Genomic DNA, 137,649 nt, shown 5'->3' with positions numbered 1-137,649 from the left:
TGCTCTGAACTTTTCTAGCTATGTGCCCCTGGACAACTCAATTTCTCTGACACTCAGGCTCTCTGCAGGTAAAATGTGGATAACAGTACTTGCCTTAAATCTATCTGAACGTGATATCTGCAAAATGAGTCCACAAACATGTAGAAAACACCACAACTTAACATACTGCTCCTGGTGCTGGGATACAGCAGTGACCTAAACAGACACGTCCACTGGTTCTCCAAGTGTGCTCTCCAGACCACTGACGTCAGCACTGCTTGGGGACTTGTTAGAAATACATGTCCTCAGGCCTCCATCCCAGATCTACTGAATGTGATGCACACTCAAGGCTGAGAACCACAGGACTCAAGAGACACAGACTCCACACTACAGTTAAGTGCTATGAATGTGGCAGGTAAACAGCTTCAGAATGATGGCTAGAGGTGGGGTAGGGGAAGAAATATTAATTGATCTGTGATGATCAAGGAAGGACTGTTTGATAAGGTGACAAGTTCCAGCAAAGATCTGAAAGCAAGTATCTAGACATTATTTAAGACATTTTCTTATAAGACCTGGGGCTGTAATACACAGCCTGGTGACTATAGTTAGGAAAAGTGATTTCTATTCTGATCAACCATGCATCCAGCTAAACACTGAGGCTGCTACTGTTCATAACAGAAGATGAAGGAGCACTAGGACACAACTGTCTCTGCCACATTGATTCTCATTCGCTAGCCTTTGGGGGCCTGGCTTATGCTTGTATGCCTCCAGTGATTAGGAAGCAGTTTTATTTCCTCTTAGCGGCTCTCTTTTAGAAAACGCTCCTTTAACTGATGCTTAAATCTCTCTACAACTCCTACCTACCCACTGGCCAAGTTCCACCACCTTAGGACTACATGCAACAAGACAGAACTTAACTTTTTTGAAGTCCCTTATACATCTTCTCTTTGGACCACTTAAGGTCAGCAATGCTCCCCCTGAGGCCATGTTTTGCAAAAGGTTTCCCAGGTCTTTCATTAAGAGACTGAGAATTGCCTTGGTAGTATTCTCCTGGGCAAAAGGGAGCCATGACACCATCACCCAGGTCAATGGAGTTAACTGGAAGGAAAAACACTGTCAAGACCTCAATTGTAGTAGGCTTCCCTGGTGGCTCAGACAGTAAAGAATATGCCTGCCATGTTGGAGACCTGGGTTCGATCCCTGGGTCAGGAAGATCCCCTGGAGAAGGGAATGGCAACCCGCTCCAGAATCTTGCCTGGAGAATCCCATGGACAGAGGAGGCCGGCGGGTGGTGCCACAAGAGTCGGACACGACAGTAACCAACACTTTCACTTTCTCCAAAGAGGACTTGCTCTTCTACAAAGAGCCCAGAGACACTCCTACCTGTGACCACATTAGCTCTGAAATCTGAGGGTTACTGGGTTAATATGAAAGTCAGGTTCAGTTCCCTCACCTCGGGGCTGTGGTTGGGGCTGAGAGCAGAGCCCTTGGGGGATTAAGCTTACTTAACCTCCTGGCACTAACTCCAGTATTTGCCCCAAGTGTTATCCCAGCTTTCTTTCCTATAGCTCTCAGCTCCCTAAAGCATTTTATCTTGATGTCCTTTTCTTTCTCACTTCTTCAATGCTCCTGGGAATTTCCTTCACTTTCTTAGAACCCAAGAATGCATGTTTGTTTCAACGTATCTAGAATCTATTAGAAAAGTCCTTCAACTGACTAAACTACAGAAGGTGAAGGCAATTCTTTCAATGATTCATTGAACAAGTCTTTATAGGGCCCCTATTTTTGCAGACTGGGAGCTGGGCTGGCAGACACTGTATAAGACACTCTCTGCCCTCTCAGAGCTAGCAGATTAGCAGGGTAATATGCTATTAGAATAGAGGGAGACTAGTGTTTTTCCCTGGAGAATCCCAAGGACGGGGGAGCCTGGTGGCTACCGTCTATGGGGTCGCACAGAGTCAGACACGACTGAAGCGACTTAGCAGCAGCAGCAGCAGTACCACGAGGGGAGTTAAGAGTGATGGGAGAACTGAGTGGAGAAGCACCTTGAGGGACATTTCAGAAGATAACTTTGAGAGAGTGATGAAAAACTGATTCCAACAAGTGAGTGGTAGGCAGTGAGGCCAAGTTGGGGAGAGAAGATACTGAAGGAGTCAGACTGAAGGCATGGAGAATTGGCAAAGAGAAAGGAACAAGGTTTGGTTTGGGCAGAGAGGGTGAAGGGCATGGCAGAGTTAGATAAAATACTGGAGATTCATGGAGACTGGATTCTAGACTGAAGATAAGAGTGAGGCATGGATAAAATAGCAGGGGTATGTGTGACAGGATCCAATTAATTTGAGATCATACAGCTGTACTGTGGTCTGGGCATAGGCATGGTCCAGAGGGAAGACAGGCCTTCCTTGGTGGCTCAGTGGTAAGGAATCTATCTGCCCATGCAGGAGATGTCGGTTTGATCCCTGGGTCGAGAAGAGCCCCTAGAGAAGGAAATGGCAGCCCACTCCAGCATTCCTGCCTGGGAAATTCCATGGACAGAGGAGCCTGGCAGGCCCCAATCTATGGGGTCACAAAGAATTGGACATGACTTCAGTTCAGTTCAGTCGCTCAGTCATGTCCAACTCTTTGTGACCCCATGACCCACAGCACGCCAGCCCTCCCTGTCCATCACCAACTCCTGGAGTTTACCCAAACTCATGTCCATTAAGTCAGTAATGCCATCCAACCATCTCATCCTCTGTCATTCCCTTCTCCTCCTGCCCTCAATCTTTCCCAGCATCTGGGTCTTTTCAAATGAGTCAGCTCTTCGCATCAGGTGGCCAAAGTACTGGAGTTTCAGCTTCAACATCAGTCCTTCCAATGAACACTCAGGACTGACTTCCTTTAGGATGGACTGGTTGGATCTCCTTGCAGTCCAAGGGACTCTCAAGAGTCTTCTCCAACACCACAGTTCAAAAGCATCAATTCTTTGGCGCTCAGCTTTCTTTATAGTCCAACTCTCACATCCATACATGACTACTGGAAAAACCATAGCCTTGACTATATGGACTTTTGTTGACAAAGTAATGTCTATGCTTCACTTATGACTAAACAAAGTACAGAGGGAAGACAAGATCTGTTAGGACAAAGACTGTTGCAGGAGCTTAGGTAAGGGAAAGGAGTGAGAAGTAGGAACCATCTCTATGGCCCTGACTGGGGCTGCACTTACAGTCAGTGGCTGGGCTTCCACGGTCTGCAGCCTCAGGTGGGCAACAGGCCAAGTCCTGCCCTGTCCACCTCAGTGGCCAATAGGCCACTTACATTCCAACCTGGACTGCACCAACTAGCTCTTTGCAACTTGCAAACAAAACCTAGAAATGAAATGCTTTCAAAAGCTCCTGATTACATCCCTGGTTACCAGGAAACAGCAGGACAAGTTGCAAAGTCCCATCACAGGAAATAAAAAGAACGCTTCAGTGAGCGCCAGCATCTTCCCACCAGGATTCCAGCCAGCTGTCATTCATGATGCCTGGCAGAACTGAACAGGCATTAAGAATAGGAGCAGTTTCTTCAGTGCCAGATTAAATGCTTTAATCTTTCTTGTGATGCACTATGAGGCTGCCATTATCACAGGAATTTTCACTAAAGGGCTAGAGGTTAAGTAATTTGCCCAAGGTTGAGTCCAAATCTGGGGACCTGGGATTTCCATCCTGGAATACCTGCCTCTTGCAGGTCTGTGTACAATGCCCTGCCTTCGAAACCAGAATGACAGTAGAAAAGCACCCTCATTCCCCCCGACCCCTGCAATGTTTATTTAGGGATACTTTTAGATTTACCAAGAAGTTGCAAGATATGACATTTCTGTATATCACTCATTTGGTTTCCTCTAATGCTAGTATCTTACATTTTTAACAATTCACTTGTCAAAACTAAGGAGCACCGGTACATTACTACTAAGTGGACTCCAGATTGATTTTTTTTTTTTTTTTGTGGCTGCACTGGCCTTCACTGTGGTGTGCAGGCTCTTCATTGCAGGGTGTTTGGCCTTCCTGTTGCAGAGCATGGGCTCTGGAGCACATGGGGTTTGTTGCCCTGCAGCATGCAGGATCTTAGTTCCCTGAACCAGGATCAAACCTGCCTCCCCTGTTAAGGCAGATTCTTAACCACTGGACCACAAGGGAAGTCCCTAGGTTAATATTTTATTAGTTTTTACACTAATGCCCTTTCAGGTCTAGGATCCAATGCCTTGTTATTCCATCTCCTTCAGCTCCTCTGGTCTTGAGTCCTTGTTTAACATATGACAATTTAAACGTTGGTATGTTGAATACCCTCTAACTAGATTATGGGTTTCCAGAAATTGAAAATTCAGTTGAAGTATTCATCATCTTGTCAAGTCAGAGTACTAGTCAGATAAACATGATTTATCAGAAGTGTCCAGCAACCTTAATAGTTCAGCCAGTTCAACCTTACTAGTTCATCTCCCCAAAGTTAACATCTTCCATGTTCTATTCTTTGGAAATTGAGTCACTAAGCCTAGCCCACAGGTAAGTTCACTTACTGGAAGAGGGATCAACTATTTTTAGTTTTTGTAAGATTTATGCCTTCATCTTAAAATCACCTGTATCGGCATGGACTCAGTTTATACTTTGTGTTGTAATTACTCATTTTAAAGATGATGAACATCGACTCATTTATGGCTAATCCATCATACACAGTAAGCTGGTAGGAGCCATGGCAAGACTCACCTCTTCAAGGCTCTTCCAAGTGGGATGGGAGTTGTAAACAGATGCATACCTGGGAAATGGATGCTAAACAGCAATACAAAGGAATGAAGCACTGACACGTCTGCTGGGATGAACCCTGAAAGCATTATGTCGTTGTCTTGCCTTGGAGAAGTCACCATCACAGGGCCCTGGGCTAATCCTCTGCACAACACTCAGGACCATCTGGTGCCAATGGGTACTTGGAGTTGGATGCAGGCTCCCGGAAAGCACAAACTTTTTTATCACTGATGAAAATAGGGCTTGGTGTGTATTTGTGGGTGACTGAATCTTTATGTACTTTATGTACTGATGTAGAACAACCTCCTAGATCTGCCAAGTGAGAAAAGAAAGATACAAGAGTGTACTCCCTTTTTTGCACAGAAGGTGTGGGGGGCGAGTACCCACCCACACGTGTTTATATATGGCTGTCTGGAAGGCTCTTCTGCTCAGGCTACACTGGGCTCAACAGTTTCCACTTCACTCCCACTCTTTAAGAATTGGTCCATTTTTGGAATCAACATCTCCACTTTCAAAACAAGGTCTCCAAGGCCTTGGTCTCTTTAGATGACTGAGGCAACTAATGCCACAATCAGTAGTGTTGAGAAGACCCAACCATAGCACCAGAACTTCACCTTTCCTTCAGCTCCTCAGGAAACCAGTTCACGGAACACAGGCTCATCCTGTCCCAGGGCAGGGGCTGGATCAACATCTCGTGTTCCTCTTTGACAGGTTATACACATTCTCTGAAGCAATCTATCTATCAATGGCTGCTGGTTTATCAATGTATCCGTGACCTCAAGACAGCCCCATACCCTGGTTAAATACAGACAGGAAGAAGGAATCAATTACCCCCAACCAGTGGCCCCTACATAAAGGAGAGACGACTGGAGTCAAAAACAGCTTACATCAAAGCAATTTATTAACAGAAAGCAATAATTTGAGGAGTCCTGTTCACAGACGGCGACCACGGCGACCCCCCTTCCTGCGGGTGCTGTCGGAGGGGATAGGGGTGACATCCTCTGTGGGGAGAAAGAGAAAACATCATTGTCTGGAGCTGGGTGGGAAGGGATGCAGGCCGCCCGAGGCCCGTGGTCAAACAGATCAGCAGTGGATCCTACTGCTTCACAAGGAAGTCCTCAGTATGTAGCAGATGGGTGTGGAGCTGCCTCCTCAAAACTTCTCACGTAGCTTGAACTCAACTTCCGTGAAGGGGAAACTGAGGCTCAGACAGAGCAGGCAACTTGAATAGGATGTCAGAGGCAGGTGGCAAATCCAGGTCTCTGATACCTAGCCCACTGACTCTAGTGGAAAAGTCCTCTTAAACTGAAGAATAGCTCCACTTTAATTAGGTAAAAGAAGATTGAAAATGTTTTGAAAAAAATCTCAAGAGAGATGGACCATCAGGTCGAGGCATCAGTACACGCTGCCACAGAAATAGCAGGGAAGGGCTAATATCTTCTTCCTAAGAGCTATAAATGGTCAGATCACAGACACAAGGGTATAAACGCTATGCAAGTATAGAGAACTGCTGTGATTCTCAACCATGGGAGCCACTGCCCCCTCCACATATTTTTGTCACAATGACTGGCCAGCTCTACCAATACGCAGTAGTCAGCCCCCCCAAATATTGAACACAACTCCCTTGAAAACACTAGAAAGGACAATTAATCTCCCATTAGTTCCACCAGCCACCATCAGGCACAGAAGTACAGAAGTACAGAACTGAGACGGTGCTGTTCCAACGCAGGACATTCAGGTCAAGGTGGCATGAGTGTTCAGGTAGAGAGTTTATGTCACTTGGTACCTCTTGCACACCCCATTAACAAATCTAACTGCCAAGAGTTAGCAGACCAGGGCCTATATCCACTGCACAGACTGCATGCTTTTTGGGGTCACACTTGAGAGAAAACTAAGCAACAGCCAAGGAGGGGTACTCACCAATCCGCCCAATCTTCATCCCTGAGCGGGCGAGGGCTCTGAGCGCTGACTGGGCCCCTGGTCCAGGAGTCTTGGTCCTAGAAAACAAATATCGAAATTAAGAAAAGCCTTTGGCCAAGTCATTATTTGTTGCATACCTCCCCCGCACCATGGGCCATAGTTTGTGCTCCCTTTTGTCACAAGTTGTGATTTTATGTCTTTTTGGTGATCTGTCCTTTCCCACCCTCCCAAGATCAATGGATCAACTTCCTATTTGGTCTCTTCCCAACATAGCGGCCATCTTTAACAAACCAACCAACCTCAAACCATTACTATTAAAAAGTTTTCATGCCCAGAGATTTGCCAAGCTCATTTCCATTCCAAGACCTTTTCCTTCCAGTTGTCCCTGGCTGTAATACTCTCCTCTGTCCTTCCTTCACTGGACCAATTCCTAATATCACATTAGGTCTTCATTTAAACTTTCTTATCAACCCAGCCCTGACACATTTCTGCTTCCCAACATTTACTGCAAAAAGGAACCATACGCTCCCCTGCTCTATTTTGTTTAAAGCCTGACTCTGCCAGCCTGAGAGCCATAGAGGATGGAAACAATACCTGTTTTCCTCCATCACTCTTTTCTAGTACTTAGAATATAGCACTTCACATGCTGTGTATGCTCAATTAACACAGTAAGTTGGGGCAGGGGTGCATGCAGAAACCAAATACAGGCACACCTCACTTAATTGTGCTTCACAAATCGTGCCTTTTTAAAAAAAGTCCCTGTTACATTTTCTTTAAAGCAATAAAGTATTTTAAAATTAAGGTATGCTGCAGTTTTTTAAAAAAGACAGGATGCTACTGCACACACAATAGGCTACAGTACACTGTAAACATAACTTTTATACACACTGAGAAAACATTTTTACTGCTCATTTTTACTGAGATATCGTTTTTATTGCAGTGGTGTCTGGAACCAAACCCACACAGTATCTCTGAGGTATGCCCATATTAATTACATAGGTACCTATGACGCCTTGCCCAAGCTCAGTGACCTCATTATCCCCCGAGCCTTACCTATTTCCTCCTGTGGCCCGGAGTTTGATGTGGAGGGCAGTGATCCCCAGCTCCTTGCATCTCTGGGCTACATCCTGGGCAGCCAACATGGCAGCATATGGAGAGGACTCATCTCGGTCAGCCTTCACCTTCATCCCACCAGTTACACGGCAGATGGTTTCCCTGGGAACAAAAGCACAGGATCCTCTCTTTCTTACCCATCAAGGATTCAGAGTGCATATCACATCCTAAAGATAAAGAGCAGTACTGCCCAGGAAGGGCAGAAGATGAAGGTCAATCTGAACAAGCATCCTGATCCCACAAGACTGCCCTAGGCTCACCTGTTCACAGATCCCAGATTAACACTGCATCAACATTTTACTCTTAGCTTTAATCTTATTACTCGAGTAATAGGAGTAATTCCCCCTCCTTTTACGTAAGAAGTCCCCAGGCTGTAAAGGCAAAAAGTGTACCTCCTTTTCTCTTAGAGCTCCAGCACCTAGATTACAGTACCTGTGCACTAATCAACCAAGCACATATCCTTATCTGAACATCTTTAATGAAAATATTTCCAGAGATCCCCTTAAAGTGCTACTCAGTTCCCCAGTCATTTCTAATCCCAGCCCTTGCTAACTGGGTCCTGTGCCTCCCCACGGGGGTAACTCACTTGCCAGAAAGATCGGTGACGTGCACAAAAGTGTCGTTGAAGGATGCAAAGATGTGGCACACACCAAATACATTTTCTCCTTCAGCCACCTGAGGGCCGAGGCTGATGACCTGTTCTTCCTTCTTTTCCTTCCCCTTGCGAGGTGCCATCTCTTAAGGAGAAAAAAACAAATTCCAACGTTAAGGACAAAACCCCAAATGTTTACAACTCTGGGAGTACTTCCTCCCTGAGAAAGGTGAGCAGGACACTGAAGAGCTCTGGCTCTCCCGCTCCAGGCCGCCAGCAGAAATCAGGGTTCCCAGGTGACTCCCAACCCACCCTGTCAAGACCAGAGTGCCCCTCATCTCTGGCTTCAGGGGCAGCAGGCGCGTGATAGGTGTTCAGCAAACAACGATGTGCAATCCCTACCCTCAATTTCTGGCTCTGAGACCTGCACAGAAATTGCAATGTGCCCGACTTAGCAGTCACTCGGACTTAGGAAGCACCTAAGGAAAGGCCGTTTCCTCTGCATTCCCTTCTTGAATCCTCACTACATCCCCACGGGATTCACGAGACGATTATTCCTACTTTCTATATTCGACAACTCCAGAGATCAGAGGCCCGGGATGAGACTGCCCAGGAAAAAACCGGTTAAAGGGGGGAACTCCATTAGACCAACTTATTACCCAATCGTTCCCAACCACGGTGTGCTGCCGGTTAAGGTAGTTGTGGTCGTGGCGCCGGGCCTACGCCTTCAAGGCTAGATCCGAACTCACCCACACTTAACAGGCTTTTCCTAAACCAAGACCGCCGCCTCCCAAGACAGGGCGCGAAACAGAGTCTGGGTCAGCCCGCCGTGCTCCTCTCGCCCGGCACTAGGTTTGTTTCCCGCAGAAAGACCTCAGCCCCAAGCCCTCGGCCCCGATGAGCCCCCGTGCCGCAGGATGCCAGCCGATTTTCCTTGTCCAGGAATCCTACCTGCGCGTCTTCCCCAGACTCCGCCACCGGAAAAAGAAGTTGGAAGAGGGCGGGGCGACGGGTCACGCTCTTGTCCCGGAAGTGCACGTCTGAGGTCACGGGGCGAGGACAGCTCCCGGAAGACGCCGGTTTTAGCGTTTCCAAGGAGATTAAAACGCCTGGAGAACACGGCTTACTGAAGGGAGCGCCTAAGGAGGTAAGGGCCTGGGTATCTTGACGAGCGGTCTGCTTCTAAGACTGAAAGAAGCAGCCAAACCCCGTGGGTGTGGAAGGCCTGAGTTCTAAGATGGCGGTGACCGCGGCTAGACGAACTTCCACCACCCGGACCCCGGAGCCTGCTTAGCCTGAGGGAGGCAGCACCCCTCGCGGTGCGGAGGTAAATGACAACAGTATTTGTCTGTCGTCTCTGACTCTGCAATCCCTTTGACTGTAGCCCTCCAGGTTTCTCTGTCCATTCAGTCCTCCAGGCACGGATACTGGAGTGAGTTGCCTGCCATTCTCTTCTCCAGGGGATCTTCCTGATGCAGGGTTCGAACCCCTGTCTCCTGCATTGCAGGCAGATTCTTTACAGTCTGAGCGACCAGGGAAGCCCTTTTAACTACTGAGTACTTGGCAAAATAAGAATAAATTATTCAATATTTGTTATTTTATACCAGCGTATATTCATATGTATTGCTTCATTTGATCCTCACCACATTAACAGATAGATACTATTAAATAGATAGTTTGATTTTTCTTTTAAAGAAAGAGATTTTTAAAAACATTTTATTGGAGTAGAGATTTGGGGGTTTGGGGGAGTATAGTTTATTTACAGTGTTGTGTTAGTTTCGGGTGTCCAGCAAAGTCATTCAGTTATACATATATTCATTCTTTTCCAAATTCTTTTCCTCATATTGGTTATCAGTATACTTAGTAGAGTTCCCTTTTCTATTCAGTAGGTCATTGTTTGTTTTTTACTTATATATAGTAGGGCCTGCGAGCTCTGTCAGTTCAGTGGTGTCCAACTCTTTTGCAGCCCCACTGCCTGTAGCTCACCAGGCTTCTCTGTCCATGCGATTTTCCCCTCAAGATTACTTGAGTGGGTTGCCATGCCCTCCTCCTATGTATTATTGTGTGTACCTTAATCGCAAACCTCACTATCCACCCCCCACCCCCAACCACGTTTTCCCTTTGGTGACCATAAGTTTGTTTTTTTTAAAAATAATCTTACTTATTTCTTACTTAATTTTTGGCCGCGCTGGGTCTTCCTTGTTTTATGAGGGCTTTCTCTAGTTTCCGAAAGTGGGTGCCACAGTTCCTTGCAGAGTGTGGGCTTCCCATTGCAGTGGTTGCTCTCCTTGAGGAGCACAGGCCCTAGAACTGGGGCTCAGTAGCTGTGGTGCACTGGCTTAGTTGCCTCTAGGAATGTGGAATCTCCCCGGATCAGGGATGGAACCTGCATCCCCTGCTTTAGCAGGTGGATTCCTATCCACTGCGCCACCAGGAAGTCCCCATAAGTTTGTTTTTGATATCTGTAAGTCTGTTGCTGTTTTGTAAATAAGTTCATTTGTATCATTTCTTTAAAAAAATTAGGAACTTTCCCCAGTGGTTCAGTGGTTAAGAATCTGCCTTTCAATGCAGGGGATTCAAGTTCCGTCCCTTGTGGGGGAACTAAGATTCCACATGCTGCAGGGAAATAAAGTCCGAATGCCGCAACTCCAGAGCTTCCCACGACTAGAGAGCCCGTGTGGCCCATGACCCAGTGAAGAGCCTGCATACTGCTCCTACGACCTGACACAGCCAAATAAATGTTTTTAAATAAAAGGACTCATAGCACCTTAAAAAAATTAGATTCCACATATGAATAATATCATATGATATTTGTCTTTGATTTACTTCAGTTCAGTTCAGTTCAGTCACTCAGTCATGTCCAACTCTTTGTGACCCCATGAACCGCAACACGCCAGGCCTCCCTGTCCATCACCAACTCCCGGAGTCCACCCAAACCCATGTCTATTGAGTTGGTGATGCCATCCAACCATCTCATCCTCTGTCGTCCTCTTCTCCTCCTGCCCTCAATCTTTCCCAGCATCAGGGCCTTTTCCAATGAGTCAGCTCTTTGCATCAGGTGGCCAAAGTATTGAAATTTCAGCTTCAGCATCACTCCTTCCAATGAACACCCAGGACTGATCTCCTTTAGGATGGACTGGTTGGATCTCCTTGCAGTCCAAGGGACTCTCAAGAGTCTTCTCCAACACCGCAGTTCAAAAGCATCAATTTTTTGGTGCTCAGCCTTCTTGATGATCCAACTCTCATATCCATACATGACCACTGGAAAAACCATAGCCTTGACTAGATGGACGTTTGTTGGCAAAGTAATGTCTCTGCCTTTGAATATACTAAGTTGGTCATAACTTTCCTTCCAGGGAGTAAGCGTCTTTTCATCTCATGGCTGTAGTCACCATCTGCAGTGATTTTGGAGCCCAGAAAATTAAAGTCAGCTACTGTTTCCACTGTTTCCCCATCTATTTCCCATGAAGTGATGGGACCAGATGCCATGATCTTAGTTTTCTGAATGTTGAGCTTTAAGCCAGCTCTTTCACTCTCCTCTTTCACTTTCATCAAGAGGCCCTTTAGTTCTTCTTCACTTTGTTCCATAAGGGTAATGTCATCTGCATATCTGAAATTATTGATATTTCTCCCAGAAATCTTGATTCCAGCCTGTGCTTCCTCCAGCCCAGCTTTTCTTGTGATATACTTTGCATATAAGTTAAATAAGCAGGGTGACAATATACAGCCTTGATGTACTCCTTTTCCTATTTGGAACCAGTCTGTTGTTCCATGTCCAGTTCTAACTGTTGCCTCCTGACCTGCATACAGGTTTCTCAAGAGACAGGTGAGGTGGTCTGTTATTCCCATCTCTTTCAAAATTTTCCACAGTTTATTGTGATCCACACAGTCAGAGGTTTTGGCATAGTCAATAAAGCAGAAATAGATGTTTTTCTGGAACTGTCTTGCTTTTTCCATGATCCAGTGGATGTTGGCAATTTGATCTCTGGTTCCTCTGCTTTTTCTAAAACCAGCTTGAACATCTGGAATTTCACGGTTCACTTAGTATGATGATTTTCAGGTCATCCACACAATGCATGCAGGTGGCATTATTTCATTCTTTTTCATGGTTGAGTAATACTCTATTGTGTGTATTTACCACTTTTTCTTAAGATTATCATTTTAAAATAATTTTTACGTATGTATTTGTGGCTGTGCTGGGTCTTTGTGGCGGTGCAGGCTTTTCTGTAGTTGTGTTGAGCGGGGGCTACTCTAGCTTCGGTGCTCGGGTTTCTCACCTTGGTGGCTTCTCTTGCTGTGGCGCGTAGGCTCTAGGGCGCATGAGCCTCAGTAGATGTGGCTCCTGGGCTCTGGAGCACAGGTGAAATAGTCGTGGAACATAGGCTTAGTTGCTTCGCGGCACATGGGCTCTTCCCAAGTCAGGGATCCAATCAGTGTCTCCTGCATTGGCAGGTGGATTCTTTACCACTGAGCCTCCAGGGAAGCCCTACCACTTCTTTATTCATTCCCCTGTCGATGGATATTTAAGAGGCTTCCGCATCTTGGCTGTTGTAAACAGTGCTGCAGTGAACATTGAACTGCATGCATCCTTTTGAATTCTAGCTTTCTCCAGATATATGCATAGGAGTGGAACTGCTGGGTCATATGATAGCTCTGGTTTTAGTTTTTTAATGAACCTCCATACTGTTCTCCATAGTGGCTATACCAATTTACATTACCACCAACAGTGTAGGACGGTTCCCTTTTCTCCACACCCTCTCCAGCATTTATTGTTTGCAGACTTTTTGATGATGGCCATTCTGACCAGTATGAAGTGATACATCATTATGGTTTTGATTTGCATTTCTCTGATAATTAGTGATGTTCAGCATCTTTTTATGTGCTTTTTGGCCTTCTGTATGCTTCTTTGGGGAAATGTCTATTTAGATCTTCTGCCCATTTTTTGATAGGGCTGTGTGTTTTTTGACATAATTCCTTGTTGGTTACTTCATTTGCAAGTGTTTTCTCCCATTGTGTCAGCTGTCTTTTCATTTTGTGAACGGTTTCTTTTGCTATGCAGAAGACTGAATTTAAGGAGGTGCCATTTTTTAATTTTTGTTTTTATTTTCATTATTGTAGGAGACAGATCCAAAAAGTATTGCTGTGATTTATGTCAGTGTTCTGCCTATGTTTTCCTCTAAGACCTTATAGTGTCCAGCCTTACATTTAAAGAAAGCAGTTTTAACTGAAATTACACAGTTGTGGGCAATCTGGAATTCTGACTTCAAAGTCTGTGTTTAGTAACTACTTCCATATATCCCTCTAATAACAGCATTGAAGGACCTTGAAGGATTGGAATGTATAGATGGAGACATGAAGAAAGGACAAAAAGTAGGTCATGTGTTGTGCTCTGTGTGTGTGTGTATGCAGAGGTGTGTGTATAGTAATATATCAATACATACATGTACATATAAAGCCTACATAGTGAAATATATATATATAATTTTTTAACAAAATGAGCAAGTATGTAACATAGCATGTAGCTCTTTGTGTACTCTAATTGATGCCATTGAACAACTTGGGCTTGATTTCAGGAAGAGCTTTTTAAAATTTTATTTATTTGTTTTTGGCTGCACTGGGTTTCCGTTGCTGCACATGGGCTTTCTCTAGTTGCAGTGAGCAGGGGCTGCTCTGTAGTTTTGGTGTGTGGGCTTTTCATTGTGGTGGCTTCTCTTCCTGAGGAGCACAGGCTCTAGGGTGCTCGGCCTTCAGTAGTTGTGGTATACCAGCTGAGTTACTCTGCTGCATGTGGAATCTTCCTGCACCAGGGATCAAATCCGTATCCCCTGTATTGGCAGTTGTACTCTCAGCCACTGAAGGAAAACCCAGGGAAGAACGTCTTTTTAAAAATGTAATGCCCTCTTTCCCCTTTATGAAAAGTAATTAATTAAAGAAAACCCATAGAATAGAAATATTCAGAGTGGAGAAAAAGAAGAAAAAAGAAACGAGTCTTACCCACCACTATTAATACCTTGGTGTGTGTTCTTTCCAAACACCCATCTCTGCACACAGGTTGGCCAAAACATTAGTTCAGGTTTTTCAGTAAGATGTTGTGGAAAAATCCAAACAAATGTTTTGGCCAATCCAAAGCATACAGAAGAGGCACATTTTTTTATTTTTTAATTGGGGTATAATTGATTTACAATGTTGTGTTAGCTTCAGGTGTACAGCAAACTGAATCTGTTATACAAATACAGGTATCCATTCTTTTTTAGATTCTTTTCCCATATAACCCGTTGCAGAGTATTGAGTAGACTCCACTGTGCCAGACAGTAGGTCCTTATTAGTTATCTATTTTATATATAGTAGTGTGTATGGAGGCACTTCTTTTTTAAAAGAAAATACATTTTCTCCCGATGGTATTAAAAAAGCATGCTCATTATAAACAGTCCTCATACTACAGAAAATAAATAGCAAAAAGTAAAAATCATCTCTAAGTTCTTTCTTCTCTAGATACCACTATTATCAGATTGGAGCATCATTCCAGAAATAATTTTGTTTACTTGTATCTATGCCTATAATATACAGTCTTATGTAAATGAAATTGTGTTCTGTATGCCACATGATGACTTTTTTTTCTCACTCAACATTGTGGACATCCTCCCAAAACAACTAATAGAGATCTGCAACATTTTTTTCACAGGTATTTAATATTTCATTTATTATTATGAATATTAAGTGCATTCACACAAATTTAAAAATTAAACATACCAGAGCTCTTCCCCTGGCATTGCCCTCTCCACTTTCTCCTAGGGCCTGGGGTCCTGAGCTGTCCTGAAAACCTCAGACTATGTCCCTGCCCTCTGGTTCTGGTTAGAACTCAGAAGAGACCGGAAGGGAGATGCAGAGGGCAGACTTATGTCCCTGGTCTCTGTCTGCAAGCCGTCTGGGTCCCGTGACTTGGGCTTCTGTGGGATGCCCCTTCTCTGTCTTCAGGTCTAGAAATACTCCCTCCATTCTCGGGAGGTGACATTAGCTGCTGTTAACATCCCAGGGGCCTGTAGTTTCCCTGCGTTCACACTGCTACAACTTTATACCTAATTTGAATATTAAACTCTTCTCCCTTTGCTTAAAAAAAACCCTACTCCTCTCCTGTCCTCAGAAAGCCAGTTCTCTTCTTTGCAAGAAACCAGGAATCGCTGTAGGTCTTCTCTGTAGCTCAGTTGGTAAAGAATCGGCCTGCAATGCAGGAGACCCTGGTTTGATTCCTGGGTCAGGAAGATCCCCTGGAGAAGGGATAGGTTTCCCACTCCAGTATTCTTGGGCTTCCCTCGTGGCTCAGCTGGTATAGAATCCACCTGCAATGAGAGAGACCTTGGGAAGATCTCCTGGAGAAGGAAAAGGCTATCCACTCCAGTATTCTGGCCTGGAGAATTCCATGGACTGTATAGTTAATGAGGCCGCAAAGAGTCGGATACGACTGAGCGACTTTCACTTTCAGGAATCCCTGTATCGCATTATTTTTGTTTTACTACTATGTGGTATTCCTCTCTGTAGCTGTCTCACTATTTATCTAACCAGTTCTGCATTGTAGGACATTTATTTCCAGAATTTTTAAATATAAACAGAAGTGTCACAAACACAGTTGTGATATTCTTTCGTTGGGGTAAATTGCCAGCAGTCAAAGGCAATATGTACTTTAAGTTTTAATATTTGTAGTTAAATTGCCCTCCAGAAAGTTATCAAATTTCACTTCTCTTAAACTGAGACTCTAAATCTACCTCCTTACTGTATTGTATTTCTTCTGTAATTAATAAAGTCAGACACGTCTTTATGGATTGTTTTGCACATTTGCATCTCTTTTGTGATTTGTCTGTTTATATTCCTGGAAAGAATATAAAGAATATATTTTGTTCTGTGGTATTGAGTTCCCCACTGGAGAAGTTATGTTAGCAGAGACTGGAGCATTATGGAGTAAGTTTCTGGTTTGGATAGAGTTGTCTTAAGGATGTCCCTGGTGGTCCAGTGGCTAAGAATTTGCCTTACAGTGCAGGGGACATGGGTTCGATCACTGGTCAGGCAACTAAGATCCCATATGCCGGGGATCAACTAAACCTGTACAGCACAGCTACTGAGCTTTTGTGCCACAACTAGAAAGCTTGTGCCCTGCGACGCAAGATCCTGCATGCTGCAACTAAGACACGATGCCACCAAATAGACGAATAAAAGAGTTGTACTGAACACACAGATCTCTAAACCTCAGTGAGGGAAGGCTTGATGGAGGGAGCACAGCTTCATCTTGTGGCTGGAGGCAGCCCACAGTCACCTTGGGACAAATCTTTCCATAGGAAAGTGCTAGAAGTCTTCAAAGTCACTGCTTTCAGAGTCCACTGTCATTTTTTCTTTCTTTTTTTTTTTTGAAGTCGCTCAGTCGTGTCCAACTCTTTGCAACCCTGTGGACTGTATAGCCCACGAGGCTCCTCAGTCCATGGGATTCTCCAGGAAAGAATACTGGAGTGGGTTGCCATTTCCTTCTCCAGGGGATCTTCCCAACCCAGGGATCGAACCCAGGTCTCCCGCATTGCAGGCAGACGCTTTAACCTCTGAGCCACGAGGGAAGCCCTCCACTGTCATTTTCTAAACAATATGTTTATTATTTCAACAGAGAGTTATTGGTTGTGGGTCCTTGGGCAAAAACTGGAACCTCTCTGGGCTTCAGCTTTGTCATTTGTGGAGTGGGATAGTAACAGTATTTTTTTAAAAAGAAATGTATACTGAGACTTATATTTTTATAGGGGGCTTAGTGCCAGGCTCTGAGACAAAGCAACAATGGCTCCAGGGTAAGACTTGAGAGCAGTGCAGGAATTACCTCAATGAAGGCAGGAAGAATGGCCTGAGCATGGACCCCAGTGTATGAAAAGGTCCCGGGGTGGGAAGGCATTTGGAGAGTTGAAGGAATTAAAAACATCTGGGCTGTTGTGTGTGAGGGCAGAGGGACGGGAGGTCAGGCTGGAGGAATGGCCGGAGCCACCGTCTGCGGGCTCTCACCTCCCTTCTGCTGTGTCTGTTTTCCCCATCCCAGGCCACCCCACGTGCCATCAATACTGTGAGCACAGGGGCTATGTCTGCCAGCACCTCCCCTGATGATTCATGCATTCAATGAATGCTTATTGATCACCTAGTATGTATCTGGTCCTGCTCTAGATAATGATCCATTCTATCTTGGAGTTCACCTTCTGACAGGAAAGGCAGACATACTATTTAAGGTAATTTTCTGTTGTGTTAGAAGATAACCAGCACTATGAAAAAAGAAGTCGTAGTGAGGTGTCTGAGGAAAGGGGGCAGGACAGGTAGGAAAGGGGATGGGGCATTTGCAGAATTAAATAGAGAGGCACTGACTTCCCAGGTGGTCCAGTGGCTAAATACTCCACGCTCCCAACGCAGGGGGCCTGGGTTCAATCCCTGGTCAGGGAACTAGATCCCACATGCTGTGACTAAGACCTGGCACAGCTGAATAAATAAATTAATTTTAAAAATATTTTTTTAAAAATGAGAGGGCAGAGTAGCCTCATTGAGAGATTTGAGCAGAGGCATGAAGGAGGACAGGGGGCAAGCCTTCCCTTTATCATCAGTAAACTAAGGGAAGACCATTACTGGTAGAGGGAACAGTGTGTACAAAGGCCCAGAAGTAGAAGCATCAGTGACATACTGAAGGACGGGCAAGGCCAGCGTGGCTGGACTTGGAGTGAGTGAGTTGGGGACGTGGAGATGTAACAATGCAATGATGAGAAAAGAAATAGTGGAGGGACATCCCAGGTGGTCCAGCAGGTAAGAATCCGCCTGCCGATGCAGGGGACATTGGTCCCCTGGTCCGGGAGGATTCCACATGCCATGGGGTGACAGAGCCCATGCGCCACAACTAGTAAGTCCACACGCTGCAACCACGGAAGCTGTCGCGCCTGGAACCCATGCTCTTGCAACAAGAGAAGTCACTCAGTGAGCAGCCCCCACACCTCAAAGAAGAGTGACCCCCCACTCACCACAACTGGAGAAAGCCCATGCACAGCTACGAAGACCCAGCACAGCCAAAAAAAAATTTTTTTAGAAAAAAGAGAATGTGTGGCCAGGGCAGATTGTATAGGCCTTTAGGTCATTGTAAGGATTTTGGCTTTTGCTCTGAGTAAAAGCATTGGAGCGTTTTGGGCAGAGAAGTGACGGAGTGTGACTCAGGTTTAATAGGATCAGCACGGATATTCTGTGGAGGCTAGTCTCCCAGTGGGGGTGGTGTGAGGGGCTACTGTGGGAGCAGGGGTCGCGGTGAAGAGGTGAAAGATGATTGGTCGGTGAGACCAAGGTAGCATTAGTTGAGGTAGAAGGAAGTGCTCAAAATTTGGTTATATTTTGAAAGGAGATCCAACAGGATTCCCTGGTAGATGAAACCCGGGCTGTGAGAGAAAGGGCTGGCAAAGCTGCCTCCAGCATTTAAGGCTGGAGGAACTGGAAGGACAATCGCCATCGGCTGGGGTAGGGAGGCTGCATGCACACAAGCTCCATGGCTCAGTTGTGTCCGACTCTCTGTGACCCCGTAGAGTGTAACCTGCCAGACTCCTCCGTCCATGGGATTTTCCAGGCAAGAATACTGGAGCAGGTTGCTGTTTCCTTCTCTAGCGGATCCTCCTGACCCAGGGATGAAATCCACATCTCTTGCGTCTCCTGCATTGGCAGGTGGATTCTTTACCACTGTGCCACCTGGGAAGTCCTGGGGAGGCTGAGGGGGGAGTAAGTTCTGGGAGGAAGATTAGGTGTTCAGTCTTAGGCGTGAGTTTGAGATGTTTGTTACATATCTTAAGTGGAGATGTCAAGAAAGTTTTGGGGGTAGATGAGTCTGGAATTGAGGCAGGGCTTTCGGCTGGAGGTGTACATTTGGGAGTCTTCTGCATCCTGATGAAATTTGAAATTATGAGACTGCTTGTGACCACTCAGGAGCTGAGTGTAGATAGAGAAGAGATCCAGGAACTGAGCTTCAAAGCGTGGGGATGAAGGAAGAAGCAGCAGGGAGCAGTGAGATGGGAGGAAAACCCAGCCAGGGGATGCCCAGGAAGCCGGGAGCGGGAAGGGAGGACAGGAGGAGGGAGTGGGGGCTGTGTCCACGTGAAGAGAGGTCGAGGGAGACGTGGACCGAGAGTGGCCACTGGTGTAGCAGCTCAGAGGCCACTGGGGACCTTGGCGAGAGGTCAGGGTGTGTGTGGCAGGGGCACGGGAGGGGAGTGCCAAAGCTTGAATGGGGTCGACTGAAGGAAGAAAGAGACAGAGGTGCAGACGGTGCTTAAGCTTTACTGCGAAGGTGGCCGAAGGGCAGGATGAACAAGCAGGATCAAGAGGTTCTTTTTCTTCTTCCTACTTTAATAAAACAGGAAAATATCAGTAACAGATATTTGGATGCCAGTGGGAATGGTCTAGTAGAGAGTGGAAAAAGCTGATGGAGCTGTGTCCCTGAGTAGGAAGAGGTGACCAACTCTAGTGCACAGATGGAGGTAGCAGCTTTAGAGAGGAGCGTGGATAGCCGATCTGTGCAAATGGGGAGAAGGGCGGGGCTGGAGGGTGAGCGCGTGGGAGTGGAGCTTGAGAACGTTCTAGTCAGGGAAGTGGGGTGAGAACAGCTGTGAGGCTGGGGGTGGGCGAATATTGAAGTTTGGAGGTGAGAGAAGGTTTGAAACTTCACCAAGAGCTAGAGGGAAGAGAGGGTGATTCCGGGCCATGCTAAGGGTCCACTCGACGTTTTCTCAGCCATGTTCAGCTGCATGGATGTAGGCATAGGGTCAGCAGAGGGTTGGATTTCACTGGGGTTGCAGTTTTGTCAAGAGAAGACAACTTGAGAGAGGAACAGGGGATTGGAAGGTGAATGTATCAGAACGTGTATCAGAATGTATCAGAACGTGATTGCCACTGAGCAGGTGCTAAAACTGGGGTGACTGGAGAGGAGAGCGCCTCGGGGTGAGGGACAGCAGAACGATGGAGGGGACGATAGGTCTGAGGGCCCACCAGGGCGAGGGAGGGCTGAAGGCCAGGCACCAGCTGGTGCTTTGCGATGAAGGTCAAGGATGGGGGTGTGGGGGGCATGAGATTGAGATAACGGTTTGGGGCGGAGTTTCAGACGTTGGCAGTGAGTGGTTGGCATTGGGGTGGAGGGGACAAGATCCTCAGGGACAGGTCGAGGGACTGGAGGCCGGGGTGATGGGAGCAGTTTCTCTGAATATCGTAATAACCAGGAACTACAACAGGAACAAACTGGTTGAGAGTGATACCGTGGCCAGGCGCAAGCCCTCAGAGACGGGAGGCTGTGGCCCAGAGGGTGGAAGACATCTGCGCCAAAGTGGAGGCCGGGGTGCTGCAGTGCGGAGACAGGATTCAAAACGGGCATCCTTTAGGGAGGAGGGACAGAGAAGGCTTGAAAGGGACAATGAAGAGCAGGGAGAACAGCCTGTGGTTTCTCCCTCCCCTCTTCCCTTTTCTCTCCTGTCCCCGGGCTGTGGAAGAGAAAGCCACTGGGAGGCCTGCAGGGGAATGCGGCGTCCTCAGAGGAGACCAGGCATCCTAGGGCAAGACCAGCGCTTTCAGAGAAAGGTTCCTCTCTGGGGGCGGGGATGGGGGTGCGGAGGGGCTGCCTAGGGCCCATAGGGACTAAAGTGCTGGGCCAAGGGAGGCCCTGGGTGCCAGGTGCAGGAGAGAGGCAGTGTGAGATCAGCGACCCAGCACTGCAGTTGTTCCATGAATAATGGTGGCACCAAGCCCTTCCATCAAAAACGCTCTACAGTCAGACCCCGGTGACTTGCATGTATATTCTCATTGAATCCCCTCAATAACTCTGTGAAGCAGCAATGTTTATCCCCTCATTTTACAGCTAAGGAAATGAGTTAGCAGCCAACAGCCATCAACAGTGGTGCAGGGATTGGAGCCCAGACAGTCTGACTCCAGAGCCCCAATACTTTTAATCTCAGATCCAGGCTTTTTTTTTTTTTTTTTTTTAACGTATTTGTTGAGTGGATGAAAGAGGAACTGGGAATTAACCTTGAGAAATCCAAACCCATTCCTGCACCCTGAAGCACAACCTGGAAGGCCCCCATGCTTCCCTTCCTTAGCAACAGAGCATATTTTAATTTGCCCGTGGGCTTCATTCTTTGCAAGGAAGTTCTGCTGGAGGGAGTAAGGGGGATAGTGGAGAGAGGAAGCTGTGGCCCAGAGAGGGAGTGTTAGCTCACCAGAGAAACACTGCCAGACATCAGAGAGTAACTGCAGCTCAGTGGGAGCTGGGGCTCCAAGATGGGGCCCAGCCTGAAGCAGCATCCTGAATCCTTCCTGGAAACCCTCAGTTTCCATCTTCCATCAGTTGTGACCCACCTGCTTTGGATTTTTACAGAACTCACCCACAGTCTGAGCTTATGGGCCTGAACTCTCTCAGTACTTAGCATACAGAGGGGAGAGTTACAGGGTCTGCTATCATTGTCTTTTGTCTAGGACTTCCCAGGTGGTTCATTGGTTACGACTTCGTGATTCCACTGCAGGGGGCACAGGTTCGATCCCTAGTCAGAGAATTAAGATTCCCGCAGCACAGAAAAGAAATTGTACAAAACAAAATGCTAAAAAAAAAAAAAGTCTGTCTAAAGAGGAATATGGATGTGAGAGCTGGACCATAAAGAAGGTTGAGCACCGAAGAACTGATGCTTTTGAACTGTGGTGTTGGAGAAGACTCTTGAGAGTCCTTTAGACAGCAAGGAGATCAAACCAGTTCATCCTAAAGGAAATCAATCCTGAATATTCATTGGCAGAACTGATGCTGAAGCTGAAACTCCAATACTGTGGCCACCTGATATGAAGAACTAACTCACTTGAAAAGACCATGATGCTGGGAAAAATTGAGGGCAGGAGGAGAAGGGGGCAACAGAGGATGAGATGGCTGGATGGCATCACTGACTTGATGGATATGAGTTTGAGTGAACTCCGGGAGTTGGTGATGGACAGGGGGGCCTGGCGTGCTGCAGTCCACGGGGTCGCAGAGTCGGACACGACTGAGCAACTAAACAGTAACGACAAAGGGTGAATACGGGCAAGAAACAACAGTGTGTGGGTCAGGCTTAGCAACAGGTGGTGAGGGGGCCTGTGAGGTCCCCGGGGGCAGCTCCGGCTGGGTCACGGGCCTCCAGGCAGGTGCCTAGAGTAGGGGTGCAGAGTAGGAGCAAGGGTTAGCTAAGACAGAAGAGGGTGGGGAGAGCTCCCAGGCTGAGGTAACAGCCTGTGGGAAGCTTGAAGTGTGGGGAGGCAGGCCCTCAGGGTTTCAGGGTTAGGGCTCTGTGCTGCTGGGGAGAGGCTGAGGGCCTTGATGGGCAATGGGCAGATCCTCCACTCCTAGGCCTAGCCATTTCTGCTGGGTGAGGATGGTCCCAAAGAAAGGCAATGCCAAAGAATGCTCAGGCTACTGCACAATTGAACTCATCGCACACGCTAGTAAAGTAATGTTCAAAATTCTCCAAGCCAGGCTTCAGCAATACGTGAACTGTGAACTTCCTGATGTTCAAGCTGGTTTTAGAAAAGGCAGAGGAACCAGAGATCAAATTGCCAACATCCGCTGGATCATGGAAAAAGCAAGAGAGTTCCAGAAAAACATCTACTTCTGTTTTATTGACTATGCCAAAGCCTTTGACTGTGTGGATCACAATAAACTGTGGAAAATTCTGAAAGAGATGGGAATACCAGACCATCTGATCTGCCTCTTGAGAAATCTGTATGCAGGTCAGAAAGCAACAGTTAGAACTGGACATGGAACAACAGACTGGTTTCAAATAGGAAAAGGAGTACGTCAAGGCTGTATATTGTCACCCTGCTTATTTAACTTATATGCAGAGTATATCATGAGAAACGCTGGGCTGGAAGAAGCACAGGCTGGAATCAAGATTGCCGGGAGAAATATCAATAACCTCAGATGTGCAGATGACACCACCCTTATGGCAGAAAGTGAAGAGGAACTAAAAAGCCTCTTGATGAAAATGAAAGAGGAGAATGAAAAAGTTGACTTAAAGCTCAACATTCAGAAAACGAAGATCATGGCATCCGGTCCCATCACTTCATGGGAAATAGATGGGGAAACAGTGGAAACAGTGTCAGACTTTATTTTGGAGGGGCTCCAAAATCACTGCAGATGTTGACTGCAGCCATGAAATTAAAAGACGCTTACTCCTTGAAGGAAAGTTATGACCAACCTAGATAGCATATTTGAAAGCAGAGACATTACTTTGCCGACTAACGTCCATATAGTCAAGGCTATGGTTTTTCCAGTGGTCATGTATGGATGTGAGGGTTGGACTGTGAAGAAAGCTGAGCGCCGAAGAATTGATGCTTTTGAACTGTGGTGTTGGAGGAGACTCTTGAGAGTCCCTTGGACTGCAAGGAGATCCAACCAGTCCATTCTAAAGGAGATCAGTCCTGGGTGTTCTTTGGAAGGAATGATGCTAAGGCTGAAACTCCAGTACTTTGGCCACCTCATGCGAAGAGCTGACTCATTGGAAAAGACTCTGATGCTGGGAGGGATTGGGGGCAGGAGGAGAAGGGGATGACAGAGGATGAGATGGCTGGATGGCATCACCGAGTCGATGGACATGAGTTTGAGTGAACTCCGGGAGTTGGTGATGGACCGGGAGGCCTGGCGTGCTGCAATTCATGGGGTTACAAACAGTCGGACACGACTGAGCAACTGAACTGAACTGAACTGAGGATGGTCAGGGTGGGGTCCCAGGGAGCTGCCCCGCCCACCCTGAGGACTGCAGAAGGCTGGAATGCTGTCTTTCTCCTAGTTGTCCACTAGATGGCGCCCGATCACCAGGCCTCTGTGGGGACAGACAGGCTTTGGCTGGGGCTGGTACACTGGAGTGAGGAGGGGGCGGCGGTAAGCTTTGTAATTTCGGAGCCCGAGGTTACTTGGGGAGTGTAAACGTAAGTCAGCGTGTGTGTGAATCTTCACTTTTGTCAGGACATCTGCTTGGGACATGGCTGTGATTCGGCTTTGGTGTACATTCTCCCTTAGGTCCTCGTCACACCCTAGGAGCTCAGACTATTAGTTTTCCAAAGTGGAACGCTGAGACAGGAGAAGGTTGGCGCCGTGCCCAAAGTCACTTAGCTGGTTCAAAGTGGAGTAAATAGTGATTGCCACCAGGCGTCCTAGGACAGATCCCAGCCACGTGGCAGGACCCACTCGTGAAGGACTTGCTCTGAGTCACTCTGAATGGAAGAACAGAGCCCAGTGGGTTGGTGGTACTGGGATATGAATCCTGGGCATTTATCCATTTAGCATGTTTGTTGAGCACCTACTACTATGTGCCAGGCACCGTGCTAGGCATTGGTGAACAATAAAACAACTGGTAACAGACATGCTCATAGACTGTACCCTACCAGGCTCCTCTGTCCATGGGATTTTCCAGGCAGTAGTACTGGAATGGATTGCCATTTCCTTCTCCAGGGGATCTTCCCAAACCTGGGATTGAACCCTGGTCTCCTTCATTGTAGACAGACATTTTACCATCTGATCTGAGCCACCAGGGAAGTCCCTGAAGGCTGTCAGGGAGACAGCCAGAGTTAGCCAGCTGACAAGCAGACCCAAGAAGGTTAGGGGGTTGGTGAGGGAGCCTCAGTCTTAGAATGGCAGCGACAGGACTCGGTGAGAAGGTGCAACCATGAGGCGGGCAGGAGAAACAGCGTTGAAGCAGAGGCTATAGCTCGTGCAAAAGCTGCCAAGGCGGGAAAGTGTTGAGGGACTGCGGGGGGTTGAGGGGCGGGGAGGAGAGGGGAGGGAGGGGAGGTCATCCCTGGGGCGGAGTTGGGGGGTCGGGGGAGAGGGTGTCTGACGACCCTGGTGAGGGGTGTGTATTACCATCTACACACCGTAAGAAGGGGGAGGGGCTTTAAGCAGGGCTCGCACAGTGTGATTTGCATTTCAGAGTCCACTCTGGCTTTGTGAAGATGACCACACAGGTGAGAGACGATGATGGCTCAGAGCATGTTGGCAGCTGCGAAGGTAGAGGACAGTGTCTAGGTTTGTGAGGTACTTTGGAAGTAGAATCAGCAGGATTTTCAGATGGATTGCATGTAAGGGTGAGGATGATTCCGGGTTTGAAGCATGAGCAACGGGTGGACAGTGGGGCCATTTCCCAAGGTGGGAGAGCCTGGGGAGGGCGTGAGCTGGGTGGAAGATGGGAAACACGGTCAGGTTCTGTTATTTTTGAAGTCACCCCTGTGAAATCCTAGTAGAAAGATGGGACAGGAGTTGGGGCTCCTTGGAAAGGTTGAGTCCGTGGAAATAATCTCCAAAGCCTCTGTTGTTCATTGTTCAGTCGCTAAATAGCGTCCAACTCTTTGTGATCGCATGGACTGCAGCACACCAGACTTCCACATCCTTCAGTATCTCCAGGAGTTTGCTCAAAGTCATGTCCCTTGAATTAGTGATGCCATTCAACCATCTCATCCTGTCACCCCCTTCTCCTCCTCCTGCCTTCAATCTTTCCCGGCATCAGGGTCTTTTCCAGTGAATCAGTCAGGAGTCTGTAGGTTGTACTTATCACTTATTACTTTTTGAAATTTATTATTTATTTGGCTGCACCAAGACTTCGTTGTAGTGCTTGGGATCTTCTCTCTTTGTTGCAGCACGCACATTCTTCGTTGCAGCATGTGGGATCTAGTTCCCTGACCAGGAATTGAACCTGGATCCCCTGCTTTGGGAGCGTGGAGTCTTACACACTGGAGCACCAGGGAAGTCCCTAGATTGAACTTAATGTCAAGGGACTGGATGAGCTCACTCAGCCCAAAGGCCAGGCAGCTCAATAATGGGAGACTGTGAGGAGGGCCCCATGGCTGCAGGTGTGACGGGGAGCCTGCTGGAGGTGTTGATGACTGGTGGAGAGGGGCGGCCTCTGTGAGGACGGTGCAAGGAAATGGCCCCTGAGGATGTGAAAGACCAGGACTCAGGTGGCCCTGGGGTCACGTGGAGGAGCCGGACTTACTGACTCTGCCTCTTTGTATGCTGAGACCTTCCTTCACAGGAGTGCTTCCCCCACCACCATCTGGCAGATGGCCCTGGGGACACAGACCCTGGTCCGGAGCTAGTGGGGAGGGCGGCCTCTGGCATGGGGCTGTAATTTCAGTTGGGGGCCGGGCTCCTGGGTTTCGGTGCCACCTGGTGTGAGGTTCCTCTTTCTGGCACCTCCCCAACGGCTGTCTCTGCTGACCGCCCCACCCCTCTGCTGCAGTTAGCCTCCCGCAAAGGAGGGGAGGCGGGCCAGGCCCAGGGAGTGCTCCCACCTGGAAGGGGCTGCCAAGTTTAATTAGTGCTTGTGAAGCCCTGGGACCTGCCTCTGAGAGCACCACCCCCCTCTCCCCGGACTTTCATCTTTGAAATTTCCCCACCAGCCTGGATGAAAGGGCCAGGGAGGGGCCAGGTATTAATAGTAATTATTAGTTTCACAAATAAAGAGGAGAAACGGGGTTATCCCCAAGCCCAACCAACTCGTTCGCCCCTCTTTGTGTGCCTCATCTCTCCTTCCCCTGGCTCCATTTCCTTTCTCTTTCCACTTTTCCTCCTCTTGCCCTCTCCTTCCTCCCTCCGGGGCTTGCCTCTTCTGTCTATCCCCATCTCAAGGCCTCAGGATCCGTCTGCCCCTCCTCGGTCTCTCCGCTCTCTGTGTTGGGATATCCAGAGCACCAGGACGTTCAGGGAGCACCCCTGTGCTTCTCTGGGGCGCAGAGGCAGAGTGAGAGGCAACGTAGCAGGCAGAGGGGGTGGAAGGGTGTCTGTGTCCATTCATTTATTCACTCACTGTTTTCCAAATAGCTATTGAACATCTGCCATGGCCCAAGCACTGGACTGGGCCCTTAGGACTCAGTGTTGGACAGGACAGACACGGCCCTGGCCCGGGGATCTCCCGGGGAGGCTAGGTAGTAACAGTAAGCTGACAGGTTACACTTGAGGGCACAGATAGATGCCTGCTCAGCTCAGTTCGGTTCAGTCGCTCAGTCGTGTCCGGCTTTTCACGACCCCATGAATCGCAGCACGCCAGGCCTCCCTGTCCATCACCAACTCCCGGAGTTCACTCAGACTCACGGCCATCAAGTCCGTGATGCCATCCAGCCATCTCATGCTCTGTCATCCCCTTCTCCTCCTGCCCCCAGTCCCTCCCAGCATCAGAGTCTTTTCCAATGAGTCAGCTCTTCGCATGAGGTGGCCAAAGTACTGGAGTTTCAGCCTCAGCATCATTCCTTCCAAAGAAATCTCAGGGCCGATCTCCTTCAGAATGGACTGATTGGATCTCCTTGCAGTCCAAGGGACTCTCAAGAGTCTTCTCCAACACCACAGTTCAAAGCATCAATTCTTCAGCGCTCAGCCTTCTTCACAGTCCAACTCTCACATCCATACTTGACTACTGGAAAAACCATAGCCTTGACTAGACGGACGTTAGTCGGCAAAGTAATGTCTCTGCTTTTGAATATGCTGTCTAGGTTGATCATAACTTTTCTTCCAAGGGGTAAACAGCAGCTATGATGCAGAGCTAAGGGTGGGGGCCCCGTGAGGCTGGGGGATGAGGGAGGCATCCCCCCGAGGAGGTGGCGTTCCAGCTGAGAGCTGAACAATAAGAAGGACCTCATGAGAGAACTGTTGAGAAGTGTTCAGGGCAGGGAGAACAGCCTTTGCAAAAGCCTGAGGTGAAGACTGTGGACCTTGTGAGTATGTGAAAGGAGGATGAGGTGGCAAGAGGTGGGGTCCAGAGAGTGAGGCCGAGGTGTGCTGGGGCCGGTGGGCCCACAGCCGGGCCCCAGTGCACTCACTGGGGCCCTGTACCTCACTGAATGTCCTGCTGCCCCTGTGTTGGAATTCTTAATTTATTTATTTATTTGGCTTCATCAGGTCTTAACTGTAGCATGTGGAATCTTTCATGGTGGCTCATGGGCTCCAGAGTGCTCAGAGGCTCAGTAGTTGTGGCACAGGGACCTAGTTGCCCTGCAGCATGTGGGACCTTAGGTCCCCGACAAGGGATCGAACCTGTGTCCCTTGCATTGGAAGGCAGATTCTTAACCACTGGACCACCAGGGAAGTCCCATTGGAGTTCTTCATTTTTAAGCAAGGGGTTCTTCTGCGTTTGCATTTTGTACTGGGCCTCATCAATTATGTAGCTGTTCCCTGCTTGGGGACAGAGAAGGCAATGGCACCCCACTCCAGTAATCTTGCTGGGAAAATCCCATGGACGGAGGAGCCTGGTAGGCTGCAGTCCATGGAGTCACTAAGAGTCAGACATGACTGAGCGACTTCACTTTCACTTTCACTTTCATGCATTGGAGAAGGAAATGGCAACCCACTCCAGTGTTTTTGCCTGGAGAATCCCAGGGACGGGGGAGCCTGGTGGGCTGCCATCCATGGGGTCGCACAGAGTCGGACACGACTGAAGCGACTTAGCAGCAGCAGCAGCAGCAGCAGCTGCTTGGGGAGGTCAGCAAAAGAAGTGACTTTTTTTTTTAAAAAAGTAAATGTGTATAGAAATATGAAGGCTGGTGGGCTGGTGTTTGGTGAATGAATGAAGGAGTGGAGGAATTTGGGTGCACACATGTGTGAGCTCACCTATGAGGCTGTCACTGGGCCACGTAGGCCTGGCCAGGAACGCTGCTCACACACAGACGTGGCCCTGGCGTGCTCCCGAGTCCTGCAGCGCCTGCTACATTTCTCAGGGCCGCCTCCAGAGAGGCTCCAGGGGATATGTGCGCGAAGCTCAAGCGGCACCGTAAGCAGGGGTGGTGTGGCCAGGCTTCTTTCAGGCCCCGTTTGGGGAAATCAGGTGACTTCTCTACCCCAGCTGGAGGCAGCCCTGTCTTCCCTGTGAGACCCGAGACTTTGGAGCCAGAAAGATTTGAGGTCAAACTGCCTTCACATCCTCACAAGTGGATGTGTTGATGCAGATAACTGGACTTTGGGCAGGTGATTTGCTTCTTCAGTCCTCAGTTTCCTCATCTGTAAAATGGGGATCACTACTTAGAATTTCTGAGATGATTCAGTGTGGCAATGAAAGGGAAGATTTTGGCAGAGTCAGAGCTTGGTAAATATTTGTAATAATAATAATAGTTTTTATATCCATACAGTCTCTGGAGACTTGGGTAAAGGTTTGCTTCTGCCCCCAAATGTCTGCATAATCATGAACAAGTCTCTGAATCCTCCTGGTCCTCAGCTTCCTCTTGTGTTAAAATTGGGGTGATAACAAGCTAACTCGTCTCTAAGCAGGGTGGTCAGTACGATCCCACACATTGACTGTGGAGCTTGTTTGAGAACTGATGTGCCCATATGACTTATTGGCACGTTCCCGACCCCCGCCTCCCCCATCTCGGGGCAGATTTTCTCCAAATACGCCCCTTCCTTGGAGAGAAAAGTGTCCCCCCTCCCCACACCTCACCCAGTTCTTGGCAGTGCATGGAACCCAGTCCCTGGATTCCCACCCCCGAGGGTGGTTGTCCTCACGCTAGAAAGTCTGCCCGGGAGTGACCCTCAAGGTCAGGGTCTGAAGTTGGGCAAGAAGAGGAAGGTCCACAGCTGGGGCAGGGTTGGCGTGGGGGAGGAGGGTGGGGGGGAGGTGAACTAAAGGCAAACAAAGGAGCTGGAGCCCCAGTCCCCGGCGGTCTGGCTTCCTGCCTCCCTCTGGGCAGGAAGCAGTCAGAAAGCTGTGAGAATCAGTCTCTGACTAAGGGCCCAGGCGACAGTCTTGGAGTGAGTAGAGCCCCGACTTCATCTCCCACGTTCACCACCAAAGGCTGATTTTGGGAGCCTCCAGAACCCATGGGAAGCCCTGAGCAGCACCCAACACCAGCCTGGGAAGGGGAGCCCCTCCTGATAGGTGCCCTGGCCAGAGGAGACAGGAAGGGAGAGCTACAGGGTCCTCGGCCACCCGCGAGTGGAGACCCAGTGGGCGGGGAGGCTGGGTCCATGTCCAGCGGCTGCAGGGAGCCAGCAGTGTGACCACAGGGACGCTGAGCCTCTCTGTGCCTCAGGCCCCTCATTGGGAACGAGCGGATAATAGTCACGCCTTCTCAGAGTGTTACTGGATGGGCTTTAAAAAAATGAGGCCATGCCGTGAGCCACGACAAAATCTGTCAGATCTCTGGATGCACTAGTTTGGTGCCTTTCCCATTTTGTTCTCTGGATGGACTAGTTGAACACCATCCCCATTTTGATGTTTATTTTTTGGATGTGCGAGGTCTTCCTTGTTGTGCACGGCTTTCTCTAGTTCTCTAGCTGTGAGTGGGGCTACTCTTTGTTCTGTAGGTGGGCGGGCTGCTTGTCGCAGTGGCTTCTCCTGGAGCACAGGCTGTAGGTGCCCAGACTCCAGAGCGCGTGGTCTTCACAGCCACTAGAGTTGTGGCGCGTGGACTTAGTTTCCTCGAGGCATGTGGAATCTCCCCCGACCAGGGATCAAAACCATGTCCCCGGCATTGGCAGGTGGATTCTTAACCACTGAACCAAGAGGGAAGTCCAGCCTTCCCCTGTATTTTGCTCTATTCTTGGCTGGCAACAGTCATTCATTCGTTTATTCAGGAAATATTTATGGAGCATTTTTGTGGCAGCAAAGTGATGGGGGACCCCAAAATGGATCAGTTCTTGGACGGGGCATTTGAGCTAGAACGAACTGTGGGCTTAGTTTCTGTATACTCAGATACCCACTGCCCTGGAGCTGTGTGTCAGTCAGTTCACAGAGGAGGGAGCCCAGGGGAAGTCACAGACACATGATCACACAGCTACTGACTAGCAGTAATGGAACTGAACCCTGGCCCGCATCAGTCCAAAGCCAGTGCCTTTCCAAATCAAGGTCCCAGGGCTGCCTCCCTGCAGCACCCTTTGACTGCCGCATCTGCACCCCTACTTTGGCAGAGCCAGAGGCCACCCCCACTCCCTGGAGGCCAAAGGTTGGGCTGTTTTCTGCAGCCCTCTCCAGCAGGATTTTTGTCATTTCCTCCCTGGTTCTCCTGACCATGCAGAACAACCTTGGGGCTTTCCCCAGAGGGGAAACCCAGCCTGGAAGCAGCCCAGCCTGGAAAATGTGGCTGTGGGTAACTCCTGATCTCCTTAGTTACAGACCATCTGAGTGCCCGGGAGTGGAGCAGGACCAGGGGTGGGGTCGCGGTGGGGCGGGGGGTGCTCCCTGAATGGGTGCTGAGCCAGTGATTCCCCTCTGGCTCTGTAGCCTGAGACAGGTCACAGCCCCTCTCTGGGCTTCAGTTTCCCCACCTGTGAAAAGTGGAACAGTAACAAAGCTACAGCACCAGGCCCTCTGCATGGCCTTTGTGCTGGGAGTTGACAGGCTGATGGCAGGTGCTCCTGCCGATCTTTCCTCTTGGGCTTTTGTGAGGCTAAAGGAGACTATGGCTACAAAAGGACTTTGAGACAGAGGACAGAACTGGATACCAGCTGATGCAGAGGCTGATGGCTGTTGATGGAGACCCTCCCCACCAGGTCCAGCTTCTGCCTCACCCAGACTCTGCCTATGCCCAAGCTCCCATTCCCCAGATCCCCCTTAGAATCTGGGGCAGGAGGAGCCTGGAAAGAGCCTGGTTGGAACCAGGAAATCCTGGGCCTGGCACAAGCATCCCCAAGCTACGGGGTCACCCACTTGGCTGCAACCCCCCCGTGGACCTTCCAGCAGCCTCACTGACACCCTGCCATGCCGGCTTTGCACCTTGACTTTCCCACAGGTAGAGGTGGGGCAGGGAAAGCAGGAAGAGGAGGCCTGTGGCTAAGCAGGAGGCCACTTTCTGGCAGATCTCCACACTCACCTCATGCCTGGGTGGGCCTCAGTTTCCCCATCTGCATTGTTCAAACATACATCACAGGACCTCACAGAGCCTTCTGAGGTACAGTGGGTGGGTCTCCGACTTCTGCTGTCCTCAGACCTCCAGGCCGTAGCCTCGAACAGATGGAGACCAGTTCCACCCTCGGCCTTCCATCTGGGATCTGAACCACAATCCCCAGCTCCATCTGCTTGCAGCAGCCTCCCAAATGCTCTCCAGAGTGGACGGAAACCAAGGGTAGGGAGGCAGGGGCATGCCCCCTCCCCAGGAGGACTCAGAGGCAGGAGTCTCACTGCCAGGCTTGTGCGCACGGATGGAGAGGTGATGAGCCGGAGGGATGGTGGGAGAGGCAGCGCCATGTGGAGAGGCCAGTGCCCTGGGCACACAGGCCCGCCCACCCCCGTTTCCTCTGGCTGGGCCAGATGGTAGGGGTGGCCGAGGAGAGGGATCCTCGCTCCTCTCTTCCCCCACCCAGGGGCTCTGCAGGGGCCTGGATTTCTTTCCACACGAAAGACATGTGGGGAGGAGCCTTACCCACACGCAGACTTGGGGCAACACGTTAATCCGGTGGAATCACATTTGAAGCGTTACAGAACCTGAGTATGCTGGAGAATTCTAGAATCTCAGAAGCATAGCATCTCAGAATTTTAGCAAAGTGAGTCATAGATTGTAGGTTTCTAAACTGTGCTGTGTCAACACTGTAGCCACTGGCCATGTGTGGTTATTGAGTCCTTGAAATGTAACTAGTCTGAATTGAGATGAGCTGTACATTTAAAATACATAGCAGATTTTGAAGACTTGGTACAAAAGAAAGACTTTTAAACATCTCATTAATAACATATTAATTACATGTCAAAATGATAATATTTTGGATATATTGGGTAAAATACAGTGTATTACTAAAATGAATCTCACTTTTTTTTTTTTTTTGCTTTTAAAACATGACTGCTAGAACATTTTAAATTTCATGTGTTTCATTTCAGAATTTTAAAGAGATGGAATTTCAGAACCAGGTTTTCAGATTTTTATATCACTAGCTGACTTTGAGCCTTAGATATTAACTCCCAGAGCTTGGGAGAATCTGAGCAGAATCCTGGTCCTCTCCCAGCGCAGGGATCCTCTAGCCCACCCTGACCAACACTGACCAGCCTTTGCCTACCCATTCCCTCCTCCAGTGGAGAACTCATGGCTGCCGGGCTTTCAGAATGGCTAGAGTTTCCGGGTGTCGGGTGGCATCTACTTCCCACAGCTTTTTCCACCCTCATGGTTGGCTTCCAGAGCCTCTTCCAGGGTCTCCCAGGACAGGTCTGCATCCTTCTTCTCCGTGAAAGGTGTGGAATTTGAGTTCTGACCACACCCCTCCACCCCAGGCCGCTGTCCTGCAGGCTGCAGGATCTACCTCGACCCCTGTTCCCCTATAGGTGAGCTTCAGGGAGTCTCAGCTCCTGATGCCTCTGTCTCTTAGCAGAACCTGGGACCCCAGTGATCAGGTGAGGGTCTTCCAGCCTCTCCCAGTCTATAGACTATCCTGTCTGTCTGTCTGGGGAACTGCCTGCCCTGTGCAGTCTCCAGACCCTGCCCTGTTCCTAGCTCCAGAGGATGTATGACGGTGACTGCCGGTGCTGGGATGTGGGGGTGATACAGGAATCGGGGAATGGATTCAGGGTGCCTCAAATCTGCCTGGAAAATGCTTTTTCCGATTTTAAGAGATGGTGGGGAGGAGGAAGGAAGAGGCTTTCTTACTGACAGACTCAGGAATTCCAAGGCAGTACTAATAGGTGACTCACTCAGCACCTGAGCAGTTCCGAGAAGGAAGATCAGAGGTCAGTCAGGGAAGGCGTCCTGGAGGAAGTGGGATTGGAGCTAGGACTTGAAGGAAAGAAGGGGGTGTTAGAATTGAGAAGAGGTGGAGGTGAGGGCATTCTCCTCGGCAGGAAGAATGCTGGGCACACATGGCCGGGACCCAGGCCTTGAGGTTTCCAGGTTGCCTGGAGTAGAAGGGTCAGAGGGCAGTAGGGCTATGAGGATGGGTCAGCTGGCTGAGGGCCTCTGGGGAGGTGTGTGTGTACAATAGAGAAAGGGGGAATCTCAGTTAGCTGTAGGAGTATGTTGGGTAAAATAACAGTAACAACTATAGCAGCTATGCCAGGCATAGTGCTAAGTGGTTTCCTAATATTTCATTTATTCTTATCAATAACCCTATGATGTAAGTAATGTTATTCCCATTCTACAAATAAACAATTGAAGCCGTGGTAAGTGACAATAAGTGTTGACTGACCTTGGATTTCCACACATGATAGTCTGGCTTCAAAGCTCTTAAGCATTGGATGAGGGGAGGTTGTGGGGAATGGAGATTGGTGGGGTGAGTGGTGTGTGCAGCGGGTAAGTGAATGGGTGTGACCCTGTTGTAAGTAAATAAGGGGGGGTGATCCCCACTGCTTCCCTCCTGCTTCCCTCACCCAACCCCAGCTCTGTCTCAGGATAGACTCAGCCCAGACAGGTCTGTATGAAGATGGGGCCTTGGAATGATAAGAATTTCCATGCCTGTTGGAACAGATAGCCCCAGACAAGAGTCTGGTCACCATGGCAGTTTTAGAGCCAATTTCCCACTGGGGTCAACACTGCCCTTCCCTCCCTTCCTTATATGCTGGCACAAGTCCGGGACCCAGGAATGGTGTCTAGACTTGACCCTGGGTGCCACCTCCCTCTCAGCTTCTGATGCACACACAGCTGGGCAAGTGGGAGAGTTACAGGCAGGCGCCTCCTCCAGGTGTCCTGGCTTGGCTGCATCGCCGGTGATAGAGGCAGGCCCCTGTTCCTCTCTGGGCCTCATTTTCTCCCTTTCTGTAAGCGAGCAGAGTGAATTAGTTCAGGAATCATAAACTAAGGTGACAAGGTGGCCCAGGAGGAGAATGCAAACGAATGAGGTGAGGTGGGTAGGGGTGTGTATGTGTGTGGCAGGGGTTGAGGACCCAGGAGGACTGGAGGCAGCCTCCTGACCAGGTCACTTGGCCTGTCCTCCCTGCTTCGTTTGGTGGAGCCCCCGGGACCCTGAGACACAGTTTCTTTATCTGGGAGTTGTGGTGCCTTCCCCATGGGAGTGGTGAGAATGAACTGATGAGAATAATTGATAGGAATCTTGAGGAGAAATGCTGCCTCCCCTTTGATGAATATAATCTTTTTATTTGAGTTATATTAAAAGTATTTATGTCTAAGCTCATATAGCTCAATATCAAAAAACAATTCGACTAAAAGGTGGGCGAAAGACCTAAATAGACATTTCTTTCTCCAAAGATGATATACACATGACTGATAGGCACACGAAAAGATGCTCAGTGTCACTAATTTTTAGAGAAATGGAAATCAAAACCACAATGAGGTATCACCTAACAATGGTCAGAATGGCCATCATCAAAAAGTCTATCAGTAATAAACTCTGGAGAGGGTGTGGAGAAAAGGGAACCTTCCTACCCTCTTGTTGGGAATGTAAATCAGGGGCTAAGATGGTAAAGAATCTTTTCTCAGTGTGGGAGATCCAGGTTCGACCCCGGGTCAGGAAGATCTCCTGGAGAAGGAAATGGCTACCCACTCCAGTATTTTCGCGTGGACAGAGGAGCCTGGTGGACTACAGTCCGTAGGGTCAAAAAGAATCAGATACGACAGAGCAACTAATACACACACAACATGGAAAACAGTATAGATGTTCCTTAAAAAACTAAAAATAAAGTTTCCATATGATCCAGTGATCTCACTCCTAGGTGTACATCTGGAAAAAAATGAAAACTCTAAACTAAAAAAGATACATGCACACCAATGTTCATAGCAGCACTATTTACAATAGCTAAGACACGGAAGCAGCATGTGTCCATCAAAAGATGCCTGGATAAAGAAAATGTGGTATATATGAACTGTTGAATATTACTCAGCCACAAAAAAATAATGCAATAATGCTATTTGCAGCAACATGGATGGACCTAGAGAGTGTCAGAAAAAGAAAGACAAATGCCATGTTATCATTTTTATGTGAAATCTAAAAAAAAATACAAATCTAAATAAAAAAAACAGAAACAGACTCGCAGATATAGAAAACAAATTTATGGTTACCAAAGAGTAAGGTGGGGGAAGAATAAATTATGAGTATAGGATTAACAGATATACGCTGCTATACATAAAATATATGTTGTTCAGTTACTCAGTCACGTCCGACTCTATGACCCCATGAACTGCAGCACACCAGGCTTCCCTGTCCTTCACCATCTCCTGGAGCTTGCTCAAACTCATGTCCATTGAGTCAGTGATGCCATCCAATTATCTCATCCTCTGTCATCCCCTTCTCCTCCGGCCTTCAGTCTTTCCCAGTATCCTGGTCTTTTTTAAGGAGTCAGTTCTTCTCATAGGTGACCAAAGTATTTAAGCTTCAGCTTCAGCATCTGTCCTTCCAGTGAATATTCAGGCCTGACTTCCTTTAGGGTTGACTGGTTTGATCTTGCAGTCCAAGGGGCTCTCAAGAGTCTTCTCCAACACCACAGTTCAAAAGCATCAATTCTCTGGTGCTCAGCCTTCTTTATGCCATCCATACAGCTCTCACATCCATACACGACTAGTGGAAAAACCATAACTTTGACTAGACAGACCTTTGTCGGCAAAGTAACGTCTCTGCTTTTTAATATGCTGTCTAGGTTTGGCATAACTTTTCTTCCACGGAGCAAATGTCTTTTAATTTCGTGGCTCCAGTCACCATCTGCAGTGATTTTAGAGCCCCCCAAAATAAAATCTGTCACCGTTTCCATTCTTTACCCATCTATTGATGGGACCAGATGCCATAATCTTCATTTTTTGAATGTTGAGTTTTTCAGCCAGCTTTTTCACTCTCCTCTTTTACTTTCATCAAGAGACTCTTTAGTTCTTTGCTTTCTGCCATTAGGGTGGTGTCATCTACATATCTGAGGTTATTGATATTTCTCCTGACAGTCTTGATTCCAGCTGTGCTTCATCCAGCTTGGTGTTTTGCATGATGTACTCTGAATATGAGTTAAATAAGCAGGGTGACAATATACAGCCTTGACGTACTCCTTTCCCACTTTGGAACCAGTCTGTTCCATGTCCAGTTGTAACTGTTGCTTCTTGACCTGTATACAGGTTTCTTAGGAGGCAGGTAAGGTGGTCTGGTATTCCCATCTCTTGAAGAGTTTTCCACAGTTTGTTGTGATCCACACAGTCAAAGGCTTTAGCATAGTCAATGAAGCAGAAGTAGAAGTTTTCCTGGAATTCTCTTGCTTTTTCTATGATCCAACAGATGTTGACAATTTGATCTCTGGTTCCTCTGCCTTTTCTAAATCCAGTTTGAACATCTGGAAGTTCTCAGTTCACGTATTGTTGAAGTCTGGCTTGGAGAATTTTGAAAAAATTTGAAAAATATATGTAGCAATAACAGTTTACAGCTCAGGGAATCATATTCAATATCTTACAATAACCTACAATGGAATATAATCTGAGGAACTATATATAACAATCACTTTCTGTACATCTGAAACTAACACAATATTGTAAATCAACTTTACTTCAATTAAAAAAAATATATTTAGCACCTGGGGATCAAATGAAGAGAACTGAAGAATGTGGAAGCCAGATAGAGGAGGAATGGATGAGAAATGGCCTGGGGGTGAAGGAAAGACCAGTGCAGAGCCCCTCTGGAGAGGTTGGCCAAAGAACAGATTGCTTGCGACCCTTGGCTTCTGTCCCCAGATCTGCAGGCTGTAACTGGGCCCTGCCTCACCCTCAGAGGACTTTGAGCCTATTGCAGTTACCAATTTATTTACCAATTTATTGCAGTTTAGAGACCACAATTGCTTGTGAATGTTTTTCTTTTGCCAGGTTGTAATTGGTGCATCACAATGAACACAGTAAAAAAGGGAAATTAACCGATTTACATTTGTTTGCAGAAGCCATTATCTTCTCTGTGTGAAGATTCTGAAGATCTTTCACCCTCCATCCCTGTTCTCTTGGTCAAGTAGAACCCTCTAAGGATTTGGAAAACCGCGGTTCAGTGGCCTGAAATCCCGTTCAGCTGCAGCTCAGCTCTTTGAACAGCCGAGGGGATCTCCCACAGGTTGGCCAAACCTCTGTTTTCTCCTCTTTAAAATAGGGTGAAAAATCCTCCACTGTGAAAAACTCTCAGGACTACTGTGGAGTCACCAGAAACTGCTTTGCAGAGTGGGGAAATGCTTTAGAAAACACGGGGAAAGTGCTGCACCTGTAGAGGATTGTGCTAGCCGAGTCCTCGGCCCAGGCTGCTCCTGGGAGTGAAGGATGCGCTGAGGAAAGCGGGACACACACATCCGTGGGTGGGCTCTGCCTGAAACAGGAAACCTGGCCCCAGGGTCAGGACTGCTTTGGAAACCAGCCACAGATGCTCTTCAGCAGCAGCAGCAGCGTAGATGAAAGTGGAGGTGCAACAGGGAAGGGTTGGGAAAACCCTGTGGAAGTGAGGAAGTAGGGCACGGAATCCAGGTGGTCCTGTACAGTTTGGGGACTCATTGTCCCTGGGCACTGAAGGGTGGGGTAAATGGTAAGAATGTAGCCTTTGAGTTGGGTGGACCTGGATTTGAAAACTCCTCTGCCACTCCTGTCGGGAGACCATGGGGCAGTTTTTTTACCTCTTTGAGCTACAGCTCTCTGGGCTGCTCAATAACAAATGGAAAGCAGGTAGCATGCAGCAGAGTAAATGATTAAGTGCTGTTAATTGCTTCCGTCTCCCACCTCTGACCATCTTTTGTTGCATTCCAGGACAGTTTATATCCATTTTCCATCTGATAACCCGCCCATTTCACAGATTTTTTCCTTTATTTGTTTAACAGAAAGCAAATGGTCCCTGTATTTGAAGAAGTGTGTGACTGTGTGTAGGAGAGAGAGAGAGAGAGAGAGACAGGAAACTCTTACAGCATGTGGTCAATGCTGTAATTACGGTGACCATGTTCTCCAAACCACAAATCAGGTCACATGGTCAGACAGAGGCTATTTTCTGCCTTCACTGAAGTCCAAACATGAAATCACACATAGTTCCACATTCATTGAATTACCTTTTACTCTTTTAGAGAGGCAAATGACATGAAATTTGGATTCTCTGTGACAAATCCCATCATTGTCCCAGAAAATCACTAGAGCTATGACTAAGTCCCATACAGAGAGCCCTGGCAGGAGCAGGAAGACTTCTTGTAGGAGGTGCTGCTTAAGTGGGGTCTTGATGTCTGAATAGGAGGTCTCCAGGCAGAGAAAGATGGGGTGACCTTAGTGCCCTTGGGACAGGACCTACCCTTTCTTTCTACAGAAAACCTTGTTAGAAACTGGGGGTGGAGGTAAGTAGGCAACAGTGTCTGTTTTTAGTTACTTTTCGCTTTCATGTTCCAAAGATCTCCTGGGAAATAGAGTTGTTACAGGCCAGTACAGCCCAGTTAGAGCACAGAGCGCGGCTTGTCTCTGCAGTGGACTGTGCATTCCTTGAGGACACGGGCCACATCTGTCTTGTTCATCTCTGTGTCCCTCTACTTCCCCTTCCCCACAGGACGGTGTGAGGAAAACTCTAGGAGAGGTGCTGCTGCTGCTGCTAAGTCGACTCTGTGCGACCCCATAGACGGCAGCCCACCAGGCTCCTCCGTCCATGGGATTATCCAGGCAAGAGTACTGGAGGGGGGTGCCATTGCCTTCTCCGAGGAGAGGTACTAATCAATGTCAAATGAAAAAAAAAATGTACAAAGTGCTGTAAACGGGCATTTTGTAGGCAGACATTGTTCTTTGTTTTGTGATGAATCTGTTGACTTTTATTTTGTTTAGTTAGCAAATATCTGATGGTTGCCGGCCTGCCCTGTGCCTAGCACTGTGTGTGGGGGTTCAGAGCTCAGCTGGGTCTGAGACAAATGTGGTCCTGCCCCTGCACAGCTTGCACTCTAGAGAGAGGCAGCCCGCAAGTAACTGCAAGGGTGATGAAGAGGGACTATGACAGGCAGACCTGGAAGTGGTCTTGGTCAGGGGCACAGGGAAAGCCTCAGGAGGAAGTGAGATTTAACCTGATGTCCCCCAAATAAAAATTAACCATTTAGCTAACATTTTTAGTTCAGTTCAGTTCAGTCGGTCGGTCATGTCCGACTCTTTGCGACCCCATGAACTGCAACACTCCAGGCCTCCCTGTCCATCACCAACTCCCGGAGTCCACCCAAACTCATGTCCATTGAGTTGGTGATGCCATCTAACCATCTCATCCTCTGTTGTCCCCTTCTCCTTCTGCCTTCATTCTTTCCCAACATCAGGGTCTTTTCAAATGAGTCAGCTCTTCACATCAGGTGGCCAAAATATTGGAGTTTCAGTTTCAACATCAGTCCTTCCAATGAACACCCAGGACTGATTTCCTTTAGGATGGACTGGTTTAATAGAGCTTATTATGTGACAGGGGCTTCCCTGGTGGTTCAGTAATAAAGAATCCACCTGCCAATGTAGGAGACATAGGTTTGATCCCTGGGTCAGGAAGACCCCCTGGAGAAAGGAATGGCAACCCACCCCAGTACTCTTCTTGCCTGAGAAATCCCCTGAACAGAGCATCCTGGCGGGTTACAGTCCATGGGGTTGCAAAAGATGTCGGACACGACTTAGGGACTAAGCAACAACTTCATGTGACAGGCACCATTCTGAGGGCTTCTTTACATGTTTAACTCATTTAATTCTCACAATGGCCCTATGAAGTGCAGACTACCATTATCTCCTTTTAGAGATGAACACAGAAAGTTTGAAAAACTGGCCCATGGGCACACAGCTTGTAGAGCCAGAATTCAAACCCAGTTAGTCCACACACTTAACGAGGAATTAGGTAAAGGGGAAGGCCAGGCATATCATGTAGGACAAGAGATAAGGCTGGACAACAAGTTGGGGAATTTATCGTGAGAGCAATGGGAAGCCATTGATGGCTTTAAGTAAGAAATGAGCATGGTGAGGTTACCTTAGAGGAGGCAAAGTGGGGGGAAGGGAGCTGTTAACATGGGCCAAGGCAGACAAGATGGTGACTTGGACTAGAGTGGTAGTGATAAAGAGAACAGGATCGGATTGGGTTAGAGAAACAACGGGAGGCAGAACCAATGGAACTGGCTCATGGATGGGATGCGGGGAGAAGAGGCTTGTGTCAGATTTCTGGGCTGGACATGTGAACTGGACATGTCCATGGAGGAGGGGGAGAAGCAGGTTTGAGCAGATGCAGGTTTGGAAGTTCAGCCTTGATTTATGGCGTTGGATAAAGGGGACCTTGGGACAACCAAGGAGCATGTCGAGTGGTCAGTGAGGGGAACAGTTGGACTGAGGAGAGGGTGTGGGCAGTGGGAGTTATCAGAACAAAGAAGGTCCCCAAAGCTCCGGGAGATGTGGGTGGGTCCTGAGGGGATGGAGGAGTGAGCAGGGCATCTCAACAGTCCTCCTCAGAACCCCCCAGGGTATGGTCAGAAATGGGAGTCCTCAGCTCCACCCTGACCCTAGGCCCAGGGAGGCCAGTTCCCTGGGTGGGGCCTGGGTGTGGCCTTTTTGCAGGCTTTCCGGGTGACACTAAGCAGGAGGGCCTTGGGCCCAACTTGGTGAACAGTAACTCTGAGGACTTGAGAAGAGCCGGAAGAACTGTCAGGGATGGGGAGTTACCCCAGCTCACAGCCTCCCTCCCCCCAACCCCTCAGCTCCATTGATGAGATGCTGGCCTTGCCCAGCTTGGGCAGGAGAATAGCTGGTGGCCTGACCGGCCTTGCGTAGCCTGTCTCCTATCACCTCCTTCACCTGCGTACAGCCTGCTCACTCCAGCTGGCCCTCAGGATAACATCCCTTCCATTGGACCCCTCATAGCAGGTCACCCATAAGCCGCTCCCAATCCACCTTTCCAGCTTTCTTGCTCATTCCTTCCTTCCTGTTTCCTCCCCCTTCCCCCTACCCCTGTCCATGCAACACTCAGCTTTTCCTAAATGCTTTCCATGTGGCCTGTAACAGGTTGTTCCTTATACTGGGAATGTCATCTCACCCAGATCCCTTCCGGTTTCTCTGGATCCTGCTCAGAGGCTGCTTCCCCCTTAGAGTCCCTTTTTCTGCTCCCCTCTTACTGTGGGCCACAGCACTTGCCCTAGGTCTGAGGGGATGGAGGAGCAGGGCATCTTGACAGTGTCCCTCAGAACCTCCCAGGGTATGGATTAGAAATGCGAGTTCTCAGTTCCACCCAGACCCAGGGAGGCCGATTTCCTGGGTGGGGCCTTTTTGCAGGCTTTCTGGGTGACAGTGAGCTGGAGGGCCTTGGGCTCTCAGCTCAGGAAGCCTCTGGACACAGAGAGGGTCATGCAGATCATCTCCAAACACACCGGGACACTTCTTAAGAGTGCAGATCTGTGTCCTTTCAGCCCTGCATCTGTTACCAAGAACACAGGCCCTGACACAGGGAAGACGCCTGCAGGACCTCATGTGGATGAAAACGGTCTTCTAAAGCAGATTTGAGTGTAAGATTTGGGGGCTTGTTTAACCTGCCCAAGACCCAGACAGTATTCAGGGTTTTTAGATTGTTGACTGCAGGAACATGGATCATAAAAGAGAATTTGCTGGTGGATGCTGATTTCCCTGGCTAAACTGATGGCATGGCTGGAGTATGTCCTAGGAAGTCACAAGCCTGTCTTTGAATAAGGCCTGCAGTTTGGGCCTGTGGTCACCAACCCTAGGCTAAGTCCAACTGACTGTACTGACTGTGCTCCATCTAAAGCTGTCACATGGGCATGACTGGTCTTGAGCCTGGTCCCACCCCTCAGCAGCATACCTTGCTCAGGCCTTTGAGTCTTTCCCTCTCTGAGACATGAGTGGGCTGGCTGAAATCTCTCCTCCCTCTCATCCCCTCCCCGCCCCCCGCCCCCCCCCCCCCACCGCCAGCACAGGGAGGTTACTCTTTAGGGAAATTGGGGTGAGTCTGTCTTACTCTTTAAGTGACCAGCTTAACTTTTCTACCTCTCCTGGCTTTGCTATATTTTTTTTCACTTATACTTTTTGTTTTATTGCAAGATATTCACTTTACAGTATTGTGCTGGTTTCTGCCACACATCAACATGAATCAGCCACAGGTATATATTTGCCCCCTCCCTCCTGAACCTCCTTCCCATCTTCCACCCCATCCCACCTCTCTAGGTTGTCGCAGAGCGCTGGGTTGAGCTGCTTGTGTCACAAAGCAAATTCTCACTGGCTGTCTGTTTCACGTATGGTAATGGATATGCTTCCATGCTTCTCTGGATCCTTGCCACCCTGCCCCTCCCACACCATGTCCACAAGTCTGCTCTCCGTCTGTCTCTCCACTGCCGCCCTGCAGACAGGTTCATCAGTACCGTCTTTCTAGACTCCATACATGTGTGTTAATATACAATGTTTGTCTTTCTCTTTCTGACTTACTTCACTCTGTAAAATAGACTCTAGGTTCATCCACCTCACTAGTACTGACTCAAATGCATTCTTTTTTAAAGCTGAGTAACATTCCATTGTATGTATGTACCACAGCTTCTATATCCATTCATCTGTCAGTGGACATCTAGGCTGCTTCTATGTCCTAGCTACTGTAAAAAGTGTTGCAACGAATAATGGGGTGCATGTGTCTTTTCCAGGTATGGTTTTCTCAGGGTATATGCCCAGTAGTGGGATTGCTGGGTCATATGATAGTTTCATATATATATATATATATATATATATATATATATATATATATATAAAGCTTTGCTCCTACAGTGAGGTAATCTTGAGCCTCTGAAGGCCCTTAGGAAACCACCAATCTCTTGCTTTCCAAATTTGCTCTAGTCTCACTCCAGGCCTATGAGTCAGACCTGTAGGTAGGGTAGGGGCCTGGTGATCTATCATTAAACAAACTCCTTATGGCTCCTAATCAACCAATCAACTAATGACCCAGCCCCTCATTTTACAGACAGGCTCATGAATGGCAAAAAGCCCCACCTGGAACAAATACATCTGTGTGCAGGCTCCGGCTCTCAGCCACTTAAGAAACTCCCAGAAATCATTTTGTCTTTCTGGGCCTCAAGGTTCTCATCTGTTTAATGAGGATGACCACTATAATCCTGCCTAATTTGCAGGGTCCTTGAGATCCTTGAAATAACACTGGAGGTAGGAAACTGAGGCTCAGTGGGAGAAGAGATTTGCACAATGTCATCCATCTCTTCATCTGCCTGTTACGTGCCAGGCGCTGGGAATTCAGCTGGGAACAACTTGTTGGGGAAGATGACATTCTAGTAAACAATGAAACCAGTAAATGAACAAGATAATCACGATAAAGGGAATAAAGGGGTTTTCGAGGGTAAGGGCAAAGGGGTAGAGGGTGCGGGGAAGAACTGCACACGCAGGAGGGGTCACTCCAGCAGAGACCTAGTTGTTGGGGAGCCGTCAGAGGAGGCCCTGGAGGGCTGTCACAAGCCTAGTGGCGGCAGAGCCACGAGGCCCCTTCGGGCCCGGCAGGCCGCTCCCAGGGCCCTTGGAAGCACGGTGGGCGCGGGTCTTTGTCTCCCTCGGTCTCTCTGCAGCGTTTCCGACCCCCCAGTGCTGTTCCCTCCTTGACCCCGAATAACTTGTTGGCTTCACTCGGGCTTTGTTTCCTCGAGGTCACCGCCTCCGGGACTCCCGGCAGCCGCCTCGGGCCCTCGTGGGTCCAGCATCTGACACCCCCTCCCGCCCCCGCCCCCTACCCGCTCCGAGACTGGGGTCAAAGGCAGCCCGCGTCACGTGGTCGCCGAGCAGCACCGAATCGGCCGGGAGAGCCGAGGGAGAATCCGGGTGGAAGCCGAGAAATCCAGCCCCGATAGCAGCGCCCAGTCCCGCCCCGGCCCCCGCCCCGGGGTGCTCGCCGCACGCCCGCCGGCCGCTCGGGCCTCCGGCGCTGATCTCCGGCCGGCACCCACGCTCCATCGCGGGATCGAAACCCGTCTCCACCGCCGAGATTCGGGGAGGTAGGCGCCGGGCCGGAGGGTGTTAGGGGAGGCAGGTGGGGGGGTCCCTTGGCGCGCGGGTTCACCCCTCTGTGCTCCGCGGGCCCGCACGGGGGCGAGGTGGCGCGCCCCAACTTCCAGCCTCCGGGGAGACCCCCCCACCTCCCACCGCGGGATGAGGGGGGAGGCTGAGCAGTGCCCCAGCGCAGTGCGGGGGGCCGGGACTGGGGGCTGGGCACCGGGAGGGAGGGCCTAGGGGTGGAGAGCCTGCGGAAGGCGGGGCGGCGGCGGCGGCGGCGGTGTGGAGCGGGGGTGGGAACGGCGGGAGGCGGCCGCGAAGGGGTTAACCCCGGCCCGGGCCAGTGCCCCACGGCGCGCGCTCGGCCCGGGGGACCCAGGCGTCCGGCGGCTCGCCGGGAGCGCCCCCTCCCCCGGGTGGCGCCCTAGCCGAGGCAGGTAAGAGGCTGGGAGGGCCGGGGCCGGCCAGTCCCCTGTCGCCGAGCCGGCGGGGCCCGAGTCGAGCCGGGCGTGCAGGCCGCGCGGGGCCCGAGTGGCTGCCGGCTCAAGTTTGGTGCGGGCGGGCGCCGGCCGGGCTTGCAGCGTCCGCGGGGCCCCGCGCTCGGGGGTGGGAAGACAAAGGGGTGGGGGACCGCGCGGGGGCCAGGGGCAGGCCAGGGTGCGGGCGAGGGCAGCGCGGCAGCTGTAGGTCACGGATAATGTCACTCACGAGGAATGCCCCCTCCCCCTCCCCACTCCCGAACAGGGGAAACTTTTGTCTGGCGAGGGAGGGGGTTATAGGCCGGGTCCCCGCTTTGGGAAGGGTAAGGCAGCCGGACCGGTTTTCCCTGGGTAGTGATCCGTCTGGTCTCTTAACTCCTCTCCTCCCTCAGGTTCTCGGGAGCAAGGACACCCCCGCTTTGAACGCTGCCCTTTAACAACCTGGTAAGAAGGGGGCGTATGTGGACGCGAGGGCTCTGGGACAAACTGGGAAATTGGGCACTAGCCTCCTGGCTCTTTCCCAGGCTCAGGCTCCGGTGGGTCAGCGAGGAGCCATGCCAAGCCCAGGGGATAGAGAGCCCCACCATCACACCCAGCTGCTGTACCCACCCGCCCAGAGCATTTGGAATGACCTGGGCATTATTTTCCCTGGTGTGAGGTTCAGATTGACCTGGGTGCCTGTCACTTCCCAGCTCTGTAAGCTTGGGCTGATTCCTTACCTTCCCCTAGCCTCAATTTTCTCACCTGTAAAATGGGCAAAGTGTAAGAATGGGCCAGGATAAGAATGAAATGAGAACCTGGGGTACCTTAGTAAATAGGAGCATGCTTATATTCAACAAGTATTTGTCCTGTGTGTATTATACACCAGGCCTTGGGCTAATTGCCTTATATACTTCATCATGTTTAATTCTACCATGTGACTATCAGCAACATTTTACAGAGGGGCAAACTGAGGCACAGAAATCGGGAAGGTTACACAGGTGAGAAGCGGTGGAGCTTGGATTTGACTCTCCTCCCCCAGCCTGAGTCTCGACTACAGGGCTCTATACGATCCTGCTGTGACTGATCTCATTTTCCTTTGAAATTATCAGGACACCCTCGGCCATTCCCTTACCCCCAGGTGTTGCTCCTTCTGCCCAGTCTCGTGCGGGCTGACGTCTTGTGCCTTGGTTCTTATTATTGTGGGAGGCTGGAGCCTGGGCCTGGCACTGGATAATGGTCCAAGTTCTGTTGCTGGCTGGGTCCATGGCAGCAACTCTCTTGTCGTGCGGGTGGTGCAGGGAGGTGCTCTGCCCAGGGACAGCTGGTGGCTGTCTCTTCCCAGTACCCAGGGGACTGAAGAGCTTTCCAACTCCATTTGGACCAGGTCACTTTCAGATCAGCAAGGGGCAGAGGTAGGGCCAGGAGCGGAGCCCTTGGGGTGATGAGAGACCTATGGCCAAGGGACTTACATTCCAGGTGTCCTCTGGTGTGACTCATTAGCAGGGTCCTCACTGCAAAAGTAGTGGTCTGCTTTGGTGCCCCAACCCCCAAGCGTCCTTGAGGATAGTCACAAAGGGTGGATTTTGAGCCCATGTCTCGATTGCAGAATCCTCATGGAAAATGCATGGGTTTCTGAGTCTAGAGGACACTGTAGGCCCTCAGTAAATAGCCCAGGAATGAATGTGGGGTGGCCTAGACTTTCACTTGCATAAGTGCTCTGTGCTAGCCCAGTCTTCTGGTGGCGGTACCTTTCCATGACTATGGATCAGGCTCTGAGTAGGGACCTTGAGAAATTTATTTAAAAATAGAAAACAAATTGCTGGTTAGTAAATGACATATTAAGACAATAGAGTGGGAGTAGACAAGGAATAAAGTTTTGGGGAGAGGAAAGTTTGTGCATTACTGTTCTAACTGCTCCAAGGGGGCTGTTCCAGCACCGAGTCTGGGATTTGCAGTGTCCATAGGCTTTTTCTGGACCCTGAGAGTAGGGGGTCCTCTTGGACTGACAGTTCATTGCCAGTTTGTAGGAACAAGAGGGAAAATTCGACTACTTAGCTAGACTTTAAGGGCACTCAGAAATGTGGGGGATTGAAAAGAGTCCTGAAGGATGGGAATGACCCTTGGCGTGTGGTCAGACTCTCTTTGTCATGATCAGAGCAAGAGAATCAGCAGGTGAAGGGAGGAGAAGCCAGCAAGAATGAAAAGATGGATGGTGAATCTCTGGCCATAGGAGTATGCAAAGACAGTTTTACAATCACAAATTGAGGATGTGGTTAAAGGTATGAAATCATAGACTGGGGGTTGACCTAGGGGCCAACTGAGAAACCCTGCATGTGAGACACTTAGGAACTGACTCTGGTTTTCGCAGCTTAGAGCTTTCTCGGCCCTGGGCTCTGGACCTGCCTGACCCGTCTTCCAAACTTTGAGGTCAAAAACAGGCCTGTAAATCCCTGGAGATTGGGCAGACTTCTGCTGGCTTGGGATTTGGTTTAGGATATGGCTTGAAATATCTGGACTGTTTGGAGAACTTGGACATTCTTGAAATGGAACGTTCGGGTAATTTGTGAAATATGTATGGAAAATGTCTGTGGACGGGGGTGACTGGGAAATGAAATGTGGTGAGGTGCTGCTGCTTTCTGACTGGAGAGTCTGCTAATCTGATGGAGGAGGGAAGGCAAGGATCAAGTGATGGCGAAGAGGCAGGATGTGATCAGTGATAGATGGGCTTTGGAAGGTCAGTGGAGGGGAAAAGCTCTTCTGGTTATTAATGTTGACAGGGCTTCCTGGGGGAGGAAGTGCTTGTGAGGGTGCAGGCAGCGGGAAGGGGGGCAGTGGGAGGCAAGATCAGGTCATGGGGAGCTTGCAGTATCTTGCTCAGGAGTTTGGATTTTATTCTGTGGCTGGTGGAGAGGACAGAGGGTTGTAAGCAGCTCATTGAGTCGGTGCCTGTTACTGTGTCTTGTGCCAGGCTCCTTACAGACGCTCCATTGAAATCTCACAATACCCCTGGAAAGTAGCTTCTTACTGCTCACCCCCAACCCCACCCCATCTTCAGATGAGGAAATGGAGGCTCAGAGGGGTTGAGTCACTTGCAGACCTGTGTTTGAGCCCAGGCTTGAACTGTTTCTGCCCTCTTGTGCTGCTTCTCTTGGGGGTCATTTGACAGGAAATGGTGGCAAGACTGGCAGGGTTGAGACCAGCTCAGAGATGATGCTAATTGTGGTCCAGCAGAAAGTTGACCGGCATCTGACTCAGGCCACAGGATGGACTGAGAGGGAAGGAGGGGGAGGCTACAGGACTTCATCGGTGCCTTGGGGATGGCGTCATCACAGGTGGCCTAAGGTTTGGGGAAGGACCCATAAGTGGCCGTATCACTGCTTTCAATTCCCTACAGGGCTAACAGTGACACTAACGGGCATAAACTGCCTGGGAAAACAGCAAGGTCCCATTGCTGACAGCACACAGAGCCTCTGGAAAGGGTGCAGAAAGCATGTGCCAGGACGGTCAAGCCTGGGTGACTTCTCTCAGTTCCCTTTTCACCCGAGAATCTTGGCGTTTAGGGTGTGCTTGACCCACTTCCACTTCATTTTTCTCATAGTTTTTCAGAACTGCCCCTTCTGTGCGTTTCTAGAAGTTCCTCTGCGGTGCTCTCCCTGGGAGAGCCCTTGCCCCATGGAAACCCTCAGCCCAGCTGCCCTTTCAGAGGCCCCTCAGGATTTCTAGATCAGCCACCAAAGCCTGAATTGCCAGGGCCTGTGGTTTCACATAGGCCTGAAACCTTCTGCCTTTCTTTCTCAGTCTGTGAAATGGGTTCAGTCTGTCTTTCCTCAAATATGAGGAAATAAGGCTGAATCATGAATCAGGCTGACTCAGGGGTTGGTTTGAAAGTGAGGAATGGATGGGGTGGGATGTGTGTTGCCGGGGCGGGGGGGAGGGAGGGGGGCGAGGGCAGGGGTATCGGCCTCTGTCCCTTCATTAGAGGTTAAAGTAGAGTCTCCCAGTCTCAGGGCTCACCAGCCAAGGTACTTTCTTCTGCTTGTGGGCCTGTCACAAAGCTCTGTCAGCTTGAGCTTGGAGGTTGGGAGCTTGGAAGAAGGGGTGGAGAGGGGTGTCTTAGACTGTGTGGTGTTGGGGCTAAAGCCAGTCTGTCACCAAAGGGATTACAGAGGTCCCCAATGGCTCAGTGAGCGGTAAAGAATCTGCTTGCAATGCAGGAGATGCAGAGATTTGGGTTCGGTCCCTGGGTCGGGAAGATCCCCTGGAAGAGGGCATGGCAACTCACTCCAGTATTCTTGCCTGGAAAATCCCATGGACAGAGGAACCTGGCGGGCTACAGTCCATGGGGTAACAAAAGAGTCAGACATGACTGAGCGTATACACACACACAGACTAACGCTCTTATCTCAATGAAGAAAAGTTTGTGTCCAGTTCCCTCCTGGACCTTTTTATTCTTGCTTGTTTTATTTGTTGATATGGATTGGATTATTCTAATTTTAAATGTGCACTGCAAATGAACACTTATTTGAGGGCCAGGCATGGGAGGTGGGTGGCTTGCTATGTGACTACAGTGTTCTATCTCCCAGTCCCCCTTGACCCTTGCAAAGAAACTGTCCCCTTTCCCTCCCTGTGTGCCCAGTCCCTTCCTGTCTCCACATCTCTGCTCACAGAGAGGATGCTGCACCCTAGTCACTTCCGCTCACCCACCCCAGAGTCCCTCCCCAGCCAGTACCCAGCTCCAGCAGGACCTCTTTCTAAATCCACAGAGCTGGCACTGCCTGCTCCCTGCTTTGCATGCACAGTCTGTTATCTGGGCCTCTACAAGGACCTTCATACACCTGGTTTTGAATTCTGGCTCCTTAAGGACATGTCTCATCTCCTCCAGGCTCCATGCTCTGGAGGCAGTGGCTGTAGGCAGCCCATTTCTGCACCACTGGATTTGGGCAGCTTTGCACAGTGGAGTCAGAAGTCCCAGGTTCACGTCCCAACTCTGTCATCGTTAGCTGTGGGATCTAGATCACATTACCTAAATCTCTCCGGGCATGGTTTTCCTCAACTGCCGAATGAGGATAGTGATAGTCCTGTTTTGGAGGGAGATGGAGTAGATCTGTGCCTGGCCCAGTGTCAGAGCCCAGTAAGTGGGAGCTGTTCAGAGATAACAATGGTTATCCTAATTATCATTTGTACCTAGGAGGTGATCTCTCTTTCGAGAGATGAAGGGAGGACTCTTGGGGGTTTCTAAGCTTTCTGAGTTACTTGAGGCTTGTATGGGTGAGAACCGAGACTGGGGAGAGGGCACTGTGCATGAGGCATGGCAGCTGCCCGTCTCATCCTGGAAGCCTGGCAGGAACCCAGTCTCTCGGTTACATCTGATTTTCCTGTTTTTAAACTAATTGTATTTATTTTTACTGTCCTGGGTCTTCATTGCTGCACAGGCTTTTCTCTAGTTATGGAGAGAGGGGCTACTCTTTGGTTGTGGTGTGTCGGCTTCTCATTGTGCTGGCTTCTCTTGCTGTGAAGCCCAGGCACGAGGGTCTCAGTGGTTGCATCCAGGGGACTCAGTAACTGTAGTTCCCTGGCTGTAGGACACAGGCTCAGTCGTTGTGGTGCATGGGCTTTATAGTTGTTCTGTGACATATGGGATCTTCTCAGGGGATTGACCCTGTGTCTCCTGCATTGGCGGGTGGATTCTTTATCACTGAGCCACCAGGGAAACCCGTTCTTCTCTTCTCTCCTGGTTAAGATGCTCAAGTTCTATAGTCCCAGCCTCCTCCTTGGTGGCCCTGTTGAGTGGTATCTAGAACTTGTGCCAGATAGATTGGCCCAGCTGGCAGGCCTCATGACTGCCCTCAAGACTGGAGGCCCATACCCTAGACTGTGGGCAGCTGTGGAGGTTGCAGCCTCTATAGGCCTCCTGCCCAGCCTCCCTGTGCCCCAGGAAGGGGGAGAGTATGGTGGCAGGGAGAGGTGACCTGGGCTGGATCTCAGGGTGGGCTGACGGGGACACGCATTGAGAAGAGGCTAGGAACCAGGCTCTGGAGCAGGGTAGGCTGGGTTCACATCTCTGCAGGGCCACTTCTTACTTGGTGGGACCCTGGGTGAGCAGTTGTAGGTTCTCATCTGTACAAAGGGGATGACTGTCCTCATCTCACGGCAATTGGAAGAAAACACAAGGAGGATGCTTAACTGCAAGCCCAGGCCACAATAGATGTGGTTATTGTTGTAGCTGATGATGTAGTTAATGACCAAGGACCCCATTTTCATTCTCCCAACAACAGAAGGAGGTGGGCACTGTTATCACCCCCCTTTAGCAGATGTGGCGCCTGAGGCCCAGCGAGGTGGATGACTTGGCCTGGAGAGGTTCAGACGTGGCAGGTCTGTCCTTGGTGTCTGGTGGTTTCTGAGGGAACTGCTCCGGTCAGACGAAGCTGACTTGCATGAGGCGCTGGAAATGTGGAAGCAGTCTGAGCTGGCCAACATGGAAGGGGATGTGTCTGGATGGGTGTCTGGAGGTGTGGAGCAGAATCCTGCTGTTCCTTCCTGGGAAGTGGTGGAGACCTGAGAGAGAGGCGGAGCATGGATTCTCCTCACCTGCGGGCCGGCCAAGGCTGGGCCTGTCAGGGCAGGTCTGGGGTGGCGGTCGGTGGAGGTTTGCTGTGGTTATTGCGCAGCCACCTCTGGTTTATGCTGCCTGCCCAGGCAGAGGCCAGGTGAGGAGAAATGAAGGTCGTCTTCGCAGGGCCTTCTCTGGCTGCATCGTCTGCCCAGGTCCCCTTCCTCCTGCCCTTACACCGGGCAGTTCCTGCGTGTGTGTTTACAGGACTGTTAGCATCACCTGTTCACAGACGCTCCCCCTTACTCACCTGCATGTTAAGTCAGTGGTTCTCAAAGTTGGTTTCTGGACCATTGGCCTCAGCATTACCTGGGAACTTGTTAGAAATGCAGATTATCCAGCCCCACCCCAGACTTACTGACTCTTAAACTGATGAGTTAGGGAGGGGAATCCAGCAATGTCAGTTTCTCAGGTGACTCCGATGCATGCTCAACTTCCAAAAGCACTTGGTTGGGTAATTAAAAAAAAAAAATTGATGCTTCTCTGGACTCTGAACATATTCAGATACCAGCAAATGCAGGGGACCCAGAGGAAAGCCCGGTTTCTCTCTAGCCTGACTTCAGAGAGTCTCCATCTTGTAACAGCTTCCTCTGCCTGGGAAATGGTCTCGTGCCACAGAGATGGGGTTCAAGAGAACCCCAACATGCTTACAGGAGACAGTGCTGGGGCCACTTGGGAGGTTGGGAGACTTGCAGGTGGCAGACTCTGTGGGTGGCAAGGATGGGTGCCAGGAATAGGCTGGCTGTATTCTAGCACTGGGGGCAGAGAGTGGTTCCTGCTGCAGAGAAGGGTGTGTGCTGGGGGCGGGGGCACGTGCATGCATGTGTGCTCACAGTGACCAGATGTGGTCTAGGAGGGCCGCGGGGCCTTAGCTGTTACCAGTCCAGTGGTTTTAAAGCATCTCAGTCATTTTAATGATGGTGATTGTATAATTGCCACTCACATTTGTGGGGAGCTTGTCAATGCTTGCTAGGCACATCCATGTAATCTTCTCTGGAGTAATCCCTAGAGTAATCTTATAAGGTTGGCATCATTATTGGCCCCATTTTACAGATGAAAATACTGAGGGCACACAGCCATAGGTGGTAGAAATCTAGGAATTTTATTGTGGGGGCCTTAGAAGCATGATCTCCTTGGAAGAGAGGCTGTGGAGGATTGTTCTGGTGTGTTTGTGTAGCAGGCTTTATAGAGCTGCATTCTATCAAAGGAGTAAGTCGGGCTTTACTGAGGAGGGGTGATGGGATTGTGTGGGGGTGGTTAGGGCTCAAGCCTCCAAATCATGGCCTCCACTACAGACACTGTCACTCTCTCTGTCTCATGGATGGGCCATTTGAGGCTCAGAGAGGCGCTGAGCTGAGTTCCAGGCCCCACAGCTAGAGCAAGAAATAAAGTCAGAAAAACCCGGGTCTCCTCCCGTTTTAGCAGGAGGGTTTGGGGAGTCGTGATCAGGGAGCCCAGTGTGCTCCCTGCTGTGCTCGTCTGCCCCATGTCTTTGGGTGCAGTGCAGGAGTATCCCTGACGCAGTGTAAGAAGGCCTTCATCTCTCAGTGGGGAGCAGGGACCCACACAGGGCCACCCACCATGTCGCGATTGGGACCAGACCTGCAGCACGCTCTGTTCTGTCCAGGGGAGGCTTTGTTTCCTGAAAACTGTCCCTACCCCCGACCCCTCCTTTGGCAGGCTGGGTAGCCATAGCCCTCAGGGTGGCCCAGACCAGTGCTGGGGGTAGAGAAGGGTGTGTCCGGAGGAGAAAGCTGCCAAGGAGGGTGGGGCGGCATCCAAGGGGAAGAACACCAAGAAGCCCAGACCCCAGACGGAAACCAAATGTATTTTCTAGGTCCTGAGAGGATATTTGAAACAATGGAAGTAGAATGGGGGAAGTCAGACTATAAAAAGGGCTTCTTGATATCCTTACAGGAAAAAAAAAAAAGTCTTTAGGTTTGACTTTTGTTTCTCCGAAGGATGTTTATGTAACTTCCTGAAAGCAGGATCCCAAGGCTTTGTCAAGTTTCGGTGCTGCTGTTTATAGACTCAGGGCTGTGGCGCTGGGTGGGACTTGATGCGTTGTCTTCCCACTTTATAGTTGGTGAAACTGAGGCTCTGACAGGTGGGGGTGCTGCCTGCGGTTGCACAGTGAGGCAGCAGGAGGCTTGGGATGGGAGCCTGGGTCTTGCGGTGCCTTGTAAGGGGCAGTTGTCGTCACCTCTTGCTCCCATGGCGCCAGCTGGCCTGGAGCCCAGTGGAGACTGTGGAGGGTCTCCTCTTGGAAACAGAGCTGCTATAGTCTGGGTAAGGCCAGGTCTAACCTGTAGACAGGTGACCCATTGAATGGTGACTCGCAGGGTGGGGAAGCATGGTGGTAAGTTTGGCGATGCCAACCCCGTCCAGATGCTGGGGCCCAGCTGTGCACCGTCTGCCTAGCAGCTGGGAGCTGTGAGTCACTCCCAGTGGGTGCAGAGGCGGGGGCTATTGTATATCGTGATTCATTCTGTTCTCCCAGCCCTGAAGGGATGACTAGGCCCTGGGCCCTGATGCGTGCCCACGCCTGTGGACTAACGTGGCTGTCCATTTGGGCTCAAGTTCAGAGATGAGGGGGCCAGAGAGCCTTGGGGAGTCCCCTTCCTCCACCTCCCCCCAACTTTGGAGTATTCCATGCTTTGGATCCACTTTGGTCCCCAGCGCAGGGCTGTGTGAGCCCCTCAGATCTCCTGCAATGTTTTGTAGGCATTTCTGTGGATTATTTTTCTGCAGAGAGAATCTGTAGGTTTCATCAGGTTGTCAGAGGACTCAGTGGCCCCCAAAGTGCTGACAGGAGGGCAGGGGGCTGCATGCGTGCCCTATGGGCTTGAGAGAAGGAAGCTGAAAGGCAGTGTGGTTCTAGCAGAAAGTAGCCTGATGGCAGTGTAGTTTCGAGGTTCATTGTGTGGTCTTGGAGGCCACTGTTGGGTTCTGAAAACTGGCTCCTCCTCTGAGCCAGGTCCGGCATCACCTTGGGTAAGTTAGTATGTCTGTGCTTCAATTCCCCCATCTGTAAAGTGGGAAAAATGAGAGTAGTTATCTACAGGTGTTGTAGACTTTTTAAATAAGATAAAGATAACGTGTGTAAAGGATTTGCGCTCTGCCTGGCACAAAGTAACCACTTGGTTAAAGTTTGCTGTTATTATCAGTTTCAGCTTTGTTGCTAATTTGCTGTGTGATCCTGTTAAGTGCCTTATCTTGGGGTCTTAGTCTCCACCCACAGCTCTGTTGGGCTTTTCAGGAGCTGCAGGGCAGGGTTGAAAAGCAGCAGTGGGCAGGGGAAGGCGGGGGGGGGGAAACCTTCTGCATCCTGGGTCTTCCCAGCCCAGGCCCTCACTGGTGCCTTGAGGCAGGATTATGTAACCAGTGGGGCCTGGCCAGGCAGGACGGGATTCTCAACCTCATTTTGTCCTCCATTGTCTCTTCCTTTCCCTTCCCCCGTGGGGCTGTTACATTAGCTGACCTGTTCCTCAGGCTCCAGGGATGAAATCGAACCCGTGCTATTCTGCCACCAACTGGTTTAGTTAGGAGGTTGCTGGGCAAGTGGCCCCTTCCCTGGCCACCTGGGGACAGACAGAGATGACGCCTTTGTACCTGCTTTGGGGATGGAGACCAGGATTCCTTTTTAGGGAGATGGGCAGGCTATAGGCTGAGGGGTGGTGACCTTCACCCATGGCTTGAATTGGTATGCCACCTCCCCCCGACCCCGCCATGACTCGCTTCCCAGGAGTGACCTACCCATCCCTGCAGCCCAGCGCCAGGCCTCCTCTCCCCGGAAGCCTTCCCTGGTATCTCGGCTACAGAGATATATCTCTTCTCTTCTGAGCTTTGCTTTCTATTCTCTTTAAGAAAACAGAGGCCGCAGACTGGCAGGCCACATCCACCCCAGGGGCAGATTTTACTTGGCCCACACCAAATATTGAGCTAGTTGCCAACAGGAGATTTTACGTAAGATCTCAACTTCTGGCTTTACTTCAAAAATGAGAAGATTGTAAAACTTTGAGTCTAGTTCTCCAGTGGCCACTACTGGAGAGGAAGCACGTAAGCTCCACTTTGCCCCATCCCTCCCGAGCCACTTGGCACACTTGCAGTCTCTCTAGCCTCCTAGGCATCTGAGTTTTCAACCCTGTCCTGTAGGCACGGCTGGTTCTCTCACCTGTGCTGTGGTATGGTGCCCTGCTGTCAGCTTTGTGGGCTCTTTGAGGGTGGTAGAGGGTAGCTGACTCCTCTCTCTGTCCCTTGAAGCACTGTGCTCAAGCTCAGGACTGCATACACAGCAGGAGCATAATAAGTGTTTCCTTTATGAACGAAGGCGGGGCATTGCTGAACCTCACCAGCTGTGAAGATTCCATTTAATGGAAGCCTCTGGATCAGCCTGCCCCGTGGCCTGAGAATCCTCCTCCCAGATAAGCTGTGACTGCTTAGCCACTGACCCCGGCAGCTCCTTAAGCTGGGGATAAACAGTTACTCAGAGAGTCGTCCCCATGCTGCAGTATAAGCAAGGAGAGGGACATTTCCCCTGCAGCTGTCTCCACCTTCCACTCTCCCCTGGGGCTTAGAGGAGCTTCAGGGCAGAGAGAGGCTGGGATCAGCAGCCTTTGGATGGCATCAAGTGCAAACCTCTGAATCCTGGGGAGATGGGAGATGGTGGGGGAGAGTCAGTTCAAGTGTTTACTGGACTGGGTTTCCCCTCCTTCAGGCCTTTCTTTGCTTTATTCTTCTCCTAGAGAATGTGCTTTAACCTCCAGCTTCTTTGTTCAGCTATCTATCTATGCAAGGCTTATTTTACTCTCTTAATGGAAATCCTAACCTTCCCTGGAGACCAGCTAAGATGTCCCCTCTTGGAAGAGATCTTAGCTGAGAGGTCACAATTGTTCTGGGTACAAGAAAAATCTGGGAAGCTTTTTTTTTTAAAGAAAAAAAACATGCAGGTTTCTGGCCCTCATCTTTGATTCCTTCAGTCCAGAGTATAGTGTCCCCCTCCTAGAGGATTTAGACGTGAGGGTCTATAGACATGCCTTGAAGACCCTATCTTGGCTCAGGGAGCCCAGGGCTGGAAGGGTGGACCTCTGGGTACGTTTGAGCTATGTGACATCTCGTGCCCCTTTCCCTCTCTGGGCTGCTTTTTCACCTTCTGTGCACTAACACGCTGGGTTCCTCTGGTGGTTGTGACTGAAAGTGTCTGGAGCACCATCCTGGGAGAGGCTGATGGGGGCATCTGGGCAGGTGTCAGAGTCTAGGCCAAGCCCAGAGGGATTTAACACTGCTCTGGTGACAGACAGCTCAGGAGAGGAGGGCCCTGATGGCAGGGGAGGAGGCAGGCTGGAGGCTGGGTCCCAGTGGGCAGGGCCTGTGCCCAAGAAGTTTGGAGGACTGTCCTGGGCTGCCAGTGGACCTGGCCACAGGCTCAGAGGCATCTCGCTGGGTGGTCTGGTGGCAGACAGGCTGAGGCTTCAAGCACAGGCCGGCACAAATAATTTACAGATGGGTACGTCGAGGTACGCGGAGGGAGGGACATCCCCCTTGTCTCACGTGATTATGTGGAAAGCCAGGCTTGGACCCAGGTCTTCTGACTCTCAGGCGAGGATCCACTCCTCTGTCCTCACCTCCCTCCTCAGGGTCAGTGCCAGGTCCCCCGAGCTGGGACAGTCGTCTGGTTGTCTGTGACAACCTCGAGGCTTGGCCTGGAAAAGCGAAGCCACCATCGTCATAGCCACCCTGGAGGCATGAAACTGGTTGGTTGTGCAAATTACCCCTCAAACATCCTCCATCCTATTTTTTTTTTCATTTTTCCTTAAACTGTCTCCAATGGGCCAGCTGCCTCTGTGCCCGTTTCCGCCTGGCACTGGGCTTCTTGCTCTTTATTCTGAGAACAAAGCTTCCTTCTGATGGCCCTCCTGCTGACAACAGGAAAAGGGCAGGCGTGGCACTGGGCCTCCCTCCTCCGCCTCCCCTGGCTGGGGGCGTGGGGCAGCCTTTGTCAGATGCCGGACCCCGGCAGCACTGGCAGACTGGCGGGGGGAGCCCAGCTGCAGCCCAGTCCGTGTTCCCGCTGGGATGGGAGCTGCCCCGTGGGCCCAGCTGTCAGACCCAGAAGTAGCCAGAAGAGTGGGCACAGGCATCAGATAGGGACCAGTGTAAGTCCTGGTCAGGTCCAAGCAGTTACTTCTTCCAGGACTGTTCATGTGACAACTGTCAAGATTCCAGCTGGTACAGGCAGAGTCTCACTTCACCTCCAGGCTCTCCTGGTCTCCTTGGGGCTGAAGAAACCAACAGATGCTCAGATGAGGGCAGCCATAGTCCTTCTGCCAGCACATTTTAATTGAGCATCTACTTTGTTCCAGGCACTTTTCTGGGCACTGGGACACAGCAGTGAACAAAACAGCCCGGGTCCCTATTCTGGACTTGGGGGTGGCATTCTAGTGGTGAGAGAGAGTGAACAGACTGATGAATAGTGGCGGTTTGTCAGGTGGCCAGAGGGCCTGCCACAAAAATAAAGCTGTGTTGAGTGGTGGCTCTGCTGTGTTAGCGGTGGCGGTCATGGAAAATCTCTGGTGAGGGGATGGGAGACTCCAGGAGGGAGCTAGGGAGCCACAAGGTGTGTGGGGAAGAGCATTCCAGGCAGAAGGTGCGGCAGCACAAGGCTTTGCAGCAAGAGGGTTTGGGATGTGCTCCAGGATCAGAAGACTGGTGTGGGCAGGGGCAGAGTGAGAGCGGCCCTAGGAGGAGAGGCAGCCAGCCAGGCCGGGGAGGACCGCCCAGGGCCTCTCGGGCCTTCTAGAGGACTTTGCTGTTGAGTCTGAGTTAAGGGGAAGCTGCCGAGGGGCTGGGGCCGAGGGCTGACTTACATTTGCGGGCAGGGAGAAGTCAGGAGGGTGGACGCAGGACATGGCCAGGCCGGGAGGGAGAGAGGTGTGGCGGTCACACAGGTGGCAGTACAGCTCAGCGTGGCAAGGGGTCGGGCTCCAAATGGGTTTCTCAGGATGCTGTGCTGATGGATTAGATGGGCGGTGTGGGAGGAAGAAAGTGTCAGTGGCAGGGTTTCTGGTCTGAGGGACTGGAAGGACATTTATGGAGACAGGGAAGGCTGCAGGATGGCAGGTTTAGGGAGAGAAATGGAGATTTCAGATCAGATGTGCTAGTTAGGGGCATACCTGGGGGAGGGGAGACGCACGGGTAGAGGTTGGTCCTGGGCGTTCCTGTTGTTGGAGGGGTGTGGGGGTGCCCTTGAGGACCTTCCAGACTCTTGAGAACCTGTCTGTAAGAGCAGCATTTCCTGGGCCTTTCATGTTCTTTTTCTTTCTTTGTAAACCTGCTCCTTTCTCCCCCTTCCTTCTGGACAGAGGAAGAAGGCAGATTCTGAAGACTCATTGTCTTGGCGGTGGTCCTGGCCTTTCTGCCTGGTGTGCTTCCTTGGGTGGGGGCTTCTCCTGGGGTGGGTGGTGTGGGGGGAGTCCTCGAAGAGGAAGCCAGAGGCCCCAGGCCTTTCCCTGGCTTGGTTACCAACAGAGAGACAGATTTTTCTCTGTGCCTTGGTTTCCCCTCCGGCATATGGAAGTGTTAAGCTGGCCCCAAGGTTCTGAGGGTGGCAGGGAGCACTTGAAGAGGCCAAACGCAGAGGTTAAGAACCTGGCTTAAAGACCAGTGTGGATGCGAGTCCTTGTTCTGCCACCTGGCTGTGAGACTCTGGGCCACTGGCATAACCTCTCTGCGCCTCAGTTTTCTCATCTGTGAAAACAGGCCAACCATAGTACTTGCATCCTGCATCAGAGAGTTCCTGTGAGGGGTAAATGAGAAAATGCACATTGCCATGGCCTCGGCGCACACCACACGCAGTGGATAAAGGCTGTTAGTGACGGTGGCTGTGCAGTGGGTCAGGTTGAGGGGCTCTGCCCCGTGGGTGGTGGGAGCCACGGCAGGCTGTAGAATAGGAGACTGGTCCACACGTGCTCCGAGGAGGCAGTTGTGAGTTTGCCTGAACCCCATCCACCTGCAGGAGTGACAACTGAGGGCCACCCTGATGGACTCTCTGCCCTTCCTTTAACTGGTGGTCTTCACTGACTTGGCGTGGGCAGCTTCTGCCTTGCGCACATCCTGTGGGAATGGAGGTTGTCATTTTCCCTCAGATCTCCTACAGAACCCCTTGTCTCTACATCCCAGTGGCTGACCTTAGGGAATGTGAGTGTGGGGCTTTGAGTGGTGGGTGATGTTGAGTGTCCTCGGGTTGTCTGAACCAGGATCAGGGCAGGGCAGGCCTGGAGTGACATTCCACTGGGCACTTGGATGCGACCTCGGTTTCTGGTCTGGGTCTAGCCTGGGTGCTTACTCCACTGGAGCCATGGAGGGGTTGACAATGGGTGGAATGTGGCCCCCTTAGGACCCACACTTCAGTGGTGCCCAGGCATGCTGACCGAGCCTGTGCTTTTGCAAGCCTGTTACCCAGCAGTTGAATCATGCCAGGACAGCCAAGGACATTTCAGATTCCCCTGTGGCTGGCAGCCAGGCTGTCACCAGGCATTGCTTGTTTTCCCAGGGTTCAAGAGTTTTTTGAGGTGGAGAGGGCTCTGGAGATATTCCAGGGACTTTTCTTAACAGCTGGGTAAATTGAGATCCAGAGAAAGCAAGGCACTTGACCAAGGTCTCACAAGGCCCCCTCCCTCCCATCTGTCACCTCCCTCTGTTCCCATGTCCCTTGCTCAGACTCTTGGCCTCCTGCCTGGACATTTGTAACAGCCTGCATCTTCTGGGCTCCCCAAGAGCTTTGTTTGTCTTCCTGTTACCCTAATCTTGCCATAACCTGCAGGCACACATGCTGTTTGAGTGTGTCTGCTCTCCTTTCCCCTCTGGTCCCAGAGTGAGCACAGAGATTCCAAGTGCAGGCCTCAGAGCCAGACTGACCTCCGGTTGAATCTCCTTTCTGTGCCTTTCTAAAATGGTGAACTGGGAGAAGATATGCCATGTTTCTGAACTGCAGTGTCTCTGTGAAATGAGAACAGTGGCAGTAGTTTGTGAAGCTGTCTTGATAGTTAAATGAGATAATAACATGAAATGTGAGTGTAACACCAACTCAATGGACATGAGTTTGAGTAAACTCCGGGAATTGGTGATGGACAGGGAGGCCTGGCGTCCTGTAGTCCATGGGGTCGCAAAGAGTCAGACACGACTGAGCGACTGAACTGAATACCTGCACAGAATGAGCTCTCAGAAACGTTTGTTAGTGGGAGCTCCTTGGTGGTCTAGTGGTTAGGAATTAGTGCTTTCACTGCTGGGGCCCAAGTTCAATCCCTCATCAGGAAACTGAGATCTCACAAGCCATGCAGCATGGTCCAAAAAAAAAAGTGTTTGTTATATAGGCCCATCAGTGCTGGTTGAACTGAAAAGTCAAGGGCATGGAGCAGTAGACAGCTCCAGACCTAAGGCAGAGGGTGTGGACTCCAAGTTCACTGCCAAACATTGCCTCACTGTGTTCTTGGGAAGTCACTCTTCCTCCAGGAACCCTACTTTCCTCATAGCAGAAAGAGGGAAGAAATCCCTGCCATGATCTTAGAAGCTTGTCATGTGATGCCAGAGCAGCATCTGTGAAAAAGCTTTGCATCTGTGTGATGGTTTAAAAATGGCACAGTGGTGGCGGTGGTGTGCTTGTGGTGATGAGGACTTTGTGGCCACAGTAGTGGACAGCTGGCCGGGCTGGAGGCTGGTCAGTCTGCAGATGCTCAGCACCCACACAGGCTTCCCATGCCTGCCTCTGCTCCCGCCGCCTCCGGCAGCCCGCCTTTTGCATTAGCCTCAGCATTGCACCCTCAGAGATGTGGGAGGTGCAAAGACCCAGTAGCATCTTCTGAGCTGTAGTGAGTTCTGGGTTATCTGGCGGATCCTGTGGAATGTAGGATTACAGCCAGGCCCTGGTTCGAATCTCAACTCAGCACTTCCCGACTGTAAGCTTGAGCCAGTTGCTTCACTCCCGTGAGCTTCATTTTCCACATTTGTGAAATGAGGGCTTGATGAAGCAGAGGCCAAGCATTTAGGAAAGGGCAGAGCACACGGTTACACAGAGGTGTTATACCATGTGTTCTGCCTGGAGCGTGGTGCCTGATGGGCTTCTGGATGGCAGGAGTGGGGGCCACTGTGCCTGTTTCTAGGGCTGAGCGTGGAGGTCGGTTATGCTCCCTGCAGAATCGCCCAGCTTGGAGTTAGGTTGGCCCTTGGAGTCATCTGGCACCATTCCATTTTACTGGTGAACACAGCAAGGAGGGAGTGCTTGGCTGGGCTCACTGGCAGGTTAGTGGGAGGCTGGGCCTAGGGTGAGGCAAGGGAGGCACTTAGAGGCAGACTGAGAGGAGCACTCAGGTGCCTCAGTGAGACTCCTGGTGCCGGGCAGGTGCCCGCCAGCACCTGAGAGCGGGCGCCTGCTGCCTGGATGCCTCATCCTGGCTCAGTGGAGGACTGGAACACCAGTCTCCCAACTCCAGAAATCAGCCCCCAAGCCTTGGGGGTGTGCGGACACCTGCAGGGTACCTTGTAGAGCCTCATCCAGGCCCCTGGGCCTCTTTAAAAGGGGCCTTGGATAAGTAGTCACCAGCCTGGTGCTGTTTACTCTGTCTCTGCTCTCGAGCTGTCTGTGATCTAGAGAGAGCAAGGCCCTCCCCCTCCCCCTGCCTGTTGCCCCTTCCCCTGCCAGCTGCGCCTCCATGTGAGCATCCGAGCCCTCACCCGGGCGGGGAGGCATGTTGGCAGCAGGCTTCTGTCGTGGTGACAAGCCCCAGTGAGTCTGGAGGGACGAGGGCGCTTTCATGCAGGCCCTGATGAAGCCTCTGTAGTATCAGCAGGCCTGGCTGGTACCCACCAGGCCTCCGGGAGATTAGGGGGCTTCTGGGGCTCCAAGTGCCTCAGGCTTTCCTTTCCTCCTTGTTGACCCCAGAGCTCCTGGCTTCTCTCCACTTTGGCCACGGGACCCGGAGGATTCTCAGCATCCCCCAGGCTTTCGTGCCTCTAGGCCTGGCTCCTCATCACTACCGCTGGGCCACAGGTGACTTGTTACAAGGTAGCCAAGGCTGCTAATCCCTGCAGGAGCTCCTGGGATCACTGCGGGCTGGCAGGAGCCTAGGCCACCCTCGTGGTATGATGTGAGTAGCCTTGGACAGTCAGCAGTGTCCATCCCCAGACCCTATACATTCAAACATGCCATTAACACTCCCCTGCCCAGCTGCTACTCTTGGGGCCTGAAACTTTGCCACTGAGCAAGTTGTCTTGTGTTCTCCTTGGCATCCTCTAAAAAGGCAGACACGTTCGCAGGTGGACGTTCTTACATGTTTGCTGCTGAAGAGCAAACCCAGGCTAGCCTTTGTCCAGCTGCCTGTGTGACCACGGCCCAGTTGCCTCTCCTCTCTGGGCTTTGTTAGGGCCCTTTTCCGCTCTAGAACCTCCACGCTCTGGCAGTTACCCTTCTTTCTCCTCCTTTGGGGTTGGTGGGGGCAGTGACAAGGGCCTGGCAGCTGGGGTGGGGACCAGAACGAGGCCCTTTGACTACCTGTTGGCCCTGTAGGGGCTGTCAGTCCTGCTTCCTCTTTGTCTCAGGACAGGTGGGGAAACAGGCCCTGCTTTGGTCACATAGGAAGTCAGGCAGAGCTGCAGTCAGAGCCCAGTTACCCTTGCTGACGGCAAGGGCTCATCCGCTACAGGCTGCCACCCTTGAGAGGAATGCGAGGGCCATCGACATAGGGTCAGGGACATACTCTCTCCTCTTCCGTGGAAGCCGCCCCTCTCAGGGCGGGGGTGAGGACGCAGGATCCCTGCCTGCTGTAGGGTCCCCAGGCGTGGGACGGAGTCAGACGAGACATCCTCTTCCTGAGGTTCAGGAGGGTAGGAATTGGTGGCCTCTGGCAAGGGACACAGTATGGGGGAGCCCTGGAGGCTTCCCGGAACGTGGTTGGTGGCGCGGGGTGCCCCCGGGCCACCCCCTCCCTCCCTCCCTCCCAGGGAGGGGACTGGGCTGACAGTAATGCCATTTGTCCTGGCTCTAGGATTAGGCGCGGCTGTGTTAAGTGAGGAGCAGGGAGCCATTACGAGGACACGGCGACCTAAAGCGGAGCGGAGCTGAGCGGCTGCTGCCTGGAGCTCTGGTGGGTCCTGTCATTTTTCTTCCTGGCCTCCCTGCCCCATCTGACCACGGCCTCGTGTTCCCTCCCTCCTGTGCAGTCCTCCGAGGTCTGTCTGATGTGTGTGTGCCCACAGTGTGTTCATGTTCATACCCATGCAGGACGGGGCCTGGGGTGCAGGAGTGGCCCCCAAGCCTGGCCCTGGGGGTCCTGTCTGCATACAGGACCAGACCGCGAGTGCCTCAAGGATCTCCACCACCAGGACTGCCCCAGGGAGACAGCCCAGGGCCGACCTGGCAGACTCCTGACTGAGGAGAAGGAGACTGTGGCTGAGGGGTGGAAAGGACGGGCTCAGCTTCTCTCTGAGCTTCTCCTGACAGCTCAGCAAGTCCACAAATCCACCTGAGGCCAGCAGGTCTGGGAGTTAAAGATTTACCACAGGCCCTGGGGGAGCTGGCATGGTGAGGTCCCAGGGTGCTCCGACGTTACCTTCGTGGCTTCAGTCCTGTCTAGATGGTGAGGATATGGCTTGTCAAAGTCAAAAGGCTGCTGCAGACTTTCTATGTTTGTTCTTTGTTTTGGCTGTGCCAGGTCTTCATTGGGGCATGTGGGATCTAGTTCCGTGACCAGGGATCAAACCTGGGCCCCCTGCATTGGGAGCATGGAGTCTTAGCCTCTGGACCACTAGGGAAGTCCCTCTATGTTCTTAACTTGACTTTTGGGGAGGGAGTTGTTCACAATCTCTGTGAGTTTGTATGGAATGTGGCATCTGTCTGCGAAGAGTCTGCTGACAGCCTTCATGAGATTCTCAAAGGGTGCTGTAACCCCCAGAGGTCACAAACTTCTGATCTAATCTGTACCCCTTGTTTTCCAGTTGAGGAACAGGCTCAGAGAAGGGAAGGTATTGCCCGGAGGGAGCCGGTGGACACACTGGGATGCTGATGGTACTCCAGGCCCATGTGGAGTTTCCTTCCGCCTCCAGGAGTTGGAGGCCCCCATCCCATCCCGAGTACACATGTTTCTCAGGATCTGTCCAGGGGTCATATGGCAACCTGAGATGGGCAAGAGGTGGAGGGCAGGGGCTGGGGTTGGCCAGTGTTTCCCAGCTCCCCTGCAGGGCTGGCAGACGGGGAGGAGTGAATAATGGTAAACTTTGTGTACTTCTTGAAAGAAAACGACGAATAACTGAGATCACGGTTGGGCACTGCTTGCCGTGGTATCTGTTGTGTAGCAGACCTGTGAGGCATGCTGGTCCCCATGATCCTTCGAGTTGGCCTCGTTAACTCGGATCTCCTGTTTCTGACCCTCACCACCCAGCTCTCCCCTTCCTCAACATGAGGCCTCTGCCTGGGGCATGGAGGCAGCCTCCCTGTCTCATGTTGTGGGGTCTCTGCCTGTCTGGGATGGGGCAGGGGATGGTCAGCACCCTCAGGCTGAGGTCCTGCCTCTCTGGGGACCTGTGGTGCCTCATCTGTCCATGAAGGAATGCTTTCCCGTTACTAGGGATGCCGATCAGCCTGCATTGAGGCAACTGGGGCCAGTCACCTGCAGGGACAGGAACCTACCCGTCCCTGGGTAGGTTCTGGGCTGCAGACCTAGTTTAGGAATGGTGTGGAGTGCTGGGCAGCTGCACAGAGGCTGGGGCTCCAAATGGGCCGGCTTGGGGTAGTCCTAGCTCTGTCCTTGCCCAGCTGTGTGACCTTGAGTCAGTTGCTTCATCCCCTCTCTGAGCATAGATTTCCCCTCTGTGAAGTGCACGTATCAGTGACACCACCTCTCAGGGTGTGAGGATTGGGTGTGATGAATCAGGAGAAGCCAGCGTCTGGCTGGCAAGGTACCAGGAGTTCAGTCAGTGCCGGCTGCCATCAGCGAGGGAGGTTAGGATATTTGCAAAGAAATATCTTACTGTTTGTTCCCCCCACCCCCACCCCCAAGTGCCAGTGATCCAAGCCTGAGAGAAATAACTGGGAATGAATTTGACTGCATAGATGGATTTGGGCGTTGGGTGGAGAGAGCCCTATTTTGAGGAGCTCTGGGGGCTAATGAAGGGCTTGCTCCGTGAGGGTCCTGCCCGCCTTGGTTTGCCTGAGAGCTCCAGTGGGGCCAGAGGGCAGAGGTCCTGCGCCCTCTCACTCCCCACTTTGCCGCCCTGCCGTCTTGTTTGTTTGCTCAGTAAACCCCGTTTTCAGAGCTGGTGCAAAGGTACACTCTCAACTTAGGCCTTGCTGGAAGAAAGACAAATTCTGAACAAGTAGGGGTTGTCGGTTCTTGAGAGTTTTGTTGGGCATTCTCCTCCCGGGAACCCAGCACAGACCCCAGGTTGGGAGCCAGGGAGTGAACTAGTGCTTTATGGTCTGTTTGCTTGTTGATTGATGCATGATTTGTGGGTCTGCTCGCAGGCAGGATTGTGAGAGGCTGCTTTTGATGTTAAAACACACGTAAGATGCCTGAAAACAAAAACAGAAAGTGCAGCATTTGAAGGGAACAGAGGACGGGGTGTGCAGGCGCTGGCCTGTGTCAGCTGTCCTCGGTGGGCTTGGAGGGCACATGCTGCTGAAGGATGGATGGGCTGGGGAGATTCCCAGTTACCACTTGTTAGCAAGCTCCAGACTGCTCTGGGCCTCGGTTTCCTCATCTGTCAAATGAAGGGAATGTTGTTCATAGTGGTATGGTGAGGGGTAAATAATAGCATGTAGTACAGGCATATCATGTCTAATACATGGGAGTTCATGCTTTAATACGTTTAGCTTGGCAGTTCCTTGTAGCAGATTGAAAAAGGGAAAGGTCATTGGCAGGGGCACTTCACTCTTACGTCCCTACCATGGGTGGGTGATCACTTCGCCTTGGAACGCTCTTGGTGAAGTTGGGGCCCAGTGTGCTAGTCTTGATTGCAGCTGACAGCTCTGGCACATCAGTCTGGCCCTGTGTGGTGGGGTACAGGGCGGTAGAGCTCATCCAGGACTTCTGAAATTCAGAGCTGGCGGAATCAACTCTCAGCTGAGGCTGGCCTTGGAGGAGGATGTGTAGGCTTTTTTTGTGGATAAGAAAATGGGCCAAGGCAGGTGGGGGTGGGGCAGGCCTGGTAGTGCAACCCGAGGTGGTCCTTTCATCTCTCTGGGCCTCCTTGTCCCCTTGTGCTCACTGCAGGGTGGGCCATATACTCTGCAATCCTGAAACCCTTCAGCCAGACTGCCGACCGTCTCTTGGTGGCAGCTGTGGACTCCAGGGTGATGGATAGGCAGCCCTTTGGCCCCCAGCCAGGCGGCGCTGCGGGGCTGTGGGGGATGGGGCGGGCCGCAGATTCCAGCAGAGGAAGGGATTTGCTTCTGGTCTCGGCCTCCCAAGGGTGTGATTGTGCCAGAGAAACTCCTGCACAGCTGGGAAGCAAATGTGAAGGATTTTCTTTGCTATACACATGGTGGGTGGGGCAGGCTGGGGCTGGGTAGCTGGTGGAGCAGGGTGATTGTGGGGTGCGGCTGGGTAATGGGTGGTGGTGTGACTGTGCTGGGGGTGTGACAGGCTGGGAGGGGCCAAGTCAGCTGTGGGGAATGGCCCTGGGATTGCATGTGGGGCTCCCAGTGCCCAGCCAGCAGCCACTCCTCCTCCCTGAGGCTGAATGCCCATTCACACACTTTTGAGCATGTTTGCAGGGCTCTCCCCACACTTATTCTCAACTCTCCACCCCATCCTTGTGCCTGTGGCCCGGAGGCCTGGGTTGATCCATTTGAACATCTCAGCACCATGTAAGTTTGCTTGTCCATTCATGTGCCTGTGAGTGTGGAGGAAGTAGGGGGCATGGTCAGGAGTGACCCAGGCAGGAAATAAAATCTGGGCTGGGTGAGCATGCGGGGCTCTGGGTACCGGCCTCCATTCAGCCCACAACAGCAGCACGCCAGAGACCTAGGACCTTGGAGCCCAAAGGCCTGCACCTTCAGTGCCCAGTGCCCTGCTTGGTACCTGGCGGGGCTCAGTAGGAACAGAGTGAGGAAACAGGGAGTGGGTCATCTGCTTGTTCCCGACTCCCAGTGTGCGCCCAAACCTGACCTCTCTTCTGTTTCTGGGTCCACTATCAATTTGATGTGTGGTCTTTGGCCAGTTCCTTCTTGAGTCTCAGTTTCCAAATCCATTAAGTGAATAATCATCTTGTTAGCCTGTAATCACCATGTGCCAGGCACTGAGCAGTTTTACACAGATCATCTCTCTCAGTCTTGGCAATAGCCCTGCAAGATAAATAAGTAGTATAAACCCCATTTTACGCTGGGGAAACTGAGACTCAGAGAGGTGGAGAGATTTGCACAGAGACCTTTAACAAGGATGCTGGCAGCTCCCGCATCACTGCCCCTCGGATGTTTGGGACGACACAGCATGAAGCATAGCGCTCTTCACAGGAGGCCTGCTGCACGTGGAGGCGGCGAGTGCCGGGGAGCTGGGTGGTTAGGTGCACTTCACCATGAAAGGCTCAGGGAGCTCTTGGTCTCACTCCAGAGCCCACCTGTCCATCCAGGGCAGAGCTCGACCTCCTCCCCAGTCCTCCTCTCTAGACAGCTTGGTTTCTAAGAAGTTCCTGGTAGCCTCTGCCTCTTTTCTCTTTGGGTCCTAGAGAAGATTCTGGGGGCACCTGAGCATTTTGGAATCGAGGGTGGGGTCATGAGTGACTTTCAACAGAGCAGTGGCCACAGTTACCGTGATATTTCCAGAAAGTGCAGTGTTGCCATGGCATCTCCATGACAACCAGAGCATCTCATTCATTATCCCCAGCACCTTGGCAGGGAAAGCTGGGCCTAGGGCTGAAAGAGCACAGTGGAGGCTTGGTTGAGGGCTTGGTAGCTGAGGCCCCCTCATGCGCTCCCCTATCCCTGCCAAGATTCCCCTGTAGGCTCTGGAGCCATCACCATTTCATGGGGTTTGGGTTCAGATTTCATTTCTGCCACTGACTAGCTGTGTGGTTTAAGTGGCTTAACATCTCTGAGCCTTATTTTCTGCAACTGTAAAGGTGAATGACAGTATTAGTTGTAAGGATTAATTGAGATAAAGTATGTAAAAGTGCTTAGCACAGTGCCAGGCACAGGTCATAAGTTCCAGTCCTGCCCCCATCTGCAGGCTCCAGGGTACAGAGCCATGTGTAGAAACACTCAAGTCTGCTCCGCCTGGACTACATGCACGGGTGTGCTCGGGTTGGTGTGTGTGTGTGCACTTAGTGCTTAATTGCTCAGTTGTGTTCCATTCTTTGCATCCCTTTGTTGCTTTTTACTTTTTATTTATTATTTTATTTTTGGCTGTGCCGGATCTTTGTTGCTGTGTGTGTTTTTCTCTGGTTGTGGTATGAGGGCTTCTCATTGTAGTGACTTATCTTGTTGTGGAGCATGGGCTTTAGGGCTTGCAGGCTTCAGTAGCTGAGGCATGTCGGCTCAATTGTTGTGGCTCCCTGGCTCTAGAGCACAGGCTCAATAGTTGTGGCACACAGGCTTAGTTGCCCTGACTGTGGGATATTCCCAGATCAGGGATCGAACCTGTGTCTCCTCCATTGGCAGGTGGATTCTTTACCACTGAGCCACCAGAGAAGCTCTCTTTGTGACCCAGTGGACTGTAACCCACCAGGCTTCTCTGTCCATGGGATTTTCAGGCAAGAATACTGAGTGGATTACCATTTGCTTCTCTGGGATCTCCTGTGACTCCTGCATTGTAGGTAGATTCTTTACCTGTTGAGCCATCAGGGAGCTAAATGAGGGAGGGAGGTCAGCTATGGGACTGTGTTCACCCACCTGAGGCTGGAGCCTGAAGTATAAGATACAAAGGTAGCCAGTGGGTGTGCATGCCCCGTGCTGAGTTCAGCCATTCAGTCATATCCAACTCTTTGTGACTCCATGGACTGTAGCCGTTCAGGCTCCTCTGTCTATGGGATTTCCCAGGCAAGAGTACTGGAGTGGGTTGCCATTTCCACAGGCCTAGTGTCACTAAAAACGTGTGTGTGTGTGTTTTTAATGGACTTTTTGTTTTTTATTTTGCCGCACCACGCAGCATGTGGGATCTTAGTTCATCAACCAGGGATTGAAACTGCAGAGTCTTAATCACTGAACTGCCAGGGAAGTCCCTCAAATGTGCTCTTTTTCAGGAAGTTGGAAGTTTTTTTTTTTTGCCAGTAAACAACTTAGTCTTCTATTTGCCTAAGGCCAGCTGTTGTAGGCACTGAGGCCCCAAGACTTCCAGAAGGGATGGGGGGGGCGGTGGCGAGCCATCCTGCCTCCCAGCTGCTGCCTGCCCCATCCTATTCCTGCAGGAGATGGGAGAGTAGATGAAGTGTACCCTTTCGCCATCAAGTATCTCCTCAATTTTGTGTGTGTGTCAGTAGCTCAGTCGTGTCCGACTCTGCCACCCCATGGACTATAGCCCATCAGGCTCCTCTGTCCAAGGGATCTCCAGGCAAGAGTAGTGGGGTGGGTTGCCATTTCCTTCTCCAAGAAGTTGTAAGTTCTGACTTTTATATGAAATCTCCTGATTTTAAGATGCTGATAGCTAGTCTCAAAAAAAAATGCTGTCAAAGAATTTTGCATCCTGTTTTGGCTGGAGGGTCCTGGTTCTCAGCTTCTATGCTATAGAGTAGGAATGGGGCGGGAGCCTGAGGAATGGGATGTGGGGGCAGGAAAGGGGTTGGTGGGTGGAGATGACTTCAGAGACATGATGATATTGGAACTGGGGTCTTGAAGGATGAGTAAGTGTCCCAAGGGGTAGGGGAAGACATTCCAAGCAATGGGAACTTCATTAACAAAGGCTTAGATGCATGACCAAGACTGGTGACTGGTTGGGCGAGGCTGGAGTTTAGGAAAATGGCTGGTGATGTCGGCAAGGCCCAGGCAGGCCCAGGGCGGGAGGGAAGTGTTGAGGCCTCAGCCCCTAGATGTCCTTGAGGCCTGCTCAGCTCCACGGAAGTTTGAAACCTCTGTTTGGCATCCCTTGAGCCACAGGGGTGCAGGAATTCAGGCAGGTATGGGGGGCCTTGAATGGCTGGTGCTGGGCCCTTGCAGTAGGGGCCGCACCGGAGGGCCCTGTAGCCAGCTCGATGGTGGTCCGCGATTTGCCAGCTGTCAGCCTTCTCTGGGGCCAGGGGCTAGCTGGTCACTCTCTTTCCCCCTTGACCCTCTCCTGGGCTTGAGCTTTGCATGGCCTTCTCTCTAGCCTTCTGACTTCTATATGGCCTCTGCTCATCCATCCAGTTCCCCGGCAAGGCATGGCTCCTGAAAGTGGGGATTTGGGATTCCAAGGGCTGTTAGAGACTTAGAGAGTGCCCAGAGCTTGACGGTGCTTTGTGGGCTCAGGTGTTACCCCCGTTATGAGTACGTTAAATAGGAATACATGAAAACAGCAGCTGGGCCTTCCTCAGGGTTGTGTGCCAGGCATGACACTTCCTATGTATCCACTCATTTAATTTTCACAACTTCGGAAAGTATGTCAAGTTTTCCAGTTTTACAGATTAGGAAGCTGGGGGCACTTAAAGAATTTGCCCAAGATTACACAATTACTGGGTGGTAGGGCTTGGGTTTGAACGAAGCTGCCTAGCTCTAGTCTGCCCATGTAACCTTTAGGCTCTATTGACCTAGGGCTTTAGGGAGTCGGAGGCAGTGGGTTTGGACTATGAAATTGTTACAACATTTCCCAGCGTACGTGCATTTTTTTTTTTAAATAGGGAAATGTCTGATTCCCACAGGGGTCGGTGACCCCAAGACGCCTGAGACTGCTGGTTGTGTCATTAGCACACATGTTGAAAGGCTGTTAATGCAACAGGCTGAAGGCCGGTGGCCAGAGCACCCAGGCCAGCAGGGGCCATGGGTTTAGATGACCTGAGTAGGCAGGTGCCTCCCCACCCACTGTGCTCCTGTCCTGGCCCTGGGCCAAGGGGTGGGGCTCGCTGTGGCTGCAGGGCAGAGGGCTGCCCTTATCAGAGGGGAACGGGACTTGGGTACACCCTGGGAATAAGCTGGGCCAGTCGCCTCAGCTCTCTTGGCCGCACCCAGGAAGCCTGTCCCGCCTTGCCCTGCCCTCAGCTGGAATTGCAGGGACTCCCTGGAAAGCTCTGTCTGTTCCCTTACGCCTAAGCTGTGCTATGCATCCCTCCCTCTCCCTACTCTGGGCCAACCCTTGCCTCGCTTTCTGGCCAGTTCAGGTACCACTTCCTTCAAGGAGCCTGCCTTGATCCTCCCCCTCCTCCTCCAGGGGGATTAAGTGCCCTCAGATGCCCACCCTCCTCCCACTGCCACACTCCCTGCATCGTTGGCGCCTGCTTTCTTGGCTTCGTTGGGTTCCCTGAGATGCTGGTACATCGTAAGAGACTGAGCTGTAGAACATCAGAGGTGGGAAAGTCCCCAGACATCATCTGGTCCCGGCCCCTCGCTGACCGACAGGAAGCCCAGAAAGGGGCAGAGTGTGCCTGAGGCCACACAGCACGTTATGGCAGAACTGGGAGCAGACCCAGCAGCTAAGACACGTCCTCATTTCATACCCCTGCCTCTTTGCTGAGCACATCTTTTAAAAATATTTGTTTTCACCTATTCACAAGATAACAAATGATTATTATACAAAATCTAGGAAACAAAGGAAAAGAAAAGTCAGAGATAATTGTTACTGTTTTTTGTTTTGATTTTTGGATTTAGTACCAGTTTCTGGCTTAGGCGTAAAATTTTTCACAAAAAATAAGACAGTATGGTCTTATAAAAATGTTTTCTACTTTAACAATATATATGGTAATTATATTTCTGTGTCAGTAAATGTCCTCCTTCAGCATACTGTAAATGGCTGCCTGGGATTCCATCACATGCTTGCATTATAATTGCTAAAGACAGCCCCCTATTGTTGGGCATTTGCTATTATAAACAACACTCTATGCTATTATACAGAACGGGATTCGTTTTCTTGTGGGGAAATCTTTGCACACTTCTGCAATTACTACCTCTAGGATGAGTTCCTAGAAGTACAGCTGTAGGGTCTCTGGTAGACTGTACCCATGCTGAGCAGACCATGTAGTCTGGGGGCTGGGAGCGGTTTTGAGGATCTTCATCCCTGCCTCTGGGTCTGAGACTCACATTCCCCTCCTGGCTGTGCCAGCCCAGTCCCTCACACCTCCTGCCCTCCCGTCCTGCAGGGGAGCTCTCCTGCCAGCTTTCAGCAGATGCCTCCACTCAGGTTTAAGGGAGACTAGAGGGCCGTGGTCGGGGTGCTGTTTGGGTGAGGATGTTGAGTGAGCTTGGGATCCTCAAGGCAGGGGGGTTTGGTCACCTGCTATGCTGGGCTGGTGTGTGCCACTGTGGGCTTGTGCCCTGAGGATGAGAGATGCCTGTTGTATTTGGGGCAGATAGCGACAGCTGCTGTTTCTTACGTGTGGCTTACGCTGTCCTCCTCCAGTAGGTTTCCTCAGTCACCCTCGGCCCCAGCCCGGTGCAGCAGGCCTGGTGATTTCACACGTGAGATCGCTGATGCTTGAGAGGGCCTTCTAGCACAGCCAAGCCGCTGATGCCTCACAGCCTAAGTCTGAATCCTGGTCTGAGCCTTAGGCTTTAATCTGTCAGATGGCGCTGCTGGGTGCATTCCGAGAGAGAAATGGATGGGAAGCACGCGGGTAAGGGAGTGGGGGGAACGCGGCGTTGGGTCGTGATTTAGAATTCCACCTCTAGCTGCCAGGCCTTGTGAACGCTTATCGTCCCACTTCATTCTTCCTGCTTCTGGAGTCTTCTTGGTGCACTCTTGGACTCTGTAATCATGATAAACAGCATCTATCACTGTAGACACCATATGCAGGTCACTGGTCAGCGTGATGTATATATCATGGGACGAAACTTCCCAGCCTCTGGTGAGGCAGGTACTGTTGTTAACACATGGAGAGACTGAGGCTCAGAGAGATGAAGAAGCTTGCCCCGAAGCATGCACCCAGGTCGAGCAGCAGTAGTTAAACTCGGGCCGGCCTAGATCAGGTCCTGTGGGTCCACAGTCGGTGGAGCCCCGCAGGGCCCACACTCTGGCTTTCCACCTTCTGATTCTCCTTCTCTCTCCACAGCCTTGGCCCCGGGGGCCCCACTGAGCGAGCGGCATGCGGCGCCCCCAGGCCTGCCCAGCATCCTTCTGCCCGCTGCCCAGCACCCCCAGGAGGCCCTGACGCCCTGGGGCACTTCTGCTGTGCACAGGACCACGTGGGGGTTTGCCATGGTGACATAAAGGGGTGCGGAGGAAGGAAGGAGCGCAACCAGCCGTGGACTGCGCCCCTGGCTGGGAGGAAGGGCCAGGGCCCGGATCCTCCTCTCCCCTGCCCACTGCGGGCCTCACTCACTGAGTCTCTGTGAATCTCTTGGCGGTGGACAACTCGGGCGTTTCCTCCTGCGTGGGGCCTAGGGGCAGGCCGGGGCCCTGGTGGCCACGGTCTCGGGGGCCAGGATGCCCGCCCTGGCGCGCCTCCGCAGGTTGTGTCGTCACGTGTCCCCGCAGGCCGTCCTTTTCCTGCTGTTCGCCTTCTGCCTGTTCAGCGTTTTTGTCTCGGCCTACTACCTTTATGGCTGGAAGCGGGGCCTGGAGCCCTCCGCGGACGCCCCCGAGCCTGACTGTGGGGACCCTCCTCCTGTGGCCCCCAGCCGCCTGCTGCCGCTCAAGCCCATCCAGGCAGCCACCCCTTCCCGCACGGACCCGTTGGTGCTGGTGTTCGTGGAGAGCCTCTACTCACAGCTGGGCCAGGAGGTGGTGGCCATCCTGGAGTCCAGCCGCTTCAAGTACCGCACGGAGATTGCACCGGGCAAGGGCGACATGCCCACACTCACCGACAAGGGTCGCGGCCGCTTCGCCCTCATCATCTATGAGAACATCCTTAAGTACGTCAACCTGGATGCCTGGAACCGGGAGCTGCTGGACAAGTACTGCGTGGCCTACGGCGTGGGCATCATTGGCTTCTTCAAGGTATGCGGGGAGCGGGTCCGAGCAGTGAGGGGCTCCAGCCGAGCTCGATTCTCATCCCACACTCGCTGGCTGAGTTCCTGACCTTCCCACCTGTACAGTGGGTGTAATGACAGCACTTCCTCCCAGCTTGTTGGTCGTGAAGGGTGAGCGGGTGAGTGTAGGTAAGGTGCTTGGGGTACATGGTGCCTCGTGTCTGATAGGTGCCTTTTAAGTATTAGCTTTATTAGGAGCATTGCCTGCCTTACACAGGCCTTGCATGCTGCTGGCCCATTCTTAAGAGTGACCCTAGGGATGGGTGCAAAGGAGAAGAGCATGTGCTCTGCTGGGTTATTCAAAACCTGTCACGGCAGTTCTCCCAAGGGCGGGGCTATGTCCCTGTTTTGTAGATGGGCAAACCAAAGCTCAGGAGGGTAAAGTTAGGTTACAGGAGGCCGTGCTGCCTGTAAGTGAGAGGCAAGCCTTTCCTCTTGGCTGTGGAGGGGTATATGGAGTTCATGCAGCCCTTGAACCAGAGCCATTTTGCATTGGAAGAAGGAAGGAAAAGAAATCCCAGAGGACAGGTGAGCTGCTCTGGACTTGGTGGGGTACCTGGAGCAACTGCTGGGACCACGGTCCTTTCTGAAATTGTCATGGAGAAGCTGTCCTTGGGGAGGAGGTTGGGGACAACAGGGTGGGAGACCCAGAGGCTCTGGTCAGAGAACCCTGAACTGCAAGGTGGGTGCCTGGGACTAGCTGGGTGCTTGGGGGTGTCTCTTCCTCCATTCAACAAATATTTACGGAGTGCCTACCATGTTTGAGTTCTTCGGTGGGCACTGGGGACACAGTGGTGATCGAAGTGTGCAAAGTCCCTGCGGTTGTGCTGCTGACATTTCTGTGCAATGGGTGGGGTAGGTGACTAGACAGTGAGCAAATAAACATACCATGTGGCAGGTGGTGATAAGTACACAAAAAAAATAAGCAGGAAAGGGCACGTGGATGATGGATATGGGCAGTGATGCTGGTTTTGATAGACTGGCCAGAGACGTTTTCTTTGATTAAGTGACTGGAAGGGCGTGAGAGGAGCCCATGACTCTGTGCAAAGGGCCTTCCAGGCAGAGGAGACAGTAAACACACAAGTCCCAAGGTCAGCCCTTGTGTGGCGTGAGTGGAGAGAGGAGCAGGAGATGGGTCAGAAGTAGCCCGTGTGCACCGGTGGCTGCTCGTTCGTGCCCAGGCGTTGGTGGCACAGCCACGTCCTGTGCTCTGTGCTGGGAGGACTGTGGTCTAGATGAGGGTGTCTCACGGTATATTCTTTCACACACTAATGGAGTAGGATGCTCTGCCACTAGAAAAGGTTTTGTGGGCCAAGAAATTGAAGGCCCTTAGAAGTCCTGCAGTGGACCAACCTGGTGAGCTTTGTTCCCCAGCTGGCTTGATGACAAAACCCTTTATTTCATGGCTCAGCATCTGGGGAATGCTGGCCTGGTTTATGGCTGGGCAGTGGCGTAGCGTCAGACGGCTGCATTGTCTGCTTTCCCTTTGCTCCTGGACTCTGTTCCCTTTCCTGCCACGAGCTTCATTATGCTCAATGCAGAGCCCTAGGCCTGAGAAACGTCGGCGTGGCTGACAGCTACTGAGTGCTCAAGCACAGCCACACACATCCTATGCACTTTATGTGAACTGACACATTTGGCACTCATAGACTGTCCTCCAAACCAGGTGGAAGTCATCTTGATTTGAGAGAGAAGGAAACTGAGGCACGGAGGGGCAAAGCAGTGTCCCCACACTCAACACCTCTAATGAGCATAGGCATAGGATTTGAACCTAGGTGATCTGGTTCCACAGACTGTATTCCCAACACTGGGATGGGTCCAGGAGCATTGAAAACCACGTATTTAGTAGCATTTGCACCAGAGGTCACGCCCAGTGCCCAGAGCTCCCCTGGTTTCTGGGGACCAGTCAGTGGACTCTGGTCATTGGGCGCAGTGGGTACAACAGAGCTGGGATCCTCTCAGGCCCTGGTCCCTTGCTATACAGAAGGTGAACATTTGGCCCAGGGAGGGGCAAGGGTATGCTGAGTCTCCTGTGGGGTCTGTGGTCATTCCAGTTCTCCATGCTCTTTCCACCCTTCTGTGTAGGGTGGTTTTCATCAGAGGCCGGTGACTTTCCATTCTGACTGGAGCCATCTGGTGGTCAAGCTGCGTGCTTTTGCTCTTCTGCAAGAAACACGTGCTGCAGGTCAGGAGTTTGGACTCCAGGGGTCTGGAAGCGCTCACTTTCCAATGCCCACAGCACTGGACTCCCTGGTCAGTGGGAGAGCAGGGGCTGGAGAGTCCAGACTGTGGGTCAGCTCTTTCTGTTACTTATAGACAGAGTGACCTTGGGCAGGATATTCAGCTGGTCTATGAAATGGAGCCAGTCACAGCACCCGCCTTTGTTGCGCCACGTTGAAGACAGGACAGTGGACAGAAAGCTCTAGCACAGTGCTTGGTACCCAGAGCCACCCAGGAAATGGCAGCTGGCTTGCCGTGTCATCTTACTCAGCACACACAGCTGGGGGTGGCTCTCTGTCTTGTGGCTCAGCCAACATGTGCCCCTGAAGTCCCTGAGGGCAGAGTCGGTCTTCATCAGTAGCCCTGTTTTCCTGGCTGAGCCTGGAAGCTCCAGGTTCTCCCGGGTTGAGCACATCCTGACAGAGGCCTGACAAGGGCCACTAATGCTTTCTGTGCACGCTTGTGTGTGTGTGTGTTAAGTTACCTCAGTCGTGTCTGACTCTTTACGACCCCATGGACTGTAGCCTGCCAGGCTCCTCTGTCCATGGGGATTCTCCAGGTAAGAAGACTATAGTGGGTTGCCACGTGCTCCTCCAGGGGACCTTCCAGACCCAGGGATCAAACCCCTACATTGGCAACTGGAGTCTGTCACTAGTGCCACCTAGGAAGCCCTGTTTGTACACTTACTCTGTGCCACACCCTCAGCTCATTGCCCTGCAGGCCTTGTTGTTCAGTTGCTCAGTCATGTCCAACTCTTTGTGACCCTATGGACTGCAGCACGCAGCATGCCAGGCTTCCCTGTCATTCACCATCTCCCAGAGATTGCTCAAACTCATGTCCATTGAATCGGTGACGCCATTCAATCATTTCATCCTCTGTCACCTCCTTCTCCTCCTGCCCTCAGTCTTTCCCAGCATCAGGGTCTTTTCCAAAGAGTCAGCTCTTCCCATCAGGTGGCCAAAGTGTTGGAGCATCAACCTAAGCGTCAGTCCTTCCAATGAATAATCAGGGTTGATTACCTTTAACATTGACTGGTTTGATTTTCTTGCAGTCCAGGGGACTCTCAAGAGTCTTCCCCAGCACCACAGTTCAAAAGCATGAATTCTTCAGCGTTCAGCTCTCTTTATGATCCAACATTCACATCCATACACGACTACTGGAAAAACCATAGCTTTGACTAGATGGACCTTTGTTGGCTAAGTAATGTCTGTGCTTTTGAATACCATGTCTAGGTTTATCATAGCCTTATTTCCACGGAGCAAGTGTCTTTTAATTTCATGGTTGCTGTCCCCATTCCCAGTGATTTGGGAGCCCAAGAAAATAAAGTCTATCACTCTTTCTACTTTTTCCCTATCTATTTCCCATGAAGTGATGGGATGGATGTCGTGATCTTAGTTTTTCGAATGTTGAGTTTTAAGCCAGCTTTTTCACTCTTCTCTTTTACTTTCATCAAGAGGCTCTTGACTTCCTCTTCGCTTTCTGCCATTAAACTGGTATCATCTGCATATCTGAGGTTGTTGATGTTTCTCCTGGCAGTCTTGATTTCAGCTTGTGAGTCATCTAGGCCGGCTTTTCACAGGATGTGCTACTCTGCATACAAGTGAAATAAGCAGAGTGACAGTATACAACCTTGACGTATTCCTTTCCCAGTTTTGAGCCAGTCCATTGTTCCATGTTCGGTTCTGTTGATTCTTGTCCTGCCTACAGGTTTCTCAGGAGGCAGGAAAGGTGGTTTGGTATTCCCATCATTTTAAGAATTTTCCACAGTTTGTTGTGATCCACACAGTCTTTAGCACAGTCAATAAAGCAGAAGTAGGTTTTTTTTTTTAATTCCCTTGCTTTTTCTAAGATCCAACGGATGTTGGCAATTTGATCTCTGGTTCCTCTGTTTTTTTTGGATCCAGCTTGAACACCTGAAAATTCTTGGTTCACATACTGCTGAAGTCTAGCTTGAAGAATTTTGAGCATAATCTTGCTAGCATGTGAAATGTGCAATTGTGTAGTAATTTGAACATTCTTTGGCATTGACCTTCTTTGGGATTGGAATGAAAACTGACCTTTTCCAGTCCTATAGCCACTGCTAAGTCTTCCAAATTTGCTGACATATTGAATGCAGCACTTTAACAGTATCATCTTTTAGGATTTGAAATAGCTCAGCTGGAATTCCATCACCTCCACTAGCTTTGTTCATAATGAGTTTCATAAGACCCACCTGACTTCACATTCCAGGATATCTGGCTCTAGGTAAGTGATCACACCATCGTGGTTATTTGGTCATTAAGACCTTTTTTGTACAGTTCCTCTGTGTATTCTTGCCACCTCTTCTTCATCTCTTCTGCTTCTGTTAGGTCCTTGCTGTTTTTGTCCTTTATTGTGCCCATCTTTCCATGAAATGTTCCCTTGGTATCTCCAATTTTCTTGAGATCTCTAGTCTTTTTGTTGTTTTCCTCTATTTCTTTGCATTGTTCACTTCCGAAGGCTTTCTTATCTCTCCTTGCTATTCTCTGGAACTTTGCATTCAGTTGAGTATATCTTTTCCTTTCTCCTTCTCTTCTCTTCTTTTCTCAGCTATTTGTAAGGCCGCCTCAGACAACCACTTTGCCTTCTTGCATTTCCTTTTCTTAGGTATGGTTTTGGTCACTACCTCCTGTACAGTGTTATAAACCTCCGTCCATAGTTGTTCAGGCATTCTGTCTACCAGATCTAATCCCTTGAATCTATTCATCAGCTCCACTGAATAATCAGAAGGGCTTTGATTTAGGTCAGACCTAAATGCTCTAGTGCTTTATCATATATAATTCTCATAGGTCCTGTGAAGTGTGAGTACTTTGTTTTCAGGTGAAGAATTGAGGCTACAAAAGTAACATGGCTGTCTAGACTGACACAGCTCGTAAGTCTGAGCCAAGATTCAGCCATCACGCTCAGCTCTTCTAACCCACTTGTAGGAGCAAACTGACCAATGGCTGTAAGACCTGAGGCCCTAAGAAGTAGTGCCTTGGGAAGTAGCACACTGAGGTTTCCAAGGTCATGCAACCAATTACTCTCAGTCTGTGCTGCTGCTGCTGCTGCTGCTAAGTCGCTTCAGTCGTGTCTGACTCTGTGTGACCCCATAGATGGCAGCCCACCAGGCTCCCCTGTCCCTGGGATTCTCCAGGCAAGAATACTGGAGTATTGCCATGTCCTTCTCCAATGCGTGAAAGAGAAAAGCGACTCTCAGCGACCCCATGGACTGCAGCCCACCAGGCTCCTCCGTCCATGGGATTTTCCCAGCAAGAGTACTGGAGTGGGGTGCCATGTACTAGGCCTCCCCATTCCTGGGTCAGGGCTGTTCCTTCCTCTGCCTGATGACCCCACTGGAAGACTTGGTGTCTCCTGTGTGGGTCCCCAGTGCTGAAGAACAGGAGGGATTCCTCTCCCTTGGGGCGAGGCCCACAGTGGGGATTCAGTCTCTGCCATGCTTATGGTTACTTTCCCTTCCCTTCCCAGACATTTGCTTTCACTGCAGGCTGGGTTGGACAGTCAGTGACTTGGCTTTCTCCCTTCCTCACTGCGTCCCAGCAGGCCAGCTGCCTGAGCCGCCAGCGCCTGGCAGTCAGTTCAGGATCGGGGCTTTGAAATGGGATCCCCCAGGGCCTGTGGTCCACTGTGGCCTCCCCGGCCACAGCAGGGGATGGACAGGGTCTGAGATGTCGCTGGCCCCCACTGCCTTTGTCCCCGGTGCTAGCTTAGTAGTCTTGGGAACCCTGGGGCTGGGGGAGGGGCCTCTCAGTTTGGGACTCTCAACACAAGGGTGGGGAGTTGGGCCGTGTTCCTGGTGTGTGGAGAGTGTAACACAGGCCCCTTACCTCAGCTTGTGAGGCCAGGGCCCTCCAGAGCCTTCATGGGAATTACAGAAAAGCACTTGTGCGTGGAGGTTATTACTGAAAGGTGCCCTGGCACAAGGCTTGGCCCTCTCAAGTGTCCTTGCACCGCGCTCACAGGCCAGCTCTCCAGCGCGGCCCAGCGCACCACCCTGCCTCCCTCTCCAACCATTTGGCGCCCTTTGTCCACTCTTGCTTTGTCCCACCGCACTCATTCCTCACACAGTGGCCAGATGGACCTTTAAAATGCAAATAGGAACCTGTCATCCCTCTGTTCAGATCCCATTGATGGAGTCTCTGTTGGCTTCCCAGTGCCACTTCCAGCCTCCAGGGTCCTGCAGGTCTGGCTCCAGCTGACCTTTCTGCCTCTTCTCCCTGTTGATCACTCTGCTGGCCTTTCCACGTTCCTTGACTGTGCCGCACTCTCTCCAATCTCAGGACCTTTGCACTTGCTGTTCTTTGAACTTGGCTCCCACCTCTGCCCTAGTTGACACTTACTCATTCTTTAAATCTTAGTTCAGAAGTCCGTTTCCTAGCGAAGCCTCTCTTGAGCTAGCTGACTATGCTCAGTTACCTACTCTTCTAGAGCTCTGAACCTCTTCTGTGTAGTTGTGCCACATTGACGTTTTATGTGCATTTCTGCTATTTTGATTTCTCTCTTCTCTGCTTGTCTTTATAGTTCATAAGGGCAGGAGCAGTGTCTGTTTTCTCACCACATGCCTGTTACTTAACACAGTGCCTGGAATAGTGAATAATTGTGGGTTAAACAAATGAAATGTGTAATGAACAGCTGGCATGTGCCAGGTATTCGGGATCTGTCTGTTCTTTCTTTTTAAAAATTCAGTTGCTCATCAAATATGCCTTTTCTCCCACTGGGTGTCAAGCCTGTGCTGTCACCAGGGATCCAAGGTGGAAATGACATCATCCCTGCCCTTGAGAGGGCGTGGACTGGCAGGGAGACTCTGAACAGATAGTGCCGTAGCCGAGGCGAGAAGTGCTGCAGCTGAGGCTTTAATATGGTCCCAGGGATGAGAAGAGGGCAGATGCATTGGGTTTTGAAGGATGAACAGGAGTTTGTCAGGCCAAGAAGAGTCAAAGGAGCTGGCACAGGGACAAAGACAGATTGTACTACAACCAGAGGAAGGTGACTGGGAGGGTGAAGGACAAGGGGCAGGGGCTGTGAGTCTAGGGAAGAGGAAGGAGAGGGTGCTGTGGGTACTGTCTGAAGGTCCTCAGAGAGCTGGCAGCGGTGGATCCTGGGAGGAGATAGAGGCACAGGGAGCTGGACTCCTGCGGGGCGTGGCCTCGGGAGTACTGGGGTATCTAGGGGTTGGGAGCACTTTGCGGCGGAGTATCTACTCCTGTACCCCCAGCAGTCTCCTGCGCTCTGATCTCTTCTCCATGGGCATTTGCCCAGGCTTTCTCCTGAAGAAAAGATGGTGTAGCAGAAGCCAGCTTGGAAAGCCCAGGCAGGGAGCCTGGTGGTCAGGCGGGTGGGCTCTGGGGTCAGCCATCTGGCTGTGCAGTGTGGCTCGTCCTGACTCCTGTGTGACCCAGGATGGCACCGCGCTCAGAGCCTCCGTGTCCTTGCCTGTGAAGCGGGGTGACAGAGGCTGATGTGAGGACTGAAGGAGCGATGGTGACACCGCCAGCCCTGTTCTGATCACTTTGCCAGGCTTAATGCTCGCCCTCCTCCACCAGCCCTGAGGGACTTGCTGCCATTCTTGGCCATGTTTTATAGCAGAGGAAACTGAGGCGTGGGGAGGTTACATAACTTGCTCAAGGTCAGGCAGACTGGTGGCAGAATCCATGTGCTCCACTGCTAGCTTTCCCATGTGTGGTTTTGGACAGGTTACCTAGCCTTTCCGGACCTGGTCTCCTCGTCTGTATAACGGAGATGCCTCCGTCATGGGGCTGCTGGGAGGATTCCAGGGTCCCTTCATGTGAAGTACGCGAGCCTGGCTCCTGGCTTTGGGAAGCTGTCCTGTGTGTTAGCTGGTGTAGTACTGAGATGGGCACAGTGGGGTGTGCTGCATTCACACAGGCTCAGGAGTGTGATGAGGCGTCCGGGAATGAGAGTGAGTACTGCTGACATTACTGTGCCCATCTCAGTATTACACCTGAGATTCCATGGTCCTGGGGGGCTGTGGATCTGATGGCTGTCTTCCCCCTCCCCTCTCCTCCCCTCCCTGCTGCAGGCCAATGAGAACAGCCTGCTGAGCGCGCAGCTCAAAGGTTTCCCCCTGTTCCTGCACTCAAACCTGGGCCTGAAGGACTGCAGCATCAACCCCAAGTCCCCGCTGCTCTACGTGACCCGGCCCAGTGAGGTGGAGAAGGGCGTGCTGCCCGGCGAGGACTGGACTGTGTTCCAGTCGAACCACTCCACTTACGAGCCGGTGCTGCTGGCCAAGACACGCTCATCTGAGTCCATCCCGCACCTGGGCGCGGACGCCGGGCTGCATGCCGCGCTGCACGCCACGGTGGTCCAGGACCTGGGCCTGCATGACGGCATCCAGCGTGTCCTCTTTGGGAACAACCTCAACTTCTGGCTGCACAAACTTGTCTTCGTCGACGCCGTGGCCTTCCTCACGGGCAAGCGCCTCTCACTGCCTCTGGACCGCTACATCCTGGTGGACATTGATGACATCTTCGTGGGCAAGGAGGGCACACGCATGAAGGTGGAGGACGTGAAGGTATGGCTGGGGGTGCCAGCGGGGGTAGGGGACGCCTTACCACCATCAGCGTCTGCTGTCCCCACTGTGACTTTGCTCTCTGTACCTCCTTTATGCTATCCGTCCCCCTCCCTTGGCCATTTGGTTCTATTGTCTTCTTCGCAGCAGGTTGCTATTTAAAATTATTTGAAGTACTGAATATAGAGGAATTTTGCATCTGGATATGTGGGGCTCAGGAACATAACTACTGAGAGATGGGAGCTGTGCAGAGTTGTTTACCTACCTCTTAATCCAGACATGATTTTTAACTCTCAAAAACGTCTATGTCAGTATCAGAGCTCCTCCAAAACTCATAAAACAAGAATTAGAGCTTAAATTATACACAAGGCATACTTTAACTGAGCTCTGTATAGATGGTGGAAGGCATGTATTTAATTCAAAAAATGTTTACCTAACTTAACTATATGTAAAAGCATTTTGCAAGCCATGAAATTTTACACATTTCACTATAAAAGAGACACCTACAAATTAAGACCATTAAGCATTCTCTAAAAGACAGCTTCCATCTACTCACTATTTTACTCAGGGTTATATGCAAAGGGAACAACATCACTTGTGTAAATGGGGAAATCAGTATCACATGCCATAAATAGAGGGCAGCCATAACAATAGATCCAGTGAAAACAAAACAGGGGATTAAATTCTAGCGAAGTACTGCTGCCTACTGACCGCCTGTCTTCTCTTATGTGAGATTAGTGAGAGTTAGAAATGTATTAGCACCAAACCAAGACTTTTTTTTTTTGATGTTAGGAGGAGGACTGAAAGAGACTTTACAGGAATGCTTTCCTCCCATCGGTGCTGTGTTGGGATTGTCTGTAGGTCCTGAAAGGGCCATAGTGGGTGGGGCCCCTGGGGTGAGGGGCAGGGGGATGTGTTGACTCTTCCTTGGTCCGGAGTGAACTCTCTGCTCCTCCTTACACCTCCAGAGGAGAAGAGCAGAGCAGAGGCTGTTGGGGAGCAGGCAGTGTCCGGGGAGTCAAGACCTGGGTTCAAGTCCCAGTGTGCCCCTAAGTGGGTGATCTGAGCACACCCCTTCCCTTGTCTGAGCCTCAGCAGTGAAATGACAAGATGGGGTGGGTGGGAGGGCCCTGGATGGCTGGGGTGGGGGTGGGGGGCGTGTGCAGGTGCCGGGCTCTGAGCCCTCTGCCCCACTTTTAGGACAGGGCAGTATTGCTTTTTTACATGTTTGCTTCTGAGATTTCACCTTCTCAAGGGCTCCTCTGTTGGAAGAAAGGTATGTGACAACTCCTTGTGAGCCTTCCAGCTGAGGCTTCATACGATGCCACAACCCACCTCCCGCAAAGTAGATTACTCTGTTTTCTACCTAGGTCATTCTTCCAGTGGCCCAGCCTTGTTCTCTCCTCTGTAACTTACGTTTTTGCTCCTTGTCCAGGATGAGTCCTTGAGAGGTCCAGGGTTGGCCCCAGAAGGAAATCAGGCTGCCAGGCTCACTGTGTCTCCCATGAACCCCAGACTTGGACTCTTGGTTCTTATTTTCCCCATTTTTAGAGTGAGAGGAAAGCTAGCAGTTTGGAGCTGTTTCTGTAGAAGAGTACTAACAGAGATGCCTCCTTCCGTGCATGCAGCTCAGTGGAGACTGCCGAGCCCTCCAGCAGCCGGGTCCCATTTGCCTTAAGCATCCTTTTTTGAGTCAGAATGGACAGCTTAAAAAAAAATTTTTTTCTTCAGTCCCAAGCACTGGCAACAACTGAACTTTTCTTTCAGAAACATGAATGTTGCCTCATTAACTTGTACAGTACGGGCTGTCCAGTACAATTTAAGTAATACCAATAGCAGCTTTTATTCAAGGCTTGGCAAGCGCCAGGCTCTGTGTTCAGCCCTTTCTGTGTGTTGCCTCATCTGATCCTCACAGCAGCTTTGTGAGATGGGTATAGTTTTACATCCCGTTTTACAGAGGCAGACACCAAGATTCAGAAAGGTGAAGTGACTGGCCCAAGGCAACACAGCTAGGGCATGGATGTCCATGAGGTAGTGCATGGCCCCAGGAGAGCCGGGACTTTCTGTTTGCAAAGTGTTCTGATAACGGGCTCTTGCAGGTTTCCCAGCAGCCTTGCACATCATGCCTGGTAGGGATTTTTTGAGTCCCCACTCCAGAGGACAACTGTTTGTTTGTTTCACAAGGGTCAGCATCCCTTCACTGACATGCAAAGCACTGGGTGTGCCGTGCATGGAAACGCTGCATTGCTGGACACACAGTACATCTTTGGAAAAGTTGTGGTCCTTTAGTCACCAGTGAGGTGAAATCCCCCTCATTTGGCAGATGGAGACGTGAGGTTCACAGTGGCAGTGACTGCAGGCATGACGATGCCACCATTTTTCATCATTTGCCAAAATGCCAGGCTATTTTACATGTAGTATCTCATTTAGAGTCCCATGAGAGAGCTGTTGTTATCCCCATTTCACACCTAGGGAAACTGAGGCCTGGAGAAGTTGCTAAACTTTAAGGACATAGCAGTACCAGGCTTAGGGTCTAGGCCTTGTCTGGCTGGAGGCCTGGTGGAGGTGGCGGCACAGGCTGGCTTCGTGGGGATGGGGCCTGCACAGTCACACAGGGCCCCATGCTTTGAAGACGCCCACACAAGGTGATCCTCTGCTGTTGCCTTCCTGACATTTTTAACAATTTTTGTGCAAACATCCCTATTCTTATTTTTCCCTGGGCCCTGTAGCCTTTGTAGCTGGTCCTGTAGGAGCCAGACCCTTGATGTGGGCCCTCATGGGAGGAGCAGGGAGCTCCTGGCTTCCTCTCACCCCACTGTCCCCACTCTGCCTATCCTAGGCCCTGTTTGATACACAGAACGAACTACGGACACACATCCCAAACTTCACTTTCAACCTGGGCTACTCAGGGAAATTCTTCCACACAGGTAAGTGGGCCTGGCTCTGCCCCTACTCACAACTTCTACGGGCCCTCAACATCCAGACCCTCGGAGTGCAGTGCCATGGGGACAACAGGAGAGTGCATGGACCCACTTAGGGTCACATTTGACCTGACCCCGTGGCCTCTCCCAGAACCAGACAGCCCACAGAGCAGTCACAGCCCCAGGTAGAGGGCGTTTGGGGGTAGCAGTGATGTGACGATAGCCCCCAGTTCATCCCCGGCCCTCAGGCTCTGCTGTCCTGGGGGTGGGCATCTTCTCCCCCTTGTCTGTCTCACCCCCACCTTTACTATTCTTTGTACTACTTCTGCCTTGCAAAGGAATTGGTTGAATTTTAAGAACATTACAGAAATATATAGCAGAGAAAGTGAAAAGGCACTATAATTGTACCCACCCCAGAGATGAGCACTGTCATGAGTTTATTTTCTTTCTTTCTTTTTAAAATTTTATTGATGTATAGTTGATTTACAATGTTGTATTAGTTTCAGGTGTACAGAAAAGTGATTCAGTTATACATATATACATATCCATTCATTTTTAGATTCTTTCCTCATATAGGTTATCCCAGAATATCGAGTACAGTTCCCTGTGCTGTACAGCAGGTCCTTGTTGGCTATCTCTCTCATTTATGGTCGTGTGTACATGTTAATCCCATACTGCTGATTATCCCTCCCCCTGCTTTGGTAACCATAAGTTTGTTTTCCATATTTGTAACTGTTTCTGTTTTGTGACTAAGTTCATTTGTATCATCTTTTAGAAATCAGATTCCGCTTATGAGATATGACATTTACTTTGGCTTATTCAGTATGATAATCTGTAGTATCCATGTAGCTGCAAATGGCATTATTTCATTCTTTTTAATGGGTGGGTAGTAGGTACTGTCAGTTGCTCAGTCGTATCCGACTCTGCGATCCCATGGACTGTGCCCGCCAGGCTCCTCTGTCCGTGGGATTCTCCAGGTAAGAATACTGGAATGGATTGCCTTTCCCTTCTCCAGAGGATCTTCCTGACCCAGGAATTGAACTTGGGTTTCCTGCATTGCAGGCAGATTCCTTACCATTTGAGCTACTATATGTGCCTCTTCTTCATCCATTCCCCTGTTGGTGGACATTTAGGTGGTTTCCTTGTCTTGGCTGTTGTAAATAATGCTGCAGCGAACATTATGGTGCATGTATCTTGTCAAATTATGGTTTTTTCTGAATATATGCCCAGAACTGGGATCGCTGGATCATATGGTAGCTCTATTTTAGTTTTTTAGGAAACCTCCATAACATTCTCCCTAGTGGCTATACCAGTTTACATTCCTGCCAACAGCGTAGGAGGATTCCCTTTTCTCCACACCCTCTTCAGCATTTATTGTTTGCATATTTTTTTGATTTTTTTAATTGGAGAATTGTTTTATAGTGTTGTGGGGATCTCTGCCTTACATCAATGCAAATCAGTCATAACCGTATATATCTATATCTGTCCCCTCCCTCCTGAGCCTCCCCAGGCCCCTGGCCTGTTCTACTCCTCTGCATCATCACAGAGCACCGTGCAGAGCTCCCTGTGTATTGTTTGCGTAGTTTTTGATGATGGCCATTCTGACTGGTGTGAAGTGATAGGTCACTGTATTTTGCTTTCCTTTTCTCTGATATTTAGTGATGTTGAGTATCTTTTCATGTGCTTTTTGGCCATCTGTATGTCTTCTTTGCAGAAACGTCTGATCTTCGGTCTATTTTTTGATTGCGTTGTTTTTTCGACCTAGAACTTCATGAACAGTTTTGTGTCTCTTTTGGAGATTAATGCCTTGTCAGTCACTTTGTTTGCAAATATTTTCTATTTTGTGGATTGTCTTTCTGTTTATGGTTTCCTTTGCTGTGCAGAAACTTTTGAGTTTGAGTCCCATTTATTTTTGTTTTTATTTTCATTACTCTGGAAGGTTAATTCAAAAAGATCTTGCTGCGATTTATGTCAGAGTGTTCTGCCTATGTTTTCCTCCAAGAGTTTTATAATGTCCAGCCTTATATTTAGTTTTTGATCCATTTCATTCTTTTGCATGTAGCTGTCCAGTTTTCCCGGCACCATTTATTAAAGAGACTGTCTTTTCTCCAGTGTGTAGTCTTGCCTCCTTTGTCATAAGTTAATTGCGCATAGGTGCAGGGTTGTGTTTCTGGGCTTGCTGTCCTGTTCTGTTGACCTGTATTTCTGCTTTTGTACCAGTAGCATGCCTCTTGGTGACTGGACTTTGTAGTGTAGTCTGAAGTCAGGGAGCCTGATCCCTCTGCCTGCATTTTCCTTTCTCAGCATTGCTTTGGCTATTCAGTCTTTCGTGACTCTGTACAAACTTAAATTTTTTCTTCTAATTCAGTGAAAAGTGCTATTGGTAATTCGATAGGGATTGCATTGAATCTGTAGATTGTCTTGGGTAGTATAGTCATTTTGACAGTATTGATGCTTCCAATCCAAAAGCATGGTGTATCCCTCCGTTTGTGTCATCTTCTGTTTCTTTTCATCAGCATCTTATAATTTTCATAGTACAGATCTTTTGTCTTACATGGGTTTATTCCTAGGTATTTTATTCTTTTTGTGATGATAAATGGGATTGTTTTCCTAATTTCTGTTTCTGACCTTTATTGTTCGTGTGTAGGAAAGCAAGTGATTTCTTTGTATTAATTTTGTACCCTGCAACTTTACCAAATTCATCAATGATCTGTAGTAGTTTACTAGTACCATCTTTAGGATTTTCTGTGTATAGTATCATGTCATCTGCAAACAGTGGCAATTTTACTTCTTTTCCAATTTAGATTCCTTTCATTTCTTTTTCTTCTTTGATTGCCATGGCTAGGACTTCTAAAACTATGTTGAATAAAAGTGGTGGCAGAGGACATCCTTGCCTTGTTCCTGATTTGTAGGGAATGGTTTCAGCTTTTCGCTATTGAGAATGATATTAGCTGTGAGTTTGTCATATATAGCCTTTATTATGTTGAGGTATGTTCCCTTTATGCCCACTTTCTGCAGTGTTGTTTTTTTTTAATCATAAATGGATGTTGCATTTTGTCAAAAGCTTTCTCTGCATCTATTGAGATGATCATATGGTTTTTGTTCTTCAGTTTGTTAATGTGGTGTGTCACATTGATTTGTGGATATCGAAGAATTCTCGCATCCTTGAGATAAATCCCACTTGATGGTGGTGTGTGATCCTTTCAGTGTACCGTTGGATTCAGTTTGCTGCTATTTTGTTGAGTGTTTTGTGTCTCTGTTCATCAGTGATATTAGCATGTAGCTTATTTTGTGTGTGTTGTGTCTCTGTTGGTGTCAGGGTGATGGTGGCCTCATAGAATGAGCTTGGGAGTATTTCTTCTCTGCAGTTTTTGGGAAGAGTTTCAGAAGGATAGGCATTAACTCTCCTCTAAATGTTTGATAGAATTTGCCTGTGTAGGCCCCTGGTTATGGACTTTTGTTTTGGGAGTTTAAAATCCCTGTTTCAGTTTCAGCACTTGTGACTGATCTGTTCATATTTTCTGTTTCCTCCTGGTTCAGTCTTGAAAGGTTGTGTCTTTCTCAGAATTTCTCCATTTCTTCTAAGTTGTCCTTTTTTTTTTTTTTTTGCGTATAGTTTTTGTGTGTATATGTGTGTGGTCATCTTACCCTTTCTGTTTCTGTGGTGTTCATTGTAACTTCTTCATTTCTAATTTTATAGATTTGCACCCTATGCCACTTTTTTCTGAGAAGTTTGGCTAAAGGTTTATCAGTTTTATCTTTTCAAAGAACTAGGTTTTAGGTTCATTGATCTTTTCCATTGTTTTCTTTGTCTCTATTTCACTGATTTTGGCTGTGATCTTTATGATTTCTTTTCTTTTACCAACTTTGGGTTTTGTTACTTCTTCTTTCACTAGTTGCTTTAGATGTAAAGTTAGGTTGTTTATTTGAGATTTTTATTGTGAGGTAAGATTGTATTTGCTGAGTCCCATAGGTTTGCTATTTTTTTTATTTGTCACTTGTCTCTAGTTATTTTTTTTATTACCTCTTTGATTCTTTCATTGATCCGTTGGTTGTTTAGTAACATATTGTACAGTCTCCACATATTTGTGTGTTTTACAATTTTTCCCCAGTAATTCATTTCTAATCTCATAGTTTTGTGGTCAGAAAAGATGCTTGATGTGATTTCAATTTTCTTACATTTACCAAAGCTTGATTTTGGCCTATGGTGTGATCTGTCCCGGGGAATATTCTGTGTGTACTATAGAAGGTGTTTTCTGTTTTCTATAAATATCAACTAAGTCTGTTTGGTCTAATGTTTCTTTTAGGGCCCATGTTTCCTTGTTTATTCTTTTCATCTGGCTGAAAAGTCCCCCACTATTGTGTGTCACTGTTTCTGCTTTTATGACCATTAGCATTTACTTTATATATTAAGGAGCTCCTATTTTGAGTGCTTATATATTTACAACTTAAAAAAAAGGACAAGAAACAAGGAAGGGCACAATGTAATGATCAAGGGATTAATCCAAAAACAATATATAACAATTGTTATATATACATACCCATTATCCTCTAAACTCTTTCCCATCCAGGCTGCCATATAGCATTGAGCACAGTTCCATATGCCATACAGTAGGATTTGATGCTTATCCATTTTAAATATAGCGGGTGTGTTCACATGTATCCCAGACTCCCTACAACCCCTTCGCCCTGCCCTTCACCCCTAGCAACCATAAGTCATTCTTAAGTCTGTGAGTCTATTTTGTTTTCTAAATAAGTTAGCTTGTATCCTTTCTTTTTAAATTCCCATACAGGGAATACTTTGTGGTATTTCTTGCATCTCTGTCTGATTTTCTTTACTCAATATGAAAATCTCTCTGTCTGTCCATGAGGCTGCAAATTGCATTATTTCATTGTTTTTAGTAGCTAAGTAATATCTCCTGAATAGGTGTTGCACTTGTTCTTTCTCCATTCCTCTGTCGATGGACATCTAGGTGGCTTCCAAGCCTTGGGTATTGTAAACAGTGGTGCAGTGGACCCTGAGGTGCAGGTATCCTTTGGAATGCTAGTTTCTTCTAGGTGTATGCCTTGGAGTAGGATTGCTGGATCATAGGGTAGTTCTGTATATAGTCTTATAAGGAACCTCGGTAGTGTTCTCTGTAACGCGTGTACCTGTCTACAACTCCCTCCGGCAGTGTAGGGGGCTCCATTTTCTCCACACTCTCTCCAGCATTTATTGTTTTTAGACTTTTTTTTATAATGGCCATTCTCACCTATGTGCAGTGGTATCTCATTGTAGTTTTAATTTCCATTTGTTTAATAATTAGTCACGTTGAACATCTTTTCATGTTCTGTTGGCCATTTGTATGTCTTCTTTGAGACGTGTCTGTTTAGGTTTTGGGTCCAATTTTGCATTCTGTTGTTGGCATCTTTTATATATTCTGAACATTAAACCCATAGGAGGCCTACGGTGTTCCAACACTTTTGCCCTCCTCTAGGTTGTCTTTTCACTCTTGTGAGAATTTCCTGTGATGCGTGAAAGTTTCTTATTTTTTGAAGGCCAATGTCTGATTTTCATTGTTTTCTGTGCCTTAGGTGTCAAATTGAAGGTTCCAACACCAAATCGAAGGTCAGGGAGATATTCAGCCTTTTTTTCTTCTACAGTTCTATAGCTTAGTTCCAGCATTTTAGGCCTTGAGGCATTGTGCATTAAATTTTGTGTATGGTATGAGGGAAGGTCCACTGTACAGGTTTTGCACGTGAGGTCTGACTTTTGCAGTGCCATTTGTTGGATCTGTTCTTGGCCCAGCGACGAATCTTAGCACTTCTATCAGAAATCAAGTGAAATTAGAAGTGAGGGTTTGTTTCTTGGTTCTCAAGTCTATTCCATGGTGTATATGTCTGTGCTACTACAGTAATACACATCTGGAATACTATTTGGCTCTTCAGTGTCCCTTGGAATTCCATGCGAATATTATGATGTTTTTACCCATTCGAAAAAATCATATTGAATAGGAATGAAATGAATCTCTATTTTTACTGAATAGTATTATTATTTGAACATTACTAGGCATTCTAATATATTTAAACATGTTGTTTTCCAGTTATTTAGGTTTCTTTAAGCAGTGTGTTAGAGTTTTCAGGGTAGAAGCGTTTCACCTCCTTGACTGAATTCTGAAATATTTTATATTATGTTAAAATTTTTCTTTTGGAGTATAGTTGTTATTCAGTGTTGTGTTAGCTTCAGGCATACAGCAAATTGAATCAGTTAAATTATTTGTATATCCACTGTCTTTTAGATTCTTTTCACATAGGGGTTAATGCAGGGTACTAAATAGAGTTCCCTGTGCTGCACAGTAGGTTGTTACTAGTTATCTATTTTATAGAGAGTAATGTGTGTATGTTGATCCCAGTCTTCTAATTTATCCCTTCCAGCCACCCCTCACTTTCCCTACTGGTAACCATAGGTTTGTTTTCTATATCTGTGTTATCAATAATTGCATTTATGGCAACATTTCAGATTTTGGATATAAGTGATATCATGTGATATTTGTCCTTTTCTGTCTGACTTACATCACTGGCGGTATCTCTATGTCCATCCATGTTTCTGCAAAGAACATTATTTTGTTCATTTTTATGGCTAGTAATACTCCATTGTATATATGTACCACTTCTTTACCCATTGTCTGCCAGTAGGTACCTGTGTGGCCTCCATTTCTTAGCTATTGTAAACAGTGCTGCCATGAACCCTGGGGTGCATGTGTTTTTTTGAATAATAGTTTTCTCTGGATATATGCCCTGGAATGGGATTGCTGGATCTTATGGTATTAACAGTTCTGTTTATTGTTTTTTAAGGAACTTGTATTTTCTTCATCATGGTTATACCCGTGTACATTCCCACCATTTGTGTAGGAGAGTTCTTTTCTCATTACCCTCTCCAACATTTATTTATAGATTTTTTTTTAAACTTTTGTATGCATTTATTTTTTGCTGTGTTTATTCCTGGACTATCAATTTTTATTTCTTTACTTTCTTCTGGGGTATCTTTTTCTTCTGCACAACCTCCTCTTCTGGTTTAGGAACAGTGTTCTTCTCCAGTTAGCATCATCTCACTGCGGCAGGGCGGGTGGATCTGACCATGAGTCTCTAAGTCCTGTGCTGCCTCGTGGGGTCTTTGTTCACCTGAATGTGCTCAATGACCAGAGAACCTACATCTAAGCCCCTAAGTTCAGCACTGTCTGCATTTCTGAGCATGTGCAGTAAAAATTCAGCACTCTTTTTGGCCCACTGTTTGGCCTGTGCACACCTGCCAACTCCACACTGGAGTGATGGAATGGCGCGCATTGCCTCTTTACAGTGACATCCTTCAGACACTTGGTAGCTTTTCAGATATGCATACGGTTAATGGCCTGGGTGGTTTCTCGAGTGTTCTTAAAGTGAACACGGAGATTCGAACCTCTTGATCTGCATGATTTGTGGGGTTTTCTGGGTCAAGTGTGTTGTGCTCCATTTTTAGAGATCACGTTGGACCCTGTTGGTTTTATGATGATGGCCATTGTGACCTGTATGACAAGACATCTCATTGTAGTTCTGATTTCCATTTCTCTAGTAATTGGTGGTATTGAACATTAAGAGAAATGTCTGTTCAGATTTTTGGATCACTTTTAAATTGTGTTGTTGGCATCTTAAACCCGTAGCAGGCCTCTGGTTTGTAAATATTTCTGCCAAGCTCTAGTTGTCCTTTCGCTCTCATGAGAATGTCCTGTGACACATGGAAGTTCTTAACTTTTTTGATGACCAGCGTGTCTAATTTTCATTGTTTTCTATGCCTTTGGTGTCTCATTTTAGGACCCGTAACCCAGGCGATTGTCATGGAGATGTGTGTCTGTTTTCATCTGTAGTTCTTAGCTTAGGCTGAGGGTTTCTGTCTGTGTTCCAAGTAGACTCTATGGTTTATATGTCCATTTGAATGCAGTAACACACTTTTGCAACGTAAATTTGGCTCTTGAGCATCCCTTGGAATTCCAAATAAATATTAGGAATTTTTCTCCCACTTCAGGGGAAAAAAAAATCTCTGAATAGGAATGAAATGAATCTGTATATTGGGCTGACTAGTATTGTTATTTGAGCAAGAGTAAGCATTCTAATATTTAAACATGGGTTGCTTTCCAATTATTTAGGTCTTCCTTAAGCAATGTTTTCGAGTTTTCAAGGTAGAAGCTTTTCATTTCCTTGATTGAATTCTGAAATATGTTATATTATGTTTAAATTTTATTAGAGTTTAGTTGGTATACAGTGTTGTATCAGTTTCTGGCATTCAGCAGAGTGAATTAGTTAGATCTATACCTGTATGCACTTGGTTATAGATTCTTTTCACATAGGAATTAATGCAGAATACTGAATAATAGAGTTCCCTGTGCTATATAGTAGGGCCTTATTGGTTATTTGTTGTATGGATATATAGATATAGTAGTGTGTATATGTTGATCCCAGTCTCCTAATTTATGCCTCTCAGCCACCCCTCACTTTCCCCTCTGGTAACTATAGGTTTATTTTCTATATCTATTTTGTAAATAAGTTCATTTATACCAACTTTTTAGATTTTGCATGTGAGTGATATCACATGATATTTATCATTTTTTGTCAGACGTATCGCTGACTATGAGAATCTCCTGGTCTGTCCATGTTGCCATAAATGGTAGTATTTTGTTCATTTTTGTGACTTATACTCCATTGTATATGTGTACCACTTCTGCTTTACCTGTACCACTTCTGCTTTACCCGTTTGTCTGTCACTGGATACTTAAGTTACTTCCGTATCTTGGCTATTGTAAACAGTGTTGCAGTGAACCTTGGCATCCATGTATCTTTTTGAATAATGGTTTTCTCTGGATATATGTCTTTGAGTGGGATTGCTGGCTCATATGGTAGTTCTGTATACAGATTTTTAAGGAACCTGAATATTCTTCTCCATCATGGTTGTATCCATTTACATTCCCACCAGTGGTGTAGGAGAGTTCCCTTTACTCCTCACCCTCTCCAGCATTTATTGTTTGTAGATTTTTTGATGATATCCATTCATACAGCCGTGTGAGGTTGTATCTCATTATAGTTTTGATTTCCATCAGTCAGTTATATTCTGCATCTTTTATGTGCTCTGGGCCACTTGTATTTCTTTTCTAGAGAAACGTTTTTATAGTTTTTTGCTAATTTTTAAATTGTGTTGTCGACATCTTTTACCTATTCTGGATATTAATCCCATAGTCAGTCTGTGGGTTTGCAAACATTTTTTGCCATTCTCTTGCTTGTCTTTTCACTCTTTTGAGAATGTCCTGTGATGCATGAAGATTTATTTTTTTGAAAGCCAATGTATCTGTTTTTCATTGTTTTCTATGCTTTTGGTATCATATTTAGTGAACTCTGAACAAAGCCAAGGTCATGGAGATGTTCACATATGTTTTTTCTACATAACTGTAGGTTCAGTTCAGTTCCGTTGCTCAGTTGTGTTCGACTCTTTGCGACTCCATGAATCACAGCATGCCAGGCCTGCCTGTCCATCACCAACTCCCAGAGTTTACCCAAACCCATGTTCATTGAGTTGGTGATGCCATCCAGCCATCTCATCCTCTGTTGTTCCCTTCTCCTCCTGCCCTCAATCTTTCCCAGCATCAGAGTCTTTTCAAATGAGTCAGCTCTTTGCATCAGGTGGCCAAAGTACTGGGGTTTCAGCTTGAACATCAGTCCCTCAACGAACACCCAGGACTGATCCCCTTTAGGATGGACTGGTTGGATCTCCTTGCAGTCCAAGGGACTCTCAAGAGTCTTCTCCAACACCACAGTTCAAAAACATCAATTCTTCAGCGCTCACCTTTCTTTATAGTCCAACTCTCACATCCATACATGACCACTGGAAAAATCATAGCCTTGACTAGACAGACCTTTATTGACAAAGTAATGTCTCTGCTTTTTAATATGCTGTCTAGGTTGGTCATAACTTTCCTTCCAAGGAGTAAGCATCTTTTAATTTCATGGCTGCAGTCGCCATCTGCAGTGATTTTGGAGCCCCCCAAAATAAAGTCTGACACTGTTTCCACTGTTTCCCCATGAATCTATTTCTCATGAAGTGATGGGACCGGATGCCATGATCTTAGTTTTCTGAATGTTGAGCTTTAAGCCAATGTTTTCACTCTCCTCTTTCACTTTCATCAAGAGGCTCTTTAGTTCTTCTTTGCTTTCTGCCATTAGGGTCATGTCATCTGTATATCTGAGGTTATTGGTATAGCTCCTGGCAATCTTGATTCCAGCTTGTGCTTCATCCAGCCTGGTATTTCACATGATGTACTCTGCATATAAGTTAAATAACCAGAGTGATGATGTTCAGTCTTGTACTCCCTTGCCAATTTTGAACCAGTCTGTTCCATGTTTGGGTCTAACTGTTGCCTCTTCACCCGTACACAGGCTTCTCAGGAGGCAGGTAAGTTGGTCTGGTATTCCCATCTCTCTAAGTGTTTTCCGTGATAGGTTTGTTTTCTATATCTGTGACTCTAATTCTGTTTGTAAATAAGTTCATTTGTACCAACTTCTTAGATTTTGCCTATAAAGTGATATCATATGGTACTTGTCATTTCTGTTTGACTTAATCACTGACTATAAGAATCTCTTGGTTTATTCATGTTACTGCAAATGATATTATTTTGCTCATTTTTACTGCTGGGTAATACTCCATTGTATATATGTACCACTTCTTTACCCATTGATCTGTTGATAGATAAGTTGCTTCCATGTCTTGGCTATTGTAAACCTGCAGTGAACCCTGGGATGCATGTATCTTTTGAATAATGGTTTTCTCTGGAATATGCCCTGGGGTGTTATTGCTGGATCATGTGGTATTTATAATTCTGTATACAGTTTTTTAAGAAACCTCTGTATTCTTCTTCATCGTGGTTGTACTCATTTATATTCCCGCCAACAGTGTAGGAGCATTCTCTTTTCTCTGCACCCTTTCGAGCCTTTATATTTTGTAGATGTTTTGATGATGGCCATTCTGACCTTGTTGTTGTTCAGTTGCTCAGTTGTGTCCAGCCCTTTGCGACCCATTGGACTGCAGCATACCAGGTTTCCCTGTACTTCACTGTCTGCTGGAGTTTGCTCAAACTTATGTCCGTTGAATCAATGATGCCATCCAACCATCTCATCTTCTGTTGCCCTCTTCTCTTCCTGCCCTCAGTCTTTCCCAGCATCAGGGTCTTTTCCAGTGAGTCAGCTGTTCACATCAGGTGGCCAAAGTACTCAAGCTTCAGCATCAGTCCTTCCAGGAAATAATGAAGGTTGAGTTCCTTTAGGGTTGACTCGTTTGATCTCCTTGCTGTCCAAGTGACTTTCAAGAGTCTTCTCCAGCACCGTAGTTCAAATGCATCAATTATTTGGCCCTCAGCTTTCTTTATGGTCTAAATCTCATATCCGTACATGACTACTGGAAAAACCATAGATTTGACCAGATGTACCTTTGTTGGTAAAGTGACGTCTGTGCTTATTAATACAGTGTCTAGGTATCATAGCTTTTCTTCCAAGGAGCAGGCATCTTTTAATTCATGGCTGCAGTCAGCATCCACAGTGATTTTGGAGCCCACAAAAATAAAATCTGTCATTGTTTCCATTTTCCCCCCATCTATTTGCCACAAAGTGATGGGACTGGATGCCATGTTCTTTGTTTCTTTTGGTCTTGAGTTTTAAACCAGTTTTTCACATTCCTCTCTCACCTTCATCAAGAGGCTCTTTATTTAGTTCCTCCTTGCTTTCTGCCGTTAGGGTGATGTCATCTGCATATCTGAGGTTATTGATATTTCTCCCGACAATGTTGATTCCAACTTGTGCTTCATCCAGCCTGACATTTCACATGATGTACTCTGCATATAAGTTAAATAAACAAGGTGACAATATACAGCCTTGATGTACTCCTTTCTCAATTTTGAACTAGTCTGTTGTTCCATGTCCAGTTCTCACTGTTGCTTCATGACCTGCATACAGGTTTCTCAGGAGGCAGGTAAGGTGGTCTGGCATTTCTGTCTCTTTTAGAATTTTCCACAATTTGTTGTGACCCACACAGTCAAAGGGTTTACTGTAGTCAGTGAAGCCGAAGTAGATGTTTTTCTGGAATTCCTTCCTTTTCTTTTTCTATAATGGATATTGGAAATTTGATCTCTGGTTTCTCTGCCTTTTCTAAATCCAGCTTGTACATCTGGAATTTCTTGGTTCACATACTTTTGAAGCCATACTTTTGAAGGATTTTGAGCATTACCTTTTAGCATGTGAAATGAGTATAATTGTGTGGTAGTTTGAACATACTTTGTCATTGCCCTTCTTTGAGATTGGAATGAAAACTGACCTTTTCCAGTCCTGTGACCTCTGCTGAATTCCCCAAATTTGTTGGCATATTGAGTGCAGCACTTTAACAGCATCATCTTTTAGGATTTTAAATAGTTCGCCTGGAATTCCATCACCTCCACTAGCTTTGTTTGTAGTCATGCTTCCTAAGACCCTTCCTAAAAGAGTCTGTTGTAAATAGCATATGTATATATGGGTCTTATTTTTGTATCCATTCAGCCAATTTATGTCTTTTGGTTTGAGCATTTAATCCTTTTACATTTAAGGTAATTATCAATATGTATGCTTTTAATGCCATTTTGTTAGTTGTTAGATTTATTTCTAAAGATTGGTTTTTCTTCCTTCTTTTGCTCTTTTCTCTTATGATTTAATGTCTATCTTTACTGTTGTATTTAGATTACTTTTCCTTTTTTGAGTCTGTATCTTTTGTAGATTTTGTGTGTGTGTGTGATTTCCCTGAGGTTTTGATATAGTAGTCTACATATGCACAAGATTGTTTTAAGTTGCTGGTCTCTTAATTTCCAATTTTCCTCATTTGTACTCTCCTCTTTTTCTAGATTTATGGTTTGATCTCAGGTTTGTATAGGAATGATTTCCTACTTTTACTTTGTTGGCCTTTACAGTGAGCTTTCCTGTTTTGTAATTTTCCTGATTCTCGTTGTCCGCCCTTTGTTTTCTGCCTAAAGAAGGTCCTTTAAGATTTGTTATAAGGCTGGTTTGGTGGTACTGAATTCTCTTAGCTTATGCTTGTCTGTAAAGCTTTTGATTTCTGCATTGAATTTGAACAAAAGCTTTGCTGGATAGAGTGTTCTTGGCTCTAGATGTCTCCCTTTTATCACTTTAAATATATTGTGCCATCCCTTCTGGCCTCCAGAGTTTCTGCTGAAAAATCAGCTGATAACTCTGGGGGAGTTCCCTTGTATGTTATTTGTTGCCTTTTGTTTTTAATATTTTTTTGTCTTCAACTTTTGTCTGTTTTATTAATATGTATTGGGGCGTTTATGGTCCTCCTTGGGTTTATGTTGTATGGGATTCTTTCTGGACTTGGGTGATTACTTTCTCATGTTAGGAGACTTCTCAGCTATAATCTCTTCATATATTCTCAGTCCCTTTCTCTCTCTCTCTCCTCCTTCGGGACCCTATAAAGCGAATGTTGGTGTATTTAATATTATCCCAGAGATTTCTGAGACTGTCCTCATTTCTTTATTTTTTTCCTTTATTCTGTTCCATGGCTGTGATTTCTATCATTCTGTCTTTCCGCTCACTTCTTCTGACTCAGTTATTCTGCTGTTGATTTCTTCTAGTGTATTTTTCATTCCAGTTATTGTATTGTTTTCATCTCTGTTTGTTCTTTAAATCTTCTAGCTCTTTGTTAAACATCTTTTGTATTTTAATGATCTATGCCTCCATTCTTTTTCCGAGATTTTGAATCATGCTTACTGTCGTTACTCTAAATTCTTATGCCCTGGTGGCTCAGAGTAAAGTATCTGCCTACAATGAGGGAGACTTGGGTTTGATCCCGGGGTTGGGAAGATCCCCTAGAGAAGGAAATGAAAACCCACTCTAGTATTCTTGCCTGGAGAATTCCATGGACAGAGGAGCCTAACAGGCTACATATAGTCCATGGAGTCGCAAAGAGTCAGACAAAGTTGAGCAGCTCACACTTTAGCATCTCTAAATTCTTCTTCAGGTTGGTTGCCTATCTCCACTTCATTTAGTTGTTCTTGTGGGGTTTTATCCTGTTCTTGGCCTGGAACGAGTTTATTTTCATGTCTTAAGGGTTGAGGTTGAAGGTTGAAGGCTGTCTGGTTCATACTTGCCCTCCTCTTGGTGACTTTCCCTCGTTCCTCACATGCTACCCTTCAGGACTGGGCAGGAGGGAAGAGCCCATGAGTGGTCATCCGTAGTGAGTATTCACTTGAGCTGCCACCTGCTTGGGCCACAGTGAGGACAGCCTCTCTTAAATTCTAGGCAAACTCTCCTAGTCTGCAGCTCTGCGAGGAAAGTCTGCAGCTTAATGCCAAAGCCAAATAAGAGCAACATTGGGTTGTTTGTCAGTATTTTTATGTTCTTAACCCTTAACGGGGCTTCCCAGCTGGCCCTAGTGGTATAGAATCTGCCTGCCAGTGCAGGAGACACAGAGAGGCAGGTTGCACCCCTTGGAGTAGGAAAATGGCAACCCGCTCTAGTATTCTTGACTGGAAAATTCCATGGAGAAAGGAGCCTGGCAGGCTGCAGTCCATTGGGTTGCAAACAGTCAGAGATGGCTGAGCCACACACACACAACCCTTAGCATATGAGAGGTAGTTGGGGTGATATACACAAGACAGCTTAAACATCCTGTATATATACAAGAAACATCTATAAGTTAATAAGTAAAAGACAACACAGAAAAACAGGAATAAAATCACAGCAAGCAAGTCAGAGCTAGAGGAAACCATTGGGATCATTGTATCTGAACTGCATATTGAACAGACAGACCTCGAGGGCCCAAATATGGGGAAGCTTGGCCGAAGTCATCCACTGACTCAAGGCCACATGGTTCCAGGACCTGGACTGGGGCTCTCTCTGTGCTGCCCTATAGCTCATAGAACTGCTCTGAGCAACTTTTGGGTGGGCAGTGGCCTTCCACGCCCATCCCTGGGCCTTGAGGCAGGTGGGCTGGGCTGAGCTGCCTGTGCTTGGGCTCTAGGTACAGACGCCGAGGATGCGGGGGATGACCTGCTGCTGTCCTATGTGAAGGAGTTCTGGTGGTTCCCCCACATGTGGAGCCACATGCAGCCCCACCTTTTCCACAACCAGTCTGTGCTGGCCGAGCAGATGGCCCTGAACAAGAAGTTCGCTGTCGTGAGTAAGATTCCCTGCAGGGCAGAGCTGGGTGGGCTTGGGGCTGGACTGGGGGTCAGAACTGCTGGCCTCCCGCTGCTTTTGCAGTTCCATGTGACAGCTTTTTATTAACATCTTTATAGCCACTGTCTCATTGAAGACTCATTGATACCCAAGAGCCCGGTATCTTGATAGCATCATTTTAGATAAGAAACGGAAGCTTGGGGAGGCCACCCCAGCTTATAAGAGGTCTAACCAGAACTTAAACGCAGGACTGTTGGCTTCCGGAGCCAAGCTCTTGTCTTGAGGCTAGACTAGGAGCCCTGGACAGCTGGAGGAGGTGCCCAGCAAGGAGAGAATAAGGCCTGGTGCTAGTGGCCCCTGAGCTACCAGCCAGTCATAGAGACCACGAAGGCAGAAGGATGCCCATCCTTGCTCCTCACTCCTGGAGCAGGAGGAAGTGAGCACTGGGCTGAGAGCTGAAGTCCCAGCTCGGCCGGTGCTTTCCTCCGAGACTCTGGGCCCCGAGCCTCAGCTTCCCCATGTGCACCTCGAGGTCTCGGACCTGCCGCCCTGCCTTCCTAGTCTCTGACTTCTCTCCCCTGCCCGACAAAGAGGAAGTAAGGCCCAGAGGAGCAGGATCCCTGTGCTCACCCTGCCCTGGCCCTCCTCTCCCCAGGAGCATGGCATTCCCACAGACATGGGATACGCGGTGGCACCGCACCACTCGGGCGTGTACCCTGTGCACGTGCAGCTCTACGAGGCTTGGAAGCAGGTGTGGAACATCCGTGTGACCAGCACGGAGGAATACCCCCACCTGAAGCCAGCCCGCTACCGTCGTGGTTTCATCCACAACGGCATCATGGTGAGTGCGGCCCGGAGCCTGAGAGGCAGGATTTTGGGGACCTGGTTAGGGGTTTCTGCTGTCCCCTCTGTCACCTGAGGCTCTCTATCCCAGGGAGGAAGGAGACCAGTCTGCCTCTTTAGTGAGCGACTCAGGCTTTTGTGACAGTATCAGGTGGCTGAACATTTTTTAAGAGGCCTCTGATGAGGCCCTGGGACAGGCCTCTGTCTCATCCATTTATTGGCTTACGTGAAATGTGTCTGTCCCTTTTTTACACACTGGGAATACTGAAATCCACAAAGTCAACAGAAGTCCCCACCTTTGTAGACCTGACATTCTAGTGACAGGAGACAGTGCATTTGTAACTGTGTAAAGTATATAATGGTCAGATGGTATAAGTGCTGTGGAGAATCAAGCAGGGGGATGGAGAAAGGGTGTGCTCAGAGGAGGAGAGGGCTTCCCAGGTGGTGCTAGTGGTAAAGAACCTACCTGCCAGGGCAGGGAGATGTAAGAGGCTTTGATCCCTGGGTCGGGAAGATCCCTGGAGGAGGGCCTGGCAAGCCAGTCTGATATTCTTGTCTGGATAATCCCATGGACAGAGGAGCCTGGAGGGCTATGGTCCATAGAAATTGCAGAGTCGGTCATGACTGAAACGACTTAGCGTGCATGCAGGAAAAGAAGAAACTTGAACAAGATGGTTAGGGAGAGCCTTTTGGGGATGGAGCCATGCTGCTACATGAGGAAGAGCATGCATGGCAGAGAAAACAAGCACAAAGGCCGTGAGGCAGGCTTGTGCAGGTGGTTTTGAGGACCAACTAACAGGTGACTGTGGCTGGAAGACAAGTTGGGAGATGGCAGGAGATGAGGTCAGAAGGGTGATTGGTGGACCGGGTCATGTAGGGCAACTAACACCCCTGGATAGGCTTGAGCTTTAGTCTGTGGTGAGAGGGTTTTGAGTGGAGTGCTCTGATGACCTGACTCATAAATTAAAAGGATTTCCATCATTCTGGCTGCTAGGGGATAAAGTGGGGAGCAGGTGGAGGCTGCTGCAGTCTTCTGGTTGAGGTGCAGTGGCTTGGCCCAGGGTGCAGTGCTGGAATGTGTTCAGATTCTGGACTTAGTTAGTAGTTAGAGCATACACGAACTGCTGATGAGTTGGACATAGCATATAAGAGAGAGAAAGATTACTCCCAGTTTTTGACCTCAGCCGCTGGAGTGGCTAGATAGTTCTCATCAGTCCAGATGGGCAGCTATGGGAAGGCCAGAGTCACACCTCCATCCATCCGTCCACTGACCTCCTCCTTTCAGGCATTCCTACTGACCCTGGGGATGAAGGTGGTGACGGAGAGGGTGGATCACATAAGAAACAGCTAAATCAGTGCACAACCGAGAGTGCCAGGAGGCAAGTGCTAAAGCCAGGAGAGGAGTCACAGAGCGTGCCTGGGGGTGCTGCTCTAGAGAGGGAAGGGGGCCTTGCTGGGCACACAGGCCAGGTTGCCAGAAAGATTCTCCCTTGCCAGTCCCTATTACCTTGGAGTCTGCTCACTTTGTACAGAGAAATGTGAAAAGTATTTACGTATGTAAACTGGCAAGGCTGGGTGGGCTCACTTGGGGGACTGTCACAGGCTGCAGATGTTCTTTGGTGGGGAAGACCCCCAAGGGTGGGGGCTGTGTGGTCACATTAGGAGGCTGCCTCTCTGGCAGGACTCTGCCTGCCACCATCCGGACCTGGAGAAGCCATAGCTCCTCTCCCGCCCCATCCCCAGGTCCTCCCGCGGCAGACTTGCGGCCTCTTCACACACACCATCTTCTACAACGAGTACCCGGGTGGCTCCAGTGAGCTGGACAAGATCATCAATGGGGGCGAGCTCTTCCTGACCGTGCTCCTGAACCCTGTGAGTGCTCCCCAGCCCTTGGCTGGCAGTGAGGAGGGGCTGCCGGACCGCCATCCCTGGGGGAGGGTGGGAGCAGGTGTGCAGCTGGGAGTTAGAAAACCCGCATTCCAGCCCTGGCCCTGTCCCCACCTGCTGTGTGACCTTGGCAGAGAATCTGAGCAGCCTTTGTTTCCTTTTATCATCTTGCACTTCTGTACAATAGTGTTGGCATTTTTCTCCATGTTCTTTTTCCAATCCTTGTGTGTGTATAAATATATAAATATTGCCTATTAACATATATGATAAAGTGAATGTTAAACTATATATCACTATCTGTATACATTTATATATATGTACTGATATATATAGTTTAAAAGGCACTCGCTATAGATGTAGAGTGCATTTTAAACTTTTCACCTCTTTTCCTGGGCCTCTCTTTCCTTATCTGTAAAATGGAAATAATCATCTGTGCTTTGATAATGCTGGATAGATATCAAGTGGTGGTGTTATCAGCTTTGTGGGGTAACCATGTATTCCTGTGGTTCATGTACCCCCTCACCTTCCTGCCAAAAAAGTACAAAAGAGCACCCACGTGTCTGCACAGGAGGTCAGCTTCCCTTTCGGGGCTGCTGTGCTTGGTGTCAGACTGGATTCACCTGGTGCACCTAGTCCAAGGTCACGTGGCAAGTTTACCAATGGCCCCGGTGAACCGTGGACTGGTCATCGAGTGGCACCATAAGCTTAAGCAAGGGCAGCAGGTCAGAAGTGGGGGTGAAGGTAGTGAAGGAGGCTCAGAGGCTGACAGCCCCTGCCTCCCATCTTCCTCCCTGGAGCAGATCAGCATCTTCATGACACACCTGTCCAACTACGGGAATGACCGCCTGGGCCTGTACACCTTCAAGCACCTGGTGCGCTTCCTGCACTCCTGGACCAACCTCCGGCTGCAGACGCTGCCCCCGGTGCAGCTGGCCCAGAAGTACTTCCAGATCTTCTCCGAGGAGAAGGACCCGCTCTGGCAGGTGAGTGGGGTGGGTGGCCTGGATACCTCGCTGCAGGGAGGGAAGGCCTAGCACCCACAGGCCTGCGCTCCAGGCACAGGCTCAGGGACTTGGTCCTCAGGCCTGCATACTCTCTCGAGTGTAAACTCAGGTGTACACTTGCTCACCACGGGGGCGCTGTTACTTGTTCTTGTGCACAGGAGACCTCCCATGCAGAACCTATGTGAATGCACACTCACACACAGCCTGTGAAAAACAGCATCATAGAACTGCAGGTGAACATGGTATAAATGAGTGTGGAAAGCAGCTGCTGGCCTGCCTGGACTCAGTCTGTTACATCCCTTCTCACTCCAGTAGGCTCTGAGCCCGGGAAAGGGGACCAGTCAGAGAGCTTAAGGGACAGTCCTTTGGGAAGTCTGCCCCAGTTGTTCAGTTGCTCATTCGTGTCCAGCTCTTTGCAACCCCATGGACTGTGGCACACCAAGCTTTCCTGTCCTTCGCTGTCTCCTGGAGTTTGCTCAAACTCATGTCCATTGAGTCAATGGATGATGCCTTCCAACCATCTCATCCTCTGTCGCCCCCTTCTCCTCCTGCCCTCAGTCTTTCCCAGCATTAGGGTCTTTTCTGATGAATCTGCTCTTCGCATCACGTGGCCAAAGTATTTGAACAGCATCAGTCATTCCAATGAGTATTCAGGACTGATTTCCTTTAGGATTGACTGGTTTGACCTCCTTGCAGTCCAAGGGACTCTCAAGAATCTTTTCCAGCACCACAGTTCGAAAGCATCAATTCTTTGGCCCTCAGCCTTCTTTATGATCCAGCTGTCACATTCGTTCATGAGTACTGGAAAAACCATAGCTTTGACTGTATGGACCTTTGTTGGCAAAGTGATGTCTCTGTCTTTTAACACACTGTTAGGTTTGTCATGACTTTCTCCCAGAGAGCAAGCGTCTTAATTTCATGGCTGCAGTCACGATCCACAGTGATTTTAGACCCCAAGAAAATAAAGTCTGTTACTGTTTCCATTTTTTCCCCTGTTTGCCATGAAGTGATGGGACTGGATGTCTTGATCATAATTTTTTGAATGTTGAGTTTTAAGTCAGCTTTTTCACTCTCCTCTTTTACCTTCATTAAGAGGCTTTTTAGTGCCTCTTTCCTTTCTGCTGTTAGGGTGGTGTCATCTGCATATCCCAGCAATCTTGATTCCAGCTTATGCTTCATCCAGCCCGGCATTTTGCGTGATATACTCTACATGTAAGTTAAATAAGCAGGGTGACAATATACAGCCTTGACGTACTCCTTTCCCAATTTTGAACCAGTCCTTTGTTTCATGTCCAATTCTAACTGTTGGTTCTTGACCTGCATACAGGTTTCTCAGGAGGCAGGTCAGGTGGTCTGGTATTCCCATCTGGTATTCAGAATTTTCCACAGTTTGTTGTGTTCCACACAGTCAAAGGCTTAGTGTAGTCAATAAAGCAGAAGTAGATGTGTTTCTGGTTTTTCCTTTTCTTTGTCTATGATCAGCACATGTTTTTAATACGATCTCTGGTTCCTCTCCTTTCCTAAATCCAGCTTGTACATCTGGAAGTTCTTGATTCATGTACTGTTGAAGCCTAGCTTGAGGGATTTTGAGCATTGCATTGCTAGCATGTGAAATGAATGCAATTGTGCAGGAGTTTGAACATTGTTTGGCATTGTGCTTCTTTGAGATTGGAATGGAAACTAACCTTTTCCAGTCCTGTGGCCCCTGCCGAGTTTTCCAAATTTGCTAGCATTTTGAGTGCAGGATTTTAACAGCATCATCTTTTAGGATTTGAAATAGCTCAGCTGGAATTCCAAGACCTCCACTAGCTTTGTTTACAGTAATGCTTCCTGAGGCCCACTTGACTTCACACTCCAGGATGTCTGGCTCTACATGAGTGATCACACCATTGTGGTTATTGGGTCATTCTTATTTGTACAGTTCTGTGTATTCTTGCCACCTCTTCTTAATATCTTTTGCTTCTATTAGGTCCATACCATTTCTGTCCTTTATTGTGTCCATCTTTGCATGAAATGTTCCCTTGATATCTCTAATTTTCTTGAAGAGATCTCTAGTCTTTCCCATTCTATTGCTTTCCTCTATTTCTTTGCATTGTTCACCTAAGGCTTTCTTATCTCTCCTTGCTATTCTTTGAAACTCTGCATTCAGGTGGGTGTATCTTTCCTTTTCTTCTTTGCCTTTCCCTTCTCTTCTTTTCTCAGCTATTTATAAGGCATCCTCAGACAACCATTTTGCCTTTTTGCATTTCTTTTTCTTGGGGATGGTTTTGATCACTCTCTCCTATACAGTGTTACAAACCTCTATCCATAGTTCTTCAGGCACTTTGTCAGATCTAATCCCTTAAATCTATTTGTCACTTCCACTGTATAATCATAAGGGATTTGATTTAGGTTATATCTGAATGGCCTAGTGGTTTTCCCTACTTCTTCAACTTAAATCTGAATTTGGCAATAAGGAGTTCATGATCTGAGCCATAGTCAGCTCCTGGTCTTGTTTTTGCTGCCTGTATAGAGCATCTCCATCTTTGGCTGCAAAGAATATGATCAATCTGATTTTTGATATTGACTTTCAAAATGATGTCCATGTGATGTCCATGTGTAGAGTCGTCTCTTGGGTCGTTGGCAGAGGTTGTTGGCTATGACCAGTGTGTTGTCTTGGCAAAACTCTGTTAGCCTTTGCCCTGCTTCATTTTGTACTCCAAGGCCAAACTTGCCTGTTACCTAAGGTGTCTCTTGACTTCCTACTTTTGCATTACACTTCCCAGTGATGAAAAGAACATCTTTTTTTGGTGTTAGTTCTAAAAGATCTTGTAGGTCTTCATAGAACTGTTCAAGTTCATCTTTTTCAACATTAGTGGTTGGGGCATAGGCTTGGATTACTGTGATGCTGAGTGGTTTGCCTTGGAAATGAACCGAGATCTTTCTGTTGTTTTTGAGACTGCACTTAAGTACTGCATTTTAGACTCTTTCTTTGACTATGAAGGCTACTCCATTTCTTGTAAGGGATTCTTGCCCACAGTAGTAGATACAATAGTCATCTGAATTAAATTCGTCCATTCCCATCACTTTAGTTCACTGACTAAGATGTTGATGTTCACTTTTGCCGTCTCCTGCTTGACCATGTGCAGTTTACCTTGGTTCATGGACCTAATGTTCCAGGTTCCTGTGCAGTATTGTTCTTTACTGCATCAGACTTTAATTTCACCACCAGACACTTCTGCAACTGAGCATCATTTCCACTTTGGCTGTCTGCCCCAGTGGGGACTGTCAAAAACTAGGAGCAGAAGCTTGAATTGATGGTCTCACAGTTCAGACCAGGTGTCCACAACCTAGCTTTTAAGTCAGTATGGCCTGTGGTCTATTTTTATAAATAAAGTTTTATTGGAACTTGGCCATGCTCATTCTTGTACGTACTGTCTGTGACTACTTTCAAGCTCCAATAAGCAGAGTTGAGTGGTTGTGACAGACCGGGTAGTATCCAAGCCTAAAATATTTAATAAACATTTCAAAAGATTTACTATACTTCACAGAGAAAGTTTTCTGACCTCTTGGTGAGCTTTTAAATTCAACAGTAGGAGCCTGTGGGCTCCTGTTATGCGCCAAGTGCTGGGGTGAGCATTTTCTAAGGCTTTGTCTGGGAATGGGAGACTGACCAGGAATCATTGCTGCCTACCAGTAGCTCAGTGTCCTGAGGTGGGGATGTGGCAAGGACATGTGTAGTTACGCTTGTCACTCAGGGCTGTGAGAGCCACACGTCCATGTGCAGCGGGGTCTGGAATCCACTCGCTGAGTCCATTCTCCGCCCCGCCCTGACATCTATTCCACTGTCATTTTAGGATCCCTGCGAAGACAAGCGCCATAAGGACATCTGGTCCAAGGAGAAGACGTGTGACCGCTTCCCAAAGCTCCTCATCATCGGCCCCCAGAAAACAGGCAGGTCTCTCCACTCTTGACCAGCTTCCCTTACTGTCTTGACAGCTTCCCCTGCTGTCCCGGCCACACAATTCTGGGGACCGTCGCGCCCTGGTCCCACTCCCCAGTAATCTACATGCTCTTTCCCAGGAAGTGGGACCAAAGCTGGGGTGACCATGAGTTGCCCATCAGTGTGGAGGTGGGAAGGGTAGAGGTTGGGCATTGAATTCTCCTGTTGTGAACCACAGCCTCAGGGAGCTCTCTTGGTGTCCTCTTGGGAGTTTCTGAGTCCAAGCAGAGAAGCCCAGATCAGATGCTTTGCAAGACTGAGCAGTGCTTGGCAAAACTGGGTCAGGGCAAAGAGACTGTGACACGTTAGGACTGTCTGCAGTGGTGACATGCATACTACATGGGTATGGATGGCTATTCCACGTTACAGACAAAACACTCCAGGCTCACAGAACTTGTCACTTTCTCTAACACATGTAGTTAGGAGATGGCATATCCAGGTCTGGAGCTCTGGTCTCTGTGCCCCCAAAATATATACTCTGAACTACTGAACTCTGAGGTCTCTTCTCTTCTGAAACCTCTCGTTAAAGCATGTTAACCGTAGATCTGTGTAGGAAAGGAATGGACTCTCTGAAGGGAGAGGGTCAGCCCTGTGCTGTTGAATGGGGAGGGAGTGTGAGTGAAGGAAGGGCACTCAGAGAGGAGGCGTCTGGGCCAGATTTCTTAGCCCTTCAAGAATTTCACCCCAGCAGGCTGGCGAGTCTGGAACTCCCTTGTCCTTGAGTTCCTCCCAAGTGCTAGAGAGGACCGAAGCCCAGGGCTTGAAGGGGCCAGCAGAAACCATCTTCTGGGGTTTTGAGGGGACAGTGATCAGGTGGATGTGAATGCCGGAGTACAGTGCTGAGAAGGATTCTGAGGCCAAGTCTTTGTGATGAAGAGTGCTGTGATGGGCTAGTGATGTCTGCAGTGGATTCAAGAGTTGGGGCGCCCACCTGCAAGCTCTGTATTTGCCTGTCCTGAGTTATAGTGTGTTTCCCTCATGGTAGAGATGAAGAAACTAAACCCAGAGAAGAGAAGGGACTTTCCCAGTGTCTCCTGGTGAGTAACGGAGAGCCAGGACCAGAACTCAGGATTTCAGACTCTGTCTTTTCGCTGGGGGCCTGGGCCCAGGTCTCACCCACCTTCCTTCCCTGCAGGCACCACGGCCCTCTATCTGTTCCTGGGCATGCACCCTGACCTCAGCAGCAACTACCCCAGCTCCGAGACCTTTGAGGAGATCCAGTTTTTTAACGGCCACAACTATCACAAAGGCATCGACTGGTGAGTGGGTCTTTCTGTCAGCAGTGGGACAGGACGGCCGCCATGGAGGCTGCCAAGGAGGAGGTCTGCTGAGGCCACAGCAGGAAGCAGCTGGCGCTTGCTCACACGCAGCCAGTTCCTGTAAACAGGGACAGAGTGCGGTGACCCTTGAGTCATAATGTTGGAGCCTGCACAAAGATGGGACACTTGATGAGGAAGCCCTTTGCCCCTTTGTATTATTGCCTGGACTCAGGGAATACTAGACGTTAGAGTCCCTCCCCTTCCTTGCCTTCACGAGTCCAAGAAGAGAAGAGGGACACGCCTGAGGCCCTGAGAGCTGAGGACAGAACAGGGGTTAAAAATCCAGGTGTTCTGACCGGAAAGCTGGCCCTTTCCACTGCGTGTGACTGACCCTGTAGCAGGAGGCGTTCTTGTGAACCCTTCAGAGGTGGCTTGTTAGGTCTTCAGAGAGTCTCCTGGGAGCGTGGCTGGAATTGCAGATTCTTACCAGAAGCTGTCACCAGAGGCTACCCCAGGGTGTGGGTGCTGAAGGGGATGCTTCCACACCGTGTTTCTTATGTTTGCCTCTCTCTTATTTGTCTTTTCTAACCTTATACGTGTATTGTTTATTATTATTTTTATGTCTGTGATTTACCTGAGTAGAGACCTCATGGGCATTATTCTGTTTTTTGGTATTTCTCTGTGTATTTCCAGCAGCCTCTTTCTGTTTCTTTCTTTCAATCATCTGTCAGGCAATCTAGCTGTCTTTTTCTCTCTCTGATACTGCCACAATCTCTTACCTAAAATCCATTGTAACCAGATGCATGATTGGAAGTCACCTCTTTCTGGATTTAGAGGGACATAGCATATTAACAGCACCTTCACCAAGGTCTGGGGCAGTACCCATTAGCAAGTTTATTATTATATTTGTAGCAAAGTATGTGAACATTTATGCCAAGTAAGATTCTGAAGTCAGGGTTTGCTGCCAGATGGCTTTGCTATAGACTTAGCAAAAAAGCTTCTTTCTCAGAGCTTTCTCCCTTTAGGTATAACCAACAATGAATTGTGAACATAAAGGTGCTATTTTGTAAAGAAATTTTGGAAATGTGAGAGAACTAGCAATTTCTCAGCTCCATTCCAAATATTTTGTTTGTAGGGGTACAGCAATCCCCCAGGCCCCTGGGTAACTCTGAAATCTGATAAATGGGTCCCTGGGACCACCCAGGAGAAACCTCGCCTCACAGGATAGAGTAGGGATCCTATGCCCTTAACTAAGACGGGCTCTGTGGGCTTTGGTTCCCAGAAACTTCTGAAGCTGTAGCTCCATCTTGCGTGAGTAGGTGCCCCTGGGAGGGTCTGGAGTGTTTTATTTTCTTTTCTGAGGGGCCCTCAACCTAGAGGTGATCTCAGAGGACTGGTGTGGACAGTCACTCTGGGCGGGATGTGGGAGGTTCGTCTGGGAAGCTGTGAGGTTCACCCATATGAGGCAGGCGGAGTGTGGGGGGACAGATGGTAGGCAGTCAGTCGCCTCCCCTCCTTGTCTGCTGGTCTACAGTAACAGCTTAGAAAGTACCATCAGATCAGGAAGGAAACCCTGCAGCCTGGAGGCAGCAGAGGGCGTCCTTCTCCTCAGCGCTGGGGGTTCCCGGGTCAGAAGCGTCCCCGCTCGCCCCCTAGTGGCAGTAAGGGTTAGGGCCCTGTCAGTTTCACTCTGGGAGCATCCCATTTAAGAAAAGACACAACCCCTTCCCATGGGTACACACCTCCCTCCGCCCCCCGCCCTGCCACGCACATCACACCCACAAGTCTTCAGATCCTCTTGATCCCTGAGGTCTCCCCGAAAAAGGAACTGATTCATAAGGAGTCTGCCAGTGGCCACTTTGTCTCGGATCCTGGCAAGTAAGTCCTCGTTAGACTGAGAGCAGCGTGCCTGCTTGCATTCTCACGTTCCACCCCCCAGTGAGCCTGGCCCTCCCGGCTGCGTTCCCCAGGCCCCTCCTCCTGAATCTTGCCTGTGAGCCCTCTTCTGTGGGCTTCCTGCAGGTACATGGAATTCTTCCCTATCCCCTCCAACACCACCTCCGACTTCTACTTTGAGAAAAGCGCCAACTACTTTGATTCGGAAGTGGCTCCCCGGCGGGCAGCTGCCCTGTTACCCAAGGCCAAGGTCCTGACCATCCTCATCAACCCAGCGGACCGAGCCTACTCCTGGTACCAGGTGAGCTGGGGAGGGGCCCTGGGCAGTGGCACGGGCTGTGTCCTCCACTCAGCCACTAATAAATATCAGCAAACACTTTTCCTGCGTCGTCTTTGTGCTTGCCCTTGACTGGCTCCTGCAGTGCACTGGTGGGTAAGAACAGGGTCCCCTCCACTGTGCTCCCAGCCCAGAGGAGGAGCTGGGCAGAAATCCATGCTGAGTCCCAGCCAGGTTACCTGCTCCCCCTCCCAGCTTCATCTGGGGACCTGCTCTGACTCTGATTCTCCAAGTAGAGGTGGAGGCTGGTTTTGTCTTGCTGAAGCTAGGATTTGGTGAATAGTGATCTGGGCTTCATGCTATCTGTGGCCTCCTCACTGGGCTCTGGGTGGGGGTGGGAATTCAGAGAAGGAAAGAACACAGGACCTGCCATTCCTAGTGCAGGATGCAAATGCCTGATCAGGTAAGGAAGTTAAAGTTACCTGGACTGTGGTTTATGTGAGGGAACGCAGCTTCTAGTTTGTACTTGATTGTGTAAGAACTAGAATTTCCTTTAATATCAATGACCTGACTGAATTTTTTCTGAGTACCTTTCCACTTGGCTTATAAGAAAGCCTAAGCTCGTGTCTTTTGGGGGATTTCCTCCCCTACCTTCCAGTCTTGCTGGAATTATGTTTATGCCAGGGTCGGGGGCTTCCTGCTCTAGAGCTGGTCCTACTGTAGGCCTGGCCACACTCTGAGCTTCCTTTCTGGGGCTTCATTGTGACCACAGGCTGATAGGAGTCTGGGTGCAGATCTCCCTACAGACCTCTCCCCTCCTCTCCCTCCCAAGCCTGGTTACCCTCCTCATCTGCTGTGCAACCTCACTCTTCCTCTCACTTCTCTAGGACTTTCTCTCTATACCCCAATATTCTCCTTTCCTCTGGGCTTTGATCCCGGGGGAACAGAAGCCATTTCTCTTGCGTGCCCTGCTGCCCCCTACCCTGTGCCCCGGCAGTGAGCAGAGACTGACCATCTGTATTTATGGGGGGAGGAAAGAGGGAGGAGAAGGAGGCAGAGGTAAAGCAGCCCTGGGTGGAGGCGTCTGGGTTCCGTCCTAATGCACCTCCTCCTCTAGAGGGCGGAGAGCTTTGTGTCTCCTCTCACAGACAGAAGACCAAGGTTCATCAAGCCGGTGACTAGCTCATGTGCTGGAATTTTGAACTCAGCTCCTCCAGGTCTAAGCCCCTGTTCTTTCTTCTGTCTGTGGCTGAGGTGGGATAAGGAGAAGGGGGGCTGATTCCTCCCAGGACGGTCCAGGGAGGTGCTGGAAGGAAGGGAAGGATGATGGCCTGCCTCAGAGGGGAGATCAGGAGGAGGGGGGCTGTCCCCCCACCCCTGGCTCAGGCTGTGTGTAATGCTCAGTGAGGGTGTGGGGGCTCCTGAGGGTCACCCCTGGTGAACAGGCTCGTGATCTCTGGACTTTGGCACTCTGCAGATGCCAACTGCCTGGGGCATTATCTCAGGTGCTTCAAACTTGGTGTCTTCCCCTTTCCAGTTCTTCCTCAGTCCTTCTCTTTTAGTCTGCTTGGGCTGCCACAGCAAATATTATAGATTAGGTGGCCTAAACAGCAGCATTTTTTTCTCACAGTCCTGGAGCCTAGAAATCTCAAGTCCAAGACTGAGGTACCAGTTGATCTGGTTCCTGGTGAGAGCTCCCTTCCTGGCTTTTAGATAGCCACTGTCTCACTGTGTCATGGCAAACCACCTCTGTGGTGTCTCTTCGTACCAGGGCCCCAAGCCTATTACGGGCTCCGCCCACCTGACTACATCAAGGTTTGGAGCAGACATTTGTATCTGCCTGGTGTGTGAGCACATAGCTTTATTTTTATTGTATTTATGAATGATTACCTTTATTATCTTTATATACGACAGCTGATTCTAGTTTTCTGTCTGTGAAGGCAGTATTGAGTTTTGTTTTGAAATGCATTTATGTGAGTAAGATGTGTCCACATAAAGACAATGCTGTTGATTTGGCATGCACAGGTGGGCATGGCAGAGACCACAGAGACGGTGCGAGGGGACCAGCATTTGGAAACTCTGACCTAGGCTGACCCCCATCTTGCAAAGATGGGGAAACTAGGGCTTCAGGGGGCTGTGACTTACCTGAGGTCAAAGGGTAGTGGCAGGTAGAGCCAAATCTTGAGGCCAGGGCTGCTGGTTCCAGCTTGGTGTCCTGGCCAGCTCCTAGTTACTGCCCCACAAAAGCCTCTCCCTTCGGTGCCTCCATGTGACACACTGACCTTCTCTCCCTGCTTGTCTGCAGCACCAGCGAGCCCACGATGACCCAGTAGCCCTGAAGTACACTTTCCATGAGGTGATTACTGCTGGGCCCGATGCATCCTTGAAACTGCGCACCCTTCAGAACCGCTGCCTGGTCCCTGGCTGGTACGCCACCCACATTGAGCGCTGGCTCAGCGCCTTTCACGCCAACCAGGTAGGCCTATCCCTGACCCTTGGAAGGGCAGCCATAGCACTGACTTGGGGCAGTTAGCTGAGAGACTCAAGATCTCTTTTACCAGTGACAGGGCCAGAAATGCGGTCGTTGGACACTTACGTCTTTGGGATCTTCAAAGGTTTCAGTCTTGTTTATCCCAAGCCCTTGTCCCATCACAGCAGACTGTAACCCTAAGGGGACCCAGAAAGCCCTGGAATAGGCCCTGGGAGGGAGGGAGAGCCAAGTTGGAGAGGTAAACAGCCAGGTTGCTAAGGCATTTTAAGGAAACCCTTGGAGGGTTTAGGCAGGAGAGTGACATGTAGTCCAGAAACTTGGAGAGAGGCAGAGAAGGTGGTGTCATAGGGGCAGAGGGGAAAGACAGGGTCTTGGTGATGGATTAAATGCTGGGAGAGGACAGCATCAGTCAGAAGAAGGCAGGGAGCAAGACTGCCCAGGACTGAGGCACAAGGACGCCTCCTGTCTGAGGAGGAAGAGGAGGCACTCTACAGAGCGTAGGGTCCCCAACCCATAACCATGGCTGCTGACCCAGAAGACTGGGGGCCTGTTGGCCACCGCAGTGAAAACAGATTCAGATCACACTCTTCTTTTTCTTTTTTTCTAGATTCTGGTCTTGGATGGCAAACTGCTGCGAACCGAACCTGCCAAAGTGATGGACACAGTGCAGAAGTTCCTTGGGGTGGCAAACACTATTGACTACCACAGAACGTTGGCGTGAGTGTCGTCATGGCCTTTCAGCAGGGGATGTTCTAAACAGGCACATGGGCCCAAAAGCCGGAGGCTGCAATGATTAGGAGAGAGACACAGATTAGAGTCAGCAAGTATGAGGAAGTATGCGTGGCCCTGATGGCAATTTAGCAGAAAAGTTAATATGATTTGAGTCATATAAACAAAGGTATTGACTCAAGAAAAAGGGAGGTGATGACTCTGTTCTCTTCTGGTAGTTCTTCCCTTAGGGTGTTCTTTTCAATCTGGACTGAACATTTTCAGAGTGTTTAAGTTAGACCAGCAATGAGCAGCTCTAATACCCTTAAGGGTTTCTCAGCATTAGTTTATGACTTAAATATAATTTAAGGAAAAAGATACTATAAATATTGTCAACAGTTAATAATTTTCATTACTTAAAACCCAGTGCAAGGAGAATGCCCTCCCAAGGTGAATAAGTGCCAGCCTGTGTTGAGGGACTCAGGGCTGAGGAGGGGCTGTCTTCAAGGGTGAATCACAGACCCGTGACACACAGCTGGATGAGGGGGTCTCAGGAAGATAAATAAAGTCTCCTTCCCCAGCTACCTTCTCTAGAAAGCCCTGCAGCAAGAATATCCCCATCTCCCTACTTTGGAGGATGAAGGTAGAGAAAGAAAGTCAGTCCTTTGCTCTGAGGGTAGAGAGGAGCAGCAGCTAAGGGCATAGCTGTGGCAGCAGAGATGCCTGGGTGAGGATTCCAGACCCATTACTACTTTAACTGTGGGACTTTGAACTTGTGTCTTAGTTCCTTCAAGCCTCACTTTCCTCCTCTATAGGTTGAGGGTACAGATAATAATAATTCCTACCTCCCGAGGGCCACTATCTTGTGGCGCTCTTGGCTCAGTGCCCAGCATGTACTAATCTCAGTAAATGACAGCTGCCCTCAGCATCACCATGCCTGCCCTGTGACCCATTCAGAAACCCCTATCTCGCTCTCCTGCCAGAAGGAAACTCTGTTCTCCTGCTGTCCTCATGCCCAAGAATCTCCACATAGTTGCTGATCTGGGACTGAATTCTGACATCACTATACCTCCCCTCCCGGTAACAGCACCTGATCTCCCCAGAATACCCTGGAAGGCCCAGCATGACTTTGGATTCTGAAGGCAGTCTTGCTTTGTCAGTTCTGGAGTTTACTAAACAACAGCAACTTTCCAGTGATACCCATGCTTAAACACAATTGTAGATAGAGCATTTCTTGATAAAGATTGAATTTATTAAAAAGCAAAAGAACCCCCCCTAAACGTTCTTCTCCTACTGGGTCTGGCCTCTGAGTTGGAGAGTGCCAGGAGGGTTTCCAGGCTGAGGAACGATGAAGGCTTTCCCCACCTCCACAGGTTTGATCCAAAGAAAGGATTCTGGTGCCAGCTGCTCGAAGGAGGAAAAACCAAGTGTCTGGGCAAAAGCAAGGGCCGGAAGTACCCGGAGATGGACTTGGATGTAAGTCGCAGACATGCTGCCTGTGGCAGGGGAGTAAATGATGGGGCCCCGTACTGGAGAGGAGCTTTTCTTTCCCTGACACCCAGCACTCGATGCATTGCCTTGACGTTTCTTGGATAGCTTTCTTCGGAGGAAACGTGGGCTAGGATTTAGCGACTAAGAGTTGATCTAGTCAAACAGTATTTCCTTTCGCAAGGGCTGAATGCTGTGGGGCTTTGAGAATGAGTCAGACATGTTCTTTGCCTTCAGGGAGCTCCTAGTCTAGGAGGAAAATGAGTCACACATGCCAGTAAGTAGAATACAAGGCAAGAAGCGCTTTGTTTAGTTAGGTGTGCACATGTGCGATGGGACTTCAGAACAAGGACGTGCCCTGTGAAGCTGGATGGGCAAAGGCTTCTCAGATGGAGTGGGGGCTGACTCGAGCTGGGCCTGGAAGGATGGGGCCATGGAAGGATGAGGCATTCTTGTAGGAGAGGACATCCTTTATAGTATAAATGTATGGTAAAACATACGTAACTGTGACTGTGGTTATGTTTCCCAGTTTTTTCATTACCCCTTGCTCATTTTTTAAAAATCCCAAGTATAGTTGATTTGCAATATTGTATGTTTCAGGTACACAGCAAAGTGATTCAGTGTTTATATATATACATATATATATAAAATTTTCAGATTATTTCCCTTATAGGTTATTACAAGATATTGAATATTGTTCCCTACGTTATGCAGTAAATCCTTGTTACTTATTTATTTTATATATAGCATTGTGTATCTGTTAATCCCATACTCCCTCCCTTTTCCTTTGGTAACAAATAAGTTTGTTTTTTGAGTCTGTTTCTGTTTTATAAATAGATTTACTTTTTAGATACCACATATTAAGTGATATCACACAGTGTTTGTCTTTTTCTGTCTGACTTCACTTAGTGTGATAATATCCTGTAGGTCCATCCACATTGCTGCAAACGGCAATAGTTCATTCTTTTTAATTTTCTAGTGTGTATATATATGTGCCACATCTTATCCATTCATCTGTTGATAGTCACATGGGTTGCTTCCACATCTTGGCTATTGTAAACAGTACTGCTGTGAACGTGGGGTGCACACATCTTTCCAATGCATGTAGGTGAAAAGATACGTGCACCCCAAGGAGTTGTTTTCTTTCTGAATATAAGCCTAGGAGTTGGATTGGTGGATCATATTGTAGATCTAGTTTTAGTTTTAGTTTTTAATTGGAGGAAAATTGCTTTATGGAATCGTGTTGGTATCTGTCATATATCAGCATGAATCAGCCATAGGTATACATATGTCCCCTCCGTCTTGAGCCTCCCTCCCAATCCTTGCCACATCCCGCCCCTCTCGGTCGTCACAGCGCACCACACTGGGGTCCTGTGTTGCTCAGCAGCTCCCTGCTAGCTGTCTGTTTAACATATGGTAATATTTGTGTTTTAATGTTACTCTGTATTTGTCTCACCCTGTTCTTCCCCCACTGTAACCACAAGTCTGACCTCTATGACTGTGTCTCTATTCCTGCCCTGCACATGGGTTCATCAGTACCACCCTTCTGGGTTCCATATATATATGTTAACATACGATATTTGTTTTTCTCTGACTTCACTCTGTATAACACGCTCTAGGTTCATCCACCTCACTAGAACTGACTCAGATGCATGCCTTTTTATGGCTAATACTCCATTATATATATGGACCACAACTTCTTTATCCATTCAGCTGTCAATGGACATCTAGGTTGCTTCCATATCCTAGCTATTATAACTAATGCTGCAATGACTAGTTTTTAAAAAGGAACCTATTCTTCTCCATAGTTCTCCAATTTGTACATCCCCACCAACAGTATAGGAGGGATCCCTTTTCTCCACATTGTCTCCAGCATTTATCTTCTGTAGGTCTTTGATGTTGTCCGTTCTCATCCTTGTGGAGTGCTGTCATTGTAGCTTTGATTTCCGTTTCTCCAGCACTTAGCCATGCTGACTGTCCCCTCATGTGCCTGTCCATCATCTGTGTGTTCCCTTCAGAGAACTGTTGGTTCAGGTCTGCTCTTTCAGCCGAGCTGCTTTTTTGATACTGAGTCACATGAACTGTTTGTATGTTTTGGAAATTAACTCCTTGGCTGCATTGTTTGCACATATTTTCTCTCCTCATTTTGTCAGTGGTTTTCTTTGCAGAAGCTTTAAGTTTAGTTTGGTTCCATTTCTTTATTTTTGCTTTTATTTCTTTTGCCTTGGGAGACTGACCTAAAGAAAACATTGCTATGATTTATGCCAGAATGTTTTGCCTTTGTTACTCTTCTGGGAGTTTTGTGGTATCATGCCTTACGTTTAGGTCTTTATATCATTTTGAGTTTATTTTCATATATGGTGTTAGGGAGTGTTCTAATATGCTTCCTTTTTTCCTAAATTTTTATTTCATATCGGAGTATAGTTGATAAACAATGTTGTGTTAGTTTTAGGTGTGAAGTGACTCATTTGTACATATGCACATACCTATTCTTTCTCAAATGCTTTTCCCATTTAGGTTATTACAAAGTATTAAGCATAGTTCCCTGTGCTATACAGTAAGTCTTGTTGGTTATCTGTTTTAAATATAGCAGTGTATATATATCAATCCCAAACTCCCAGTTTATTCTCCTCCCCCTTTAGCAACCATAAGCTTGTTTGCAAAATCTGAGTCTGTTTCTATTTTGTAAATAAGTTCATAAATGCTGCAATGAACCCTGGGGTGCATTTTTTTTTTTTTCTTCTCACTACTGTTTCCTCTGGTATATGCCTAGGACTGGGATTCCTGGATCACATGGTAGGTCTATTTTTAGTTTTCTAAGGCACTTCCATACTGTTTTCCACAGTGGTTGAACCAATTTACCCTCCCATCTACAGTGTAGGAGGGTTTCCTTTTCTCCACATCTGCTCCAGTATTAATTGTAGATTTTTTGATGATGGCCATTCTGACTGGCATGAGGTGATACCCCACTGCAGTTTTGATTTGCTTTTCTCTAATAATTAGTGATATGGAATATCTTTTCATGTGCTCTTTAAGCCATCTTTGCTTATGTCTTCCACCCATGTTTTGACTGGATTGTTTGCTTTTTGATATTGAGCTACATGCGCTGTCTATATATTTTGGAGATTAATCCCTTGTTAGTTGCTTCATTTGCAAAGATTTTCTCCCGTTCTGAGGGTTGTCTTTTCATTTTGTTTATGGTCCTGTTTGTTTGTTTTTGTTTTTATTTTCCTTACTCTAGGAGATAGATCAAACAAGATCTTGCTGTGATTTATGTCAAAGAATGTTCTGCCCATGTTTTCTTCTAAAGAGGTTTATAGTATCTGGCCTTACATCTAGGTATTTTATTCTTTTCAATGCATTGGTAAATAGGATTGTTTCTTTATTTCTGATATTTTGTTGTTAGTGTATAGAAATGCAATAGATTTCTGTGTATTAATTTTGTATCCTGCAACTTTACCAGATTCACTGATGAACTCTGGTAGTTTCCTGGTAACATCTTTAGGATTTTCTTTGCATAGTATGTCATCTGCAAACAGTGATGGTTTTACTTGTTTTCCAATTTGGCTTCCTTTTATTTCCTTTTTTTTCTCCCCCTCTGATTGCCATGGCTAGACTCCCAAAGCTATGTTGAATAAAAGTGGCGAGAGTGGACATCTTTGTCTTGTTCCTGATTTTAGAGGAAATGCTTTCAGCTTTTCACCATTGAGACTGATGTTAGCTGTAGGTTTGTCATATATGGCCTTTGTTATGTTGAGGTAGGTTTTCTCTATGCCCACTTTCTGGACAGTTTTTAATCATACATTGGTGTTGAGTTTTGTCGAAAGCTTTTTCTGCATCAATTGAGATGATCATATGGTTCTTCAATTTGTTGATGGGGTGTATCACACTAATTGACTTGAAGATACTGAAAACTCCGTGTATCCCTAAAATAAATCCCACTTGATCATGGTGTATGATCCTTTTACTATATTGTTGGATTAGAATTGCTAGTATTTTGTTGAGGATAAAGATCAGAGCAGAAATAAATGTAATAGTGATGAAGGAAACAGTAGAAAAGATCAATGAAACTAAAAGCTGGGTCTTTGAAAAGATAAACAAAGTTGATAAACCGTTAGCCAGACTCATCAAGATAAAAAGGGAAAAGGGTGTAAATCAATAAAATTAGAAAGGAAAAAGGAAAAGCTGCAACTGACACCACAGAAATTCAAAGGACCATTGGAAACTACTCTCAGCGCTTACCTGTACACCAGCAAAATAGACACCCTAGACGAAAGGGACAAATTCTTAGCAAGGTACAACCTGCCAAGACGGAACAAGGAAGAAATAGAAAATAGGAACACACCAATCACAAGTACTTAAGTGGAAATTGAAAATGTGATTTAAAAACTCCCAACAAACCAAAGTCCAGGGCCAGAGGGCTTTGCAGATAAATTCTATCAAACATTTAGAGAAGAGTTAACACTTAACCTTCTGAAACTCTTCCAAAAAATTGCAGAGGAAGGAACACTCCCAAACTCATTCTGTGAGGCCACCATCACCCAACCTGATACCAAAACCAGATGAGGATACCACCACAGAAAAAAGAAAATTATCAGCGAATATCACTGATGAACATGGATGCAAAAATCCTCAACAAAATACTCATGATTAATTCTCTCTCTTTTCTCCCAATCACGAGTTTTGACCTTGTGCACTATAGTTTGGTGCTTTACTATATGTTTTCTTTTGAAGGTTACCATTTTGAAGAAGGTTGTGAATAAATAATGGGAGTGGGCGATGATGGCAGTGGGGTGCTGGTTTTCCAGAGGCAGGGGCGGGGGTCACTCGAACCAGCACATGACCAGCGTCTGAGCTTCCCTTCCTGTTGCAGTCCCGCTCCTTCCTGAAGGACTATTACCGGGACCACAACGTCGAGCTTTCCAAGCTGCTGTACAAGATGGGCCAGACACTGCCAACCTGGCTCCGGGAGGAGCTGCAGAACACCAGGTAGTCACGGCCCCCACCGCCGGACTGAATGTGACGGCAGGGACGTCCCGCCACACGCTGAGCCAGACTGACCTGCAGAATGGGGAGCGGGACCCGGCTGGCCAAGCACTCACAGCAATACTCCGCCACGGCCCAGGCCAGCCAGGAGGAGAGCCCAGGCAGGTGCCCACGTGCCTCAGAGCATCCAGCACGCGGTCGGTGGCCTCTCGGACCGCCCTTGCCACCTGCGGTCTGTTCTGCTCACAGTCTTTCATGGGGAGGCCACTTCCTGTTGGTGGAAGGCCCCAGGCTGGTAGGAAGGAGTCACAGGACTCTGTTCTGTGGCCCTCACTGTGTTCTACCCACTGCGCGCTCTCCATCCATTGCTCCCTGCCCCTGTAGGGCGTCCACTCAGTATTAGCTGCCACGTCGTCTCTGTCCTCCTGACAACAAGGACAAGGGTCCAGCTGGGGCCTCTGGCAAACCAGGGAGAGAAATTGGACGTTTCACTGACGTTTCAAGCCAGGCTCTTCAGAGGGGTCAGCTGGAAACCCAGAGGCAGCCACAGGCAGGGTGTGAGGGTGGCCGCCTTGAGAGAATGCTGGACCTCCACACCCATTGCGGCCCATACCTTTGCATCTCATCTTCCCGCTCTGGGGATAGAGCCGCTGGTTCATACAGTACCCACCCGGTTCTCAAGGCCACCTTCAGGGCCCCAGGGGCACTGCCATGCCATTTGGACCCAGAGACCCAGTCCTCAACCCTGCCCCCTGTCTCCCCCTGGGATATGACATGCGTGGTGTTTCCTGTGGTAAGAGACTGAGGCGGTCGTGGGGCCAGCTGTATACATGCTCCAGTGTACATTTGTTGCCCCCAGGCCCCTGCCTTGACCCCAGGCAGATGCTGGACAGAGTTGGTGAGACCACCACCTCTTCCTGACGCCAGCTCCCTGGGGCCAAGGGTACCTAGAGCCCCCCTTAACCTCCCAAGTACTAAGAAGCTAAAGTATTTTAATTTTTTTTTCTTGGTGCCAGAGTTTATACCCTGGGTGCTGGGGTTGCACTGTGTTACATATATATATATAACTGTGTAGATATATATATATATATATATTATATTTTTTTGGTTGGGTTTGTTTTTAATTCAGTCATATAGAATGGTGGCAAGCCCCCGTCCCAAAGGGTGTCCTGTCTCAGTGCTAGAGCACGGGATGAGGGGGCGGTATGTATCTTCATGTGTGGGGGCCTCAAGGACACAGAATGGATGTGCCCTTGGAGAGGTCAAGTGCCATGGCTGCCCTGCAGCTACTCCAGGAGAACAGGGGTGGTAAGATGCAGAGGGAAGACCTGTTGTCTCCAGGAAGTCTGCCTTCATGAAGTGCAGTGATCCCAGGGACTTCTGATCAAAGGGAACAGCCAGGCTGAGGTAGGAGACCCCGGGGCTGAATGCTGGCCTGTCCCCCTTCCCCTCACATGGTGCTAGGTTGGGAGCTGCCCTGGGAGCTTGGGGCCCCCCAGGACCCCCCAGAGCTGTCTCCAGCCCCTCTGCAGACAAGCGGATCTCTGGGCTAGTTTCTGGTGGGGGCCTGCTCCTACCCCCCTCTTAACAATGTGAAGTGACTAAGGCTGGGGTGCCTTTTCCCCAGTCCCTCCCACTGCCAGTTCAGCTTTGAACTGACACCTCGGAAATCCTTTCTAGAGAGCCTGGTCTTTGTTCATAGGATGTTGGGGCTGAGGAGTCCCTCAACGGGTGTGGACACAGCTCCAGAAAGGGGAGGTGGCCTCCTGGGCTGACGTCACAGAATTGACTGGGAGAAGGGCCAAGAAGCGAACTTGAGGCTTCCGCTTCCATGCCCAGAGTTCCTCTTCCAATGCCACACTGCCTCTGAGCCTGTCCTTGGGACCCTGCCCTGCCAGGTTGCTGTCCCTCCCACGGTCACGCCTTTGGTCATTCCAGGATATGGGGACAAACCACTCCTTCCCAGCCCGGTGCCTTCTCAGTCCCAGATCTGCATTCCTGTCGTGCTCGCCCCACCTCAGAAGGCCCTTCCCCAGCCTGGAAACCTGGATCTTGGTTCCCAGGGTCTCCGTGGAATGGAGAAGTGGAATGTTCTGCGGAGCCGGCTGCATGTGGTTCTACCATCCCCCGAGGGAAGTGTTCCCATTATGCTTTTCACGGGGCCTTAGAACCTGGTGCTGCCAGCCCGGCGGGGGCTGAGGAGCAGAGTGTCTGAGGACTGGGTGGCATGCCTGCGTGCATGCTTGTGAGGACTTACTTGCACCAGGAACCAGACTCCCAGAGCTGGCAGTGGCTTCCACAGTGCAGAGCCCAGCCTTCAGTGCAAGGCTTGTGTTCTTTGATGAGGACCTCACAGCTCCCACCGTCTGAGGTCTGTCCCTGAGGGGCGGGTGGGTCCGGTCCCCTTCTCCTCCGGCCTGAGGAAGGAACAGGCAGGTTTGAGACCCTGGGGGAGCAGAGGAAATCCTAGGGACTTGACCTGTCACGTGTTGTGAGTCTGTCTTGTCACTGCTACTTTCTCCCTTCCCACTAAAGGAATCTGTCTCAAGGACCCCCTGCCAGGACTTGGAGGTACTGGGGAGGGGAGACAGCCCTAGGGGCTCTTTGGCTACTGAGTACACAGATCCCCCCGAGAGGGGAGAAAACCAGAGGTCAGTGGTGCAGCGTCCTCTGCATCCTCCATGTCACTAAGTCACTGTCTGGCCTGAAAACAAGAGCAGAAACTCTGCCCCCCTTCGGCCGTCTCCTCCACACGCCCGTGCCCCAGGCTGGGAGCAGGTGTGCTGTGTCACCGGGGTTCTAGAGCTGCCCACGGCAGGCGCCTTGCACTTGGAGAAAGAGTCTGAGGTATAAGGATGGGTCTCTTCTGCACCTCTCAATAGGAGCAGCCAGTGCCTCTGGGGCCCAGCGAGGGAGCAGTGGTCTGTTCCCAGCAGGTGGAAACTGCTGGGCTGACCTGCAGAGACCAGTTGGTCCCAACATGGAGCTGTCCCCACAGGTATGTTAGAAAGAGCAAGTAAATGTTGTACCCAGTATTTTATAACTAACTCCCACTACCCACGCTTTAGACTCACAGTGAACATTTTGCCACATTTTTAAAATCTTTTTGTCTGTATACTTTTTCTGAACTAGTTTAAAAGTTGCAGTTATCATTAAGACTCCACCCCAAATACTTCAGCCTGCATCTCCTAAGAGGTAGGTCATTTTCCTTCAGTTGGCCCTGCATCACACCCAAGACAACAGTCATTTCCCAGCAACATCAGTCCCTATTTAAAGTTCCCCCAAATAATTTATGCCTGGTTTTAGAATTAGGACCTAGTTAAGGTACACAAGTTGCATCTTGGAAGTGTGTTTTCTAAAATCTCCTTCAAGCCAGTGAAGTTTCCATTCTGCTCACTTTGGTTTTTTAAATGACGTTATTTCTGAGGCTCGACATCCTGCAAGCTGATCTGTTTTTCAAGGGGTCTAGTTCCTCTAACCCCTGTACTGGCAAGGGTGATTTAGGCTATGGGGAGTGTTACCTTTCGTTGCTGACTTAAAAACTTCAGTCCCTTTGCTGTCACCTGTACCAAGTGCCAAATCAACAGAGGGGCGGGCCAGAGCTCCTGGAGAGGGCGGGGGAGGCAGCTTCAGGACTGGGCTGGGAGAGTCTAGAAGGAAGCGGCTGCACGCGTGGAGGCTGGGCCTGTTGGAAATGAGGCATCTTGGACTCAGAAGGTCCTGTGTTCTCCTTCTGATCCTGGGACTGGAAACAGGGCACCAAATAGTATCTCTTTCTCTCTGTTTTGCATCTCTGGGTTTTGGCTTCCTGGAGGCCCATGGTCTGTGTGCATGAGGGCAGAGCCACAAGGATGCACCAAAGAAGGGGGGTGGGGCGCCTTGCGTAGGCTGTGGTTGGGGAGAAAGAGCCCTGGGCTGAGGCAGGAGATGTGAAGTTTTGTCCAAGTCGTGTGCACCGAGTAGCTCAGTGACAGTTTTCCTCCCAGGGGCTGAATTTCCCCATCTAGAACAAGCAGATGGGGCTGCAGCCTGGGCTTTTCAGACATCGAAGGAAGGGGTCTGCTCTCGTTGAGGTGGGGATGGAGGCCCCCTGCTCTTGAGGCAGTGCTGGGCTTCCGGCTTGCTTGCCTGGCTGGGGCTGCCTGTCCCCACGGCTTCCCTTCGCCAGCTCCCACCAGGGAGAGCCGTGGGCCTCGTGTGCAGTCAGTGTCAAGGGCCCAGGGAAGACTCTGGCTGTGTTTCATCCTAATAAGTTCATCCTTCCCTCCCTCCTCTCTGTGGCCCTTGAGGAGAATGAGGGCGGTGAGGGTTTTCTATGACTGTGCTAGCTTTTATTATCAGCAAGAGGGCTCCTTTTGTAATTTGTGCATGAAATTCATGTCATTTCCTGGGGAGACAGGAGAGGGCTGACTGAGAGGGTGGGGGGCAGGTTAGGGCAACAGACAGAGGTTTCCTTCCTTTGTGGGTGGGGAGGAGAGAGGAAGGTGCTTCCCCACTCAGCTGATCAGGGCTCTCAAACCAGCCGTTTTGGGTTGTGTTGAATGTGGGAACCTTCCTCCATTAATGTACAATCTCGAACTAACTGCTAATAAAGTGGGGTTCTGTTTGTACACCTTGGTCACATCTGTCTGTCTGACCTTTTTTTGAGGACCACAGGAGCAGTAGAGAGAAGGGTGTTCGCACGGTGGCTGCTCTGGCCACCCCTATAAACACAGTGACTTTATCAGATCAAAGACCAGTCCCACAGATGATAAACCGCAGCCGGCAGGGGCCTGTTCCAGGACAGCCAGATGGGGTGTCTCAGGTGACAGAGAGCTCTCAGGCACACTGGACAGTAAGTGCTGGAGTTCTGTGCTGCGAGGAGCCTCTGTCTAGAGAGAGTTCTGCCCTCAGCGGGTGATGTAATTGAAGACAAGTCACCCTTACACTTGGATCTTCAGTTTCTCTCACCTCTTAGGGGCGTGGAAGGTGTTGGGCTCAGTGGCCACTCTGGAGAGCTTGATTCAAATGCAGATTCCCTGGCTGTGCCCCCAGGGATTCCTCTGTGGCAGATGCGTGTGTGACCCGAGCATCTGCATCTTAACAGCCTCTCCAGCACACTGAGGCGCCCCACTCAGGGAACCCTGGTTCAGATAGGTGGCTCCTGGGGTTCTAATTAATGAATTCTAATTAATTCCTCCTACTGCCCAAGAAATGAAAACTTTGGATGAAATGAATGACTTCCTAGTTCTCCCTGCTTGGTTGAGGTCGAGTTTGCTGGGGCAGGGCAGAGGTGGGGAGCAGAGAGGCAGAAGCTGCTCCCTCAGAGGCCCCTGGGGAACTTTACAAAATGCACATTCCCAGCCTCCCCCAGTCCTGTCCACTCAGAACCTCTGGGAGAGAGATCCAGAAATGTGGCTTCTAAACAGTCCCTGCCTCACAGGAAGGTGTGGGGACGCTTGAGTCAAGCCACCAAGGGTCATCCTGAGAAGCTCCCCAGAATTGGGGATGGCTGCCTTGGGGTCTGCTGGGACACAGCTGGAAACATAAGTGCTGCCTCAGTGTGGACACTGCCTGTAACAGCAACTCGGCACTGAATATTCACAAGGCCTGCAGCCCCAGCTCTCAAGAAATACCCTGGGAGAGGTAATCAAAAAAGAGTTCAAATCAGGACGACTCTCTGGAGGCCAATTTCAAGAGGTAAATATTAGTTGCACTATTATTTAAAAAAGAAAAAGCAGAGGAAAAGATGGTTAACATGGCTAATGATTAGAGACAGGGCACTCAAAATTGCAACAAGGTATCACCTCCCACCAGTCAGAGTGATTATCTTTAAAACATCTGCTAAGGATACAGGCTGAACAGGATGTGGGGAAAGGGGACACCTACCTTTAGAGATACCAAGGGAACATTTTATGCAAAGATGGGCTTGATAAAGGACAGAAATGGTATGGACCTAACAGAAGCAGAAGATATTAAGAAGAGGTGGCAAGAATACACAGAAGAACTATACAAAAAATATCTTCATGACCCAGATAACCACACTGGTGTGATCACTCACCTAAAGCGAGACATCCTGGAGTGTGATGTCATATGGGCCTTAGGAAGCATCACTACGAACAAAGCTAGTGGAGGTGATGGAATTCCAGTTGAACTATTTCAAATCCTAAAAGATGATGCTGTGAAAGTGCTGCACTCAATATGCCAGCAAATTTGGAAAACTCAGCAGTGGCCACAGGACTAGAAAAGGTCAGTTTTCATTCCAATCCCAAAGAAAGGCAATGCCAAAGAATGCTCAAACTACTGCACAATTGCACTCATCTCACATGCTAGTAAAGTAATGCTCAAAATTCTCCAAGCCAGGCTTCAGCAATACGTGAACCGTGAACTCCCTGACTTTCAAGCTGGTTTTAGAAAAGGTAGAGGAACCAGAGATCAAATTGCCAACATCCGCTGGATCATCAAAAAAGGAAGAGAATTCCAGAAAAACATCTATTTCTGTTTTATTGACTATGCCAAAGCCTTTGACTGTGTGGATCACAATAAACTGTGGAAAATTCTGAAAGAGATGGGAATACCAGACCACCTGATGTGCCTCTTGAGAAACCTATGTGTGGGTCAGGAAGCAATAGTTAGAATTGGACATGGAACAACAGACTGGTTCCAAATAGGAAAAGGAGTACGTCAAGGCTGTATATTGTCACCCTGTTTATTTAACTTATATGCAGAGTACATCATGAGAAACGCTGGACTGGAAGAAACACGAGCTGGAATCAAGATTGCTGGGAGAAATATCAATAACCTCAGATATGCAGATGACACCACCCTTATGGCAGAAAGTGAAGAGGAACTAAAGAGCCTCTTGATGAAAGTGAAAGTGGAGAGTGAAAAAGTTGGCTTAAAGCTCAACATTCAGAAAACGAAGATCATGGCATCCGGTCCCATCACTTCATGGGAAATAGATGGGGAAACAGTGTCAGACTTTATTTTTGGGGGCTCCAGAATCACTGCAGATGTTGACTGCAGCCATGAAATTAAAAGACGCTTACTCCTTGGAAGGAAAGTTATGACCAACCTAGATAGCATATTCAAAAGCAGAGACATTACTTTGTCGACTAAGGTCTGTCTAGTCAAGGCTATGGTTTTTCCAGTAGTTATGTATGGATGTGAGAGTTGGACTGTGAAGAAGGCTGAGCGCTGAATAATTGATGCTTTTGAACTGTGGTGTTGGAGAGGACTGTTGAGAGTCCCTTGGACTGCAAGGAGATCCAACCAGTCCATTCTGAAGGAGATCAGCCCTGGGATTTCTTTGGAAGGAATGATGCTAAAGCTGAAACTCCAGTACTTTGGCCACCTCATGCAAAGAGTTGACTCATTGGAAAAGACTTTGATGCTGGGAGGGATTGGGGGCAGGAGGAGAAGGGGACAACAGAGGATGAGATGGCTGGATGGCATCACGGACTCGATGAACGTGAATCTGAGTGAACTCCGGGAGATGGTGATGGACAGGGAGGCCTGGCGTGCTGTGATTAATGGGGTTGCAAAGAGTCAGACACGACTGAGCGAGTGAACTGAACTGAACAGTGTCCTTGAATGCGAAGTGTAAAGAGCCCCCTGGAGAACAGCACCACAATTCCTCAAGAAACTGAAAATAGAGCTGCCAGTTGATCAGGTATTCCCACACCTGGGGATGTATCCAGAGAAAAGACACAGGCACCCCACCGTTCACCACAGCACTATTTACAATAACCAAGACACCGGAGTGGCCAGAATTTCCATGGACCAATGAATGGATAAGGAAGAAGAGAGACAATGGAATCTTAGCCATAAAGAAGAAGAAGAAAAGACCCTTCTCAGCAACATGGATGGACCCAGAGATTATCATACTAAATAAAGCTAACCATCACACGATATCACTTAATGGTGGAATCCAAAGCTCATTCCAGATGAACTAATTTGCAAAAAAAAAAATAGACTCAGAGACTTGGACAAGAAACTTGCTTACCAAAGGGGAAAGGTGAGAGGAAAGGATAAATTAGGTGAAAGAAACCTATACACACTAATATATATATAATTATGATAGATCAACAAAGACTTGCTCTATATTACAGAAAATTCTATTCAGCATGCTTTAATAACTTGTATGGGAACAGAGGCTGAAAAAAAATTGGCCATGTATAGATGTGTAACTGAATCCCTTTGCTGCACACCTGAAATAAAACATTGTAAATCAACCATACTCCTAGAAAAACTAAAAATAAGAAACACCAACTCCATGAGAATTCCCAGGTGGTGCAGTGTGGTTAGGACTCCATGTGTCAGTGCTGAAGGCCTGGGTTTGATTCCTGGTTGGGGAACTAAGATCCCACAAGCTGCATGATGTGGCCAAAAATCCCCCCAAGGGACAGCAAAAACCACCTCGATGGCACAAGGGTGGCACTTTCAGACACTTCTTGGGGTTTGTCGGCTGGGAGCTTGGTAAAAGTCATGGAGCAACAATAAGAACACGGGTGGGAGGTCCCCTGGTGGTCCAGTAGCTGGGACTCTGCACTCCCAATGCAGGGGGCCGGGGTTCAATCACTGGTCAGGGAATTAGATCCCACATGCTGCAGTAAAGATCAAAGATCTTGTGAGCCCCAGCTAAGACCTGGTGCAGCTAACAAATTCTGTATATAAAGAGCATGGGTGTAGCATTAACAGGAGCAGTGAGTATGCATGATACAGATGGGATTCCTGGGCCAGGTAATCAGTCAAGCTGTATCAGAGAGTTTTGAATTAATTTTTTTTTTTAAAGAAACGTAATTGAAACCCAGGTAGAGGCAGAGACTTCTCACTGGATTTGGGGTGAGTACCAGGACTCACCAGTGCATCTCCTCCGTGTCCCTGCACTGTTTTGGAACCCGAAGAATCCTTGAAACACCAGCCCAAGTATTCTCAGAGGTCCCAAGAGTCCTGCAGTTCTAACAGTCTGAACAAACACATCGAAACCTCATCTCCCATGTGAGGAGTCCTGAGTCAGAGCATCATGCCCAAGGGGCAGTGTCAGATCCTGAAAATGAGTACTCCCTCAGAGAAGCCCTGGATCCGGTGCACGGGGCAGTGTGTTTCATCATAGCAAAGCCCTGGAAACAGCTCAGATGTCCATCCAGAGCATCGGCTAAACAGCCACTGCTGTGGCCACATGCTGGAACATGGTGATGGAGGAGAGAATGAATAGCTCAGGCCCCAGGTCCCCATCCAGGGAAATTTGAAGAATGACTGTGACCATCTGTGGAAAGAGGATGCCATACAGCTAAGTACACGTACATACTCTGCTGGCTCCGACTACTTAGGCCATTCTGCACTTTTTTTCCTGGCGATGTAGCTAGCTAGCTCTCACACTGAACTGATAACTGGCTACTTCTGGAAGAGGGAGAAGGAAATGGGGAGGGGGAAGATTTCAAAGGGGACTTTAGCTTTGTCCCAAATATTCTAAAAACAAGAGAGATGTATGTATCAAACAGAAATGGGCAAAGCAGAAAATGAAGTCCAGAGAGCAGGACTGTTGTGGGATGCTCACCGTAAAAACAGCCCTGCTGCTCTCCCAGCCCACAGGCACCCAACGTGCAGCGCCAGAGGTGGCCCTGGCTGTGGGGGGAATTCTTGCCTTGCTGCAGGAATCCTGAGCACCTGTCAGGCTCCTGACCTGGGGATCCTGACTCACTGTGTGACTGGGTGACTCGGCTCCACATGCTCACACGAGAGTTGGGGTGAGCATCAGTGTTGGGACAAACCCAGCCTAGCACCTGTGAAATTCATAACCTGAATCTACCCAGGAAGAGACAGCTGCACATCCATGTGGAGGGGCATTTTTGCAAAATAACTGGCCTGAACTCTCAAAACGGTTGAGGTCATGGAAGGTCAAGAAAGGCTAAGAAATGGTTCAAGGAGATTAAAGGATACTAAAGATACTAAAGAGCCTTGGCAAATCAACCATCATAATCCAGCAGAGTTCCTAGACTAGGAAGAGTTACTTGTAAAGAACACCATACTAACAGTTGGCAAAATGTGAATATTTTCTGTGTGGATTGTATAATACTATTCATCATACTATTATATAAGATATATCATTGCTCTTCAGTAGTACATGCTGAAATATTGATGGGTAAAAGGGAAGAAATAGAGCTGACTTTTGACCCCTGCATTTTCTCTAACGGGTCAAATTTATCTGGCACAGTTCAGACCATGTCCACCAGGGGACACTGTCGCCCCACCCTCTGACAAACGAGTTGGCTGGAACCTCTGGGAAGACTGGGCTGGTGATCAATGGTGGTGAGGTAATGAGACTATAAATAATTCAATGACAGGATTAATTAAAACTTTCTCTGTCAGGGAGGCCTTCTGCTCGTCAAGTGCTCTCTCTCTCTCAATCCTTGCCACAACCGTCTGAGGTAGGTATTATCCTTACTCCCACTATGTAAATGACGAGTCTGAGATTCGGAGAGGTTGAATAATTCTGCCAGAATCACAGAGCTGGGAGTCCTTGGTCTGTGAGATTCCACTGCCTTGAGCCTGCCCCTGCCTGTCTGTAGGCTGAGCACTTAAAAGTGTGTGTGTGTGTCCCACCCATGAGTATAAAGCAAGCACACCACCGCCTACAGTGAGACCTAAGTCCAGCTCTAAACAGCAGCCCCCCCCCCCGACCTCTAACCCACCCCAACCCGCACCTCTCCAAGGGAACGACTACCACCAGTGTCTCTGGATCTTTCCGGAAATTATTTTTCAAATATGACAGCTCAGCACGCACACATCCTATGCTGGCTTGCCCTCCTCATGCACGTTCTGCGTGGTGCTTCTTCCCTGGTGCTGGGCCCTGTGTGGCAGGTTTTGCTGCTTTCTCAGCAGTGGATGGAGATTCTGGTTTAGGCACTGAGGGGGCTCCGCTCTATCAAACGTTTGGAGGAGGAGGAGGGAGGGATAAGCTGGAGCTTAAGTTCTCTAGGAGCTGTCCCTTGGGAAGAGAAGAGGCTGTGTAGCATAGCTGCTGAAATATGCACAGATAGCAGACCTGATTTCAAATAGGTCCACACTGGTTTTGTGACCTTGGGCAAGTACCTTATGTCCCTGAGGCTGTCTTACTGGTAAAATGGGAACAGTGATGGGTGGCAGGTGCCAGGGCTGCTGTGAGGAGTAAGGCCTGCTCCACACTGAGCACTCGGTAAAGCCTGACCCAGTTCTAGGCACCCGACTTTGGCGGCTCCCATGCCTTGGCCTGGGACTGGCACTGCCACCTTTGTCCTGAGGCTGAGGAGGATGGGGCTGAAGAGCCAAGAGGAACGCCCAATGGGGAAACTTATCATGTGTGATTGTTCTCTCTGGGACCCCTGAAATCAAATCGGTTAGATCTAGGACACTGAGAATGACCCCTCAAAATATACATCCCCTCAACTACCAACTTCACAGAAATGCAAAGGATCATAAAAGAATACTATGAACTGCATGTCAACAAATAGATGAAATGAGCATACCCAAGCTACCAAAACTGACTCAAGAAGAAAGAGAAAATCCGGATAGAACTGCAGGTCTAGAGACTGGACTTCCTTGGAGGTCCAGTGTTAAGAATTCACCTGGCAATGCAGGGGACACGGGTTCAATCCCTGGTCCAAGAAGATTCCACATGCCACAGGACAACTTAGCTCACGCACCACGACTAATAAGCCTATGGCCCTGGAGCCCACGCTCTGCAACCGGAGAAGCCCCTGCAGCGAGAAGCCCACAACGAGCTTCTGGAAAACTGCAACATCCACTCACAATAAAAATTCTCCAGAAAGTGGGCGTTAGGGAACCTACCTAAACACGATAAAGGACATTACAAAAAATGCACAGCTAACAGCATCCTCAGTGGTGAAAAGCTGAGCATTTCCTCTGAGATCAGGAACAAGACAAGGATGTCTTGCCGCTCATACAACATAGTTTTGGAAGTCCTCAACACAGCAGTCAGAGAAGAAAAATAAAAGGAATTCAAACTGTAAAAAAAACTGTCCCTGTTTACAGATGACATGATATTATATGTAGAAAATCCTAAAGATACTACCAGAAAACTGTTAAGAGCATCAATAAAGTCAGTAAAGTTGCAGGATACAAAATTAATACAGAAATCTCTTACATTTCTGTACACTAATGATGAAAGAACAGAGGGAGACATTAAGGAAACAATTTTGTTAACCATCACATCTGAAAGAATAAAATAATGCCACCTGCAGGAACATAAAAGGACTGAGAGATTCTCATTCTAAGTGATGCAAGTCAAAGGAAGACAAATATGATGTGGTATCGCTTATACGCGGAATCTAAAAAGATGGTACAAATGAACTTATTTACAAAACAAAAATAGTCACAGATGTAGAGAATGAACCTATGGTTACCAAAGGAAGAAGGAGGTTGGCAGAGTGTGATAAATTAGGAGACGTGTAGGGGGACCAACAAATATACAATGCAACATATATAAAACATAACTAATAAGGACCTACTGTATAGCACAGGGAACTCGACTCAATATTCTGTCTTAACCTATATAAGAAAAGAATCTAAGAGTGGATATATGCATATGAATAATTCACTTTGCTGTATGCCACAACTTAACAAGATATTGTTTATCAACTAACTTCAATAAAAATTAAAAATATAAAATATTTCAGAATTTATAAAGTGAAAGGACTGTACCCTGAAGCCTCTAAAAACATTACTTAAATTAAAAGGACCTAAATAAATAGAAAACAATACATGTTTAAAGATTAGTATGCTTAATATTGGGCTTCCCTAGTAGCTCAGTTGGAGAAGGCAATGGCACCCCACTCCAGTACCCTTGCCTGGAAAATCCCATGGATGGAGGAGCCTGGTAGGCTGCAGTCCATGGGGTCGCTGAGAGTCGGACACGACTGAGCGACTTCACTTTCGCTTTTCACTTTCATGCACTGGAGAAGGAAATGGCGACCCGCTCCAGTGTTCTTGCCTGGAGAATCCCAGGGACGGGGAAGCGTGGTGGGCTGCCGTCTCTGGGGTCACACAGAGTCAGACACGACTGAAGTGACTTAGCACCAGCAGTAGCTCAGTTGGTAAAGAATCTGCCTGCAATGCAGGAGCCCCAGTTCAATTCCTGGGTTGGGAGATCCACTGGAGAAGGGATAGGGTACCCACTCCAGTATTCTTGGGCTTCCCTGTGGCTCAGCTGGTAAAGAATCCGTCTGCAATGCAGGAGACCTGGGCTCAATCCTTGCATTGGGAAGAACTCCTGGAGAAGGGAAAAACTACCCACTCCAGTATTCTGGCCTGGAGAATTCCACGGACTGTATAGCCCATGGGGTCACAAAGAGTTGGACACAACTGAGTGACTTTCATACATTCACTCATGCTTAATATTGTTCAAATATTGTTCACTCATGCTTAGTATTTCCCAGAATAACATATAGATTAAATTTAATCCCTGTTAAATCTAAGAGTTTCTCTATTTTCCAGTTTGTATTTAATTTTTAAAAACATTTTGTGTTGGAGTGTACTTTATTAACAATGTTGCAATAGATTCAGGTAGATAGCAAAGGGGCTCAGCCATACATATCCATGTATCCAGTCTCCGCCAAAGTCCCCTCCCATCCAGGCTGCCACATAATATTGAGCAGAGTCCCATGTGCTATATTGTAGGTTTTTATTGGTTATCCAATTTTAATTATAGCAGTGTGTACATGTACATCCCAAATGCCATAACTATCCCGTCCCCCCATCCTTACCCTCCTCCCCGGCAAAAATAAACACTTTCACTAAGTCTGAGTCTGTTTCTGTTTTGTAAGCTCACTTGTATCATTTCCTTTTAGATTCCACATATATGGTGTGTCATACAACATTTCCCCTTCTCTGCCTTACTCCACTCGGTATGACTATCTCTAGGTTCATCCATGTTGCTGCAAATGGCATTATTCCATTTTTTAAAAAAGACTTTGAGTAGTACTCCATTATATAATATACCACACCCTCTTTATCCATTCCACTGCCGATGGACATTTAGGTGAACTCCATGCCTTAGCTATTGGAAACAGTGCTGCAGTGAATATTGGGGTGAATGGATCCTTTTGGATCATGTTTTTCTCTGGATATATGCATAGGAGTGAGACTGCTGGGTCATATGACAGCTCTATTTTTAGTTTTTCAAAGAACCTCCATACTGTTCTCCATAGTTCAGAGTTACTTTATTTTTTTTATTTTAAAAATGGGGAAAAATCCTAATATTCTTTGGAATTCCAAAGGACACTTCAAAGAGCCAAAAACCTTACAAAACAGTGGTAATGCATTATTAAAATAGACTTACAGACCACGGGACAGATATGAGAATCTACAAACAAAACCTCAATTCTATTTTCCCTTGATTTCTGATAGAAGTGCTAAGACTGGTCCCTGGGCTAAGAGCATTTCCAACAAATGACATTGCAAAACCTGGACCTCATGGGCAAAATCTTGAGGGTGGACCTGACCTCATACCATCCAGAGAAGTTAATACAGGATGAGTCACAGCCTAAATTTTGGAGCTAACCTATAGATATGTAGAAAAACATCCATGAACATCTCCATGACCTGGGCTTGT

At 48.9% G+C, this 137,649-nt stretch overlaps 2 protein-coding genes and 1 long non-coding RNA gene across 6 annotated transcripts; 2 read left to right on the top strand and 1 right to left on the bottom strand.

Annotated features, from left to right (window-relative positions):
* Window positions 1-5,614: 5,614 nt before the first annotated feature.
* Window positions 5,615-9,624, bottom strand: RPS14 (ribosomal protein S14). Of its 2 annotated transcripts, none has more exons than XM_040239614.1 (5): window positions 9,313-9,624; window positions 8,356-8,506; window positions 7,710-7,871; window positions 6,657-6,733; window positions 5,615-5,737 (listed from the first exon to the last, which is right to left on the bottom strand). In XM_040239614.1, the coding sequence occupies exons 2-5, from the start codon at window positions 8,502-8,504 to the stop codon at window positions 5,670-5,672; spliced, it is 456 nt and encodes a 151-aa protein (XP_040095548.1). In that variant the 5' UTR covers window positions 8,505-8,506; window positions 9,313-9,624; the 3' UTR covers window positions 5,615-5,669. The 2 variants fall into 2 exon arrangements, with proteins under 2 accessions (XP_040095548.1, XP_040095549.1); XM_040239615.1 differs by having other exon boundaries at window positions 5,622-5,958; window positions 9,313-9,614.
* Window positions 9,398-40,332, top strand: LOC120863420. Its single transcript, XR_005720986.1, has 4 exons — window positions 9,398-9,508; window positions 13,673-13,731; window positions 38,142-38,308; window positions 39,761-40,332. It is a non-coding gene; the product is annotated as an uncharacterized LOC120863420 (long non-coding RNA).
* A 23,962-nt stretch (window positions 40,333-64,294) lies between these two features.
* Window positions 64,295-127,680, top strand: NDST1 (N-deacetylase and N-sulfotransferase 1). 3 transcript variants are annotated; one of them, XM_040239592.1, is made up of 15 exons: window positions 64,295-64,397; window positions 74,416-75,302; window positions 83,613-84,107; window positions 86,944-87,031; window positions 102,081-102,235; window positions 102,894-103,079; window positions 104,825-104,953; window positions 105,769-105,951; window positions 109,809-109,905; window positions 111,090-111,213; window positions 113,236-113,410; window positions 115,692-115,862; window positions 116,485-116,594; window positions 117,959-118,061; window positions 122,947-127,680. In XM_040239592.1, exons 2-15 carry the CDS (start codon window positions 74,790-74,792, stop codon window positions 123,064-123,066), a joined length of 2,649 nt encoding a protein of 882 aa, XP_040095526.1. In that variant the 5' UTR covers window positions 64,295-64,397; window positions 74,416-74,789; the 3' UTR covers window positions 123,067-127,680. The 3 variants fall into 3 exon arrangements, with proteins under 3 accessions (XP_040095526.1, XP_040095527.1, XP_040095529.1); XM_040239593.1 differs by lacking the exon at window positions 122,947-127,680 and adding an exon at window positions 122,808-122,931; XM_040239595.1 differs by lacking the exon at window positions 122,947-127,680 and adding an exon at window positions 118,311-118,656.
* The last annotated feature ends 9,969 nt before the right edge of the window (window positions 127,681-137,649 follow it).

This window comes from Oryx dammah, unplaced genomic scaffold, assembly GCF_014754425.2.
Source record: "Oryx dammah isolate SB20612 unplaced genomic scaffold, SCBI_Odam_1.1 HiC_scaffold_5, whole genome shotgun sequence".
Lineage (NCBI taxonomy): Eukaryota > Metazoa > Chordata > Mammalia > Artiodactyla > Bovidae > Oryx > Oryx dammah.
This window is presented reverse-complemented; position numbering and strand designations above follow the sequence as displayed.

Coding starts and splice junctions, on each gene's coding strand:
- RPS14 (XM_040239614.1), bottom strand. CDS start 8,504: ATGGCACCTCGCAAGGGGAAGGAAAAGAAGGAAGAACAGGTCATCAGC. Junction 7,872..8,355: donor GTCACCGATCTTTCTGGCAA/GTGAGTTACCCC, acceptor TTTTGTTCCCAG/GGAAACCATCTGCCGTGTAA. Junction 6,734..7,709: donor CGGGCCACAGGAGGAAATAG/GTAAGGCTCGGG, acceptor TTTGTTTTCTAG/GACCAAGACTCCTGGACCAG.
- NDST1 (XM_040239592.1), top strand. CDS start 74,790: ATGCCCGCCCTGGCGCGCCTCCGCAGGTTGTGTCGTCACGTGTCCCCG. Junction 109,906..111,089: donor CATCGGCCCCCAGAAAACAG/GCAGGTCTCTCC, acceptor CCTTCCCTGCAG/GCACCACGGCCCTCTATCTG. Junction 118,062..122,946: donor ACCCGGAGATGGACTTGGAT/GTAAGTCGCAGA, acceptor TTCCTGTTGCAG/TCCCGCTCCTTCCTGAAGGA.